At 39.3% G+C, this 128,955-nt stretch overlaps 3 protein-coding genes across 23 annotated transcripts; 2 read left to right on the top strand and 1 right to left on the bottom strand.

The window, feature by feature from the left end:
• The first annotated feature begins 8,033 nt into the window (after nucleotides 1–8,033).
• On the top strand, nucleotides 8,034–52,049 carry SCYL3 (SCY1 like pseudokinase 3). Of its 9 annotated transcripts, XM_033199613.1 has the most exons (15): nucleotides 8,363–8,513; nucleotides 14,393–14,619; nucleotides 24,966–25,151; nucleotides 26,821–26,889; nucleotides 27,350–27,463; nucleotides 29,675–29,731; nucleotides 33,122–33,224; nucleotides 34,450–34,561; nucleotides 36,829–36,906; nucleotides 39,313–39,452; nucleotides 41,039–41,223; nucleotides 45,598–45,769; nucleotides 49,168–49,329; nucleotides 50,166–50,860; nucleotides 51,342–51,458. In XM_033199613.1, the coding sequence occupies exons 5-15, from the start codon at nucleotides 27,425–27,427 to the stop codon at nucleotides 51,399–51,401; spliced, it is 1,803 nt and encodes a 600-aa protein (XP_033055504.1). In that variant the 5' UTR covers nucleotides 8,363–8,513; nucleotides 14,393–14,619; nucleotides 24,966–25,151; nucleotides 26,821–26,889; nucleotides 27,350–27,424; the 3' UTR covers nucleotides 51,402–51,458. The 9 variants fall into 9 exon arrangements, with proteins under 9 accessions (XP_033055499.1, XP_033055496.1, XP_033055500.1 ...); XM_033199608.1 differs by lacking the exons at nucleotides 8,363–8,513; nucleotides 26,821–26,889 and adding an exon at nucleotides 8,034–8,294 and having other exon boundaries at nucleotides 14,393–14,607; nucleotides 51,342–51,467; XM_033199605.1 differs by lacking the exon at nucleotides 26,821–26,889 and having other exon boundaries at nucleotides 8,347–8,513; nucleotides 14,393–14,607; nucleotides 51,342–52,049.
• On the bottom strand, nucleotides 51,057–117,094 carry CUNH1orf112 (chromosome unknown C1orf112 homolog). Of its 11 annotated transcripts, none has more exons than XM_033199597.1 (25): nucleotides 116,813–116,980; nucleotides 112,784–112,823; nucleotides 110,699–110,787; nucleotides 108,965–109,069; nucleotides 108,077–108,217; nucleotides 107,143–107,308; nucleotides 105,318–105,402; nucleotides 103,532–103,670; nucleotides 89,610–89,690; nucleotides 87,991–88,055; nucleotides 84,951–85,025; nucleotides 84,074–84,222; nucleotides 83,434–83,563; nucleotides 81,316–81,502; nucleotides 80,431–80,513; nucleotides 80,023–80,074; nucleotides 78,267–78,356; nucleotides 73,337–73,522; nucleotides 61,816–61,938; nucleotides 60,587–60,682; nucleotides 56,692–56,805; nucleotides 55,382–55,486; nucleotides 54,647–54,727; nucleotides 53,123–53,242; nucleotides 51,057–52,305 (listed from the first exon to the last, which is right to left on the bottom strand). In XM_033199597.1, the coding sequence occupies exons 1-25, from the start codon at nucleotides 116,921–116,923 to the stop codon at nucleotides 52,108–52,110; spliced, it is 2,811 nt and encodes a 936-aa protein (XP_033055488.1). In that variant the 5' UTR covers nucleotides 116,924–116,980; the 3' UTR covers nucleotides 51,057–52,107. The 11 variants fall into 11 exon arrangements, 8 of the variants coding, with proteins under 8 accessions (XP_033055488.1, XP_033055489.1, XP_033055490.1 ...); XR_004434305.1 differs by having other exon boundaries at nucleotides 52,101–52,305; nucleotides 55,382–55,481; XR_004434304.1 differs by lacking the exon at nucleotides 51,057–52,305 and adding an exon at nucleotides 54,377–54,538 and having other exon boundaries at nucleotides 53,135–53,242.
• Nucleotides 117,057–119,551, top strand: METTL18 (methyltransferase like 18). Of its 3 annotated transcripts, none has more exons than XM_033199615.1 (2): nucleotides 117,057–117,187; nucleotides 118,187–119,551. In XM_033199615.1, the coding sequence occupies exon 2, from the start codon at nucleotides 118,389–118,391 to the stop codon at nucleotides 119,505–119,507; it is 1,119 nt and encodes a 372-aa protein (XP_033055506.1). In that variant the 5' UTR covers nucleotides 117,057–117,187; nucleotides 118,187–118,388; the 3' UTR covers nucleotides 119,508–119,551. The 3 variants fall into 3 exon arrangements, with proteins under 3 accessions (XP_033055506.1, XP_033055505.1, XP_033055507.1); XM_033199614.1 differs by having other exon boundaries at nucleotides 117,086–117,242; XM_033199616.1 differs by lacking the exon at nucleotides 117,057–117,187 and adding an exon at nucleotides 117,260–117,840.
• Nucleotides 119,552–128,955: the final 9,404 nt, after the last annotated feature.

Raw genomic sequence — 128,955 nt, 5'->3', positions numbered from 1 at the left:
GCCCAAAATATGCCTCCTTGGCATAAGGATTATTTTCAGCTGAAGGCAATTGAGAAGCAGCAGATATTTTTAAAAATCTCTCTATCCTACTCCTACTTCCCTCAAAACAAGATATAAAGTTACAAAAGTATCCCTTCTCTCCTCTCCACTAGGAAACACAAAGTTTGATCACTAAAGGCAGCTGCTGTCAACACTAGAAGACTCTACATTAAAAAGTCCCATTGATTTGCCTTACCATGGTTTGCCATCCTTTCTTCTGTCTTATTTCTCTAAGAGTTGAGTCTTCTTTGTTGAAGATGCTATATATGCCTGAATTCTAAGCCACCTCTGTGAGAATTACTCATTTCTTGAGTATCTCCTACATGTATATGAAATACGAACAAACTTCTGTTTGTTTTTCTCTTGTCAATCTTTGTTATGGGGCCCCAGACAATGAACTTAAGAGAGGGAAAAGGAAAGATTATTTTTCCTCCTTTATACAACTTTACATTCAGTTCCTCATCTCTTTATTAAATTATCTTTAAAATTACAAAAATACACATGTGTAATCCCAGCACTTTGGGAAGTCGAAGCAGGAGGGTTGCTTGAGGCAAGCTGTTCAAGACCAGCCTAAGCAACACAGCAAAACCCCGTCTCTACAAAAAATAATTTTAAAAATGTATCTGGGTATGGTGGCACATGCCTGTAATCCTTGCTGCTTGAGAGGCTGGGATGGGAGGATTGCTTGAGGCCAGGAGTTCAAAGTTATAATGAGCTATGATTGCACCACTGTACTTCAGCCTAGGTGACAGAGCAAGGATTCTGTCTTTTAAACAAACAAATAAAAACAATATAGGCTCGCTGTAACACAAATCAATATGCAGATATATAAAAAGGTATATAAAGAAAGTAACCTCTCCCTACTTTACATGGTGAATGTAAACAGACTAGTGTATATTTTTCTATACTTCCATTCCTTTGTTCATCAGTAAACATTTGTTGAGCACCTATAATGTTCCAAGCATTGTTCTAAGCATTTATGGTAAATCATTGAACAAAACAGATTTTTTTTTCCTTGTGAAACTTAACTTTCTAGCAGGGGAGAAAGAAACCATTAAAATGTAATTTTTAAAAAAAAAGTAGAATAAGTTTTCTCAGGCGAATATAAAATGAACACATGTCAAAGACTCTATTTAATGTTTTTATTAATGAGGGAATCAGTAAGATTTTAAGCTAGTCCAAATAGCAGCTGAGAAGATAGGTGTATATGTAGGCAATTTGATAAAGACATGTCAGGTTCGGGTTGCTGGGTTAATGACTTACAGGACAATAAACTGTAACCATTAAGATGATTTACTGTGCTGGACAAACTTATTTACATCTCCAGTGGGTGCAAATAAAAAAGTTAGCTTCTGCCTCTAAAAAGGTAATAAAGTAGTAGTAAAATAACCTAGTCAATAGGACTTTAATCCAGAATTGCATGGGAAGAAAGCCACAGTAACCTCGATTGCCTATTTTAAAGTCTCAGATACTTTTTCTCAAAACCAAAAGCCATAATACATAAATAAATTGCCATATTTCATCAAATATATGATGCCATCACATTTAGGGAGCATCAATATTTTTCGTACCACTAAGAAAAAATTATTGACAAATTATATGATGCCATTTGTGGTGAAATGCATTCTGACTTTCAAGGATGTTAAAATGTGAAAAAGTATAGTTTTTACAATCTAGAAAATACAGTATATGGCTGTTGATAAGATGGCCAGTGCTATGGAGGAAAACAGCAAAAGAAAACAGGATAGGAAGCATCAGGAGTATAGCAGGAAGAAAGGGAAAAGCTGTAGAATTAGGGTGGATCAGGACAGACTTCACTGAGAAGATGAGATCTGAACAAAAAATAGAAGTAAGAGACTTAGTCAAATGGAAATGTGGGAAAAGAGAATGACAGGCAAAAGGAAGCACTAGAGCAGAAGTCCTAAGGCAAGAGCCCGCCTGGCATGCTGACAGGACAGCAAGGAGGTCACTGAGGGTGGACCAGAGTGAGTGAGCAGGAGGATAGCAGTGAGGCCAAAGGAGGGAGGCCTTAGATCATTTAGGGCAATTCTCAAACCTTCCTGCAAGGAAGGTGCCTGCAAATCACCTAGAGATCCTGTTAAAATGTAGATTATGACTCCGACAATATAGTGTGAGCCCTCAGCTTTTGCATTTTTAACATGCTTCCAGAGGATGCTCATGTTGCCTTCAAATATTAATTAACTGCCCCTACAGGACAGATCTAAGTTAGAACACATCTGTATCTCCCTCGAGGCTGAAGTATTTTAAAGAAGATGTAGGTATATAATGCACACATTGTTTGCCCCAAATCTGTCTCCCAGGAGCATGATTCCAAGATGACTCATGTGCACTTTGAAGTTGAGAAGCAATTCACACTTAGAGGGTTTTAGCATCTGAAAGATTTCAATGAAATGTCTATTCTCCTGGGGCAGATACTACAAGCACTTCAGCTATCTCTAACCCAGTCCAATACTAGTGGCTTTAAGGATGTTTAAAAGTGAATTTTCATGGCCAAAATGAGTAATTTCAAGATGGACAGAATGAAGAGAAATGTTGCCATGCATTACATGATCAGAGTATGAGAATCTAGTGAGTCTAGTAATCTACACACTTTGGAAAGGTGCCCTAGATTTAGGATTTCAAACCAGCCCCATATGAAGATTACAAAAAGATTTTGTCACCCAACTCTAATTAGGATAGCTGAATCTGCTATTAGACTACTGTCCCATCTTCCTGCGGCGGATGGACCTTTCATGGAAGATGCTGTCCAAGCTCCTAAACAAGGAAGTGGAACCTCACTGAGTCTCTATAACAGCTCTACTGTCTGTCTTTAAACCTTGCTAATAAACGTGTGAATGTGTAGAATCCCACCTCAGACTTGCTTTCATTCTCTCTTTGTAGTGGTAGCAAGGTTATGGTAGAACTTAGAAAACACAGACTTCTCATTAGAGAAATCTTCCAATATCTATGCAGAGTTCCTAAAAAACAATGAGAGAGCAAAGTGGCTAAGGTGAAGATCAGTTTGCTGTAAGGTATCCACTACCTATGGATGCTATACGTATTTATCTGAAAGGTGCCTGAAGGAGGGTTTGTCCTTAATGCAAGTTTCCCCCTTTACACTTCCAGATTCTAATTGCAATTATGCAATTACACAAATTATTGAGGTAGAACATTAAATAGAAATCACTTGAATAACTTTTTTTGGTTTTTAGGTAGAGCTTGTAAAAAGTTAGTTCAAATCAAGTTGGAAAAAATAATTAAGTTGGATGGGTAAGGCTTTTATAGAACCAGGAATATATCCAAATACTTACAGTCTACTTGGGAGTCTAAGTTAGAAACATGAAAAAGATTTTTTAAAAATACCTAAAAGTCAAGCTGAATGCAATAAATTTGACATGTTTTGATTTGAATTAAGAAGAGGATTGGTTGAAAGTAAAATTCAGGCCGGGCGCGGTGGCTCAAGCCTGTAATCCCAGCACTTTGGGAGGCCGAGGCGGGCGGATCACAAGGTCAGGAGATCGAGACCATCCTGGCTAACACGGTGAAACCCCGTCTCTACTAAAAAATATAAAAAAATAGCCGGGCGAGGTGGCGGGCGCCTGTAGTCCCAGCTACTCGGGAGGCTGAGGCAGGAGAATGGCGTGAACCCAGGAGGCAGAGCTTGCAGTGAGCTGAGATCTGGCCAGTGCACTCCAGCTTGGGTGACAGAGCGAGACTCCGTCTCAAAAAAAAAAAAAAAAAAAAAGAAAGTAAAATTCAGGTTGAGCCTTAAACAGTATGACATGAAACAATTATTTCTATTAAGAAAACAAACTATTTGTTTCTAACTGTCCCACCAGCCACATTCTAAGCACAGCAGATTCAGGTTGTTGGAGATTCTTTTCTTTCCTGGCCTTACACATATTTAAAATGAGGACTGAGGAATCAGTGAGGGAATACAAGATTGCTGTGCATAAGAAAGGCAGAAAGAGCTCAGAGGGCACTCAGAACTGGAACCAGAGCTACAGACGGCTCTGTGGGGTAAGGGCTGGGAGGCAGAGAGATGTAGTTAGGGTGCCTGGGACATGCAGCGTGCTCTCAGTAAATTCATTTGTGTGTTTAATGTTTACTGAGTATCTAGTATGTTCTAGGCACTGTGTTATGTGCTAGAAATATGGCAGGAAAGAAAGAAACGAAGGAAGGAAGCCCTGTTTTCAGGGAGCTGATGTTCTAGCTGTGGGACAGAGATGCTGAACAAACAAACAAACAAATACGTGCATTGCTGTTACGGAAAATAAGGCAAAGTCAAAAGACAGGAAGAGGCAGGTAAGGTGCTGTTTTAGACAGTGTTTTCAGGGGAGCTGTCTCTGACAAATTGCATTCAAGCAGAATTTTCAAAATATAATTATAACTCATGCAAATATAAAATGAAGTAAGATTACTAGATTAGATTTTAAAATGAGAAACGCTCTCTACTGCAATAAGAATAAACTTTGGGGTTATATTTTCCACTGGACAGAAAGATTTGCATCTTCGTTGGACAAAAATACACGAGTTAGCCTGTGACTTCAATGTCCCAAATCTTTAAGCGTCTGAACAGGTGACATTTGTTCAGAGACCTGAGTGATATCAAAAGCAAATAGGTGAGTAGATGAATAGTGAAGAGGGGAAGTATTGAGTGTCAAACTCCCTCCCATCTCTCTCCTACTCCATTTGCTGCAAAATATTCCCTTCTCATTGATATTTGGAGGAGTGGGTTCACTTTGGGGAAATGAAAGGAAATAGAGTCCTCTAGGTTGATGAATGATTATAGAGGATACCCTGGAGCTCAGCACATCTGGACATAAGATTAGGGAGGAAGGAACAGGGTGGGAAGGCCAGCAAAGACTCAGAGGTGAGGGCACTGGGAAAAGGGTGGGCCAGCAAGTAGCTGTGTTGACTGCAGAAGATTTCATGTACTGGTTGAAGAGACTCATCTCTACTTCTCCTGTAAAAGGAAGAAAAACATAGTTATGAACTCTCCAGAGATAGTGTGAAAGGCAAGAGAATCCCTCTTCTGTCTTTCAAATCTACATCCTCAGCATGTTCTGCTGTCTCCTGGTGCTTGGGTGGCTGCTGCTGTTACACCCACAGCCATTTCCTTTATCAGGGAGGAAAAACTTTTCCTAATCCACTGTCTATCTTCCTCCCAACTTCTGCTGCGTCTCACTGGCCAAAACCTGTGACCACCCTAGTGGCAAAGTAGGCTCAGAAAGTGATCTTTTTGATTTCTTAACTCCTTTATTGAAGGTGAACAAGGAAGAAGGGGGCGAGGAGTGGGAAAGGATGTTGGAGCTAGTAAACCTAGAGTATATGGGTTGTATTTCTTTTCTAATTCAGTCTTGAGGTCTCTCTCTGGGAGTGGTTATAAACATTAGCTCTTCCTTGATGGGGCTTGGATATTTACAGCATGGCTTCCATGGAATACTTCTTTATCCGGCAGACGGCCTAAATCCTAGGTGTCTGACCCATCACGGGGGTCCCTCTCACAGAAAGCTTGTTTATATTAGCAGGCACATTTGTGGCTCTTGTCTGCCCCATGTCTGGTTTATTCCAACCAAGACAGCCACTCTCTAGGACAGCCCTAACCAGGAAACAAGTCAGGTTTGGGTGCATAGTCAGGTGAGACACAGAGGAGGCGAACAAAACATATGAAATAACAGAAGCAGTTTCATTACTTACAGATCCATAAGAAGAGGACAGCATGCCTCATAGGACCGATGGGAAGGGAGACACACATGCTCAACCAGTGGGAGGGGGACAAGACAGAGAGAGGGACTTGTGGGCCAAAGCCTTCACTGTGGTCCTGGGTGTTACCCAACCAGGTTTCTCTTGAAGAATTCTAATTGGCTGGCTTCAAAGTTCCCTGACATCCCACTGTGACTAAGAGGTGGTTACTGAGGCATATCTGCAAAGTATATGTGGGGTATAGGGGTCAACTGGATGAAGCAAGTAGCTTGTACCTGATGGTTCAATAGGGAGGTGGTCACCAGAGGTGGTCATACAAGGCAGATGTCTGGACTGACCACATAGAGGAAGTGGGAGGAGGCAGAGAACTAGAAACTATCCAGGGTGACTACGCCCTGATTCTAGTATGAGAAGGTTAAACCTGTCCTCAGAATGGATAATGAGGCCTTTGATATGTTCTCCCACCTCTTCATCAAGCATATTGACAAATCCTACTTCACCAACTTGTCTTGCTGTAATCTCCCGGTAGGTTCGCCTAGCTCGCTGCCTAGATAGAGCCAATTTATCAGGACAGGAGAATTGCAACAGAGAAAGAATTCACACAGAGCCGGCTGTGTGGGGGCCAGTTTTATTATTACTCAAATCAGTCTCCTCCAGCAGTCAGAGTTTTTAAAGACAATTTGGTGGGTGGGGAGGGGCAGTAAGTCAGGCAGTGCTGATTGGTCGGGTCAGAGATAAGATTATGGGGCTTCACTGTCTTCTTGAACTGAGTCAGTTCCTGGGTGGGGGTCACAAGATTAGATGAGCCAGTTTATCATCTGGGTAGTGCCAGCGGATCCATCAAGTACAGCATCTGCAAAACATCTCAAGAACGGATCTCAGGAGCAGTTTAGGGAGGGTCAGAATCTTGCGGCCTCCAGCTGCATGACTCCCAAACCATAATATCTAATCTTGTGGCTAATGTTGGCAGTCTAGACCCCAGGCAAGAAGGAGGTTTGTTTTGAGAAAGGGTTTTGTCTTTGTTTCAAACTGTAAATTATAAACTAATTTCCCCCCATAGTTAGTTCAGCCTACGCCCAGGAATAAACAAGGACAGCATGGAGGTTAAGGACAAGATGGAGTTGGTTAAATTGGATCTCTTTCACTGTCTTAGTCATAATTTTGCAAAGGCAGTTTCATTGCTACCTGAATGATTTTCCTAACTTCTCCATCAATCTCCTGGAAGCCTTTCTCCTTAATCAATTTCTTCAACTCTGCCAGACACGTGGGAGCTTCTTCATCAGCATATGTGGCCTCTCCAGTTACTTTTATGTTTTTCAGTCCAAACCTATTCCTCAATCTGTGTAGCTGTCCTTTACTTGCAGTAAATGGCTTGGTGTGCCTAATTTCAGGGGATTCCTTTCTGAAGTCTTCCCATAGGCTCAACACTTTCTGGCAAAACACACTGCGGTCAGTTGAAACACGTTTTCTATTCATGTCTCCAACCCACAAATGTAATGCCTTTTCCGTCTTTTGCTGTTGCACTTCAAACTACAAAAGTTATAGCCACAGTGCATGACAGGTGCTTAGTTAACTAGCACGAATCTTTTTCCTTCTTCACAATTTCATGGATAATTTGTTCTTATCATAGATTTTGGCAACCTCAGCATATGATTCTTTTTCTTCCACCTTTTCATTTAAAGAAGCACTTTATGGCTTCTCCTTGGCATGTCCAAACTGTCAGCACCACAATTCCTGTGCTTTGCGGCCATTATTAAGTAAAATAAGGGTTACCTGAACATAAGCTGGTGTTATCTCCCATTATCGCTGCTGTACTACAGGTGCATCTGTTAACCAAGGCAGCTACTGAGTGGGTAATAGGTGGATACGGTACACAGCGAGGCTACAAAGAGATGATTCGCGTCCAGGGTGGGACACAGTGGATGGCCCGAGATTTAATTGGGCTACTCAGAACGCAGGCGGTTTGAAACTTAAGAACTGTTTAATTCTGGAGTTTTCCATTTAACATTTCTGAACCAAGGTTTGACCACAGGGAACTGACACTGCAGAAAGCATGAGCGGGGGAGACTACTGCATTAATATTAACATTTTCAAATATTACTTTTTGGCAATGAAGTGTGATTCAGGACCCTCCTTCTCAAAGATTAAACGAGATCACCAGGACCTCCGCCAGCTTCAGCAGCTTTGCACGGCTCCGTCCTCGCAGCCTAGCCAATCAAAGCTACAGGTTGAGTGACGTCACTCTGCTGAAAGTCCTAGCTAATTCCCGTACTCCTTTTCTCCGCCCTGCACCTCTACTATTTGTTACAAGTGGCCAGCAGCCATTTTGGATTTGGGCGGAAATGAAAGTAAAACTGTGCTGTTAAAAGCTTAAAAATTCAAATCAAGACAAACTTGAGCATTCGACGAAAACATCCAGAAAGGGGACATCTTGGTGGACTAACTAGACCACTAGAGCAGTGAGTGAAAAGCGGTGTCGTCACGGCGCCCACACTCAAGATGGCACCGGCCTGAGACTCACCTGTGCGGCCGCTCTACCTCGGTTCCTGGTTCGTTGGCCTCAGCGGTGGTGTCGGAGGGAGGAAGGCGGGCCTTCTGTCCCGTTTCCGGACCCGTCTCTATGGTGTGGGAGAAACCCGGCCCCCAGAAGATTGTGGGTGTAGTGGCCACAGCCTTACAGGAAGGCAGGGGTGGTTGGTGTCAACAGGGGGGCCAACAGGGGACCAGAGCCAAGACCCTCGGCCTCCTCCCCCGCCGCCCTCCCGCAGGTAACAGGGAGCCCTGCGCTGCGCCCCCAGTCCTTGCAGGACTGCGCTGTGGGGGAAGGGGCCGGGCGGGGAGGAGGCGGCGGGCACGCGCCCCGCTCGCGGGTCTGCGCTCTGGGTCCCGCGCAGGAGCGAGCTCGGCGCGGCGCCGGCTGCCGGTTGAGCTGTGCTCTCCGTTTCGGCGCAGCCTCCCCTTGCTGATTGCGGGTCGCCCTGTAATCTGCGCTTCGCGGGCGACCCCCGCCGGGTGAGGCGTCCGCGGTCAGAGCTCTCCAAGGCAGCCGCGGAGTCGGTCCTCGCGGGGAGGTGTGGAAGGTGAGGGGCCAGCGAAGCAAGAGCGGAGCCCCGGCCCCTCAGTGACCCCGCGGGGTCGCGGCGAGCAGGGCGAGGGTGCTCGACTGGGCGGGTCACTGTCCCGGGGCGGCAGTGCCCGAACCCGGGGGACTCCTGGGGGCGCGCCCGTCCTCGGGAAGGCGGCCCGATTCTCGATCCAAGACCAGTGCCCGGTCCCCCAAGGCCCAGCTGGCTCCTGTCTTGGCGTAGTGCTTTGTGTTTAGAATAAAGAGGAAACATTTTTCGGAAGGGCATATTCAGGAATCCATGTGAAATTCTCGGAGTCGGATCTCGAATTTTGGGGGTGACTGTTAACTGCTGTTTTAAGGACCCGTGTCCTTATAAAGTGTAATATCTTGAGCTGAAATCATGATTATTTTGGTCCATGAAGACATAATTGTGTATTGCTTGTCAACTAGCAATGCTGGACTGAGTTCCGCAGAGGGGATATATACCTGAAACAGACGAAAGCGAAGGGCCGGAGTAATGTTGCCGCTGGATACCAGAATATCAGCCAGTACAGTGCGTTCTTAATACTCACAGTGCAAGCCATTATCTTCGGAACTTTCAAGCTCAGAGAGCTAGGACCAAGATAGTCTCCATTAATTGCTGGGAAAAGAAAATATTTGGTAGAAACATTTCCCTAGAGTACAAGGGTTTCTTTGTTGAGTGTATGGGTTGCCCTTTGACCTAGACAAGGGTTTTCGTAATCTACAAGCGGTCCAGAAATTTCATGTGCTGCCCAAGTAGGCAAAAGAGTGGAGGGAGATTATTAAAGGGAAGACTGATGCATAATCAAGTCAGAGACTATCAACTCAGTGTTTTTTTTTTTGAGACGGAGTCTCACTCTGTCGCCCAAGCTGGAGTGCACTGGCCGGATCTCAGCTCACTGCAAGCTCCGCCTCCCGGGTTCACGCCATTCTCCTCCCTCAGCCTCCCGAGTAGCTGGGACTACAGGCGCCTGCCACCTCGCCCGGCTAGTTTTTTGTATGTTTTAGTAGAGACGGGGTTTCACCGTGTTAGCCAGGATGGTCTCGATCTCCTGACCTTGTGATCCGCCCGTCTCGGCCTCCCAAAGTGCTGGGATTACAGGCTTGAGCCACCGCGCCCGGCCAACTCAGTGTTTTTTTATTGAGTGGAGATGCTAAGTGCTACAAAATACCTATTCTGTGATACTAGGATATCCTTTTCTACCTTCTTGTGACTTTTTAATTTCAAAGCTAATGAGCAAGATGTGTTTTCCCCCTCAAAACAACAGGAAAGCATTTTGGAAGGCCAACTGTTTTTCTTACATTTCAATAAATCAATTTTAGCTGAAATATCATTTTTAAAGCACTGGCGGGCATGGTGTCATCTCAGCAACTGGGGAAACTGAGGAGGGCGGGTAGCTTGAGACCAGGAGTTCCAGGTTACCGTGAGGTAGGATAGCGTCAATGCACTCCAGGCTAGCAACAACAGAAGGAGACCCTATCTCTATTTAAAAAAAAAAAAAAAAAAAAAAACTGTTCGTATAACAGTATTGGTGCCTCTTTAGATGTATTAGTGTGAAGAATTACTGCTTCAAACATTCTCAAATTGCAATGATCAGCACACCTTTTTAATTTTCCCCCAATAAAGTTTGCACTGGGGACATAGAATATAGTCCTACCACTCTCAGTATTACACTGATGGTATCAGTGAATTTCTGTCAAAGTTAACATGCTTTCAAAACAAGAAAGTGGCATCCTTTCCAGTTCTCTCAAGAAATTGAGTCGTCTCTTTTAAATTTTTAAGTGATATTTTTTGAAGTCTTAGACCTAAAATACACGAAAAAAATGAATTTTAACTACTTCTTAACGCTTTTATAACTTTGTTAATTACTTTATAGTGGAATTCATATAAAATCTAAGGTTAATAGCTATCGCAAGGTCAATATTCCCACAAGGAAGTATTTCGCTATTTAGAAATAGCTAAGTAAATTAAATGTCCCTTTCTTCTGCCTCTGGTGACTGCCATTCATCTAGCCAGAGCGCTGACCCTGAATCCTGGTGGCAGTCTTATCTTCCGGGAGGACTAATATTAACACTAAATAAACAGCATGATTTCCTGCCAAGAAGATATTCATTTACATACAGTCCCTTATTCTCTGCTTTTCTCTTATTGTGTGTTGATTTTGGAAAGCTGTGTTTTGTGGCTAAGAGAGAGGAGGTCAGACTAGCTTCAGATACTTTCAAAGGAACACTTCTGTAACTCACTCTTCCAGTCTGGCTGGCTTTTCAGGCAGGAGGTGGAGACCAAGTAGAGTTTTCTGCCTGTGAAATGGCAATTAGTTTCAAAGAACATAGACCCATTCAAGCTACCTGAGGGAAAGGGGGCTGGTTATAAGCGTGTCAATGGGATGTTAGGGTATCTGGGTGGAATTGGATTTGAGGCTGGGCTTCTGGTAACCTTGAGATGGATAGTAGCAATGTGCCCCCTAAGTATGACTTGTTATGCCCAGACCGTTTGTTCCCCGAAGAAGACCACCAGAGTCCAGAGTCAAAGCCAAGCGGCAAGGATCTTTAATGCAAGTTCGAACTTGGTCCCTCCGTTCTACAACATACAAGAGGGCCCCAAACAATGCGTGCGCTTGCTATTTATAGCTCGAGGTAAACAGGACTTGTCAGGTTACAGAGGAACAAGGCATTTCTCTAGGCTACAGCATTACAATTAGTTTACATGTTAATGTGAAGTTATGCTTTTAGCAGCCTTCTTATTGGTTCCTGCGCTTTTACAAACGGTTGTAACCTTATTGGAGCTTCCCCAGGTGTTGTTTTCCTTAATGTGTTTGTGTCGGGCAGGCATATGGGGGGATGTGATGTGCTCAAGGCTGTGATGTGTTTGTGTCGGGCAGGCATATGGGGCTCAGGAAGTTGGGACAAAATAGAGGATTGTTTGTACTGGGCCCAGGACTAAGATATGTGGCAGACACTGGTAATTAGAGCAGGACAGAGACTTTCACAACGTTTGTCCTTACAATGTCTGGAGTCTATAGATAACCTTAATCGGTTAGGTCCGGGGTCGATCTTTAACTAGGCTCAGGGCGCCGCCCGGGCTGTCAGGGCGCCGCCCGGGCTGTTTGCCTGTGGACTTCATTTCTGCCTCTTAGTCTCTTCATTTGATCTCTTTCAGACTAAGCTACTGTCCCAGTGTTTGCTTTTTTAAATTTTCCTACCAACGGACTTCCTCCGTGCTTGACAGATTTCTGACTTCATGTGGCTTTGGTTTGCCATAGCTCCAACTCTACCTCATAGCATCCTTCTACCTTCAGCTGTGCTTCTAATAGGCAAAAACTGTTCTTAGTTCAAATTCTTGGGGGAGACAATGATCTGGCCAGTTTATCTCTTCACTCAGGCCATGAGACTGACGACTAATTTGTGAATTGACCGCCCTTTGGCCCAGGCTAGGTACCTGACAACATTAACTGTGCCCAAGAAGAGGTGGCAAGATCAAGTGCTAAGCATGAACCTCCCTACTCAGCAGGCGGTTGTGACCGTCTGGCCAGACTCCATCTCCAGATTCGAGGGATTAACATCGTTGCTTTTACCCGTGGTCCCACATAAAGTTTTTATTTGTAGTCCCAGTAGAAAGGTGAATGTTACCATAGTTGCCATACTTGGCATTTTTTTAGTCCTGTTTTTTGCTTCTCTGTCATTTTTAAGAAAGATACATTGCCAGGTAGGTAGGAATTCAGTGAATTTGTTACAAAGCAGATTTAGTTCTTACTCTCAGAAACAGTTTTAGATTTTGAAAAGCTTCAATTTTAGATAGCTTTAGACTTTATACATGTGTTTCTTATATAACGATGGTTGTGGATCAGTAGGCATTTTAAATTTTGTTCTAGGCATGTGTTTTGAGCAGCATTACATACCCAGTGTAGAAGGTGTTGTACGGAACTTCACCAAAGTGGGGAAAAATTCCAAGTAGAGGGTCAGTGTGTAATGATTATTGAGTTTATATTTGTCCAAAGAATACAGATTTTTAAACAAATTTTTAAAGGCCTACATAGAATTATTGGCTGTATTTGTAGCAGTTTGCTTTCTACATTGCCAGAGTTAGTAAGAACTCTATTTTCTAATTTTTATATTATGGTAAAGCCACCACTGAAAACTGACTGCCACAGATTTTTCAGACATACGTTGTTTGGCCTATATAGGTTTAGAAAACATTTGATCCAACATTGAAAAATATGGAGATTTCCACAAAACTATTCAGGCTGTTGGTTCCTCATGATAAGTGGCATGATCTGACAGTTCTGAAACTGCAGTCTTGGTTGGAACTCTGTGATAGCCACTCTCTTCAGAATGAAAGCCTCTCACAGTAGGTCCCAGGCACGCACAGTAGGTCCCTGTGCCAAGCTGCCAGTATTGCTGCGGCGCTGCTCATTACCTGTTGTCACCCTGTGAGTTTGTATCCCTGTTGTCAAGAAAGATATGTTTGTATTGTAGAAGATTTGGAAGGTGCAGGCAAGTGTGTGTGTATAAAATTACCTATAGTCTGACCTTCCACTGCAAACCTCTGTTAATGCTTCAACATATATTTTTCAAGTCTGTGTGTATGTATGCATATATTTCTTTTTAAAACAACTTTGAGGTGTAATTGATATAGAATAAATGAAAAAAGTGTACAGTTCTATGTTTTGACATTTATAATCACCGATTGCCATCATTATAATCAAAATAATGAATATATCCATCTTCCCAAAATTTCCTCATACATCATGATAATCCTGCCTTCTCCCTTGGTCCCTCTAACCGTGCCCCTTCGCTAGGCAAGCACTGAAGTATTTTGTCATAGTTGCGTTTGAATTCTGTGTATGTGTGGGCTTTTTTTTTTTTAGCGTTTGAGATTATTTGAGATGATTGAGTTTTGTGTTTTCCCCTTTTTACTTGGGATAGCCTTGAAGAGTAGTGTGATCGTGCTTTTTCTTATGTTTATTGTCATCTGTGTTTCTTCAATGAGCTGTTTTCCTTCCCATTGTTGTACTGGTGTTTTAGTGTTTTACTTGGTTTATATGAGCTCTTCATTTGTTAATATGTTTTTCATATTAACAATGTTTTTCAACATATTAACATTAAAACAGTGATTTTCATCATTGTTATAAGTATTCTCCAATTTGTATTTTTTTCTTTATAATTTTAAGTTATTTTAGACATACAGAAGTTTTATTGTTCTTGAATAATAAAGTTTTACAACATTTTCCTTAGGATATACAAGTGAGTTAGGAAGTATGAATTGCTTTATTCTATTTTTGATTGCCTTTCCACTCTGAAAGTTTGTATGTGGTGGGGTTTGGGGAGGGACAGTAACTACATGTGACTACTTAGTAATGTGCATTTTCTCTAGAGTTGTTAGTTGTTAATTAACAACCATTGCTGGTAACTTGCTGAGCATTTACCATTTTTACTGTCAAATGTCCTAGTTACGAGGATCGAAGAAACTAGTAGTTTGGGGTGGCTATGTCTGGATATCTCTTGTTGATGTTGCAGATAGGGATTTAATGTTTGAAATTGTTTTCTATTTTCTTTTAGATCTGCTTGGCTTTGAGGAAGAGTGGCAGTACTGCCTCACTGCATAAGGGATGGGATCAGAGAACAGTGCTTTAAAGAGCTATACACTGAAAGAACCACCATTTATCTTACCCTCTGGACTTGCTGTTTATCCCGCTGTACTGCAAGATGGCAAATTTGCTTCAGTTTTTGTGTATAAGAGAGAAAATGAAGACAAGGTTAATAAAGCTGCCAAGGTACCATAATAGGTGACGACTTAATAGTTAGTACTTTTTACTATCTTGTTTTCTTTTAAAAAAATGTGAAATTAGTAAAGGTCAAAAAAAGTAAGATCATAAGGAACAGTATTTTATTATTTATGTCCTTTCAAAACATTGCTCTTACTTCGTGGGCCTATCTTGTATTTGCATGACATGGTCAGGTACCATACTATAGCCAAAAAACATCATAAAACTCAGTATGATGGCTTTGGTTTTTTTTGTTTGTTTTTCTTTTTGAGACAGAGTCTCACGCTGTCTCCCAGGCTGGAGTGCAGTGGCGCCATCTCAGCTCACTGCAAGCTCCGCCTCCCAGGTTCACGCCACGATGGCTTTTATCATATTTTATTTTTCTGGTGAGAAAGTTAGGGAGACATTTTTATATAGCTAATATAAGATATAAGGAGCGATATAAGGAGTTAATCTTGTCTAGCAAAATTCTGTTAAGTATTGACAACATTTTGTAGGCTTCAGCTTCCTCCTTAGGGAAAAGATCCTTGTAGTTCATGCCTTATAATTGCTGCTCCAGGCAGAGGGTGCCAGTGCATTAGCATGCTGTCTGTCACACTCAGGTGACCCTGGCCTCTTATTAGAAAAAAATGATGTTACTGTGGAATATAAGTCAATAAAATAACCCCAGTTGTCTTTTTGAATTGGGGAAAATGAAGGCGTTAGTTGATGCTTCTTTGGATAGCTAGTACTTCGGAAATTTAGCCATTCAGATATATCATCTTCTAAAAAGGAAAATGTAGTTGTATTAGTAAATTAATTCTCCAGTGTTTATTCTGGTAGGCATGCTATTTTCAGGTTGAACTTGATATCTTGATTTTGTTAGAATTAAAATCTCTATTACCTTGAGTCCCTTAGTAATATCAACAGGTATGGAACATTGATTTCTATTTCATAGGACTCTAAATTGTTTCTACTTTTTAACATGGTTATAAAGGATTGTATTAGTAATGGAATTTTGGTCTTCCATTGGTCACAACAGTTATTTATTTGATGTTGTGTTTTTGATCAAGCATGAAATTGTTATATGATGATTCCTAAAGAAAAAGATGTGTAACAGTTCTCTGAGATGCATTTCCTAGTAATGCATTGTGGTAAAAAGTATAGCTGGCTGTTTTATTGCTAGGTAATTTTGCTTTTTGGTAGAACCACATTTTTGACTCTTTTTTACATCATCTAGATATGAAGAATTTTTTATTGTGATTTTACAAAAGACAAAATGCCTTACTTCGCTTTCTTGTTCTTACAGTTCATGTCTAACATGCCTGCTGTTATTTTTATCTAATAAGATTGTGCATATTGTTTTTTATAATAACTTAAACTGACTGTTACCAGCAAGGTACTAGAGATTTATCTTTCTTAGTTTTTTTTTCTTTATAAGATTTTTTAAAAATGGTGTTACCCTTTATGGTGCATGTACCAAGAAAATTGAATAACCTAGATCGAGTTTTTAAAGGAAAAAAACACAAAGTCCACTCTCCATTTTGGAGGACTTCTATGCTGAAGGAATTGCGAAGCTTGAGAGGGAAGACTTATTCCCCCTTAATATCCATAGATATCCTTTTAAGCCATGTCTGAGTCTTTGCACATAGTTCATCTTTGTCTCTTGGTAAGCCATTCTGTGGCTTTGAAAACCTCATATATGAATTTGGGAAATTTGAAATTGCAACAAAGTGATAACTTTAGATTCTCAGAATGTTTCTCGTAATCTTAAAAAACTAGGTCATAGTACTTGAGAAATGTATTAGATTTTAGGAATTTGATGTCCTAGGTATCTGACATACTAAAACAATATATTTAGCTTGCCTCACTTTCTCTAGAGTTTGGGTTGTTGGTCACACCTTTGGTAGTTTTAACGATTATTTCAAGCAGATATATAGTGTTTTCTGTGGCAGATGTTACTGGATAAAAATATACACTTTCTCCACTGTTACAAGTGAAAACCAACAGTCATAGTACACCAAGATGAAATGCAAGTATAAGCTCTGGCCACAAAATAATATGAGAACTACTTAGTTCTATCTGACCATCTCATTTTATCTTGAATTCATCGGCTATAATTAACAGTATAAGTTGCTAACTGATGATGATGACTCATATATGTAAGCCTATAAACAATGGTAAATTCTAAGCCCGAATTTGATGGCTGTAGTTTGCTGTAATCCAAGTGTTTAATTAGAGCTTTGTGGTAAGTTTATAAAAGCTTATAAAAATGATTCTTGAGTGTCTTTATGCCAGGAATCACATTGGACTATCTAGGAGTGGTATATAGATGTTATATAAGTGCTCTATTTAGTATTGTTGGAGTCATTATGCTCTTCTCTATAATGGATTCGGGCTGTTGTGGAAGGGTTGGTCAACGTATTTAAGAATGCACATTGTGTGGGCATAACAAGAAATGGGAGAGATGATGGCTATGTCCGAAAGAGCTTGCATTCTAGTTGGGGAAAGCTGTTCTCTTTCTCATACTGACTTTTTTTTTTGAGATGGAGTCTCGCTCTGTCTCCCAGGCTAAAGTGCAGTGGTTCGATCTTGGCTCACTGCAACGTCTGCCTCCTGGATTCAAGCGATTCTCCTGCCTCAGCATCCCGAGTAGCTGGGATTACAGGCACACGCCACCACACTCAGCTAATTTTTGTATTTTTAGTAGAGATGGGGTTTCACCATGTTGGCCAGGATGGTCTCGATCCCTTGACCTCGTGATCCGCTTGCCTCAGCCTCCCAAATTACTGGGATTACAGGCGTGAGCCATCGCACCTGGCCCATGGTTGACTTTTTAAGAAATTATTTTTTGCCCTTCATAATCAGAATGCAGTGCCCTTATGTGGCTCCTGGGCACTATCCACTCAGAAGAACTTCTGAAGTATCATTCATGCCTCAGATATGATGGACCCACCAGATGGAATGGCCAGCTACTTGCCCCCACCACACCTTATCAGACTTCACTCTCTCCTTTAATGTTGATAACCATCCAACCTGCTATTCTAAACTAATTATCTGCCAAAATCTCTAGTCTGAGCTCCAGATCTATATTTTCACTTACCTATTGAACATTTCCACCTAAAAGTTTTATCAGTACCTCAAATGCAAGCTCTACACAATGGGATTCTTTATTCCTTTCCCTTTCTGCGTTTTATTGTTAGTTTATGATCTAACGTTCAGATAGTGGACATTTACCAAAAAAAAAAAGAAAAGTATCTGCATTTTGTCTTAGATTTACATCTTCAGAGAAAAAGGAATAATATTTTTCCCTGAAGGTCCTTGTTCTCTAGTTTAGGCATCTTGGTCATTTTATTATGTTTACTTAACATATTTAACAGCATGAATTATGGCTTTGTCCCATCTAAAAGCCTGCAGGTGGATTTGGGCTGTAATGCTGAGTCAGTTAACTTTGTGTAGTTCTCAGAGTGAAATAGCAAATCAGAGGCAGAACAGCAATAACAAGTTAAGCCTCTGAGGCTTGAATGAATTCTCTGGATAACTGAATCATAACTGATTCCTGATAAATGGGAATCATTTATATTTAGGGATAAAATCTTATACTTAAGATCCCTGTTTGGGTGTAGATAAATATCAACATTGATAAATTATATAATACTATTCCTATTTAACAGTAAAGGTCCTTACTCAGAATCCTCTTTCAGAGACCATGACCTAGGACAGTGAATGGGATGTAACAGGTATTCAATCACTTTGGGGAAAGTGCTTTCAAGACACTGTCATTCAAAAATAGTCATCTTTCTCTACTAGGGCAAGGGCCATTTATTTGTTCAACTGATTTTGATTGAAAAATATCCTAGTTACCCTTAGCAAGTATGTCTTGTTGCTATTCTTCAGAGCAGCAGAGGCTTGAATCAAAAAATGTTCTATTTGATTCTGAACTGCTAGCCTTTCCTGTGAATCTATATGCATAATTTATGCTTAATATTGAATGTACCAAAGGAGAGTGACAAATAAGATTCTTGCTAAGTGCCTTATTCAGAAACATGCAGTGAGTCATTTCTTCCTCTCCTTTATTAAACAAACATGAACTCACTTTGGATCAAGAAATTTTCTAGGCATGGTAGAGTAAAACAGTAAGCAGAAGAGAACATGAAAGATTTGGTTTGAAAATTATTTGAAATTTATTTGAAAATTACTTGAAATGATTCTTAAAATGAAAATATGAGGGAGGCTACATAATTTTATACAGAAGCCATAGCTCAGAACACACTTGTAGGCCAGGCATGGTGGTTCACGCCTGTAAGCCCAGCACTTTGGGAGGCCGAGGTAGGTGGATCACCTGAGGTCAGGAGTTTGAGACCAGCCTTGCCAACATGATGAGACACCATCTCTACTAAAAACACGAAAATTAGCCAGGCATGGTGGTGGGTGCCTGTAATCCCAGCTATTTGAGAGGCTGAGGCAGAAGAATCATTTGAACCTGGGACACGAAGGGTGCAGTGAGCTGAGATCACGCCATTGCAGTCTAGCCTGGGTAACAAGAGCTACACTCAGTCTCAAAAACAAAACAAAAAAACACTTGTAAAAAATTATTCCCAGTAAACTTAACTGATTTAACCAACCTGCTAACACAATTTTTGGTTTATCAGGATCTTTGCTGTATTTGTTAGTTTGTAATTGCTACTTAGAGAAATTTTTTCTTCAATATTTTCTTAATTAGTTTTTATTAAACTAACTCAAGGGAAGGTAACAACTTTCTTCCTAAGAATAAATAAATAAACCTTTTTGGAGCTATTCCTAGAGTTGGCAAAATTTGAGATTATTATAAGAAAATAAAAGACATTGGAGGCTGGGCAGGGTGGCTCACACCTGTAATCCCAGCTTTTTGGGAAGCTGAGGTGGGCAGATCACAAGCTCAGGAGTTCAAGACCAGCTTGGCCAACATAGTGAAATCCCATCTCTACTAAAAATACAAAACAATTAGCTGGGCGTGGTGGCGCGCGCCTATAGTCCCAGCTGCTTGGGAGGCTGAGGCAGGAGAATCAGTTGAACCCGGGAGGCAGAGGTTGCAGTGAGCCAAGATTGTGCCACTGCACTCCAGCCTGGGTGACATAGCGAGACTCTGTCTCAAAAAAAAAAAAAAAGGTAATTGGAGAAACCAACCCACTGAGATGATTTTCCTGTGACCCTGCCTGGAAGTAGTTTAATAGAACTTTGAGGCATCTGATACAAAAACTGTACCAATGCAGGGTATGGATTCTTACACTGGCCCATAGTCTTCCAAGAAGGTGTTTGGAATGTTCAGTACTCACTGTTTATTTGTGAAAATGGCACCACCTGGTAATATCTTGAGGGTTATCTTCCAAATGAAATATTTTATCACTCTCCTCCCAATATGACTGCTTTACAGGGCTTCCTCAGTGATTGTATAGGGTAGACCTTAGAGCTTTAATATCATGAAATTTCTTTCAGAAATTCATGGTTTGTAAGGAAAACCACCCTTCTAGCAGTTTCTTTTTGCTGTAATTAAACGATAAAATTATTCAATGTTGGAGGAATTTTGGACTGTGGATCTCCTGTTACTCATGTTAAAATATTCAAAATATGCTGCATGGGTGGGGATTGGAAAGTCAGGATCTGATAGAGCTGTTCCAGGACCATCTAGAGAAGATAATTCCACAGATTTAACCTCCCTTGTTCAGACACAAAATTGTTTCATGCTTGTCATTTCATCTGTGTCTAGTGTCTGCTTAGAAAGTAGGACAAAGAAACCAGGTCAGGAAGCAGGAATATTCCATTGTAGGGATTTCTAAAAGTTGGGGTATCCATACCCAGCAAGTTGTGATAAAAGTTTAAAAGATGTTTAAACGTTTTATTTTTATTTTATTTATTTAGATAGGGTCTAGCTCTGTTGCCAACGCTGGAGTGCAGTGACTTGATCATGGCTCATTACAGCCTGGACCTCTCCAGCTCAAGCGATCCTCCAACCTCAGTCTCCTGAGTAGCGGGGACCACAGGTGGGCGCCGCCATGCCCAGCTAATTTTTGTATTTTTTTGTAGAGATGAGGTTTCGCCATGTTGCCCAAGCTGGTCTTGAATCCCTGGGCTCAAGTGATCCACCCGCCTCAGCTTCCCAAAGTGCTGGGATTTCAGGGGAAAGCCACGGCGCCCAGCATAAACATTTTCAAAGGGAGTAAATAAGTAAAAAGGTAAAATGTAAGAAAACAGAATAAACAAAATTAAAATACTTTGTAAATATGTTTTGTATTCATTGATGATCTGTGGCAGAGGTGAGCAAACTTACGCCCAGATTAGCTAAGAATGGTTTCTACTTTTTTTTTTTTTTCCTGAGACAGAGTCTCGCTCTGTCGTCCAGGCTGGAGTGCAGTGGCCGGATCTCAGCTCACTGCAAGCTCCGCCTCCCGGGTTTACGCCATTCTCCTGCCTCAGCCTCCCGAGTAGCTGGGACTACAGGCGCCCGCCACCTCGCCCGGCTAGTTTTTTGTATTTTTAGTAGAGACGGGGTTTCACCGTGTTAGCCAGGATGGTCTCGATCTCCTGACCTTGTGATCCGCCCGTCTCGGCCTCCCAAAGTGCTGGGATTACAGGCTTGAGCCACTGCGCCCGGCCGCTTTTTTTTTTTTTTTTTTTTTTTTTTGAGAAGGAGTCTCGCTCTGTAACCCAGGCTGGAGTGCAGTGGCGCTATCTCGGCTCACTGCAAGCTCCGCCTCCGGGGTTCACGCCATTCTCCCGGGTTCACACAATCCTCCCGGGTTCACGCCATCCTCCTGGATGCTGCTGATGATGTGGAGAAAGGGGAATCCTCATATACTGTTGGCGGGAATGTAAATTAGTATAGCCACTACAGAAAACTGTCTGGAGGTTCCTCAAAACACTAAAAGCAGAACTACCCAATGATTCAGCAATTCCACTACTGGGTGTGTATCCAAAATAAAGAGAATCAATGTAAAAAAGAGATATTTGCCCTCATATTTATTGCAGTATTATTCACAGTAGCCAAAATGTGAAATCAACCTAAGTGTCCATTGGTGGATGAATGGATAAGGAAAATGTGGTGTATATATATGATGGAATACTGTTTAGCCATAAAAAGAATGAAATCCCATCATTTGCAATAACATCTTAGGACCTAGAGGACATTATGTTAAGTCAGGTGTCCCCAACTCCTAGGCTGCAGATTGGTACCGGTTCTGGGAACTGGACTGCACAGCAGGAGGTGAGCAGTGGGCACGCAAGCATTACCATCTGAGTTCTGCCTCTTGTCAGATCAGCAGCAACGTTAGATTCTTATAGGAGCAGGAACCCTGTTGTGAACTTTGTATGCAAGGGATCTAGGTTGTGCACTTCTGATGACAATCTAACTAATGCCTGATGATTTAAGGTAGAACAGTCTTGTCCCGAAATAATCCCCCCTCCCCTGGTCCGTGAAAAAATTGTGTTCCATGAAACTGGTCCCTGGTGTCAGAAAGGTTGGGGACCGCTGCGTTAAGTGATGTAAATCAGGCACAGAAAGACACACACTGAAAGATGTCACTCATGTGGAATCTAAAACAGTTGATCTCATACGAGTTGAGAGTAGATTGGTGGTTACCAGAGGCCAGGAAGGGGATTGTAGGGGATGAAGAGAGGTTGATGAATGGGTACAAATACACAGTTAGAAGATACAAGATAGAAGATGTAAGATCTAGTGTTTGATAGGTCAGTAGGATGACTAGTTTACAATAATCAATTGTATATTTTTACATGACTAGAAGAGAATAATTCTCATGTTTCTAGCATAAAGAAAAGACAAATGTTTAAGGTGATGGATATCCCAATTATATTGATTAGATCTTTACAAATATTATGAAGGTACTAAAATCACAGGTACTCCCCCTAAATATGCGTATCTATTATCAATTTTTTAATTTAAGAAAATTAAAAATAAATAGGGCAAAAAATAGTCTACTGTGGTTAATATTATACCATGTCCACATGTCACATAAAATGTAGAAGCCTTGTAGTCTAGGTATCTTCAACCTCCCATCCCTACTGTTCTTTGTTACACACATACTAACTGTACATTCATTCATACACATTGAAAACCTCACCAGGAATTATTAAAATATCTGCTTTAAGTAGTGATTAAATAATTGAAGAGGTAAACATGTGGCCTTCACCTGGGCACGATGGCTCACGCCTGTAATCCCAGCACTTTGGGAGGCTGAGGCAGGCGGATTGCCCGAGGTCAGGAGTTCAAGACCAGCCTGGCCAACATGGTGAAACCCTGTCTCTACTAAAAATACAAAAATTACCTGGGCATAGTGGTGCAAGCCTATAGTACCAGCTACTCGGGAGGCTGAGGCAGGAGAATCGCTTGAACCGGGAGGCAGAGGTTGCAGTGAGCTGAGATTGCGGGATTGCGCCACTGCACTCCAGCCTAGGCGACAGAGTGAGACCCTATCTCAAAAAAGAAGAAGGAAAAAAAAAAAGCCTTCATATTTATTGTAATATTTACCATTTCTCGTGCTGCTCCTTCATTCCTGAAAATTCAGGTTTCCCTTTGGTATCATTTTTTCTTCCATTTGTAGAACCTCCTTGAGCATTTTTTAAATAGCAGGTCTTCTGGCAAGAAATTTTCTTTTTGTCACCAAAAGTGCTTTTATTTTGCCTTTGTCTCTGAAGGTTACTTTTGCTTAGATACAGTATTCCAAGCTGATAGTTTTTTCTTTCAGCATTTTAAACGTTTCATTGTTTCTTGCCCTCCATGTTTCCTGATGAGAAATCTGCAGTTGTTTAAATCATCATTCTCCTCCATAGAATGTGTTTCCTTTAGCTGCTTCCAAGATTTTTTTATCTTTGATATTTAGCAGTTTGATGGTAATATGTTTAAGTGTGCTTTTAAAAAATTTTATCTTGTTTTATATTCACTGAAATTCTTAAGTCTGTAAACCTAAGTATTTAGCCAAATTTAAATTTTCATCCATTGTATTTTTTATGCCCCATTTTTTTTCTTTTCTCTTTTTGGGACTTCAGTTATATTTATTTGACCTTTTGTTATTGTCACAGGTTTCTGAGTCTCAGGTCTCTTTTTTTTTCTTTCTTAATTTTTCTTTAGGAGACGGGTTTCACTGTGTTGCCCAGGCTGGTCTCAAACTCCTGGGCTGAAGTAATCCTCCTGCACTGGCCTCCCAAAGTGCTGGGATTACAGGTTTGAGCCACCACACCTGGTCCCTCTGATCATTTTTTAAAAATATTTTTTATTCTTCAGATTGGTTACTATTTTCAAGTTTACTGATTCTTTATTCTGTCCTATCCATTCTGTTAATGAGTCTATACATTAATTTTTTATTTTCAATCTTTTTTTCTTTTGGAAATTTGTATCTTTCTATTTTATAACTTTTCCTTTATCTCTAGGAGGATGATTATAATAGCTGCTTTAAATTATTTCTGGTCATTCCAATATCTGAAGGCCCTTGAGGTGGTGTTTATTGGTTGTCGTTTCCATTGAGAATGTGTTACATTTTTATGGTTCTTTGTATGTTGCGTAGTTTGGGGGTGCATCCTGGACATTTTGAATGTGACGTGACATAACTCTTTGTTCTGTTATAATCCTTTGGAAAATGTTGATGTTTTTTATTTAGCAGGCAGCTAATTTAGGTTCAGGCCTCAAGTTTTTGAACTACTTCCTCTTACTCTTCCTGTGAATAGTATTTGCAATCTGTCTTTCTCAAAAGTTTGCTGGTTTGGGTCTATCCTGCGGATGCTTGCTTCTGAGAATTTGTGGGTATGTGAAAAATCAGGGCGTCTCTCCAGCTGTCTCCTCTCTGGGATATCCTCCTCATACTCGCCTTCCTGTTCTTTTCTATCATTCTTTCAGCCAGAAAGATGGTGAAGTTTTTATTGGACTTTTAGCACCTTTGTTACACTGCTTTGCAACTGGGGCCTGTCTCCATGCATAGCTGTGAGATGGCGAAAATTTCCCCAAACCAAGAAACTCACCCCCATTGGTGCCGCTTCTTCAGGTTTGACTCCCCTCCATAATCTGCGTGCATTTGCTTACTTTTTGGGATTTCAGTTATTTCTGGCACTTTGTTTAGTTGATAGCAGTAATCGTTGAGAGATCTGGGCTCTTATGAGGCTTACACTACCATAATGGAACTGTAAATTTCTGTAGAGTCATTTAAATGTTAGTAAATTGAATGATGTCAGAACAAGTCATAGATCTTTGCCTTATGTGAAATTTAGTGGGTAGGGAGGAAGGTAGGGCACTCAAAAGAGCCTTAACTGCAAGTATACATTTTCTGATTTCTCCCATAATGTATATGAAACTATAATCTGGTTTGGGGTCATTAACTTCAGCTCTTCTGTTTGTATTTTTAAAGCATTTGAAGACACTTCGTCACCCTTGCTTGCTAAGATTTTTATCTTGTACTGTGGAAGCGGATGGCATTCATCTTGTCACTGAGCGAGTACAGCCCCTGGAAGTGGCTTTGGAAACACTGTCTTCTGCAGAGGTCTGTGCTGGGATCTATGACATATTGCTGGCTCTTATCTTTCTTCATGACAGAGTAAGTAACCTGTATAGTCTGCCTCACAGACTTTGATGTAGATGGGGGTAGGGGGATGATGTGTGTGGTAATACTTATAAATTATGGTGTGTATAGAAATTGTAAGTTAGTGTTATTATTAGAAAACTTCCTGAGAAAAAATAGCACGTTGGAAGGCACAAGAGGTGCAATAGATAGAGGTTTTATTGAATGCACAACTAGTTCTGTGTCCCTGGACAGTTATTTTTAGAATTTTATTTTAGTTTACTATAGTCTGCCTCTAGTTTTGGATAATTCTTTGCCTAAAAATAGCTACAGCTGGCATGAGTTATTAAAACAAAGAAAAGGTGTAATATCAGTGCCGCCTTAGACTAAAGTTCCCATTTGTTTTGAGGAGTTGTGTCCCATTTTAGATTTTGAAGAAAGAAATGACCATTTCTTAGGAAAAGGCAGAATATATATATATCCTTTCCCATTTGAGTAGTTGGGGCCAATTGAGAGACAGCCTCTTAACATTCTGTGGTGTAACCAGTGTGCTTGACTCTCTGATGATGTTTGCTATTACTAGAAGATGGTGGTTCCTAGGTTTACTTCTGGTCTGTTTCTTGACAGTATTACTGTTTTCTTAATGGTATTTGCATTCTGAAGCATTAAGGTCTTTGGCAGTCCACCAAGATTAAAAAATGCCAATCACAGGTTAGAAACACTTGGACTTGACTCATCTTTATGTATGTTTTTAAATTTTTTCTATTAATTTGAGACAGATTCTCCAAATATCATATTGGATTTATAGTCTCTTTATGTTTACAAGGTCACATGATAATGAGAATTATTAATGGTTCAATGGGGAGAAATAGCTTCTTTGTTGACAAAAGTGCATACACATGGTTAAAAAGTTTGTACACTCTGTGGGTGAGGTGTCCCTCTCCCATCCTTGAATCCAGTGCCCTAATTCCTCTCTTCAGAGGCAATGATGGTGACTCGTGTATTATTCCAGAGATGTTCTTTGTGCATATGAAACAAATATCTAGTGTGTAAACTTCTTTGCTTTCATTTTTTTCTCAAATGGAAATATACTATACACACTATTCTATACCTTCCTTTAAAAAATATTGATCCTTTGGAGTATTCTCTATAAAAATATTTACATATTTGATGTATTGGGTAGAATATTTAAACTGCTCTTTTGGCCAGGTGCAATGGCTCACACCTGTAATCCCAGCACTTTGGGAGGCTGAGGTAGGCAGATTGCTTGAGCCCAGGAGTTTGAGACCAGCCTGGGCAACATGGCAAGACCCTATCTCTACAAAAACATTATAAAAAATGAGCCAGGCATGGTGGCACATGCCTGTAGTCCCCCCTACTTGGGAGGCTGAAGTGGGAGGATTGCTTGAGCCCAGGAGGTCAAGGCTGCAGTGAGCTGTGATCACGCCACTACACTCCAACCTGAGCAACAGAGACCCTGTAATAAATACATACATACATTACATACATACATAATAACTTTAAACGTACTTTTTTGTCTACTGAAATGATTTTTGGCTTGGGGAAAAATAATACCTGAATCCTGTTCTTATTTTCTCCCTTTCTCTTATTTGACTGTACTGTTTTTACAGTTTTAAAATGGGCTCTTTTGTGGTCTGTGGGATATTTCTGGTGGTCCTTATCATTCCATTTTCCTCTTCTTCAGGCAGAATTTTTTTAATGCCTACTGACAAGATTTCAGGTGAAGTGGATCTGGGTTCGTGATAGAATGTAGGTGAGAAAGAATCTAGAGAAGAAAATTAATAAAATAACTTAAGTGAGCAAAGATATATTTTATCTTTAAAGGCATTGGAAGTAAATAATATAGGCTATACAGACTTGTAAATTTATGTTTAAGAACATGTGTATCTCCTGACTCCCACAAAAATGGGGAGATGACTGTGTGTACTGGCTTTAATGTGTTTATTAACCTGCCACATGAGGCAGGGGGAGATAACAAAAGCCCTTCCCTTCCATTTTTCCTTTTATTTAACTTCATTCAATTTGTTGTTTCTTAAAGTCGTAGTTCCATTTATCATGCCACAAGTGGGAAGGCTTGCCATAATTTTTTTGGTGATTAGTATTTGGTTTTTTAAAATAAAGATTGTGAGAGATGGAGAAAAACATTTTTTAAAATAAATTTCTATTTCAGATCCTGGAGTGGCACTCTTCCTTCTGTTCTTTTTTTTTTCCAGGGACAATTAACACACAATAATGTCTGTTTATCATCTGTATTTGTGAGTGAAGACGGGCACTGGAAACTAGGAGCAATGGAAACTGTTTGCAAAATTTCTCAGGCCACACCAGAGGTAAGCCAGGGGACAGCCCCCCTTCCTTACTTGGTTTTTAATAGCGTCTTAGTATGTGGTTCTTGCCTAGGCACTTTCCTTCAGTGTTAGCTTGGTCTTTAGAGACTTGAATTTTTTTCAGTGCCCTCATTTATAGAATTGTAGCATTTTGTTCCTCAGAGGCAGTAGGGGTCATATATCCTTTCTCCTTATTTTATAAATGAGGAACCTGAGACTGAGAGAGGTAAAATGTTTTGTTCAGATATTTTAGTTAAATGCCCCTCCCTCTGCCCCATAGTACCTTGTACTTACTTTGATTATACCACTTGATAGTGAAATTACCTTTATGTATCTGTCTTGTATTCCAGTGGTTGGGCTCTTAAGGGTGTGAGTCTCTTATCATTATACCTCTACCTAGAATAGTGCCTGGCACATAATAGTTACTCAGAAAATGTTCTTTGAACAATTGTCCGAGTTGCCCAAATTCATACATGGTATCTTAGTAGCTGGACTTAGGACCTGTGCATCTTAACTCCTAGTGGACTGTGTTGTTGCTGACGTAGTATTCCTTATACTTTTGTCTGCATGTTTCCCTCCCAGGTTGATGAACCTTTCTGTTTTCTGTTTTGTGTGTTCTCTTCACATTTCGCATGTTGCCATTGCATTCACTCTTCCTTACAGAAAAAATCCCTACGGAATTTTAATATCCCTACGGAAATGGTGACTCACTGTTGACTTACTGTTTCAGTCTAATTTCCCCTGTTCTCTTTTGTGCTGCTTCCACACTTAACTTGGGGCCATGTCTAACGTGCACCTTCATGGGTTCTTGCTCAGTTCAAATGCTCTACCACAAAGACATCTACATCTCTCTGGTTATTCTGCCCATACTGATCTCTTTTTTCCCTGAATTTACCTTTTGTGTACTTCATATAATAGCATGTAATCCTTTCTGTGCTATTTATTCCAAATTCTTTGCCATGGGATGTAAGGCCCTTCACAGTCTTTCTCCAGCCTACCTTCAGCCTCATTTACCATTTAGGTTTTTTAGGGGAGTGCTGGGGAACGGAATTTTCCTGTCACCCAGGCTGCAGTGCAGTGGTGTGATCTCGGCTCACTGCAACCTCTGCCTCCCTGGCTCAAGTGATCCTCCCACCTCAGCCTCCTAAGTAGCTGGGACCACAGGTGCACACCACCACACCTGGTTAATTTTTTATATTTTTGATAGAGATGAGGTTTTGCCATGTTGCCGAGGCTGGTCTCAAATTCCTGACCTCAGGTTATCTGCCCACCTTAGCCTCCCAAAGTGCTGGGATTACAGATGTGAGCCACGGAGCCTGGCCTCACTCAAGAGTTCTTGAGCTATAGTCTGGTTACATCTTGTTCCATGTAGTTCAGCTGTGTCCCCACATATGCCTTCTTCCTTCACACTCTTCTTCTTTGTAGGCCATTCTGTTGCTGGAATGCATTTCTTCTCCTTGGCTTCTGGAAAATGTAAACTCATCTAAGATCTGGCTTCAATCTCCTTTCTTGTGACTTCTTCCCCTAGGCACTCCCCTACCCAACAAAATTAGTCACCCGGGTGCTTCCAGGGCACTCAGCACGTTTATGGAGATTCTTAGTTTACATTCTAGGTTGTGAGCACCTGGTTGGGGGCAGAAACTTTATTGCATTCATCTTGTATTCTTAGTGCTCTCAATGATGTTCGGGACATATAAGCTCTTCAAAAATAATCTTCGAAACTAGCAAGTTAACATACTTATTCTGTGGATGTTGGTTTTGTCTCCATAGCTAAGGTTCTCAACTTTCTAATCTCGTGTGGTAGCAAGACTTAAGGTTCATTTGATTTAGTGAGATTAATGACAGATTTGTTCTGTGCTAGAAAAACCTTCTTATTGTTAATATCTAAGCAGGAAGAGAAAGAAGTGTTCTAATTTCCATATAAGGAAATCAGATGCACAGATGCCTCTGAACAGCAGAGCGTGTCTGTTAAACCAGATGAAGGGGAGAGGAAAAGGAACTACCATTTATTACTATGCCTTGTGCTGTGCTAGGTACTTCATTTGCATTTTTTAAATTAGGAGCATTTTAAATTTGTGCATCTAATGTGTGGCATTGATTTGAAGGTTTAATTGCTGCTGTTTGCATTGCTCATTGCTTATGTTACCTGATGTAAGAGATTAGTTCACCAAACATATGTATGAATCATTTTCTTTAATTTATTTCTCTGTCTAGTTTCTGAAGAGCATTCAGTCAATAAGAGACCCAGCATCTATCCCTCCTGAAGAGATGGTAAGATGATATACTTCACATGTAATGAAGGCACCTTTGTGTAACTAAGTATGAAATTTTAAAAAACTTTCCTCTGCTTATTCCTTTCTTTACTGAGTTATAGGTGCCTCATAATTCCTCTGGCCTTAAAGCTTTCTAAGGTTAATCTTATCGCCACAGCCAGGGAACCAGCTTAAATTTTTTTGTCACATAAACACCTATGATATGAGGTAGAGATACCTCAGTGTGAACAGACTATTATACCCATTTCACGATAAGTAGTTGTATTAGTCTGTTTTCTTGCTGCTGATAAAGACGTACCTGAGACTGGGCAATTTATAAAAGAAAGAGGTTTATTGGACTTACAGTTCCATGTGGCTGGGGAGGCCTCACAATCATGGCAGAAGGTGAAAGGCACTTCTCACATGGCAGCAGACAAGAGAAGAGAGCTTGTGCAGGGAAATTCCCTTTTTTAAAACCATCAGGTCTTATGAGACTTACTATTACCAGAAGAATGCAGGGAAGATCTACCTCTATAATTTAATCACCTTCTACTGGGTTCCTCCCCACAACACATGGGAATTGTGGGAGTTACAATCCAAGATGAGCGTCACAGGCAAACCACATCATTCCTCCCCTGGCCCCTCCCCAATCTCATGTCGTCACATTTCAAAACCAATCATGTCTTCCCAACAGTCCCCCAAAGTCTTCAGTCATTTCATCATTAACTCAAAAGTCAGTAGTCCAACATCTCATCTGAGACAAGGCAAGTCCCTTCCACCTATGAGCCTGTAAAATCACAAGCAAGTTAGTTACTTCCTAGATACAATGGGGGTACAGGCATTGGGTAAATACAGTCATTCCTAAAGGGAGAAATTGGCCAAAGGGGCTACAGGCCCCATGCAAGTCTGAAATCCAATGGGGCAGTCAAATCTTAAAGCTCCAAAATGGGCTCTCCTTTGACTCTATGTCTCGCATCCAGGTCATGCTGATGCAAGAGGTGGGTTCCCATGGTCTTGGGCAGCTTCTACCCCTGTGGCTCTGCAGGGTACAGTTTCCCTCCTGGCTGCTTTCACAGGCTGGTCTTGAATGTCTGCAGCTTTTTCAGGCACACGGTGCAAGCTGTCAGTGGATCTACCATTCTGGGATCTGGAGGATGCTGGCCCCCTTCTCACAGCTCCATTAGGTGGTGCCCCAGTAGGAACTCTGTGTGGGGGCTCCATCCCCACATTTCCTTTTCACACTGCCCTAGTAGAGGTTCTCCATAAGGGCCCTGCCCCTGCAGCAAACTTCTGCCTGGGCATCCAGGCATTTCCTTACATCTTCTGAAATCTAGGTGGAGGTTCCCAAACCCCAATTCTTGACTTGTGTGCACTTGTAGGCTCAACACCACGTGGAAGCTGCCAAGGCTTGGAGCTTGCACCCTCTGAAGCCACATCCCGAGCTCTACGTTGGCCCCTTTCTGCACGGCTAGAGCGGCTGAGATGCAGGACACCAAGTCCCTAGGCTTTACACAGCACGGGCACCCTGGGCCTGGCTCGTGAAACCACTTTTTCCTTCTAGGCCTACAGGCCTGTGATGGGAGGGGCTGCTGTGAAGATCTCTGACATGCCCTGGAGACATTTTCCCCATTGTCTTGGGGATTAACATTTGGCCCCTCATTACTTATGCAAACTTCTGCTGCCGGCATGAATTTCACCTGAGATCTTCTTTTCTATTGCATTGTCAGGCTGCAAACTTCCCAAACTTTTATGCTGTGTTTTCCTTTTAAAACTGAATGCCTTTAACAGCACCCAAGTCACCTCTTGAATGCTTTGCTGCTTAGAAATTTCTTCCACCCGATACCCTAAATCATCTCTTTTAAGTTCAAAGTTCCACAGTTCTTTAGGGCAGGGGCAAAGTGCCACCAGTCTCTGCTAAAACATAACAAAGGTCACGTTTGCTTCAGTTCCCAATAAGTTCCTCATCTCCATCTGAGACCACCTCAGCCTGGACCTTATTGTTTATATCACTAGCAGCATTTTTGTCAAAGCCATTCAACAAGTCTCTAGGAAGTTCCAAACTTTTCCACATTTCCTGTCTTCTTCTGAACCCTCCAAACTGTTCCAGCCTCTGCCAGTTACCCAGTTCCAAAGTCTCTTCCACATTTTCGGGTATCTTTTCAGTAACACCCCACTCTACTGGTAACAGTTTACTATATTAATCCGTTTTCATGCTGCTGATGAAGACATACCCAAGACTGGGCAATTTACAAAAGAAAGAGGTTCACTGGACTTACACTTCCACGTAGCTGGGGAGGCCTCACAATCATGGCAGAAGGTGAAAGGCACGTCTCACCTGGTGGCAGACAAGAGAGCTTGTGCAGGGAAACTCCCCTTTTTAAAACCATTAGAACTTGTGAGGCTCATTCACTATCATGAGAACAGGGCAGGAAAGACCTGCCCCCATAATTCAGTCACCTCCCACTGGTTCTTCCCAGGACACGTGGGAATTGTGGGAGTTATAATTCAAGATGAGATTTGGGTGGGAAACAGTTGAAACCATTATCAGTAGTTGTACTTTCCTGGAATCCATAATAATTGTGGAAGCAGAAGCCCTAGGTCCTTTCTTGTATGTCACCCAAACCATTCATCTATCTCTAGCTGTCCATTACTTAGGATTTCAAGATGCACAGGAGAATGATTATTAACATTAGGGTGCTGGCAAAGAAATATTCTGTTTACCAATAAATTCAAAAGCAGATGCTCCCTCTATAAATTTGTTCTTATAGCCACTGTAAATAAACAATTCCCAAAGATATATTTAGTGTGCTTTACAGGAAATATGAACTTAACTATAAACTTAAGTGTAGACCTAAGACTTGAAATAAATCAGATTTATCCAAATCAGTATTTTTTATATACACACACACACACACACACATATATATACGCTAGTGTTTTTAAAATTGGTGATTTGTGGGTTTTAAGTCAATTTAGGGGGTCCTGACTAGCATTTTACAAAAAAATAGAATAAAAGAAGATGTCCTTGGGCATCTTAGATAGTAAGGCTGAGCATTGTTTTATGAAACTTTTGTTTCCATTATGTGTGTATTTATGCACGTGTATGTATAGTAGGTCACGATATAAGACATATTCTTTACCATGAGTTGCAGTGAAAATATTTTTAAAAGCCACCGACGTGTGCCATGCTCTGACCTTTTTAAAAATTTTTGCCCATTTTAATGTTTTAAAATCTTCCACAAATTCTATTCACTAATAGTGTTAAGGACCTATACATTCATTTATGTGTGGTATTCTGAAGACAGATTTGAGTATAATAAATACAAACATGGGAGAAAGTGCTTCAGAGAAAATTAGAAATGGCTTATAAGGCAGATCCTGTAGTTTTAATTGTCTTTACTGCTTTTAGTCTCCAGAATTCACAACTCTCCCAGAGTGTCATGGACATGCCCGGGATGCCTTTTCATTTGGAACATTGGTGGAAAGTTTGCTCACAATCTTAAATGAACAGGGTGAGTTAGAGTTATACTACTGCATCTGTAGAATAAGTAGGAAAATCATCCATGGTCTGTTCTCTGTGGAATTCAAAGGACTATAGTCTTTGAGGATAGTAAGGAATCTTCTGCTTACCAGGTAACTTTTTTAGGGCAGATATTAAGAACAGTAGGGAAAGAAGCTTTGGGTTTCATTCGTTTGCATTCGTGTGAAAAGAATTTTAAGTAAGAAGCACTTTGAACTATGGCTGTCAGTATCATGTGTGATTATCTTATTAATTGGTAATAGTACTTAAGCGGTCTAAATGTAGACTGTATTCCTTATTGAACCAGCCAATAAGTACATAACTATCATTAATGATTTATATGTAATAATCTGAATAATAGGGTAAAATTCATAATTTTTTGTTAAATTGGGCTTAACATTTCTCTGTTCTTTCAAAGCTCATTTGATTTATTTTCCTATTACTTTAATTTACTCTTCACTTTTTTCTTTCATTGTCTCTTAAAGCTCAGGCTACTAAGGACATTGTTTTTTCCTCTCTTCTGTGTTCTCTAATTGCATGCTTGGCAGCCTGCTTCACTCTCCTGTGCCCACTTTAGGACTTTAATTTTCCACTCATTGAGTTTACCGAGGCATGTGTCACAGTAGGCCCCTTACTGGCCTACATCTCACATAGCTCAAGCTTTGTGCCAGTTCTAATGCAGTTTGTTCTCCCAGGCTTATGCAGTGTTCTGATTCAGCTGTCAGCTCTAAATTGTCCCATCCCAAATACTTGAGAATTAAACCCTAAGGCCCAAAGGCATCCATTGTGTATAATGAACTAACTATTCTGTGTATTTAGAATGGTAGCAATGATTGACTATCCTTGGAAGAATTGTAAATATAATTGTTCATATAACTGTTCTATGGATGAGGAACCCCTGTTGAGAAAGGCCCTGAAACCTATCACACTGTTAGCCCTTCTTCTTTGGGCCTGAGCTGGGATAAACGGATAATCAGGAAATGAGAGGGTATAGAAGGGAATGGCACCTGGGGTGGGGTTTGATGGTGGTGGCAGGACAACTTTCTACACCTGCCAAGGAGTTATGCCTAAGGCAAGCAGGAAGCTGTTTAGCAACAGCCAGGGCTTTGTTTGTTTGGGCTTTTACAGGTTGGTTTTTGCTTTCGGCAGTCTCCAGCTATAGAGGTCCTGAAAAGAGGGAGAAGGCATTGGAAACTAATTGTAGCTCTGGATTTCAGTTTCAGCGGATGTTCTCTCCAGCTTTCAACAGACCTTGCACTCAACTTTGCTGAATCCCATTCCAAACTGTCGGCCAGCGCTCTGCACCTTACTATCTCATGAGTTCTTCAGGTGAGGGCATCTGGTGTGGTGACGCTGGCTGCTTCCGGAACACTGCTGCCTGCTCTCATACCTTGGATAAGTGCCAGTGGGGGGATTTTGGAGGACTAAATGGTGCAGTTTCTGTTGTTGTTAATTATTAGGAGAGATTGAATCATGTCCACAAGAGAAAATAGGGAAGAAATTGGGTTGTCTGTCAGTTTCCTATTATAGATAGGAAGTTTTAGAAATCCTTTATTGTCTTGAAGGCTTGGATTTAGAAATTGTAGCCAGCTTTATTAGGGCTTCTAATAGTGAAGAAGCTAGGTATGTCCACTGGTTTACAGTTGTAAGTTAATTGAAAAAGTTATTAAACCTAGCCTTTCTTTTCTGCTGCCATTATATTATGAGTTTATTATTATTTTTTTCTCATGGGGATGGTGAATGAGTTCATTTTCTTTGTCTAGTAGTATGTGATGGAAGAGCAAAGAAGTCGGTTTAGAGGGAAGGGCACAATATAATTTAATACTTTATTAGATTCAGAGATGTTTTTGACCCCCTCTTCAAGGTTAGTTTTAATTATGTGCCCTTCATTTTTTTATTTCCATGACTGCAGAACTTCTACACAGGTTAGTTCCATATTCATGACTTTTATTAGCAAAGCCAACCTTTTGTCAGTTTTAAAACTAAAAACCCTATGTGTTTGCATTTAGAGCTTGGGAAAAACCAGAGCAAAGGGAAGGCTATTATTCCCAAGTGGGGAAAATTACCTCTAGGATAGAACTTGGGGCAGGTGGGGAGGGTAATCTTATTAAATAAGTAGCATTTGTGGTTACTGGGATATATTGTCATTTATATTTCAAAGAAACTATTCAGAACTTTTCCCATGATGATCATCATTTTGAGGATGTTTTTAAACATTTGTATTTTTAATTGACAAAAATTTTATATATTTATCACTATGAGAATCTTTCCAAGGTATTTCTATGCCCTTTTGGATGATTCTTAGAAATATTTTATTTCACTTGATAGAAAGTCTCTACAAAGAACAATCCCTTACGGTAAATAGATTCTCTTATCACTATGTGTAAAATGAGTTATTAAGAGTTGTAAATTGAGAGGGGAGAAGAAAGCTGAAAACACACAAACCCCACCTGCCAAAATCCCACTGTTAATGTGGGGAGAAACCCCAGTCAAGAGACAACAGTAGGAGCCAGGGTCAGCATCCCTTACAGAGGCAGCTGAACCAATTTGACTGATTAGATTTAAGTTACGACATCTTTGCTGCTGAACCAGGGGAAGCCTAAGATAGGTATAAACATAAGATGTGGAGACCCAGGTGGTAGCTCTGCTTACTGGGCCTCTGAATAGAATGTCCAGCTTGTATGCCATAGCATCTGGGGTCAACAGTCTCATATACAGTAGGATGTGAGCTGAGCAGTGCACAGCCTTTGGAATTCTCTGGCAGCCCTATAGGAAACTGACCGCTCCTCTCGCACTAATCCCTGCTTGGCTGAAAGAATGACCAAGCAAATTACAGCAGGAGAAATGAGAATATTGCTGTATGGAAATTCCACTTTCCACAGCCTCTTTAATAGTTTTGATTTCATCAAAGGAGACTGGAGAGTCACCAATATTTTGTAATGGTAATGTCATTTCTCCCAGTATATTTCATTTAACATCCTATTACAACCAACAATTTGGAGGATTTTTCTGACGAAACCATAAAGCATGTTAGCATATGTGTGTTTAAACTTGTATCCTCTTCACAGATCTCTTTGATATTAAAATGTTAATTTTCATAGAGGCTTGTTCTGTAGTATTTGTCTCATAAGCTACTTAGTTGTAATAGAATCTTTATTTTTTATTTTTTATTTTTTTTGAGACGGAGTCTCGCTCTGTAGCCCAGGCTGGAGTGCAGTGGCCGGATCTCAGCTCACTGCAAGCTCCGCCTCCCGGGTTTACGCCATTCTCCTGCCTCAGCCTCCCGAGTAGCTGGGACTACAGGCGCCCGCCGCCTCGCCCGGCTAGTTTTTTGTGTTTTTTAGTAGAGACGGGGTTTCACCATGTTAGCCAGGATGGTCTCGATCTCCTGACCTTGTGATCCACCCGTCTCGGCCTCCCAAAGTGCTGGGATTACAGGCTTGAGCCACCGCGCCCTGCCAATAGAATCTTTAAATGGCAAAGGAGAATGTTTCTTTGTTTAAAATTATGTTGATGTAGTCTGTGGTTATGGCCTCAATATTTAACATGCCTTCTCTAATCTGTTCTGCTGAATTCCTTCTCTTTTTGGCATTTAGAAATGATTTTCTGGAAGTTGTGAATTTCTTGAAAAGTTTAACATTGAAGAGTGAAGAGGAAAAAACGGAATTCTTTAAGTAAGTTCAGAAAATTAAGAATTTAAATTGAATAACTTGGATTAACTCCATGTAATCACTTGAGGTATTCTAGAGAAGATGACTCGGGTATTTGGTTTATTTCACATTTATTGAACATTTCCTATGTGTCAGGCTTTCTGCTAGGCCCTGGGATAGATATTTCTGGTGAAGGAAACAGGTACCCAGACTGATAATCCTTAAACAGAGAGGTGGGTACAGGAGAGCTTTTGGAAGGAGTCCTGAGAACACACAGGGCAGGAGGAGGTCATTAGAGAAAAGGTATTCTAGGCAGAGGGGCGACATAAACAAATGCACAAAGACAAGACCTAGTGTGACTTGTGCAAGAACCGCAAGCAGTTGAGTCCTGCTGGGGGAGAAATTCCAAGACAAGGACAGGTAGGAGGTACCCCTCCCATGTGGCAGTGAGGAGTGCTGACATTATTTGTCAATAGGGGACTTCAGGCATTGAAGCCATCAAAGAGGTGGAAGCAGGCTGCGAAACAGATTAATGTCCCTTTAGGTGGATCACTTTGTTCTCTTTTACGGGAAGGCTTAACTCATTTAAGATTTTGATTGGTTAGTAGACTGTGGTAGTCCAGGCAATAAATATGAAGCCACACATAAGGGCATTAATGTCTACAATGAAGAAGACACTAAAATAAAGGTTTAAAAAGATAAAGCTGAGAAGTCTTAGTGATTATCACCAAATGAAATAGAGAATATTGGAGGAGAGGACCTAATATGCAGGGAAAATTATGATTTCAGTGTTGGATATGTTGGTTTGAAGTATCTGTTGGACTTTAGATAGAGATGTACATGGACAGTTGACCAGACAGGTCTGAAGCTTGAGAGAAGTCTTAAGCTGACGAGCTAGAGGGAAATATTAGGGTGTTAGCCTGTAGTTGGTGATATTTTCACAGAGAAAGTGGGTAGCATGAAGGACAGTGGACCCAAATGGTAATCCTAGGGCACCCAACCTTATAAGGGGGCTGGTGGGAATTGGTGGCTGGTGGGAAGGGGTGGCTGATGAATGAGAAGCAGGGGTTAGAGGAGACTCAGAGAGCTAGGAAGGCTATGATATTCCCAAAGGAGTAGGGAATTTCACAAAGGTAGGAGGAATCAACAGGGACCTGTTCATTTAGCAGTTAGGAAGACACTGGTAACATTATATTAGCAAGAGCTGTTCCAGCAGTGAGAATGCATTGGGCTGATAAGTGAACAGAAGGTGAGAAAGACACTGGAGAAAAACTTGGAGAGAAAATATTATCACTGAAGAAGCAAATGGAGTCAAGGAAGCATTTTGTAAGGGTGGAAGAGACCTGAGCATATTAATAGACGAGGGAAAGGGGCTAGCAGAAGAATGGAGGGAGTAGTTGAAGCTGCAGTCAAGTTGGGGAAGACTGTTAGTGCATTGTCCTGGAAGAGAGGGGAATGCTGGGGCAGTGACTGGATGGGGCTGGCCTTAAGAGGAGGCCCTCGGAACCTTGATAACTGGAAGGGAGGTGGGAATGAGTATCAATGTAAACCTGTTTGCTGATAGTGGTGTAGGGGTTTGAACGTGATAATGCATGTGACCTGTTTCCTAATGAAGTAGGAGGCAAGGATATCTGCTAAGGGTGATTGTATAATGGAGTAATATTACCATTAATACCTAATATCTGTATTTTTTAACAAAGTGCTTTTATATATGTTGTTTTAATTTATGGGGATAGTGACAAAAGCCTATAATTTGTTAGTTATGGAAACTTTCTACATTGTTTAAATTTGAGAAAGTGTCTTTTATTATCTAGAAAGCCTGTCTTACTAGGGTAAAAAGGAGGGCACTTTGGCTGTTAGTAAGGGGATAATTTGGTGGAAACATTTCCTGGTGTGAATTGGAGGTATGCTGACTAGCTGGCTTTGCCTCACACTTCCTGTTTTTTTTTGTTTGTTTGTTTGTTTTTTGAGACAGAATCTCACTGTCACCCAGGCTGGAGTGCAGTGGTGTGATCTCAGCTCACTGCAACCTCTGCCTCCCAGCTTCAGGTGATTGAACCTCAGCCTCCCATGCCTCAGCCCCGAGTAGTTGGGATTACAGGCATCTGCCACCATGCCTGGCTAATTTTTGTACTTTATTAGTAGAGATGGGGTTTCACCATGTTGGCCAAGCTGGTCTCAAACTCCTGACCTCAAGTGATCTGCCCGCCTTGGCCACCTAAGGTTCTGGGATTACAGGTGTGAGCCGCTGCACCCAGCCATGCATTTTTCTTAAGTACTTGGGGACCAATCTGTTCACCTTTTCTATCTCCATTTCAAAATGCATCACTTTGATAGAAGTGAGAGAGAAGCTGTGTGTAGGCTAAACTGTCCAAGTAAGCTGATACAGTGTCATGACCAGTTTCCTGGGCTTTCCCTTTTTGTCCTCAGATTTCTGCTGGACAGAGTCAGCTGCTTGTCAGAGGAATTGATAGCTTCAAGGTTGGTGCCTCTTCTGCTTAATCAGTTGGTGTTTGCAGAGCCAGTGGCTGTTAAGAGTTTTCTTCCTCATCTGCTTGGCCCCAAAAAAGGTGAATGCTTTTTCAAAGTGTTGTTGCTAGTTAAGGAGTTTGGTGATTATTAGTCCATATTTGAGCAGGATGAGATTACTGTGTGGTGTAGTTAATGTTTGGTTCTAAAAACAGAGAACAGTTGTTGGCCCCTGATGTGATAACTTTAATTTTCAAACATGGGTACCACAGTCCACAGGATAAATGAAGCATCTTCCTAGAGAGTCCAATTTACTATAATAAGTGTTACATCTGACTAGAATCTGAAATATACATGTGAAGTTTTAAGGTAAGGCATGCATCTTCAAAGAACTTTTACATTTATCACGAATCATTTAGGCCTGTACCTCCTACCTTACCAAAACCAACCCATTTATTTTCTATTTTCAGTGAAAAGCACTGAGATCATTTTACTTCTTGGGACTTCAGGGTTTTTTTTTCCGAATGTGAAAAGAGGTTATTGCTTTGGAATTTTACAATTTTATAGCACTATAGATGATAACACAACAGATTAGAGAATATAGTATTAATATAACACTAGAATTTTAAGTTACGTAGAATCCTGCTTTCAGAATTTATTTTCTTAAAGGGATCTCAGTCCAACAAAGCTTTGTTACAGTTTAGAATTTCCTTATATCTCTACTTTGATATCATTCTCTTTAGCCACAAATTTTTCTTTATAGCTCTTACATCCTATTCCTCAGTAGGTCTTACATAGGGGTGTGCCTCTGATTCACCTATGTTGCTTTTTAAAAATTTGCCTCTTTGCTTGATCCATTGTTTCTAGAACAGAGTCAGGACATAGGTATACATATTTTTTAAAAGTTCCCAAATAATTCTCAATGCATACCTGCCTGATAACCACTACCATAAATATTGGAAAAAGAGGACTATCCAGCATCAAAGTCCCACTGTAGCATTTAACACCTGGTTTTGCAAATACAACTACAACAATATCAGTATGTCACAAATCTAGTGTATGAAATTCCTCACTGATTCAACATAAATTTATAAAAAGTTACTCAGAATTCTATTAAAATACCAGCTTTGTTTTATACTAAGTATGATCTCTAGTATTTCAAAAACTCTACAGATAAGTGTACTTAACATAATTAAGCGTTAAGTAATTTTGGGTCAAGAAAAGAACTTTCCTTTGGTTTAGAGCATTAGAATTTAGAAGAGTACTGGCTGACCGGGCATGGTGGCTCATGCCTGTAATCCCAGCACTTTGGGACGCCAAGGCAGGCGGTTCACCTAGGTCAGCAGTTTGAGACCAGCCTGGCCAATATGGTGAAACCCTGTCTCTACTAAAAATAAAAAAATTAGCCTGTGGTGGCGGGTGCCTGTAATCCCAGCTACTCGGGAGGCTGAGGCAGGAGAATTGCTTGAACCTGGGAGCGGGAGTTTGCAGTGAGCCGAGATTGCGCCCGTGCACTCCAGCCTGGGTGACAGAGTGAGACTCCATCTCAAAAAAAATAACATAAAATAAATTTAGAAGAGTACTTAGAATATGTGTACTTTTGGGCTCAGTGCATGAATTATGCTTAATACTCTTCACCGAAATGAAAATTTGCTTTTTCATCTGTAATCTTTGATTTTTCGGGTAGATCATGCGCAGGGAGAAACTCCTTGCTTGCTCTCACCAGCCCTGTTCCAGTCACGGGTGATCCCCGTGCTTCTCCAGTTGTTCGAAGTTCACGAAGAGCATGTGCGGATGGTTCTGCTGTCTCACATCGAGGCCTACGTGGAGCACTTCACTCAGGAGCAGCTGAAGAAAGTCATCTTGCCACAGGTCAGAGGCCAAGTTTGCAGTGGGGTAGTCACAGAACCTGAGGAAAGAGTGCTGAAAGAATGGAGGAGGTTTGGAAGTATTCAGATAATAGCTTACAAAGCCTTGAGGCAGCAGTCTGTGGAATACAAAGTGCTGAAATTAAAATTGCATTTCCATTCCATTCACACAGGCAAATCGATTAAACCGACATATTTGGCCTTAACCTGGGAAAAACTGTAATTGTTTGCTAATTTCAGGAGGGTAAATGAATAACAATAATATATGGAGTGCTTTGTGAACATAAAATGTAATTATCCATAATTATTATAAAGTAATTAAATTAGAACAGAGAGGAACATGAGATGATTTGTATTAGTGGCTTTTAGCCTGTTGTTACCAGCCACTAGGGAACTTTATTATGATTTGCCCACTGAAGTGTTTCGTTAGTGAAACTAATGAAAGGTTTGTATTAGTTTCTTAGGCTGCCATAACAAATTATCACAAACTGCATGGCTTAAAGCAATAGAAATTTATTCTTAGTTCTGGAGGCCAGAAGTCTAGAACCAGGGTGTCACCAGGACCCTGCTTCCTCTGAAGGCTGTAGGATGTGAAAGGGACTCCTTACAAGCTTCTCGTAGCTCCCAGCAATCCTTGATATTTGGCTTCTGTCTATATCATTCCAACCTCTGCCTCTGTTGTCACGTGGCCTTCCTACCTCCTTGTCTGTCTTTACATGGCCTTAGAAAGACAACAGTCATCGAATTTATGGCCTACCCTAACCCAGTATAAAGGTCACATTCTGCATGGACATGAATTTTGGAGGGACACTATTCAACCTCGTATGAGGTTTTAAAAAAATTGTTTTAAAAGACTACAATCATATGGTGTCTTTCAAATAATTTTCCTGTGAGATAGATTAACATTCTCTCTGCTTTCAAGGAGCTCGTAAGTGGGACATGTTTCAGTCATCTGTTGCCGTGTAACTACCCCAAAACTTAGTGCCTTAAAACAACAATCATTTTATTCTCATGATTCTTTGGATTGACTGGACTCAGCTGAAGGTTCTGTTCCACATACCAGCTGAGGCTTCAGTCATCTGGGGGCCGACAAGGGTTGACACATGCAAAATGGCTCCTTGGTATCTTGGAAGGGGTGGCTGTGAGGCTGGGCCTTTCTCTCCATGAATTTTCAGGGAGCCTGGGGGCTTCTGTCCCCCAAAGTGACATTTCCACATGTGAAGGGGTGGCCTGCCTCTCCACACCTGTGGGCGTTTCTCGTTAGGTGGAATGAGAGACTTGAGAAAAGAAACGAGAAACAGAGACAAAGAGAAAGAAAAAGTGGGCCCAGGGGACTGGCGCACTCAGCATACAGGGGACCCACGCCGGCACCGGTCTCTGAGTTCCCTTAGTATTTATTGATAATTATCTTTACCATCTTAGAAAAAGGGAAGTGACAGGATAATAGGATCATGGTAGGGAGAAGGTCAGCAGTAAGACATATGAATAAAGATCTCTGTGACATAAGTTTAAGGAAAAGTGCTGTGCCTTGATAAGCATATGTAAACATCTCCATAAACCCTTTTAGTGCATTAAGAGCAGCTTGCGCTAGCATGTCCCACCTTTCGCCCTAAGGCGGTTTTCTCCTTTCTCAGTAAACAGAACATACAATCAGGTTTTACACCGAGATGTTCCATTGCCCAGGGACAGGCAGGAGACAGATGCTTTTCTCTATCTCAACCGCCAAGAGACCTTCTTCCCTCTTACACTAGTCCTCCTCAGCACAGACCCTTCATGGGTGTCAGGCTGGGGGACGATTAGGTCTTTCCCTTCCCACGAGGCCATATTTCAGACTATCACATGGGGAGAAGCCTTGGACAATACCTAGCTTTCCTAGGCAGAGGTCCCTGCGACGTTTGGCCGTGTATGTGTCCCTGGGTACTTGAGATTAAGAGAAAGGTGATGACTTTTCACTAGCATACTGCCTTCAGGCACTTGTTTAACAAAGCACACCCTGCACAGCCCAAAATCCTTTAAACCTTGAGTCAGCAGAGCATATGTCTCTTGCAAGGACAAGGTTGGGGGTAGGGTCACAGATTAAAAGCATCTCAAATACAGAACAAAATGGAGTTTCTTACATCTACTTATTTCTACACAGACACAGTAACAGTCTGATCTTTCTTTTCCCCACACACATGATTTCTCTAGCAAGGTAGGTGGAGTTCTTAAATGGATGGCCAGTCTCAAGAAAAAAAGGGGGCAAAAGAAGCCGTCTTAAAAGTGTAGGTTGTGAACTGACAGTCTTTTTGCCTCATTCTCTCGGCTAGAGTTGCAAAAGTCAGCCCAGGCTCATTGTGGGATGGGTTTACTCAAGGGCATGGATACTGGAGGTGTGTTTCATAGGGGGCTGACTTTAAAGTCACTATGTTGTACTAACTACAACATAGCACTTTGTATTTACATCTGTAGCAGTAATTCTTACCCAGTATGTAGTTGTGTCTGGAAATTTAGAAGAGGAATGAAGCAGGAACTCTGACATGGAGGTGTCATCATAGGTCTCAGAACTGGACTGAGATCAGAGAGTAAATGTTGAGCATGTGGAAGGCAATGAAAGCTCTCAATACTTAGGAAACTGCTTCCCCTAAAGAAGAGTGGGCCAATTTGTGTGTGCTAGAAAGTTCACTTTGGTAGCAGTGTGGAAGAGAGAACACAGAAAGGGAGATAAGCTAGGAAGCTGTTAGAATAGTTTAGCTAAGAGATGACAAAGGCTAGGGAAAGTGTGACAGTGGATATAGGAGAGGGACACAGAAGGGGTAGTACGCAGTTTCTCATTAGATGGAAGAGGTGTTGAGGATGACTGATTTTTGGCTTGGGGGATTGTTTTATGATTATCATATTCAGTGGGTAGAACTCTAATATGTAAAAGAAACAAGCTTTAGTTTACATGTACAGAAAGTGCCTGATCTGTTGGCATTGGTCCTAATAATTATCTTTTGAGTCCTGTTTGAAACCTTTGATCTTACTATATAAATGAGGAAACTAGGCCAGAAAAATAAAAAGACCAATCGAGAATTACTAGCAGAGCTAAGACCAAAACCAAAGATTCCTGATACCTATCACACCCTGCTGCTTCCACTAGGCAGGCCAGTTACCCTGGCCTTGTGTCTGGCTGGTGCAGATGCTTTGAAGGTCATTTCCTTCCTTCTCTGCAGAGCAGTACTTGCCTGGTATCTGTATGTTACTGTATTCTAAGGTGTTTTTGGTTGCAAGTAACTGAAACTCATTTTAAACCAGCTAAAGCAAAACAAAAAAATTTAATAAATGTTAGACTACCTTAGATGGAAATCAAGTGCAGCTGGGGCTTACAGCCATACGTTTTTAATTCCTTTCTTCTCTCTGCATTTGACTTTTGACTCTCTGAAGACCAGCTTTCCTTGTTTTGGTGTGCACATGGCCAAACACGGTTGTCCCATAACTTCCAAGTTTTCTGTCCTCATTAAAAAAAAAAAAAAAAAAAAAAATTCTAGAGATGGGGTGTGTGTTGCCCAAGCTAGAGTGTAGTGGCTGTTCACAGGCATGATCCCACTACTGATCAGCCCAGGAGCTTTGACCTGCTCCATTTCCAACCTGGGCTGGTTCACCCCTCTTTAGGCAACCTGGTGGTCCCCAGCTCCTGGGAGATCACCATATTGATGCTGAATTTAGTGCAGGACACCCAAGGGGCGTAGCACACTACCACCCAGAACTCCTGGGCTCAAGTGATCCACCTGCCTCAGCCTTCGGAGTAGCTGGGGCTACAGGCACGTGTCACTGCCTGGCATAGTGTCCTCATTTTAAGTAAACCTATATAAACTGAAAATATAAATTCTAGTTTATATTACTGGACAAGAGATCGTGATGGGCTCAGTTTGGGACAGGTGTTACATGCATCATTTACAAAGGAAGTTTTAAGGTCCTACCCTTGAAAAGAGCTGAAAAGAGGAGCATGGACAGGAACATAACTGTTAGTGCCCTAGACGAGTTCTGAGTGTGCTCTGCAAAACACTGCCAGTATGTGAACTGTTTATTACAGTTCTGTGATGTGAGTACAGATATGAAGACTTAACATTTAAAACCTTTTGTAGCAATTTGACAGTATTTTTATGTCCCCAACATATGTCTTTTTAATTTTGTTTTGATTGTATTTTTTAAAAATGGTAAGTCTATGATGGATTGGGAGGGGAAGATACTGGTCTTTTACCACAGGTAGTTTTGAGAGCCACTGACCTGGAACACATATCCAAGATAATGTAGTTTATCTGAATAAGCACAATCTGTTTGCAGCCCAAATGCTCATTTACAGGGGAAGAAAGAGATAGGTATTGTGGTTGTCAACCCTTATTACCTCATTTACTCCTAGGTTTTGCTGGGCCTGCGTGATACTAGCGATTCCATTGTGGCAATTACTCTGCATAGCCTAGCAGTGCTGGTCTCCCTACTTGGACCAGAGGTGGTTGTGGGAGGAGAACGAACCAAGATCTTCAAACGCACTGCCCCAAGTTTTACTAAAAATATTGACCTTTCTCTAGAAGGTAAGAATTATTAAAAAGTCTAGCTTTTTGTGTATTTTTTTTTAGATTTTTAATATTATATAAGTAATGTAGGAGGGTCATATTCAGTCAAATGATATAAAGAAGTATAAATAAAAAGTTAATTTCCCTTTCTGAACTTCTGGGGGGGCTTTTCAGTGGAAATCCTTTCATTTTTTTTTAAGCTTGCAAAAATACACAAATATATGTTTACACATGCATAGAGTTGTGTACCACATAAGGACGTTTTGGTCAATGAAGGACCTCGTAAATGACCGACTGTCTATACCACGGTGGTCTCATGACATTATAATGGAGCTGAAAAATTGCTATTGGCAGTTGATGTTGTAGCTGTAGTGGAATGCATTACTCATGTGTTTGTGGTGATGCTGGTGTAAACAAACCTAGTGTGCTGCCAGTCATAAAAGTATAGTGCACACAGTTATGTGCAGTGCATAATACTTGGTAATGATAACAAATGACTATGTAACTGATTTATATATTTACTATACTTTTAATCATTAGTGTATTCCTTCTGATTTAAAAAAAAAGGAGTTTAACTGTGAAACAGCCTCCAGGGGGTCCTTCAGGAGATATTCCAGAAGGCGGCATTTTTATCAGAGGACATGACAGCTGGGGAGGTCAAAGACAGTGAAATTGATTATCTTGACCCTGTGTAGGCCTAGGCTAATGTGTGTGATTGTGTCTTAGCTTTTAACAAAAAAGTTTCAAAGTAAAAATAAGTAATTTTAAAAACAGAAAAAGCTTACAGAATAAGGATATAAAGAAAATATTTTGGTACAGTTGTACAATATGTTTTAAGCATAGTGTTATTACAAAAGAGTCAAACAGTTAAAAACATTAAAAAGTTTATAAAGTTATAGTAAGCTAAGACTATTGAAAAAATTTTTTAAATAAACTTAGTGTAGCCTGGCCAGGCGTGGTGGCTCACACCTGTAATCCCAGCACTTTGGGAGGCTGAGGCGGGCAGATCACGAGGTCAGGAGATCAAGTCCATCCTGGCTAACACGGTGAAACCCTGTTTCTACTAAAAATACAAAAACATTAGCCAGGCTTGGTGGCGGGTGCCAGTAGTCCCGGGAGGCTGAGACAGGAGAATGGCGTGAACCTGGGGGGCAGAGCTTGCAGTGAGCTAAGATCGTACCACTGCACTCCAGCCTGGGCAACAGAGCGAGACTCCGTCTCAAAAAAATTAATAAATAAAAATAAACTTAGTGCAGCCTAAGTGTAGTGTTTATAAAGCGTATGATGGTGTACAGTAATGTCCTAGGCCTTTGTATTCATTCACTGGTAACTCAGCAACTTCTTGTCCTACAAATGCCATTCATAGTAAATACCCTATACAGGTATACCATGTATCATTATATTTTTATTGTACCTTTTCTATGTTTAGATACACAAATAATTACCACTGTGTTACAATTACCTGCAGTACTCAGTACAGTAACATGCTGTATCAGTTTATAGCCTAGGTGTTAGTAGGCTATACCATCTATGATGTTTGTACAAGGACAAAATCGCCTAAGATGCATTTCTCAGTACATATCCCCATTGTTAAGTGACACAAGACTGTGTAGGATTTTTGTTTAAATGGTAAGAAAATGCCATGCACAAATCTGTAACTTGTTTAATTTGTTTTCATGTAACAACATATCAGGGACCTGTCTCCCAATACATAGAAGTCTAACTTACTCTTTGAAAGCTACCTAATATTTCATTGAACATAATTCATTCAGTGATTTATTTATTCAAGGATACTGCATCCATTTCTGGATTTGTAATCACTATAAACAGTGCTGCAATGAATATCTTTATACATGTATCTTTCCAGTTGGTCCCCCATATTTGCAGGTTTGCATCTGCAGATTCAACCAACTGTGGATCAAAAATACTCAGAAAAGAAACAAACAAAAAAAAGGTATTATAAGTAACCCAGAAATGATTTAAAGTATTATGGGATGATATGCATAGGTTATATTTAAATACTACATCATTTTCTTTAAGAGACTTAAGCGTCTGCGGACACTATATGTCAGAAGTAAACTTGCTGGGCCAAAGGATGTATTTTAAATTTAGTACATACTGTCAGCTTACAAAAAGGTTACATCAATTCTTATTAACACTAGATGTTTAAGTTTCTTGTGACTTTTCTTGGCCTATGGGGTAAAAAGCTGTTGACTTTTAGATACTTCAGGAAGTCCTTATTTCTGGTATGTTCCCAGTGGATGTTACCTGGGAGGCAGCAGTAATTTCTGGTCTTACAAGAATTTTTTATCAACAATGTCATTGCTCCTTTGTATAGCCTTCAATAAGACAATGACCTTGTTATGTAATTCTGGATCTCTAACCCAGTTCTCACTGATAGTTGGTAACATGGAGACACTTAATAGAAAAGAGTTATCAGATAGGCTTTTCTCTAATTTTGATGCTAAAAGAATTTTTAAAGCAACATTGGCTTCCTGAAGTTTTGAAGAGCGTTCACCTCTTCCTTGGTGCTAATGAAACCAGTGTCGTGGCTGCAAAGAGCTTGTAAAGGGTGATATAGAGTCTGTGGTCTCATTTTCAGCTATGAGAGGGAAATACGAAATTAAGTCTGCCTGAAAGAGGTGGAGAACATGGTTCAGAGAAGACGACATCGGATAAGACATTAGATAGGACTTAAAGGAGGACAGTGGCACAAATAAGAGTGAAGGGCTTGTAGAGGCCTGGCCTTAGAGGGCTGGGGTGAGGAGGGGAGATGTGCTGCTGAAGAGAGCTGGGGACCTAATTGTAAGAATTTACCCCAGGCCATTCCCCACATCCTTTTTTTTTTTTTTAGCCAAAATTTTATTGAATCATTTTGACCAATGCCCATTTTTATTATGAACTTTCTGGTAAACTGTTAAGGACATTTCTTGAAACTTTCCCCAGTTGGTGTTAAATGTCCATAGCTTAAATTTATTATTTTAACTACTACTAAGTGTATAGTTTTGTGGTATTCAGTACATTCATATTCTTGTGCTTATACTCTTCAACTTTTATTCTTAAAAGGAAAGTAAGTAGAATCAGTTGGTTTTAAATCACCACCAACATGTTTTGAAGGGCTGTAATTTTTTAACTAGGTGTCCCAAAGGTTATATCTATATAATGCTTGGATCCTTTCTATTCATCACCACCACATGGAGTGGACACAGCCTGTTCTTAAACACCTCTAGGGACAGGCAGTCCATTCCATAATGGGTGTATGTCTTCAAATGTTTGAAGATGCTCTCTCTTGCATTTTATCCTTTATCTGTGTTAAAATATACCCATTTCACTTAACTTATGCCCACCAACCATGTGATAGATCAAGAAGCAATTTACTGTCCCTTTCATGTTTTGGAGTTTTTATTTACCTTCAGATTCTTCTATGCGTGTCGTCTGCAGCAAGCACAGTCAGATCTCGCCAGTCTTGGAGAACCCCTTCTCTAGCATATTCCCTAAATGTTTCTTTTCTGGCAGCATGCCCATCAACAGCAAGAAGCACATACAGCGAGATTACTACAATACTCTTTTACAGACAGGTAGAAATATTAAATTTATATAGTTTTTCCATTGCTTGGATGAATGTTTTCCTGAGACTAATAAGCTTAAGAGTGTTTGGGAGTTTTGAGACTGATTTATTTGTAATTATATAGTCAGCGTTGGTCTCATCTTGTTTCTCCAGACTATTGGATATATACTTACCTCTTCTTTGTAATTGGTGAGAAAAGCAGGCTGACATTACTTGAATTCTTTTTTGCACTGATACTTTTAAGACTTCTGATGCCTTAGTGTGGCATCTTCCAAATTGTACCAAGAATGATAGTTTTGAAAGATGTTAATAGGCGTGTTGTGAAAAAGAGTTCTGTGGTTAAATGAGTTTGGGGAAATGAGAGCAAAGTCATTAACACATTGCACAGGATCTCTCAGTGCCTTAACTACTACACTTAGGGAAATCTGCTTAAAGTGAGGATAGTAAGTTGAGTTAGGCAAACTTATTTGAGCATGCAAGACTTTTTCAGGCATATGTAATTCACATCCCAAGGATAACACTGCCTGGCTTAGAGCATTTCTCTATTTATGTATAGATAATTATGTCAGTATACTATGTTTAGATATTTAATAAGGATTGAATGTGCTAGGTATTACTTACATGCTTCCACTGAGTTAATAATATAAGTATTATATAATTATTTGGATAACATGTTACATCGTTGATCTTGAGTAATGTTCTGCTGGGATCTCTTTTGCTTAGTATGCATGGATATTTCCAAGTAATTAGATCTATACTACTTACACTTCCTTAATGCTATCCTTCCCCTAAATGTAGTTCTTACCCTTAACCAGTATTTTATGAGAATAATTCTTTTCCCTACAGGCGATCCATTTTCTCGGCCTATTAAATTTCCCATAAATGGACTCTCGGATATAAAAAATACTTTGGAGGACAGTGAAAACTTCCCATCAAGTTCTAAAAAGTCTGAGGAGTGGCCTGACTGGAGCGAGCCTGAGGAGCCTGAAAATCAAACTGTCAACATACAGATTTGGCCTAGAGAACCATGTGATGCTGTCAAGTCCCAGTGCACTACCTTGGATATGGAGGAGTCGTCTTGGGATGACTGCGAGCCCAGCAACTTAGATACTAAAGTAAACCCAGGAGATGGAATCACTGCTACAAAATCTGTTACCTCAGGGGAGCAGAAGCCCATTCCTGCTTTGCTTCCACTCACTGAAGAGTCTATGCCTTGGAAATCAAGCCTACCCCAAAAGACTAGTCTTGTACAAAGCGGGGATGACCCAGACCAAATCATGCCGCCAAAAGTGTCATCACAAGAAAGGCCCCTTAAGGTTCCATCAGAACTTGGTTTAGGAGAGGAATTTACCATTCAAGTAAAAAAGAAGCCAGTAAAAGATCCTGAGATGGATTGGTTTGCTGATATGATCCCAGAAATTAAGCCTTCTGCTGCTTTTCTTGTATTACCTGAACTGAGGACAGAAATGGTCCCTAAAAAGGATGAAGTCTCCTCAGTGATGCAGTTTTCCTCAAAATTTGCTGCAGCAGAAATTACTGAGGTGAGTACTTTTTATGGAGTAAACTGTGCTACTAGCTTTAGGATTTCCCTCATAGGTCCTAGTTGCAGTATCCCATTTATAACAAGCAACGTGCTATTTTCCCAATCATCAAGTCAAGCACAAAATTAACAAAATCAGTTTCTGTCATTGGTATCTTTCCTTCCCCAGAAAAATGTAGCAATGCTTAGGCTAAGTGTTTGTTTAATGAGCTATTTTAACCTTTTTATTTGAAAAAAGATTAAAATAAGGATATGGTGTCATCTACACTGATTTTTACTTGATTTTATGGTTTTTGCAAAGCTATTTTCCAGTGCTGTGGTTTTGTAATCCTACTTTTCAACTTTCTGTTAGAGCTCTAAGTTATTTTACTTAGTACGAGGTAGTGTTTCTGGCATCAAAAGATAAATTTTAAATTCCTGCTTTTCAAATTTGCATATGGATTTGTTTCAGTGGGTTCTTGGTGTGCTTTATTTTGTTGCAGGGAGAGGCTGAAGGCTGGGAAGAAGAAGGGGAGCTGAACTGGGAAGATAATAACTGGTGACAATAGATGTGAGTCAAACTTTAGGAAAAAGGATTCCCTTTTAAAAAAAAAAAAAAATCAATACCTCAAAAGCAGGCCTTGGGACAAGAAAACCCCAAAGTGGCCTGCTTTTCCCAGCCCAGGAGCTCATTATCCAGTCTGCACCAACTGAAATATGAGACTGACTGCGAGTGCTGGCTAAAAGCCCTGGGTGGTGAGGCTCACAGTACTGGTTTCCAGGAGGAAGAGCCTTTGTGCATTTGACTGAGGCCAGTTTCTTTGAAGAGCAAGTAGCTGAGGAGAGGTCAAATTTACTGCTTTTTCCAGGACAATTCTGGAAGTAAAGAAAATGTAAGAATTCAAGCTGGTTAGCTTAATTTTGTGCCATTTCTTTAACATAAGAGTAAGCTCTATTATGAAATACAACTTAAAAAAATTTTAGCTATAAAAAATTTTAGCTATAAATTATATAAATGATTTTAAATTGCTGAGGTTTCCTTAGGCAGCTTATTTATTTGTTTACAGTTATACTATCTGAGTAAATGGTTCTTTGTGGACCTGGGCAGTTCCTGACTGTTCCACATGTAGTACATTGTACCAAAGTTCTTAATGAGAATATTCCCCACAATCCTGTTCTCTAAATGTCAAATAAAGATTATTTTCACTAGATTCAACTTTACAAAATTTGTTTTATATCTGTTTGTTAGAAAATGTACAGACATAAGTTTCACCCTAGAGTATGTATATAACGTTTTAGCTTATCCATCCTTTCTTGGAGCGCCTCCATTTCCATTAAAAGCCAGGCCGGAGCAGGACCCTTTTGGAGTAGTGACTCAGTTGCTTCCAAGGCCCCTGCTATTGTGTGCAGCGCTGACCTGTACTCTTCTTCCCAGGGGAACTCCTGACGAGCTCTTTTTGCATAAGGCTGGGAAAAAAACATAAATAATATCATAAATATAAAGAACCTTCCTTTTGGACTGGAATAAAGTTTACGTGCAAATTTTATTCTAGTCATTGGATCACAAGGGTAGGAGGGTGCACCCCGAAACCCCTACACAAATATATAAAGCCATTTTGGTTTTATCATAGCAATTCAGAGTGCGACTACTAGTGTCTTAGTTTGTATGTGGTATACAAGAAGTATCCTGTCCCAAAGGGCTCCCAATGAGAAGTGCTGCATAGTCCAAGCTTACATGTCTTATAAACAAGTTCATAAATGTATTTTCTTTTTATGAAAGTTTGACTAAAACTTATCAGAATGTTCTTCATGAATTACTACTATACTAAAGTGCTCAAAACAATATTTTGAATATCCTTATTGGTGTCAAATTTCTGCCTTTTAATAGGCAGATGTGATCTTTAGATACTGCCAAAAATTATTAGGAGTCTGATTTGATTAATAAGGAAAGGAATCAAACTAAACATTTAGGAGAGTAAGTTTCTTTCATATTCTTCTGTGGTTCAGTAAAGACTGCATTTATAGCATCATTGGTACAATATGTAACTTCCCTTAAAGGTTACTACCAATAATTCAAACATACTGAAAGAATATATTTGGTATGGTATAGTCCCACTTCTGATTTTTAAAAGCAGCTACCATAAAACAGAATTTTACATGTCTAGATCTATTTGATGTGAAATTCAACATGAGGCTGGAAACCACATTGGTTTGTTTCATCAGTAAGTAATAAGGGCAGAATTTGCCTTGTTAAAGTTTGGCCCCTATTGAAATCAGCCCATACCTGTAAAGATGACCTCTTTGCTTCTTCTACAGTCACATTAGCAAAGGGTTCCCAGAAAATACCTTTTTCCTGTTTCACACGTTCCACTTTGGCAGCTTCAGTTTCATCTACAAACCCAGTCTGCCAGGGACCATGAAAAACCAAGCAAATGGCAACATGTTAGCACTCTACTAGATATGAAATGGCCACATAATCTATGTAAGTGCTCAGTGTTCAACCATACTAGGCAAATTCTGAAAGTCATATGGACTGATCTTATAAATCCTCTTAGTATAATCTGGATTAAATCACTCTACTGTGTTCTTCCTTACAGAAAAGTTATAGAGTCGTCTTTGCAGGAAAAAATGATAGTCTGCTAACCTTTACTGTATTAGCTAAGAAACTGGCAACAGCAGTTTACACACATGTACTTAAAATCCAGCTTAGATGTAATATAAGTAGGCCAAGTGTGGTGGCTCACACCTGTAATCCCAGGATTTTGGTGGGAGGAATGCTTGAGCCCAGGAGTTTGAGGTTACAGCAAGCTATGATCACACCACCACACTCCAGCCTGGGCGACAGAGCTATCTAAAAAATAAAGTTCAGTGAGTCAAGTGGGCCCGTCCCACCTAAAAAAAAAGTACATAATATATGTAAAATATATAACATGTGCATCATTACATGTAATTTATAAAATAATTCACTTTCTCCGGGTAGTCTAAATTTGTGGTTTAACAGTTCCACTAGTATTTCAATTAACTATTATTTCCTCACACTAAGTTCCAAAGTATGCATAGATATAGGAACCCTGTTACTCAAAATTTTGGTTTTAATTATAAAAACAGGCCTTGGCTGCAAAGAGAATAAAAAAGCCATCCCTTAAAAAAAAAAAAAAAAAAAGACTCAGAGCTTACCCTGGCTTGGGAGACTGCCAAAAAAAAAAAAAAAGCCATGCCTAAGTTATACCCAAAATATGGATGTTTACATCCTCTCAGGCCTACCTAATTATATGATCAAGTGTATTTAATTATGATTATTAATGGCTTAGGGATCCTCATTAGTCATCTCACTGCCTGGATACAAGTGTTCCTTTTTGAGACAATCTTGCTCTATCGCTCAGGCTGGAGTGCAGCTGCACGATCTTGGCTCACTGCAACCTCTGCCTCCCCGGTTCAAGCAATTCTCCTACCTCAGCCTCCTGAGTAGCTGGGACTGCAGGCGTGCACCACCATGCCCTGCTAATTTTTTGTATTTTTAGTAGAGACAGGGTCTCACCATGTTGGCCAGGCTGGTCTTGAACTCCTGACCTTGTGATCCACCCACCTTGGCCTCTCAAAGTGCTGGGATTACAGGCATGAGCCACCATGCCCGGCCCCAAGTGTTTTACTTCTGTGGCCTCAATTGCTTAGTAAAAGTCTGTCAGCACTGTGCTGAGCACTGTGAAAAGTTTAAGAAGATACTCAGGTTGGTTACAGTTACATAATTTCAAAAAAAAAAAAAAAAAATAGGACAAAGAATAAAACATGAGCCATGTAAAGAAAGTACCTTCTCCAGAAAGGATACAACTTTGTTCTTAGTTTCTTCAGAACTGAGACACTGTGGAACTATCTCTTCGTGATTTGTTCCCTATTAAGAAATTGATGAATAAGACCAATTTTAACATATTTCAACAACTTACAAAGACAAATAGATGAGTTTTATGAGCTACCTTAACCAAAAATTCATTTTAAGTAAAAGAGTCCCAGAGGATCCTCAAAGGTGATAAACTCATGATTCCTTCAGGGTCCCTTAGGAGAATATAAAGTTAACTTCTGTACAAGTGTTATAGGCTTTCATTACTTCTGCTGGGTTATACTAATGCTTCTGGACTCCCTTATGATCATAGGCATGACTATACAGCAAATGCAGTAAGAGTAAAGGAGCAACCCATCTTACAGGTTTAGGTTCATCAGCCTAACCTTTATGACTGATAGTACAAAATGAAATGTATTATCATTTGAACCAAAAATACTATCTGCTGGAAGACTGTGTCTCTGTCAGCACACCTGCTGCGTATGCCTGTTCTAGTCCTTGTTTATTCAGAGGACCTTAGGAAATTTACTTCATTTCTCTAAGCCTCATTTTGAGAAGCTGTAAAAGAAATAAGGAGTAATGTACCCTTCAGACAATTTTCCGATTGCAATACAGAAGCAGTTCAATAAATGTTTTGGGATTGTTCTGGAATATTTGAAATATTAAAATGGTTTGAAAGTCATTGTGATAAATCAGTTTTATAATTACCTCAGCAAACTGAGTAAACGCCTCCAAGGTATGTTGTTCTAGCAGCCAACTCCTGTCAGCTAGCAGTAAGGCAAAAATACAGGACAGGTTGGGCAGAATTCTGTCCTAAAAGAACCAAGCCTTATTATAATAGAGAAACAGAAACCATAATAGATAATCATAAAATAGCCATACATTCAGTAAGCCCAGTGTTGTCAAGTTTCCATAATCCTGTCCCAGGGGACACACATTAAAACATATTAGGTAATGTCACTCTTTTACTCAGATCCTTCCAGTAGCTCCCTATTTCCCTCCGAGTGAAAGCTAAAGTCCTCAAATGACCTGCCAAGTCCTGCTACCTCTGTGTTAGCTATACTTGCTTCCCTGAATATAAGAGGCATGTTCCCATATGCAATGCTTTGCACTTCAGGTTTTTACTTGCATGTCATCTTGGTGACTGACTATATATCCCATTTCAAATTGGACTCCCACATTCCTATTCCCTATCTTCCTTTCCTGCTGTATTTTTCTCCATGGCACTCACCACCATTCAATATACTGCACATATCACCATGCTGTTATTGTTTATTGCCTCTAAACAGGCTAACGGTGGGGATTTATTAGTTTTGTTCATTACTGCATTGCCAGTAATTAAAACAGCACTGGATACGGCAAAAACTTATCATCTTTCCCAGATGGATAAATCAGTCAATCTCATTTCATAGCTTTGAATGCCTCCTATGTTCTGATGAATCTCAAAAATTTCTTCAGGTCTTGACCTCACTCCTGGGAATATAGAAGGCACTGCAATATACAATTACTGAGGTTTTAAAATTCTGTAGATGTGTATTGCCAGGCCAGTGCAGTACAATTTTATAAATAATCCATTTGTCAGCTATACATACTTTGCAACATTTTCAAAAATATTGTCTTTAAAAACAAACAGGTTCTCTTTCATGGATAAAAGAACAGAGAATAACTTTAATAAATTACCAAATTTCCTAGTTATGTGCTGCTCCCTATAGGACAAATACATTTTCTATCCTCAGGAACTGTACATTAGAACCCAACTGGAATGAGATTCTAACATGGTAGACTACAGCCAACTAAAAATTATTTGTGTATCAACATATATTTTTCTAAAAGAAAAGAACTTAAAATGAGTTGTATTATAAGTTATAAATAGATTTTATAATGTCTGAAACATAGTTTTTTTTCCCAACTTTGTCAGTAATTGCAAAATTTCAGAAAAAGCCTAAAAATCCCTTTAATCACTAACTCTTACAGAGATTTTGTTTTAATAATACAAGAACAGAGTTAAGAAATATTACCTGGATAGCTTCAGGTATAAAAAGTTTTCCTAGAGAAGATACAAAATCCAGCACTGCCAGACGAACATAGTCAGGAGGCTCTAATTTAAGTAGTGAGGTCTGCAAAGTTACTACCTAGAGGTGAAGACCAAAGAACAGTTATAAAGAATACCAGTATTTTGTATAGACACACTAACTGCCTAAGATTTGGATGGAAATGTGGGGAGGGGAAACAAAACCAAACCCAGAAAAAAACAAACACACCACAGCCCCTGAACTTCACTGGTAGAATTTAAATAAGACAATCATATGAACAAGTTAACTATTACAGCATTATTCTTACCACACCTTCCTGCCTCAAACCACTGTAAAAAAATAAAAGTATACATGTTCCTGAAAAACTTTATATATCAAATCTTTAAACAATATTTTGTACAGACACTATTTTATCGTGCTTGGATTTACTGCATTTTGAAGATACTGTATTTTTTTTTTTTTTTTTTACAAATACAAGGTGTATGGCAACTCTGTACTGAACAAGTCTACCTGTACCATTTTTGCAACAGCATGTGCTCACTTCATGGCTGTCAGATTGGTAATCCTTGCAATATTTCAACTTATTCATCGGGATTTTATTATGTTGATCTGTGATCTTTGATGTTACTATTGCAATTGTTTTGGGGTGCCACAAACTGTGCCCATATAAGATGGCAAATATAAATTGTGTGTTGTGACTGTTCTACCAATAGGTAGGTCACCAGTCTCTCCCCCTCTCCTTGGGCTTCCCTATTCCCTGAGACACAAGATGAAAATTAAACCTAAAATGGCCTCTTAAGTGTTCAAGTGAAAATAATAATCTCATCTCTCACTTAAAAGCTAAAGATAATTCAGCCTGGTGAGGAAGGCTGTCAAAAGTCAAGAGAGGTGAAAAGCTAGGCCTCTTTTGCAAGTTAGCCAAGTTGTGAATGCAAAAGAAAAGTTCTTGAAGGAAATGAAGAATGCTATTCCAATGAACACAGAAAGTCTTATTGTTGATATGGAAAGTTTTAGTGGTCTGGATAGATCAAACCGGCCACAATATTCCCTTAAGCCAAAGCCAAATCCAAAGCCAGGCCCTAACTCTCTCCAATTCTGTGAAAGCTGAGAGGTGAAAAAGCTGCAGAAGAAATGTTTGATGCTAACAGAGGTTGACTCACGAAGTTTAAGAAGCAATCTCTAACATAAAAGTACAAGGCGAAGCAACAAGTGTTGATGAAGAAGCTGCAGTAAATTCTCCAGAAGATCTGGCTAAGATCACTGATGGAAGTGGTTGCATTAAACAATATATTTTTAATGTAGAGGAAACACCATTCTATTGGAAGAAGATGCTGTCTAGGACTTTCATAGCTAGAGAGGTGAAGTCAATGCCTGGCTTCAAGACTCTTCTTGAGGGGTAATGCAGCTGGCAAAGTTGAAGCCAGTGTTCACTTACTATTAAAAAAATCCTAAGGCCCTTAAGAATTCTGCTAAATCTACTCTGCATGTACTCTATCAATGGAACAACAAAGCCAGGATGATAGCATACCTGTTTATATCACTGTTTACGGAATATTTTTTGGCCCACTATTGAGAGGCCTACTGCTCAGAAAAATTTCTTTCAAAATATTACTGCTCATTGACAATGCACCTGCTCACCCAGGAGCTCTGAAGGAGATATACAAGGATATTAATATTGTTTTCATGTTTGTTAATACAACAATCATTCTGCAGCCCATGAATCAAGGAATTGTGACTTTCAAGTCTTACTGTTTAAGAAATACATTTTACAAGGCTATAGCTGCCATGGATAGTGATTCCTCTGATAAACCAGGACAAAGTAAATTGAAAACCTTCTGGGAAGGAGTTATCATTCCAGATGCCGTGAATAATATTCATGATTCATTTGTAGGAGGTCAAAATATCAACATTAACAGGAGTTAGAAGTTGATTCCAACCCTCAAGGATGACTTTGAGGGGTTCAGGCCTACAGTGGAGGAAGTAACTACAGATGTGGTAGAAATAGCTAGCAAACTAGAAGTGGATCCTGAAGATGTGACTGAATTGCTGCAATCTCATGATCAAACTTGAGTGGATGAGGAGTTGCTTCTCATGAATGAGCAAAGAAAGTGGTTTCTTGACACAGAACTACTCCTGGTATAGAAGATGCTGTGAACATTGTTGAAATGAAAACAAGGAATTTAGAGTATTACATAAACTGAGTTGTTAAAGCAGTAGCAGGATTTGAGAAGACTGACTCTATTTTTGAAAGAAGTTTTCCTGTGGGTAGAATACCATCAAATAGCATCACATGCTACAGAGAAATCTTTCATGAAGGGAAGAGTCAATTGATGTGGCAGACTTCACTGTCATATTTTAAGAAATTGCCATGGCCACTCCAACCTTCAGCAACCACCATCCTGATGGGTTAGCAGCCATCAACACTGAAGCAAGACCCTCCACCACCAAAAAGATTATGCTTTGCTGAAGGCTCATATGATCATTAGCATTTTCAGCAAGAAAGTGTTTTTTAATTATATACATTTTTTACACATAATGCTGTTGTACACTTAACCTACAGTATAGTGTAAACATAACTTCCGTATGCACTGGGAAGCCAAAAAATTCATGTGACTCACTCTATTGTGGTGGTCTGGAACACAACCTGTAATCTCTCTGTGGTATACCTGTATTTAAAATTCTATTGAGAGAAGTTCATTATTTAGTAAGGACTGGCAAGCTTTTTCTAACAGGCCAAATAGTAAATATTTTAGGCTTTGTAGGCAACATGTTCTCTGTTACATATTATTTTTTATTTTGCAAACCTTTAAAAATCATGCCTACCTCTTGGGCTGAAAACAGGAGGGCAAAATTTAGACAGGAGGCCATAATTTGCAAACCCCCAATTTAAGGGAATCTTAAGGTGAAATCTTTTATAAAGGAAGCAATACCTTTTGAACAATCTACTTAATTAAAAATTTTAGAATTTTCTTTGGGTTTTTTAAAGGTAGACACATTATATCAAAATTATTTTTTCTAAAAGAATATTAGAGGTTTCAGAATCAGAATCAAATTGTTGCATTCACTGAGTTAATTACTGTATTCTGATTCTTTATAAATTAGTAAAAGTCATGTTATACATATGGTATAGTACATACCTGTTATTGCTAACTTCTTCATATACACATCATTAAAAACAGCTACTAAAAGCAAAGCTGTAAGTTTCATTCCTTTCTGTTCTACCACATACTGTGACAGGAATCATCTCTTCCATCATCTTCACAAATAAGAAGGATAGTTTCTCCTCTTAACAGTTATTGTTTCTCTTTCTTACCTGACCCTGAGCTTAAGCTAACTCTTAATTTGGGGCATCAATTCTGTCTAGTATGGACTCTTTCCAAAGCCTCTAAATCACTTCAGTTTAGCTGAAGGGCTTTCCCATTTTCTCTGTCATCTTAGAACCTCCAAAAGAAAGGCGCAGCTAAGGCACCACGACAAGGGTTCCCTAGACAGTGACCCAGGCTCTGCCTGTCCTAGCCATGTAAGCTGGAGGCCAAAGAGGAAATTCAGGAGGCCAAAGAGGAAATTCAGTAGTGCTCTTCTTTCAAAATAATTGTATTTCTTCAAAGAAACAATGGGTGCTATCTTTTAATCCATATTGGTTAACCGATTCAACGTTCCCACAGCTGCTGAAATACCTTTGAAACTGCTATGAATGCAGGGTTCAACACATGAACTACGACTCCTAACCTCAGGGGTTTGTGGGGGTTAGTTAACAGTAACAACAAAAAGTACTGACTGCTCAGTATAGGGTGACAAAGAAGATAAAAACTTATTTTACATGATAGCAATTTAGCAACCTCCTTAGCAAACAAAGTATCAATTTGGTCATTATTCTTACCTGAAGTATCAGTTTAGGATCTAGAGTTTGAATGAAAAATCCCAACAGTGGAAGTAAAAGGCTGAATGTCTGCTGAATGTAAGGTTGATCTGCTACCTAAGAAACACAAAATAATTTTGAAGAAAAAGTTTCAATCACATAAGAATTACTATAATAATAGCAAACTTTTATTGAGCACTTATATCAGGTAATATGTTAAGCATTTTATATTACCTCATTTATGCCTTACAACAGCTCTGTGAGGTAGATATTATTACCTTTACTGATAAGAAAACAGGGTCAAAGAGATTAAACAATTTGTTCAAGATCACGTGGCTAGGATAAAAAGCAGAGCTGTGATTGAAATCCAAATTTAAGTCTAAAAGGGATCTAATTACTTGTCTGTGACTGAAAGGCTTATATGTTCCTTAGTCATCTTAAAATTTCATTTCTCTTCTTCATAATTTTGGTTTACATTATAATATTGTAAGCTATATCCCCATCACAGATATCCTGAATGAATACTGAATGATTTGTGAACATCCGGGAAAGTACTTGTTGAAGTCAAAACAATGCAGTAGGGTAATCTGACCATAAAAAAAGTAATAATAAAACATTATCTGTAAAATCATTTCTATCATTTCCCAAAAGTATGGCTGTTGCCTTTAGCTTCCACTAGCTGCCAGAGGCCAGTGTTTCTTTGACTTAGTCAAAGAAAACAAAGAGCCTATTTATATTTTTAAACTAAGAAACAGATGTATAACCATGTGTGGGAGGCATATCATTACTTTTAGATCATCACTTGGCTTCTTGGCTTTGCTGGGAAAGAGAAATAGAAATTAGCCACATCCATTCACTAGCCCTTTCCACCTTTAAGTCAGCTCACTCTCCATTGCCCAAAAGATTTATTAAAGGTCCTAGAATCACAGAAATGGGATACATTAACCCAAAACAGAACAAACAATAGGGGAAGAGATAAGGTGGGGGGGAAGAGGGTATAACCAGTTAGGAAAGTAAGTAGGTGGACTGCCATCACATGACGTATTCTAATTTTACTAATATAATGCTATCACACTCTGAAAATGAAAGCGGCCTGAGAGAGTACAGATACTTTTAAGTTCTTATAAAGGTCTACTAAACACCCAAAAGAATTAGATACATTTTACTCTATACTGGAAAATTTCAGTACTATCCTTTTTTTTTGATATTTTCTGTTTTTTGATAAGGAAAGGATCAGTTGCTTTCCTTACCTGTTTAATGTTTAAAAAAGCCCAAAGCTGACTCACAACTTCCATAATTGCAGTTTGTTTTCCTGTATCCAAAGCTTCACCAGCAGAATTACATATTGTAAGCAAAGCAGACAGTACTGTGTTCTAAAGGGCAGAAACAAGAAAGGACTTGAGTTTAAATACCGGTCTAAAGCACCACCAAGAGCCCACTTACCTAGAGGTTATAAAAGTTACTTTTAACTCTTCATAAAAGTCCATGTAGAATAATATTTCTAAGAGCCAAAGCCATCTTTTCAGCTACTTAACACAAGTATATATTAAAAATAATTTTCCTTGTACACAGAAACATTTGGTTTGTTTTTCTAAATAAACTTTTTTTTTTTGAGATAGCATCTCGCTCTATCACCAGGCTGGAGTGCAGTGGTGCAATCTAGGCTTACTGCAACCTCCGACTCCCAGGTTCAAGCACTTCTCCTGCCTCAATCTCCCGAGAAGCTGGGACTACCAGCACGCACCACCACACCCAGCTAATTTTTGTATTTTTAGTAGAGACTTGGTTTTCATCATGTTGGCCAGGATGGTCTCGATCTCTTGACCTTGTGATCCGCCTACCTCAGCCTCCCAAAGTGCTAGGATTACAGGCGTGAGCCACCGCACCCAGCCATAAACTTCCTTTTAGGGTGAAACGTTGGTAACCCAAAGTTACCAAATGAAAGCAGAAATGTACTTTGATAAATAGCTTTGATACAAGTGGTCAGTATAATCAAGCTACTTTATAATACACATCAACAAAAAGTTATTTTTTCACATTACGCACCCAGCAATCTTTATGGTTTACTAGATTTTTATTTTTCCTGTTGTTTGAAAATTTTAAATGCCTCAGCAACACTGCATTTAATAAGCAAAGATAGTACTTAAAAAGTGCTAGTATTTGAAACTAAAGGCAATCTTTTCTGGATTAACTCTTACCTATGTGTGAAAATACTCCATTCTCTCTCTGACTAGCCAGGAATGAGGTTGTTTGAGGTGTGGTGGGGGTACAGGGAAGGTCTTATGAGAATGTAATAATCAGTAAAAATGAATGCCTTTAATCTATTATACTTAGACAACCACACTTAATTTTATGAAATTACCATACAACTTCTTAAGATTTACCTATTTCCTTTTACAAATGAACATGTTCTAGACACAGAAATACTCAAAACAATACTAGCAAACCAAATTCAACAGCACATCAAAAACTTAATTCACCATGATCAAGTACACTCCATTCCTAGGATGCAAGATTGGTTCAACATATGCAAATCAATAAGTGTGATTCGTCACATAAGCAGAATTAAAGACAAAAACCATATTGATTATCTCAACAGACATGGAAAAGCTGTTGGTAAAATCCAACATCCCTTCATAATGAAGGCATTCAAGACCCTAGGCATCAAAAGAACATACATCAAAATAATAAGAGCCATCTATGACAAACTCACAGCCAACATTATACTGAACAGGAAAAAACTGGAGGCATTCCTCTTCAGAAATGGAACAAGACAAGGATGCCCACTCTTAACCACTCCTATTCAACATAGTATTGAAAGTTCAAGCCAGAGCAATAAGGCAAGAGAAAAAAATAAAAGCAGCATACAAATAGGAAAAGAAGAAGTCAAACTATCTGTTTCAGGATACAAAATCAATGTACAAAAATCAATACCATTTCTATACACCAATAACATTCAAGCTGAGTGGCAAATCAAGAACACAAGGCTGGGTGTGGTGGCTCACGCCTGTAATCCCAGCACTTTGGGAGGCCGAGGCGGGTGGATCACGAGGTCAGGAGATCAAGACCATCCTGGCTAACATGGTGAGACCCTGTCTCTACTAAAAATACAAAAAATTAGCCGGGTGTGTTGGCAGGCGCCTGTAGTCCCAGCTACTTGGGAGGCTGAGGCAGGAGACTGGTATGAACCCAGGAGGCGGAGCTTGCAGTGAGCCGAGATAGCGCCACTGCACTCCAGCCTGGGCGACAGAGCGAGACTCGGTCTGAATAACAACAACAACAACAACAAAAAAACACAATCCTGTTTACAGTAGACACATGCACACCCCTAGGAATACATTTAACCAAGGAGGTGAAAGATCTCTTCAAGGAAACTATAAAACATTGCTAAAAGAAATCATAGATGACACAAACAAATGGAAAAACAGTCCATGCTCATGGATTGGAAGAGTCAGTATCATTAAAATGGCCATACTACTCAAAGCAATCTACAGATTCAGTGTTTTTCCTACCGAACTACTGACACCATTTTTCACAGAATTAGAAGAAACTATTCTAAAATTCATATGGAATAAAAAAAGAGCCTGAATAGCCAAAGTAATGATAAGCAAAATGAAGAAGGCCAGAGGCATCATATTACTTGACTTGAAACTATAAGACTACAGTAACCAAAACAGCATGATACTGGTATAAAAACAGAAATAGATCAATGAACACGATAGAGAACCTGCAAATAAAGCCACATACCTACAACCATGTGATCACTGAAAAAGTCAACAAAAACAAGTAATGGGGAAAGGACTCCTATTCAATAAATGGTGCTGGGCCAGCTAGCTAGCCTATATGCAGAAGAATGAAACTGGATAGCTACCTTTCAGCATATACAAAAATTAACTCAAGATGGATTCAAGATTTAAATGTAAGACCTCAAACTATAAGAATCCTAGAAAAAAACCTAGGAAACACCATTCTAGACCTCAGCCTTGAGAAAGACACCAGTAGCAACTGCAATAAAAGCAAAAATTGACAAGTGGGACCTAATTAAAGAGCATCTGCAGAGCAAAAGAAACGATCAACAAAGTAAACAGACAACCAATAAAATGGGAGAAAATACTTGCAAACTATGCATGTGACAAAGGTCTACTATCCAGAATCTATAAGGAACTTAAAACAACTGAACAAGTAAAAAACGACCCCATTAGAAAATGGACAAAAGACATGAACAGACATTTCTCAAACCAAGACACACAAGAGGCCAATGAACATATAAAAAAACTATCAGGGAAATGCAAATCAAAATCACAATGAGATACTATCTCACACCAGTCACAATGGCCGTTTAAAAAGTCAAACAACAGGGGGGCGGAGCAAGATGGCCGAATAGGAACAGCTCCAGTCTCCAACTCCCAGCGCGAGCGACACAGAAGACCGGTGATTTCTGCATTTTCAACTTGAGGTACTGGGGTCATCTCTCTAGGGAGTGCCGGACAATCGGTGCGGGTCAGCTGCTGCAGCCTGACCAGCGTGAGCTGAAGCAGGGCGAGGCATCGCCTCACCTGGAAGCGCAAGGGGGAAGGAAATCCCTTTTCCTAGCCAGGGGAACTGAGACACACAACACCTGGAAAATCGGGTAACTCCCACCCCAATACTGCGCTTTAAGGAAACAGGCACACCAGGAGAATATATCCCACACCTGGCCGGGAGGGTCCCACGCCCACGGAGCCTCCCTCACTGCTAACACAGCCGTCTGCCGCGATCTATCCGCAAGGCAGCAGCGAGGCTGGGGGAGGGGCGCCCGCCATTGCTGAGGCTTAAGTAGGTAAACAAAGCCGCTGGGAAGCTCGAACTGGGTGGAGCTCACAGCAGCTCAAGGAAGCCTGCCTGTCTCTGTAGACTCTACCGCTGCGGACAGCGCACAGCTGCAGTCCATTAGGGGAAAGAGCGGGGCCGCTGCAGACCCGAACGACTCTGTCTGACAGCTTTGGGGAGAGCCGTGGATCTCCTAACGCGGAGGTTGAGATCTGAGAACGGACAGACTGCCTGCTCAGGTGGGTCCCTGACCCCTGAGTAGCCTAGCTGGGAGACATCCCCCACTAGGGGCAGTCTGATACCCCACACCTCACAGGGTGGCGTGACCCCTGAGAGGAACTTCCAAAGAAAGAATCAGACAGGTACACTCGCTGTTCAGCAATATTCTATCTTCGGCAACCTCTGCTGCTGATACCCAGGCAAACAGGGTCTGGAGTGGACCTCAAGCAATCTCTAACAGACCAACAGACAGTCCTTCTGACTGTCAGACGGAAAACTATCAAACAGGAAGGACACCTATACCAAAACCCCATCAGTACGTCACCATCATCAAAGTCCAGAGACAGATAAAACCACAAAGATGGGGAAGAAGCAGGGCAGAAAAGCTGGAAATTCAAAAAATAAGAGCGCATCTCCCCCTGCAAAGGAGCGCAGCCCATCGCCAGCAACGGATCAAAGCTGGTCAGAGAATGACTTTGACGAGATGAGAGAAGAAGGCTTCAGTCCATCAAACCTCTCAGAGCTAAGGAGGAATTACGTACCCAGCGCAAAGAAACTAAAAATCTTGAAAAAAAAGTGGAAGAATTGACAGCTAGACTAATTAATGCAGAGAAGATCATAAACGAAATGACAGAGATGAAAACCATGACACGAGAAATACGTGACAAATGCACAAGCTTCGGTAACCGACTCGATCAACTGGAGGAAGAGTATCAGCGATTGAGGATCAAATGAATGAAATGAAGCGAGAAGAGAAACCAAAAGAAAAAAGAAGAAAAAGAATGAACAAAGCCTGCAAGAAGTATGGGATTATGTAAAAAGACCAAATCTACGTCTGATTGGGGTGCCTGAAAGTGAGGGGGAAAATGGAACCAAGTTGGAAAACACTCTTCAGGATATCATCCAGGAGAACTTCCCCAACCTAGTAGGGCAGGCCAACATTCAAATTCAGGAAATACAGAGAACGCCACAAAGATACTCCTCCAGAAGAGCAACTCCAAGACACATAATTGCCAAATTCACCAAAGTTGAAATGAAGGAAAAAATCTTAAGGGCAGCCAGAGAGAAAGGTCGGGTTACCCACAAAGGGAAGCCCATCAGAATAACAGCAGACCTCTCGGCAGAAACTCTACAAGCCAGAAGAGAGTGGGGGCCAATATTCAACGTTCTTAAAGAAAAGAATTTTCAACCGAGAATTTCATATCCAGCCAAACTAAGCTTCATCAGTGAAGGAGAAATAAAATCCTTTACAGATAAGCAAATGCTTAGAGATTTTGTCACCACCAGGCCTGCCTTACAAGAGACCCTGAAGGAAGCCCTAAACATGGAAAGGAACAACTGGTACCAGCCATTGCAAAAACATGCCAAAATGTAAAGACCATCGAGGCTAGGAAGAAACTGCATCAACTAACGAGCAAAATAACCAGTTAATATCATAATGACAGGATCAAGTTCACACATAACAATATTAACCTTAAATGTCAATGGACTAAATGCTCCAATTAAAAGACACAGACTGGCAAACTGGATAAAGAGTCAAGACCCATCAGTCTGCTGTATTCAGGAGACCCATCTCACATGCAGAGACATACATAGGCTCAAAATAAAGGGATGGAGGAAGATCTACCAAGCAAATGGAGAACAAAAAAAAGCAGGGATTGCAATCCTAGTCTCTGATAAAACAGACTTTAAACCATCAAAGATCAAAAGAGACAAAGAAGGCCATTACATAATGGTAAAGGGATCAATTCAACAGGAAGAGCTAACTCTCCTAAATATATATGCACCCAATACAGGAGCACCCAGATTCATAAAGCAAGTCCTTAGAGACCTACAAAGAGACTTAGACTCCCATACAATAATAATGGGAGACTTCAACACTCCACTGTCAACATTAGACAGATCAACGAGACAGAAAGTTAACAAGGATATCCAGGAATTGAATTCATCTCTGCACCAAGCGGACCTAATAGACATCTATAGAACTCTCCACCCTAAATCAACAGAATATACATTCTTCTCAGCACCACATCGCACTTATTCCAAAATTGACCACATAATTGGAAGTAAAGCACTCCTCAGCAAATGTACAAGAACTGAAATTATAACAAACTGTCTCTCAGACCACAGTGCAATCAAACTAGAACTCAGGACTAAGAAACTCAATCAAAACCGCTCAACTACATGGAAACTGAACAACCTGCTCCTGAATGACTACTGGGTACATAACGAAATGAAAGCAGAAATAAAGATGTTCTTTGAAACCAATGAGAACAAAGATACAACATACCAGAATCTCTGGGACACATTTAAAGCAGTGTGTAGAGGGAAATATATAGCACTAAATGCCCACAAGAGAAAGCAGGAGAGATCTAAAATTGACACTCTAACATCACAATTAAAAGAACTAGAGAGGCAAGAGCAAACACATTCAAAAGCTAGCAGAAGGCAAGAAATAACTAAGATCAGAGCAGAACTGAAGGAGACAGAGACATAAAAAACCCTCCAAAAAATCAATGAATCCAGGAGTTGGTTTTTTGAAAAGATCAACAAAATTGACAGACCGCTAGCTAGACTAATAAAGAAGAAAAGAGAGAAGAATCAAATAGACGCAATAAAAAATGATAAAGGGGATATCACCACCGACCCCACAGAAATACAAACAACCATCAGAGAATACTATAAATGCCTCTACGCAAATCAACTAGAAAATCTAGAAGAAATGGATAATTTCCTGGACACTTACACTCTCCCAAGGCTAAACCAGGAAGAAGTTGAATCCCTGAATAGACCAATAGCAGGCTCTGAAATTGAGGCAACAATTAATAGCCTACCCACCAAAAAAAGTCCAGGACCAGATGGATTCACAGCTGAATTCTACCAGAGGTACAAGGAGGAGCTGGTACCATTCCTTCTGAAACTATTTCAATCAATAGAAAAAGAGGGAATCCTCCCTAACTCTTTTTATGAGGCCAACATCATCCTGATACCAAAGCCTGGCAGAGACACAACAAAAAAAGAGAATTTTAGACCAATATCCCTGATGAACATCGATGCAAAAATCCTCAATAAAATACTGGCAAACCGGATTCAGCAGCACATCAAAAAGCTTATCCACCATGATCAAGTGGGCTTCATCCCTGGGATGCAAGGCTGGTTCAACATTCGCAAATCAATAAACGTAATCCAGCATATAACAGAACCAAAGACAAGAACCACATAATTATCTCAATAGATGCAGAAAAGGCTTTTGACAAAATTCAACAGCCCTTCATGCTAAAAACGCTCAATAAATTTGGTATTGATGGAACGTACCTCAAAATAATAAGAGCTATTTATGACAAACCCACAGCTAATATCATACTGAATGGGCAAAAACTGGAAAAATTCCCTTTGAAAACTGGCACAAGACAGGGATGCCCTCTCTCACCACTCCTATTCAACATAGTGTTGGAAGTTCTGGCTAGGGCAATCAGGCAAGAGAAAGAAATCAAGGGTATCCAGTTAGGAAAAGAAGAAGTCAAATTGTCCCTGTTTGCAGATGACATGATTGTATATTTAGAAAACCCCATCGTCTCAGCCCAAAATCTCCTTAAGCTGATAAGCAACTTCAGCAAAGTCTCAGGATACAAAATTAATGTGCAAAAATCACAAGCATTCTTATACACCAGTAACAGACAAGCAGAGAGCCAAATTAGGAATGAACTTCCATTCACATTGCTTCAAAGAGAATAAAATACCTAGGAATCCAGCTTACAAGGGATGTAAAGGACCTCTTCAAGGAGAACTACAAACCACTGCTCAGTGAAATCAAAGAGGACACAAACAAATGGAAGAACATACCATGCTCATGGATAGGAAGAATCAATATCGTGAAAATGGCCATACTGCCCAAGGTTATTTATAGATTTAATGCCATCCCCATCAAGCTACCAATGACTTTCTTCACAGAATTGGAAAAAACTGCTTTAAAGTTCATATGGAACCAAAAAAGAGCCCGCATTGCCAAGACAATCCTAAGTCAAAAGGACAAAGCTGGAGGCGTCATGCTACCTGACTTCAAACTATACTACAAGGCTACAGTAACCAAAACAGCATGGTACTGGTACCAAAACAGAGATATAGACCAATGGAACAGAACAGAGTCCTCAGAAATAATACCACACATCTACAGCCATCTGATCTTTGACAAACCTGAGAGAAACAAGAAATGGGGAAAGGATTCCCTATTTAATAAATGGTGCTGGGAAAATTGGCTAGCCATAAGTAGAAAGCTGAAACTGGATCCTTTCCTTACCCCTTATACGAAAATTAATTCAAGATGGATTAGAGACTTAAATGTTAGACCTAATACCATAAAAACCCTAGAAGAAAATCTAGGTAGTACCATTCAGGACATAGGCATGGGCAAGGACTTCATGTCTAAAACACCAAAAGCAACGGCAGCAAAAGCAAAAATTGACACATGGGATCTAATTAAACTAAAGAGCTTTTGCACAGCTAAAGAAACTACCATCAGAGTGAACAGGCAACCTACAGAATGGAAAAAATTTTTGCAACCTACTCATCTGACAAAGGGCTAATATCCAGAATCTACAAAGAACTCAAACAAATATACAAGAAAAACAAACAACCCCATCAAAAAGTGGGGAAAGGATATGAACAGACATTTCTCAAAAGAAGACATCCATACAGCCAACAGACACATGAAAAAATGCTCGTCATCACTCGCCATCAGAGAAATGCAAATCAAAACTACAATGAGATACCATCTCACACCAGTTAGAATGGCAATCATTAGAAGTCAGGAAACAACAGGTGTTGGAGAGGATGTGGAGAAATAGGAACACTTTTACACTGTTGGTGGGATTGTAAACTAGTTCAACCATTATGGAAAACAGTATGGCGATTCCTCAAGGATCTAGAACTAGATGTACCATATGACCCAGCCATCCCACTACTGGGTATATACCCAAAGGATTATAAATTACTCTACTACAAAGACACATGCACACGTATGTTTATTGCGGCACTATTCACAATAGCAAAGACTTGGAATCAACCCAAATGTCCATCTGTGACAGACTGGATTAAGAAAATGTGGCACATATACACCATGGAATACTATGCAGCCATAAAAAAGGATGAGTTTGCATCCTTTGTAGGGACATGGATGCAGCTGGAAACCATCATTCTTAGCAAACTATCACAAGAAGAGAAAACCAAACACCGCATGTTCTCACTCATAGGTGGGAACTGAACAATGAGATCACTTGGACTCGGGAAGGGGAACATCACACACTGGGGCCTATCATGGGGAGGGGGGAGGAGGGAGGGATTGCACTGGGGAGTTATACATGATATAAACGTCATGCACATGTACCCTAGAACTTAAAGTATAATAAAAAAAAAAAAAAAAAAAAGTCAAACAACAGACACTGGTGAGGCTACAGAGAAAGTAAATGCTTATATACTGTTGGTAGGAATGTATATTATTTCAGCCACTGTGGAAAGCAGTTTGGCGATTTCTCAAAGCACTCAGAACTACCATTCTACCCTGCAATCTCATTACTGGGTACATATCCAAAATAAAACAAATTGTTCTACCAAAAAGACATATGTACTCACGTGTTCACTGCAGCACTACTCACAACAGCAGACACTGAACCAACCTAGATGTCCATCAACAGATTAAAGAAAATATGGTACATATATACCATGGAATAGTATACAGTCATAAAAAAGAATGAAATCATGTCCTTTGCAGCAACATAGAGCAGCTAGACACCATTATCCTAAGCAAATTAATATAGGAATAGAAAACCAAATACCACATGTTCTCACTTATAAGTAAGAGCTAAACACTGGGCACTCATGGACATAAAGATGGCAACAATAAACAATGGGACTACTAGTAGGGGGAGGGAGGAGAGAGGATAAGGATTGATAAACTGTTGGGTACTATGCTGAGTACGTGGGTGATGAAATCATTGATACCTCAAACCTCAGCATCACGTAATAAAACCAGGTAACAAACCTGCACAAGTATCCCCTAAATCTAAAATAAAAGTTGAGGCTGGGTATGGTGGCTCACTCCTGTAATCCCAGCACTTTGGGAGACTGAGGCGGACAGATCACCTGAGGTTAAGAGTTCGAGACCAGCCTAGTCAACACAGCTAAACCCCGTCTCCACTGAAAATACAAAAATTAGCCAGGCATGGTGGTGGGTGCCTGTAATCCCAGCTACTTGGGAGGCTGAGGCAGGATAATCACTTAAGCCCAGGAGGCAGAGGTTGTGGTGAGCCGAGATCATGCCACTGCACTCCAGCGTGGGCAACAGAGCAAGACTCCATCTCAAAAAATAAAATAAAAAATAAAAGTTGAAAAAAAATTTAAAAAGACATATGTTGAACAACCTGCTGGACTAAAAAGCTGTGGTCATACTACAAAAGTTTACTTATAGTGCTTTTACTTTACCTAATATAAAACAAAACATCTTTTGTCCTTACTATAGAAATTGGTACACATTAAATGCAAAACTCAGACACATTTAACCTGTTAACAAGGTATTTAATAGTTTTTCTAAAATAAAGTCACATAAAAACATTTCCTTTGGATAAGCCTCGGCACTGTGGCTCACACCTGTAATCCCGGCACTTTGGGAGGCCAAGGCGGGTGGATCACCTGATGTCAGGAGATCGTAACCAACCTGGCCAACATGGCGAAACTCCGTCTCTACTAAAAATACAAAAAATTAGCTGGGCATGGTGGTGGGAGCCAATCCCTGCTACTCAGGAGGCTGAGGCAGGAGAATTGCTTAAATCTGGGAGGCAGAGATTGCAGTGAGCCAAGATCACGCCACTGCACTCCAGCCTGGGCAATGAGAACAAAACCTCGTCCCCCTACAAAAAATTATAATAATTATGATCAAGTGTTATTACATATAACAGTATCAGAACATTTGTACTCAGCATGGAAACATATGCCCTCAGAAAACCCTGAACTCCTAAGTTAGAATTGCAAATAGACCTCTGTCCCTTTGAATGCCCTATCCTTATCCTTACTTTTCTCTACTTAATGTAAATTGGCATTTCTTATTTTACTGTCCATTGCTAAGCTCGAATGTGAGTCTATGACAGTAGAAATTTTTGGTTCCCGATGTACCCCCAATGCCTAGAACAAAGTGGCACATAAAAGTACTCCAAATATATTTGTTGAATGAATGAATGAGCGTATGAACACTAAACTGGAAAATTCAACCACGTGTACTATATCCAGTCAACTTTTTAAAAGCTCGCATTTCCTACTTCTTCTAGTGGATGAGTCTCTTTTTATTATTCCATTATTTTATGAGGGAACATTCTATGTAAAAGATACATAAAGGTTCAAAGTTCGCATAAAATGGGGGTTGTATTTTGTCGAATGGAAGAATTACATCTGCCTAATCCCGAGATGCATCAGCAAAAATACACAAGTGAAGTGTTCCATAGTGTGTTTGATCATGTCTCAACATGTCTTAAGCAACATAGGAAGCAACCCCCCAATATAATACGTCAATTAAAATAACAGTACGTTTCTCACAGATTCTTTTATCATGTAGAAATCTGAAAATCTTACTAGGTTCTAACAGAAACAGATTACAGAGCCTGTGTGCTTGTTATTAACAACCTATACCCATTACCTAAAACAATGCTCAATAAATAGCTGCTGAATGAATACAATTAATCAAAATTATTATCTTACCAGAGATTCTAGTTCTCCCAAGGTACGACTGCTGCTCAGCCATTTCCTGCATTCTGCTGTGCCTACTGTGGAGACCTCATGGACAGTCTGTTTCCTAAGCTCAGCAGGTAACGCCTGGAAGGAAATATGCTGCCACAGAGGCAGATTTTCTGCTTCCTTTGGGGAAAATTTATGGATAAACTCCAGCTGAAATAAATTGTTAAAGAAAGAAGAGTAATATGAGACAAGTCAGAGGAATGGATACACAAAAGCTAAGTATTTGTTTCCACATTTAATATTTCAAGAACGCTTTTTAATAGTACCGTAATATCTATGTTCCAGACCAAGGTAACATAAATGAACATACCTTATTATTATTATTGTTGACACTGCACTGGTTTCCAAAACAAAAACACAGCTTAAGTGGAGCACGATATAAATGCACTAAGACATTAAATAATGTATTTCATTATTAGTTATGTCAGATATCTTATCATGCTCCTACTTACCAATAAGTCTTATTTTTCTGTATACTCCTCACCTTGTAGTTAAGTCAAAAGTAATATTCCAAATATACAAACTGGATTTAGTCAACCTTCATAGCTTACTATTATCTCACTTGATTATAGCAGAGAACTTAAAGCAGCAAAGATTCAGCTTTAAACTGAGTTAGCTGGTTCTGCCCTACTTTAGACAAGATACTAAATCAGTTTCACAAAGGTAAGCCACAAAGCAAAAAGAATGTGGTTGGCAAATCCATTCCACCACTGAAATAACAATTCAGAGTGCTTACCAGGTTAACAGAAAAGTACTGTTTTGTTAAAATGCAGATGTTACATACTAGATAAAAATGGAAAACAAAAGTTCTAAGAAACAGTTTAAATGCTGAATCAGTTTTTGGTGGAAAAATGGTAAAACCAACGGTGCATTTAATGATTAAAATAAGTATAATCCAACTAGGAAGTATATTAGTGTATTTTCTAAGAAGTAGAATAATTCAATTTAAAATATTCAAAATCTACTTGATGAAAACTTTTCCTACACCAAAAACTAAAAACCCACCAAAAAAAATTAAATCTGACAGAGAAACTTTTCCGTCATATACTGTATTTGTATTTCAATTTTACTTCTTTTGTGGAAAATATTTACCTGTCAATACAAGCTAGAAATCATGTGGCTATCTGCTGTGACAAAGGCTACAGCCAGAAAAACAGATCCCTTGATGAGCGAGTGTCTATTATAAAAAGCAGCTTTATTCAGGCCGGGCGCGGTGGCTCAAGCCTGTAATCCCAGCACTTTGGGAGGCCGAGACGGGCGGATCACGAGGTCAGGAGATCGAGACCATCCTGGCTAACACGGTGAAACCCCGTCTCTACTAAAAAAATACAAAATTAGCCGGGCGAGATGGCGGGCGCCTGTAGTCCCAGCTACTCGGGAGGCTGAGGCGAGAGAATGGCGTAAACCCGGGAGGCGGAGCTTGCAGTGAGCTGAGATCTGGCCACTGCACTCCAGCCTGGGCGACAGAGCGAGACTCCGTCTCAAAAAAAAAAAAAAAAAAAAAAAAAAAAAAAGCAGCTTTATTCATAAAAGCAAACTACATCAGGAAAGCCAAGAGAACTGTGCCAACTGGTAAACATCAGTTCTAGTATCACCTTTCTTTATAATAAAGTCCAGTAAGTGAGTGAACTACTTTCCAAAATAGAAACTAAAAATATAATACCCTGGACAACATAAAAGGGTAGGTATTGCCAAAATTTGTTACAGAAAGAGTTCAAGATTCTATTCTGAGGTTGAAAACCCTGGTTTCAACACAATTCTAAAGACTTAAAACTGCTATGACAAAATAGTTCATAAAAGACTAAAGTATAAGGGAATAATACACAGAGAATTATGACTTCCCTTCTTAAAACTGGAAAGAAAAAATACACTTGTGGTTTAAAATATAAATGCAGTAATTTTTACTTTACATTAAAAAGATAGTACAAACTATCAGTGTGCTTAGATAAGGCATATTAAATACTTTCCCCTCAAGTAGGTAACCTCCTTGTATTTTTGCTTTTCTTGATAAAATGGAATACTATTAATAGTTACATACTGAAAGAAATAATGTGATATTCAATAATTACCCCCATATTAAAACAGTAAATGCATTCTAACATCTATTTCTACCAGCATTTTCTTCCAAATTAGTATCATAGACACTTTTGTTTTTTAAAGTATATTATCACCATACTGGGATTAACTATTTTCATTTAGGTTAAGGCTACAGCACTAGTAAAAAAAAATTGGGTTCTTATTTTACTATTTAAAAAGACAATATCTTGTATGCAAATAGCTGAATAATTATTTCAAGTTTCATTGCTCACTTCTCCTTTTTTCTCTAATATGCTTTCAAAGCCTTTGCTTCTCTATTCCCACCACCTTCCACATTCATCCTGTAACACGTACCTCAAATGCCATCAACTGCAACTCCTATGCCTACCTGTTCCCATGCTGCACCTCTTCAGAAATGACTGTCTCAGCTATGAACACCCAACAACATTTGATTTGTGCCTCAGTTTTGGCATTCATCACAAACCAGTCTTTAATATGAGTATCTTTATAAATTTATAGTTTATACTAGATTTTATGTTCCTTGAGATATCATGAGATAGTGCAGTGGTTTCCAAGCTGTAAAGAGAGTCCTGCTATGTTGTCCAGGCTGGACTTGAACTTTGGGCTAAATAAAACGATCCTCCGATCCTCCTGCCTCAGCATCCCAGATCAGCTGTTAGGTGTGAATTTGTGGAAGTTATTTAATTTCCTCGAGCTACTGTTTCTTCATCTGTCAAATGGACACAATATTATCTATCCCACAAGGCTGCTGTAAGGACTAAATGAATTAAGTGCCTGGCCTGGTACAGTCTCAAAAATATTATTTCCCGTCCTCCTTCCTTTAAGAGAAAGGATAATGTCTTAAGGGTAAAAAAAAAAAAAAAAAAAAAAAAAGAGCCAAACAGGAGAGGAGACCTAACATTTGTTAAATGGTCTTTTCATGCCATATGTATATTCTATATCTTATCAAGTTTCTTAACTGCCATATGAGTATTATTATCTATCTCAATTTTATAATTAACTCTCCTAAAGACTCTCAGAATAGGTATTCAGATTCAGGTTTCTTAAGTTTTATCACAATAACTTGTACATAAAGAAACTCTGCATTCGATAACTGAAGATACAAATTAAAAGTAACCCTTCATTTATCTATAATTTATATATCTGATAGCCTCATTTGGAAAAATTTAGAAAATTGAGAGTAAGAGATCTCCAGGCATAGACTCTAATTTATCTAATTTAGAACACTGCTTCTAGACCTCATAGCTAATTCATTCTGAGTTACATTATTTTAAAAGTTAAAATTTTCACAACCACTTTGGGAAAATAATTTTATTCCTGTTGTATAAATAAGAAAATTGAGGTTAAAAGGAAAGTGACGGTTGAGCTCAATGGCTCACACCTCTAATCCCAGCACTTTGGGATGCCAAGGCATGAGGATTGTTTGAATTCAAGTTTGAGACCAGCCTGGGCAACATAACCAGATCCTGTGTCTAAAAAAAAAGGAAAGTGACTTTCTTAAAGTCTTATGACATGTGACCCTTTCCCTCCCAGTCCCACTTCTTCTAAGAGATCTGGAGTAGAAAATTCTTTTGGAAGCAAGCAAGCTTCCTATGCTCTTAGAGGGCTAATAGGTGGGGCTACCTTTAAGAAAAAGAAGGCTAAGAGGTATTGTAGTACCTCTGGTTCCTGACCAACCACTCTAGGGCAGGAACAGACTTGGACTTGGGGCAAAAACCCTAGTCAGAAATAACTCCTAGCATTTACTGAGCACCCTCTTAAACCTAGCACTATGCTGTTTTCCATGTATTCGTTCCAAGTCTTTACAAACTTTTTCAAAATAGTTATACATATCTTCTGTTTTGCAGACAAGGAAAATGAAGTTCAGAAAGGATGACTTGCCCAAGGTCATGGTATGCCAGGATTCAAAGCAAGGACCACAGGGGCTTAAATTCTAATCCCCTTCACTAATCTAGTGGTTCCCAAGCTTAGACCCAAGTCTGACTCACATAGGAACTTAATGGTAGTACCAACAAAAACCAATTATTGAGCCTTACTTCACACCCATGCCTCCATACCCGCCCATCCACAGATTAGAGTCCAGGAACTTACATTTTTAAAGGAGCTCATACAAGAGTTCCGATGTGACCAGTCTGAGGGACTGCACTAGGCCACATAGGTTTATGTAAGTAAAGACCATTAAGAACAAAAATAATATTCTAGCTCTTCAAAATAAAAGGGGCAGGGGATATAGAACCATTTCATTTCATGTATCTCAAATATATATGAAAAATAAGGGGAAAGATCTATTTTAGGAAGATGGAATTAGAATAATTATTATAACTTGAAGCAAGGACTTCAAAATCTATACCCAGCTGAAAGCAATAAACAAAGCAATCAACATGTCAAAAATTTATACTTAGATCACACCAATATTTAAATTTAAAATAAATGGAGGCAAGGCCAGGCAGAGTGGCTCACACCTGCAATCTCAGCACTTTGGAAGGCAGAGATGGATCACTTGAGCCCAGGAGTTTGAGACCAGCCTAGGTAACATAGTGAGACCCAGTCTCTACAAACAATTTTTTAAAAAATTAGCCAGGCGTAGTGGTGTGTGCCTGTAGTCCCAGCTACTCAGGAGGCTGAGGTGGGAGGATTGATTGAGCCTGGTAAGTTGGAGCTGCAGTGAGCTATGGTTGAGCCACCGTACAACCAGCCTGGGTGACAGAGCGAGACTCTGTCTCAAAAAAATAATAAAATAAAATTTTTAAAACGGAAAAAAAAAGGCTATCAAAGGAGTCTGAATCCAACTCTGAGCAGGTTCATAGACAGTGACAAAGATGATATGCTTCCTTGCCTGATGGGGTGGGGCCATGAAGAAAAAGAGACGCTTCAACAGTATTGATAGGTTCATGAGTTGATAACATTCTCCAGGGCATGATTTTATCTGGAAAAAGACATGAGAAAGAGAGGAGAGATTGACTAATTTAGAATCAGAATTTTTACAAGAAGAGAATATGCCAAAATATTAATAGCAGCTCTTTCTAGGGGAAAAGATTGTAGTAATATTGACTTTTAATTTGGGGCTTTTCTTTTTTATCTTCAATGAATCTAAATTTAGAATGAGATTGAAATTTTGACATTATATTTAAAAATAACACTGTAATTTCTATTTGTAATTATCATTTTGATAACTTGGTATGTCAGTCCAAAGACAATTCATGGAACTTTTTAAGATCTAACTACAATAATAGAGAGGTAGATAAAACTCTACAAGACAGAAGCTTCTTTAAAAGACATTATAGGGGCTGAGTGTGGTGGTTCGCAACTATAATCCCAGCACTTTGAGAGGCCAAGGTGGAAGGACTGCTTGAGCCCAGGAGTTTGAGACTAGCCTGGAAAACACAGCAAGAACCCCATATCCACAGAAAGTTTTAAAAATGAGCTGGGTATAGTGGTGCATGCCTGTAGTCCCAGCTACTCAGGAGGATGAGGGAGGAGGACCATTTGCACCCAGAAGTTTGAGGCTGTAGTGAACTATGATTGCACACCACTGCATTCTAGCCTGGGTGACAGAATGAGACCCTGTCTCTAAGAAAAAAACCACCACTAACAAAAAAATGTTATAAACTCAATTTTATCAATTCCTATCATAATATACTATCATTCCATCCTAGAATCAATTTCTATCATAATGAACTAGAAGAAATCCATTCCTACACCATAATGCACTGAGAAGCTTTTATTTAAAGGAAACCTGAGACATAAAACACATAACATAAAAATCACTCTTTATCTGCTTTGTGAAAGATATGTTAAGAATTTAGTAAAGTGGGTAAGTGATAATACAGACTATCAGCCATGGAGACATAGATGTCAGCTGTTCAGGATATTACACACCTCACTGGATCTGATCTACAAAATCCTTTAAAGGTAAACCAAGAAATATAAGATACAATAAGACTAGTAGACAGTAAAAGATGTACGGCCCACATAAGATCTTAAAGGCCAGGGACAAAAATACATAACAAATAGGTCATAATCATCTTATACGGAACACATAAAACACCTCAGAATTTAAAAGCAAAAAATGTTAATGTTAAAAAGATGAAATCATTATTAAATCATTTTCTCTGTGTACCCATTCATAAAACATGACTTCTTTTGCCAAAAGCATCTATCACTGTCAAATTCAAGTTCCTCTCAAATCATCTTGACTTAAAAAAAAAATACAACAAAATCAAGGATCAGCTTGTCTAAGGCATATTAGAGAGACAGAGGAGAGAGACCTCTTGGCCATCAATTATAAATCGCTCTTATTTTCTACTTTGTATTCAATTTTAAATGTAATCTCAACCTAGTCTTTCCTTCCCAGAACAATTACTGAAATTACATAAAATCCTGAGAATATGAGAAAACATCCCTAGTTTCACGTTAACAGTTTTTCAGTACATCCTTCTTATAAGCATCAGCATTAATACAGGACAAAGACTGTCAAAACAATCTTGTTACTATGATATTTCTCCCGCTGATATTCACATTCTTAAAGATTATCATATCCCCAGAGGAACTGCATAGAGAGTGGGTATTTTAGGCCTTGTAATTCTACGCACCAGATGAGCCACTATGGTGACATGGTGTGCACAGAGTTCAGCAGTCCCATATCTGCAATATAAAGAGAAGGCAACTGGGTTTATACAATTACTCAGAAACACAAGGAGATGAACTTGCATAAAGCACTAAATATTCTGATGAGGACATTAAAAACTGCCATTACTTCCATGACCAAATAGTATCACAATATACAAAACTCCCTAAACAGTACTCATCTATTGGCTTGAACCAAAGAAAGAAGAGAACTTGTTTCCTAATTTAATGCTGTAATATGAAATCAAAGCATTTTGGGAATTATTATTAAAGGATTATTGAAACATAGTTTTTCTATAAACTTACAATTATAAAATTATTTACTGTCAGTCACTACTAATAACCAATCCAAAGAAAAAGCAAGTATGTTATACCGAGCAAGGAAGCACCATGCATCCATAGCTAACAAAGAGGTGATCATATTAGCACTAAGTACAGCATTCAGCAGAGCAGCATCCTAATCAAAAACAGAAAAATTTATTTAAATACTAAAATTCACAATAATAGTATTATATTTCTCAAAATAAAACAAGAAAGCACTATCAGAATCCAAATAACAGATCCTCAATGGGGAAGTTCTACTTTCTAGTATCTGAAAGGACACTGCCATTCCCTCAATATTTATTGAGCACCTACTATACATTAAGTACTGTGCTGTGCTATGGAGAGTTCAACCTGGTTTTAAATGTGGTAACTCAATCACGAGGATCCACAAAGATTCTCTAAGCAGCCTGAAATATTCAAAACAACATAAATAACATATATGCTTATACTCTTCTTTCTGCTTTTATTCACATACAATATTTAATAGGTGCTAGATAGTATGTAATATCTGAAATGCTACTGATCCTTAAATTTCAGATATTACAAGTATCAAATTCCTAGAATTTCTTAACCTCTTTTCGAATCAAATTCTATTTTTTGAAAATCTACATTATATCTGAGATCTGTAAGAGCCCTGGTACTACAAGTATTAATTTTTCTTTTGAAACTTACTTAAGTACCACATATTTTTTCCTCTTCTCACATTGTCTTTGCATACCTCCCCACCCAAAATGTTTTCTCAAATATTTTAGCCAAATATTAGATCTATACAATATAGGAATCTAGGATTACCATTTTCTAGGACACAACTAAGTTTCATTCAAAACAAATACACGTTAAGTATTCCCACACTTTCTTCTGTATATGAATCACAATTTCAGTGAAGAGAAAGCAAAAGTGTAACCTTAGCTTAGCACAGTAAGTAATAAGCTTACCAGTTCAGCAAACAGTGAGGGATGAAAGGAAGTAATAAATGTACACAGATGAACACAAACATGCTGATACAATGTGACAGCCACCTCAGCTTTCCCCTTACTCTTTAATCCCTGTAAATGAACAGGTAGAGAGAGTTCACCAGAACACTGCTCAAAACTGTAGAAAATGGCTTTGAGTAGAGATATCCTGCAGAGAAATTGAGAACATTGAACCCAACGTTAATAACATTTACTAATTAGCAAGTATAATAATAATATGTAACACGGAAGGTTGTTTAAACAAAGAAAAATTTCAAGAGGTATATTCAGCAAGTTTCCAACATGTGTGAATATGCACACATAAAAGGAAAATACAGTGTCAAAGAAAATTTTTAATCAGATATTTGTTAATAGTTATTGTGTAGACCTCATATGGTGTGTCAAAAAACATTTTTTAATCAGATATTGTTAATATTGTGTAGACAATATATATTGCTACTTTATAACAGTAGATAGATATAAAATATATAAGCCTATATTAGATGCTAAAAATATTTTAATATTTTAATTTTGTTCAGTATTGCTTAATGGTCAGCATTATAAACATTGATTGTAATAGAGTAGCTGTAAGTAGAAGCATGTAAAAATGAGCTCTGATAAACAGAACACTAGACTATAGGTATATATATAAGGTATATCCTAGCAAATTTTACCTTTAATCATCTTCCTTGCCAACACCATAGTCCACGCTCTAGTTTCTTCCTTCCCGGATTACTCTGTGCTCTAATTTCTCACCTCTTCCTTTATCCCATTCTGTGTACCATGATGAGGTTAGTCTCCCTAAACCTGGCTCTGAGCTTCTATTCTGCTCAAAAACTGAAGCATAATGTTAGAACTTCTCAGCTTTGGAATAAAAGCCTGTCCCATACTGTTGCCATCTTCTACTTTTCCTCCTCATTCTTGTATTCATTTTCAACAAATATTCCTTGCTTCTGTCACACTCCTTATTTATGTCTTCCTTTTACTCGTGCTTTTGTCTTCTTTACGTACTTACAATTTGACAGTTTTGTTTTGTTTTGTTTGGAGCAGGGTCTTGCTCTGTCACCCAGGCTGGAGTGTACTGGCATGACCATGGCTCACTGCAGCTTCAGCCTCCTGGGCTCAAGTGATTCTCCTACCTTAGCCTACTAAGTAACTGGGACCAATGGTGTGTGCCACCTGTCCTGGCTAATTTTTAAATTTTTTCTAGGGATGAGGTCTCACTATGTTGCCCAGGCTGGTCTTCCAACTCCTGGGCTCAAGTGATCTTCCTGCCTCGGCCTCCCAAAATGCTGGGATTACAGGCGTGAGCCACTACACCCTGCCCATAACTTGACTATTTTTAATTTGTTGTTTAAATCCTCTAAGTTTCTTCAACCATTTTAATCTTAAAATGACTCCTCCTTTTCTGCTACTTATTTTGTTTTCCATTTAATATCTAATTTAGCTATTTAAGTTTCAAGTTCCTTGAGGAACTCTGACTTTGTGTAACTCAGTACTAAGATAAACAGTTGGTAAATGATGCAAAAAATGTCCACAAAAATTCTCCTTTAAGGAATTTCTTTGACAGTGAATTTCTCTGACAGGACATAAATGTTATGTACACAGAATGGGATAAAGGAAGAGGTGAAAAATTAGAGCACAGAGTAATCCGGGAAGAAAGAAACTAGAGCGTGGACTATGGTGTTGGCAAGGAAGATGATTAAAGGTAAAATCTGCCAGGATATACCATATATATATATATATATATATACCTATAGTCTAGTGTTCTATTTACCAGAGCTCATTTTTAAATGCTTCTACTTACAGCTACTCTATTACAATCAATGTTTATAATGCTGACCATTAAGCAATACTAAACAAAATTAAAACATTAAAATATTTTTAGCATCTAATAGAGGTTTATATGTTTTATATTTATCTACTGTTATATAGTAGCAATATATATGTGTGTGTGGCACACACATATGAGGTCTACACAATAACTATTAACATAAATATCTGATTAAAAAAAAAACAAAACTTAATTTCAAGACCATTCCAAACAACAGGGCATTCTCAACCATTGATAATGTGACTGGATAAAAACATGTTTGCTACCTGGTTGTAGTTTCTGAGGCCTGGCTGTCTGTGCACCACAGGGTTTGCACTTCCTTAGGCTGAGATGGCAGCTTATCCATGACAACAACCAGAAGAAGACATTGTGGAAACTGTAGTTCACATGGCAGGTCTTACATGTAATAAAAACACATTAATTCAGCAGAAACATGATTAATACGTAAAGGAATTTTTTTTTTTTTTCCAGACAGAGTCTTACTCTGTCACCCAGCCTGGAGTGCAGTGGTGCAATCTCAGCTCACTGCAACCTCCACCTTCTGGGTTCAAGAGATTCTCCTGCCTCAGCCTCCCAAGTAGCTGGGACTATAGGTACATGCCACCACACCCAGCTAATTTTTGTACTTTTAGTAGAGATGGGGTTTCACCATATTGGTCAGGCTAGTCTTGAACTCCTGACCTCAGGTGATCTCCCCGCCTCGGTCTCCCAAAGTGCTGGGATTACAGGCATGATTCACTGTGCCCAGCCAGGTATAATTTTTAAATAAGAAATATGTTTCAAGAAAAGAAACTAAAAGAAACTTAATAAAAATTTCTTAATTGTAAAAAAGAATGGTTAGGGGAAATCACTGTCTCTAACATGTCATAATAGATGATTTAACATTAAATCTGTTTTGAAGCTTACCTAATTTACTATCCAAAACCACCTGCACAAAAGGTTGAAATGTGAGCAGCTGACTGATAAGTGGATCCAATGTCACTAGGAAAGCACCTTCTATTTCCTCTTGGTGTGCTTTAGAAATCCTGGTAGCATAAAGGCTTGGAGGAAACTTGCTGGAAAGGGAGAGAAAAAAACTCATTAATAGCTATCTTATAATTTTAGGTAGAGTAAGTACTATAAACTGATGTTTTAGTAGTAAAAATACATTAAAAACTAAATTTTAAAAAATAAGTGTGCATTTTATAAAACAAAATTCCAAGTACTGAATTGATATCAGAATTGGATCAAGATCTCTAAACCAAACATAGCTATAATTCTATAAAATGAGACGCTGATAATCTTAGAGAAATCTTTGTTGCTTTGAGGCACTGATACCATTTTGACAATGATATCCTTAAAAATACTATAAAAATCTATCTTAAATCAAAAGTGAAAATACATATTGAAAAGATTATTTCTGATAAATTCTAGCTTATTTCTATTAAAAGCTGTTTTTAGGTGGAGCGTGGTGGCTCACGCCTGTCAAATCCCAGCACTTTGGGAGGCTGAGGCATGTGGATTGCCTGAGGTCAGGAGTTCAAGACCAGCCTCGCCAACATGGTGAAACCCCGTCTCTACTAAAAAATACAAAACTTAGCTGGGTGTGGTGGTGCATGCCTGTAATCCCAGCTACTCGGGAGGCTGAGGCATGAGAATCGCTTAAAACTGGAAGGCGGAGATTGCCGTGAGCCAAGACCGTGCCATTGCACTCCAGCCTGGGTGGGAGAGTGAACTCTGTCTCAAAAAAAAAAAACCAACCAACCAACCAAACAAACAAAATGCCGGGCATGGTGACTCACACCTGTAATCCCAGCACTTTGGGAGGCCAAGACCACGCCACTGCACTCCAGCCTGGGCAACAAGAGCGAAACTCCATCTCAAAAAAGAAAAAAAAAAAAGTTGTTTTTAAATAGGCAGAACGCTGAATTTACTATGAATTAATGCTCAGTTTCTCAGAAGCAAGAGCTTTACAAGAAATAAACCATATACTAACACTGAAGAAGAATGGAAAGACTATTTCATGAAAATGTCTCAGTAACTGGGTTTTAAACTAAAGTTCAATCAAAACTTATGTGAACTAAGATATGTATTCTATATTTTTTGCCACATTAACTGTATACTTGACAATACATAAGAAAACTCTGTCTAGCAGAGGATAACAGCATTTTAAAGTATGCACTTAAGATAAACACTTGAGGTTTTTGTAGAGTGATGGAAAAAACACCAATCTGTCAATTAGTTACATGACTTTGGTTCATTCATTTGCCCTTCCTGAGACTCAGTTTCGTCATTTGTGACATTGATTCTGAGTTATTGTGAGGATTAATTATAAGTAAATAAAAGACATATACAAATAAAACATAGTAATGAAGTTCCAGACTTGAATTACATCTACTGAGCATCATTGCAAGAATTTATTTTTTCAAATCTTTTAAAATTAATTTGATAAATGTTTACTAAGTGCCTATGTATACATGCCATGCACTGTTCCACGAGTGAGTGATACAGTAATAAAGAGAATATACAAAGTCACCGTCTTTATAGAGTTTACAATTCTAATGAAAGGGGACAGTTAACAGACAAGTGTACAAGTAAATACATAATATAGCAGAGGTTAATTCAGTGCTGCAGAGAAAAAAAATAAAACAAGGAAAGAAAGACAAGAAGTTCTATTGATGAAAGTCATCTGAGGGTTGAGCAAGGAAGTCACATCATTTGATTTGTGTTTTTTATCACTCATTTTGGCTACTGTGTGGAGAACAAACTAGCGTGAGGCAAAGATATAAACTTTTTTGCAAAATCCAGGCAAGAAAATAATAGTGGGTCAGATCAGATGGTAGCAGTTCAGGTGATGAGAAGTGCATGTACATGCACGTGTGTGCATGCGTGTGTACACTGAAGGTAACACTGACAGAATATGCTAAAGGAGCAAGGTTTTTTGGCCTGATCAATTTGAAGAACGAAGTTGCCACTTAAACTGAAATAAAGAGGTTACAAAAGGAGCAGATTTTATTGGGTGTGAGGATGACATGGGTGGAAATCAAGAGTTCAGTTTGGGACAATTTAGTATAATGTCCTGATTGGTGGTTAGACATTAAAGGAGATATAAATTTAAAGTCTTGAGACTAAATGATAATAGACAGATAACAGGCCTGAGGAGTAAGTGCTGGGACACACTTAACTTAGAAGAGAAACCTGCTAGGGACGCTGAGAAGGAGCAGATGGTAAGACTGGAACCAAGAGAACTAAGAGTTAGACATGTCCTAGAAACCATAAGAACAAAGTGTTCATAAAAGAGGATCAAGTGCTACTGACAGGTTACAGAAGGACTATAATTGACTAGTGGATGCAGTAATGTGGTGGTCACTCATGACCTTAACAAGAACTATTTCGATGAAGTGTTGGTGCAGAAAGCCTGACTGGACTAGATTCAAGAAAAGAGTTGAGACAGGGGTATAGACAACTCTTTCTAGAAATTTTGCTGTAAAGAAAGACAGAGAAACGAGAGGGTATTTGTAGGAGGATGTAGAGTCAAGAGATTTTGTTTTGTATTGTTAAGATGGGAAAAATAACAGCATATTTGTATACTCATGAGAGTGATCCAGTATGGAGGAAAGGCTGATGATGCAAGAGGGAAAGGGAATAATTGCTGGTGCAAGGTCACTGAGCCTGTGAGAGAGGATGAAATCCAATGCCCAATGGAGAGGCCAGTCTTAGGGGCACAGTTCACTTATGGTAGTGAGGGAATGAATATATGGGTCTAGATACACATAGAATAGTAGATGTGTTACAGGAAACATACAGCAGCCCTCTTTTAATTGCTTCCATTTTTCCTCAGTGACACAGGAAGTGAGGTCATTGACAATGAGGAATTGGGAAGATGTTGGAGATACAGGAAGTTTGAGGAAGGAAAGGTGTGAAAAAGCTGTCTGGGACGCTAAATGAATTATGAAGCTGCAACAGGACTGATGATAAATGAACTCATTTTGGCCGGGCGCGGTGGCTCAAGCCTGTAATCCCAGCACTTTGGGAGGCCGAGACGGGCGGATCACAAGGTCAGGAGATCGAGACCATCCTGGCTAATACGGTGAAACCCCGTCTCTACTAAAGAATACAAAAAACTAGCCGGGCGACGAGGCGGGCGCCTGTAGTCCCAGCTACTTGGCAGGCGGAGGCAGGAGAATGGCGTGAACCTGGGAGGCGGAGCTTGCAGTGAGCTGAGATCCGGCCACCGCACTTCAGCCTGGGCGACAGAGCCAGACTCCGTCTCAAAAAAAAAAAAAAAAAAAAAAAAGAACTCATTTTGTGTCAAATTTAGGGCTCTTTGGAGGTAACCATCAATTTTAGAAGTCGCTTAGCCCCCATCTAAATTTTGATACCTTTCTGTAATTCACTTTCTTTTCTGATATGGTTTCAGAAAAAAGACCGTCCTGTAAAGTGAATTACAGAAAGGTATCAAAATTTAAATTTAAATGGGGGCTGACTTAAACTTCATAGAAACAAAATAAAAATAAAGATTAAAAAATGCTAATATAAAATATAAAGGCATATATAAGGTACACGTATATTTGTGTATATATAGATTTATATTTGCCATTAGATTTTATCACCCTACTAATTATCACTCCTGTATAAGGTACTAGTAAAATACAAAGATAAGCATAACTCATGTGGAATGTATCTTTCAAAAGCCTCTATCTCCAATTATTTCAAGCTAGCAGATAAAAATTACTAAAACATTAAGAAAAATTTTTGTTTTATTGTAAAATGGTAGGTACTTAAGCACTGCATGGCACAGATGGCATTGTTATATCTTAATAATCATATGGCATTCTTCTTACCTGTGTATCTGAAGATACAGGTGGTGCAAAGTACAGCAAGAATCAGAGAGGAAAGGAAGAAATTCCTAAAATAAAACAACTCTATTCATTCTTTGCATAAAATGTGTCTTTTTAGTACATATCATCTCACAAAGGAATGCAAAATAAAATAAAATCCTGAATGTGCCACCTTTTAAAAAAAAATTATTTTTCTTTCTTTTCTTTTTTTTTTCTTTTTTTTTTTTTGAGACGTAGTTTCACTCTTGTTGCCCAGGCTGCAGTACAATGGTGTGATCTCGGCTCACTGCAACCTCTGCCTCCCGGATTCAAGCAATTCTCACGCCTCAGCCTCCCAGGTAGCTGGGATTACAGGCGTGCATCACGATACCCGGCTACTTTTGTATTTTTAGTAGAGGAAGGGTTTCACCATGTTGTCCAGGCTGTTCTTGAACTCCTGACCTCAGGTCATCCGCCCGCCTTGGCCTCCCAAAGTGCTGGGATTACAGGCATGAGCCACCACACTTTAAAAACTGTGTCATAATTTTTAAAAAGGCCTGCATATTTGAGAGTCATCAGAATAGTAGTAGTAACTGTCAAACAGAAAAGTTGTCGACCGGGCACGGTGGCTCACACCTGTAATGTCGGCATTTTGGGAGACCAAGGTGGGCAGATCACCTGAGGTCAGGAGTTCGAGACCAGCCTGACCAATATGGTGAAACCCCATCTCTACCAAAAATACAAAAACTAACCAGGTGTGATGGCAGGCGCCTGTAGTCTCAGCTCCTCGGGAGGCTGAGGCACGAGAATCGCTTGAACCTAGGAGGCGGAGGTTGCAGTGAGCCGAGATCATGCCATCACACTCCAGGCCTGGGCAACAGAGTGAGACTTTGTCTCAAAAAAATAAATAAACAGAAAAGTTGTCAAGGCAGATTATTTGCAAAGATGAGCAGAGAATGCTTACAGCAGTCAGTGAACAAAACATTAGTAAAAGATGTTAGTGGTTTTTAAAAAAAACTACTGTCCGTGTTCAATTTGTTTTTGACCTTTTCTTCTGTTTTTGAGGAAAGATAAGGGTTTCCAATTATGATTTATTATAGTCAGAATTCCATGGCTGGTACCCTGGCTACTGATACACTGCCATCCAAATTGGTCTTTCTGGGCAGCTGCCATTTAAGAGTAGTTGGTTGCTTCTTACACTGGGTTCCCTGCAGCTTGCAGGGTTTGTATTCCAGTGGCAAAGACACATTGTGGGAAATGCACCAATGGTATTTGATGGGTAGTAACCCATCTGATATTTGCTTGGTGTGTAGGGAGGCAAAGTTTTCCCTGACTATGCTGCTTGTCTTTTTGAAAAAATCAATTCCATCAGGGGAATCTTTAAAAATTTTCAAATGATCATCAGCTTTTTCCTATATCTTATAATACAATAAAAACTATTTCTTTTACTTTCTAAGACATATAGTCTAACCATAAAAAAGAAATCACATCTGTACTTAAATCCCAGCCTTACTGGTTTCTAGATACGTGACTTGATCAAGTTATATGCTATCTGAGCTTGAGCTTTCTATTCTGTGGAATGGGGATAATTCGTTTTTTGAGAGGACTACAATTAAATAAAGTAACGTATAATAAAGACTTACCTTAGCATAGTGCAAAAGGGAGTTAGCAAAAAAACGACACAATTTGAGTGTTTTCTGAAATAATCTGTAGTCAGCACTATCCTGAACCAAAAAGGGAAATAAGCATAATAAATAAGAATATAAAATTAGTTAAACTTACAAATGAGACAATATTTTCTAAAAAACAAAACCAAAAACAAAACCTCTTAAACATGGTATAAAAATTTTCCAAGAAAATATAACTCCTTTGAATTATTAGGTGCAATGCAAATAACAAATGACAATAGTATTAAATTCTACATTACTGAAAAGAAATCTTAATCCATGATAGCAAAAGAGGTGATCCTTCTTGGTTGATCTGAAAGTGAAAGAAATTTAAATACCTTATTCTTTGTTACATGGGGATAAGTTTAACGGATGATCAAAAGAAAAAGGTCTTACAAATCAAAGAAAGAATGATACATAAAAGAAAACAGGTAAAGACATAAAAACATATTTCTCAAAAAAGACAAAACAAACTGCCAATAAATTCATACTGAAAAATATCCAAATTACAACCTAATTATACATATTTGGGGAACGGGAAAGTTTGAGGGTTGATTAGCAAAGATTAAAAAGACTGAAAATATCCCTGCACTAGTAAGTAAGTAAGGTAACAAGCACTTTCTTTTACCACTGATGGGAGCATAAAATAATACATTATTATAAAAAGCTGAAGTGTTAAAACATCTTAATTGAGTAGCAGTTCAATTTCTGGGAACACAGTCTATAGAAATACTAGCATAGGTATGCAATATGATGTTTTTGGCTGCTTGGCCTATGGAGTAGCCATTCTTTATTCCTTTACTTTCTTCATAAACCTGCTTTCATCTTAACTCTATGGATTCACCTTGAATTCTTTCTTGCACAAGTTCCAGACCTCTTTTGGCATCTGGATCAGGACCCCTTTCAAGTAATAACTTCCTGGCAAACCCCGTAGGTACAATACTGAGGAGACCTCCAGTGCCAAAAAGTAGACTGCAGCACCAATTGGCCAACTTTCGTTAAGTGGTGGGGTACCCAGGTAACGAAGAGGACTGGGTTAGAGCCCTAACTTACAGGAGTTGAGAGTCTCTCCTAAGACAGGGTGGGTTTAAACACCCCTCTTAATAAAAGGAAAGGATACTTGACTGAACTTTGGTTTGCGGCCCAACTTAGGAAAATTAGACTCCTTCCTAAGATTTAGGGCGTTAGAGATCCCCCTCAGTAAAGTCCCTCTGGGCTAAGAACAGGTTTGGCACTACGGGATGCTAACTGCTATTCTCTTTGGATTACTCAGCCTTGCACTATTGCTGACAGCTATGGGTGACAGGATTAGGCATGTACAGAATCATGGGACATGGGGAGCTTTTATCCTCCCCAAAAGGGGAAACTTGAGCTGATGGGACTGCTGAAAAAGGTCCCTTCACTACAGACAAGTGCTGCCTGAACTTGACTCAGTGCCACTGCATTGGAGGGGTCTTTCTCAGGCCTCCCTGAGCTCCTCACCTTCCCAACCCTGCCACAGGCAATGCTTTTCTCCCATTCTCTCCTTTCCTTTTCTTATCTTTTCTGTTACTCAGATCAACTGTCCATTCTTTCATCTTGCCCAGAGACAACATGTTGAAAAATATCCTGAGGAGCTTGACCTTGTAACCACATGGCAGTACTTGCTCTATCTCTACCATCCCAAGAACAGGAATTTAGGGGTTGTTATAATTAGCTCTAAAAATTATCCTGAGCCTTTGCAAGCTCAAAATTGGCTGCTCTGGGCTCCAATGGAAATTGCCTAGTGCTGGAGCTCAGCAGCTAAGGCTTTGCCATTTTACAATAGCTGGTGGCCCAGGTTCAATCTGGCAAAGGCAATGAGTACTTTCTGGTTGACATCTGTGTGACCTTTACCATTTGTTGATTCTCTTCCCCTCCATGAACTGTCTTAAATTTTTCTTTCTCTGAGCACCTGGAAGGTTACTCGCTTCAAAAGCCAGAAATATTGGCACTTTGGCATGGCTAAAGACGGGTAATAACGGATTTAAAAGGACGTTTTTAAAAGTGCCGTGGTTAACTCAGCTTAATTGAAAGCAGATAATCAAGCTTTAACAGCCTGGGACTCCATCGGAAAACAGAGGGGGCACCACAGATCCCTTTTAAGTGAAAACCTCTATTTTCCTCATGGAACCCCAAAATTTAAAATGGATAGATCCCTCTCAAAATCTAAGGCTGTGTTCTGTTTTGTATTGCATTATCTGATGATTTTCACTTTGGGGGTATCAGAAATTACTTCACAGAGCTTTGGTATATAACTAGGTAGGAAATATACTTTTGGTATAACTAATGGCACAAGGGGGATACTCAGATCTTTGCACATTTGGATCAGAAGCATGCTCTTGGCCACCTAGAAGGTATGCGGATGTCCCCATCGTCCCCTCAACCCCCACTGAGATACAACTCCCATGAGTGATGGGCTGATCACAGAATGGACTGATTGGCTTTGGGTTACTTTGCAATGAAATGCATGGTAAAATCACTGGACTGCCTTGTTCCATAGTGTTTCTCTTTTGGGAATCCAGGATCCAGTATACAAATGGGACACTTAATTTTTGGGGATCTGTTTTGCATTCCAACTGTGCCTGCTTATTAGGCTGTAGACACTGCATGCTTTCCTGGCCCTGTTCCTCCAAGGGCTCTACCCTAAACCCAGTAATCCAATTAAGAAACTGGCAAATGAGCCAAGTGTGGTGGCTCACACCTGTAATCCTAGCATTTTGGGAGGCTGAGGCAGGCAGATCACTTGGGGTCAGGAGTTCAAGACCAGCCTGGCCAACATGGCGAAACCCCGTCTCTACTAAAAACACAAAAAATTAGCCAGGCGTGTTGGCTCATGCTTGTAATCCCAGCTACTTGGGAGGCTGAGGCAAGAAAATCATTTGAACCCAGGAAGTGGAGGTTTCAGTGAGCTAAGATCACGCCATTGTACTCCAGCATGGGCAACAGAGCAAGACTCTGTCTCTAAATAAATAAATAAAACTGGCAAATGAAAAATCTTATAACTACTGCATCTCTTCTTACGTGTATTTATATGTATTATGTGTGAAATATAAAAGAGCTTTGATAACTGGCTTAAAAATAATGAACACTTAAATATTTTGTCAGAAAAGTAAAAAGTGGAATGCCTTTTAATTCATGTGACTTAAGTAATTTCTGGGAAATACAGTTTTAGAGATTATTGGTAAAATCAAAATATCTTCAAAATAAAGACATGTGGTTTAAATTAGGAAGGTTAGATATTAGGTTTGCTAAATGCTTTAAGGTCATAAACTGCTTCTTTGACTTTTGAAAACTGTTTAACTTACTTACTTTGGAGCAGATTCTAGGTAAGGCCTGGGGACATGTGGTGTTAGCCATGCCCCCTAGCTATGCTAGAAAGAGTCAGACCTTATCTGCACTTCTGTTCTGTGTCCTAGGCTCCATACCTAGTACATAATTAGAATTCCTTACTTACCAAGGTTTTCCACCCTAAGTAAAAGTTGCTAAGAGTTAACATTGTAATATGTAATTGAAGACTACTGAAGAAACAGTTTTACATTACAGGTATGTAAGGAAAGTGAAATGTGTTGTTGGTAAAAGATTGTAAGAAAGCATGAGAATGTGTATTTTTGACCTAGATTAAAGGGGGATAGGATTGTTTTAAGTTAAATAGGATAACGCTGAAGGTCTGAGCAAGTTGTACATTTGCAAAAAATTAATCTTGTAAAAAAAAAATCTGTGTGAACATATTGGCTAAAGTTAAAGGGATATTATTCAGTTTTTCCATAAATTGAACACTGCAAAAAATCACAACAGGGTTTCCTGAGAGCAATAATCTACTCTTTAACAAAAATTGTAAAGAGTTGTAAACAGTTTATGAGAATCATACCTTATGGTTATACTGATTACAATTAGATTTTATACCGATTAAATTTTATACTGATTAAAATTAGATTTGTCTATACAGTTTTATTAAGAATTGGGGTTAACAATAGGACACTACTGCAAAGGTGAAACTTGGCTTTTTTGGTATAAAAATCATACAGGAAGCACTGTCAAATATAAAATGATGCTTGGCTTTCTTTGGGCTATATTTGTATAAATGTTACTGGCATGTGTTCCAAAATTATGGGAAACAACTATAATTCTGATATAACTTAGTGTTGTTATAATTGTTATATAAAATTGTTATGTGCCACAGAAGTAACCAAAATCCCCAGTCAATTATGGCTTTAACAGAGGCTGCCATAAGGCATTTTGTCATCCACAGACAACTGTCTGGTTTTAATCAAAAGGTAATTTTTAATCAGCTATAGGACTTTGACAGGTGCTTTTCAATGTAGGTTTCCAATAACTTTGGCAATTGTGACATTAAAATAGAGGAAAGAAATTTTGAGGACTCTCATGAAGAGCTGGAGTGTTTGTGGATATCAAATACGGCAAGCGTTAACTACACAGACTGAACTAACAGAAGACTGAAGTAATATTTTTTTTTTTTTTTAAATGTTGCTTATCCTTTGTTTTATTTTTCAGAGTCAAGAAAACTTTTCTTTTGAGCTGCTCTGAGCTTTTCTTTGAGCTGTTTAACAATTGAGTAAAGTATATCACTGTGAATAAAATTTGGAGCCTATTTGTTTCCGATTTCTCCAGAATTTGGAACCTATTTGTGAATATTCTCAACTTATGGCAATATAGTTATTTGCATAAATGCAATACAAATGTTTTCTTTTGCAACAGGACACAACTGGAAAACTGGTTATTTTACCAAGGCTTTGGCTGGAATAGTGTGCTTTCCTTTAAGGAATCAAACTTGACTTATAAAGCCAATAAAGGCCCTTGGGAAAACTTGCCTCATACCTTGTTTATGCCAGGGTTCCTGACCTGTGGTAAGTAAAGAATGTCACTTTCTGACAGGCCCAGGAGCCCCAAGTTATCTTGGGCCCTCAAGAGGAGAGGAATTTATCTAATTCATATTTTAAAGTCTTATCTGAGTTTCCTTATAAAACAGAGTTCCATCAAAGCCAGTTTTTAAAAGCCCATGTGAAAAATCATTATTCTTGCTGTACTTTATACAGATAATCAGGCCAAGTATAAAAAAGCAAATCAGTCTTATCATGATTTGTCTTTAGTAAAAATGGGAGACTAGAGAGAGAAAAAAAAATTATGTTTCAAAAACTATGGTACACTTGTTATTAGGTGTTTTTGAGTGTTTTTCTCATCAGTTGTTTTTGAGTTTTTTTCCTGCAATTTAGACTAACCTGCTTATTTCTGTGAACCAACCAGTGATCTCTGGCTGCTGCTCAGAAGAAACAAGAGGGATAGTAATTGTGAAAATCTGGATGAGTATTCTAATTCTGGGCCGACTGGAATCAGCTTGGTTTCCAACAGTTGCCCAGTTCATGGAAAGTCTTCTTATTTAGTACTTGGGATAATTTTACTTATTTTGCTTTACGGTTGTGGAATATACTGCTGTTGCACTCTGTGTAGGAATACGAAGTAAGCTTACTGAATGTTTTATTAAATTGAACACTTACTAATCTTCCAGATATCACCTTTTTTCGGAACTGAGAGTTACGAATGGCCCTCATGATACTGACACTTTCTGACTGATCTCCTCTCTACCTGGAATATAAGAGACCCCAATAGTTAGGCAGGAATATCATCATCCCTATTCAGCCCGAAGAAATTATAGAAGATATCTATCTGTCCCTCTACAACCCTTAGGATTAAGGGTTCCCTTATAAAAAGGAGGGGGCAAATATGTCAGGGGTGTTTTAATCAGAGGACTCCATCTTGAAAAGGCGCTGGGTAAAATGAGGCCAAGACCTGCTGGACTGCATTTCTAGGAGGTTAGGCATCCTAAGTCACAGGATGAGATGGGAGGTCAACACAAGACACAGGTCACAAAGAACTTGCTGATAAAACAGCATGCTGTAGAGAAGCCGGCCAAAACCCACCAAATCCAACATGTTAACAAAAGTGACTTCTGGTTGTCCTCACTGCTCATTATACACTAATTATAATGCATTAGCATGATAAAAGATACTCCCATCAGTTCCATCACAGTTTACAAATACCCTGGCAACAACCGGAAGTAATCCTATATGATCTACAAAGGGTTTCTAGAAACCCTTAGTTCTGGGAATTCCCCACCACTTTCCCAGAAAGGGAATAATCTACTCCTTGTTTAGCATATAAATCAGGAAATGGCCATAAAAGTGGCCAACCAGGAGACTTTGGGGTTGCTCCGACTATGGAATAACCATTCTTTACTCTTTTAACTTTCTTTTTTTTTCTTTTTGAGACGGAGTCTTGCTCTGTCACCCAGGCTGGAGTGCGGTGGCATGATCTCGGCTCACTGTAACCTCCACCTCCTGGGTTCAAGCGATTCTCCTGTCTCAGCCTCCTGAGTAGCTGGGATTACAGGCGCCCGCCACCGTGCCCACCTAATTTTTGTATTTTTAGTAGAGATGGGGTTTCACCATGTTGGCCAGGCTGGTCTCGAACTCCTGACCTTGTGATCCACCTACCTCAGCCTCCCAAAGTGCTGGGAATACAGGCGTGAGCCACCGTGCCTGGCCTTATTCCTTTACTTTCTTAAGAAACTTCCTTTCACTTTACAAAACAAAACAACTTTTTTAATATAGTGAAAACTGAAATGAACCAAGTATGCAACATGTGGGGAACACCTAAATACGGCTGACCTCTGAACAACATGGGGTCTAGGGGTGCCAACCCCCATGTGGTCTAAAATCCGAGTATAACTTTTGAGTCTCCAAAAACACTAATAGCCTACCACTGACCATAAGCCTTACCAATAAAAACAGCTGATTAACATATTTTGTATGTTATATGTATTAACACTGTCTATTTACAAAATGAATCATCTGTCTGAAATGGCAGGTAATTGCAGTTGCAGACCTCAATTTACAATATGTATTAAGGAATTCTTGGGAGCACTTCCAGCATCACTAGTGGCTCTTCTTATGGGTTTACCATATTGCATTAAAGACGATGAAAAAATATGGAGGCACCTCAAGAGCTATACTTTTTACTGAGAAACACAATTTACTTACTGGAGAGACAAACTGCTCATGTGGGGATGGTTAGTATCACATGGTCTTGCAAAACTTGAGTTCACAGTAACAGCAACAGGAAGTGGCTATGAAATTATTGTATTATATTGAATATATATATTGAAAATAATGGCAAAAACTGCAATTACTTTTGCACAACTACAATATGTACCACAGTTAATTTTATGTAATTATGATTTAATACTGCATCTTTACATTTGTTTACATTTCTCTCAACTGCATGGTACCATGTATGGTCTCTGTGTGCTAAGTTTTGATAAATTTTAACCTTTGATAATAGATTTGTGTTATTTTATTGTAATAAATGACAATTTTTAAAAATCTGCAAAAGTTGACCTGTGCAGTTTGGACCTGAATTGTTCAAGGGTCAACTACAAATTTATAGTATAATCATAAACTGTAATACCATATAGCTATTAAAAAGAATCAGGTACATATACCTTCATGGACACAGAAAGCCCTAAGGATAAACTGTTAAGCAAAAACCCAAGTTGTTAAACAATTGTATAATGTAAAAATTAGTAACACAAGTTGAGTCATTCTTGTCATACCCAACTAAAACAGAGTCAACAGGCCTGGGGGAAAAGCACTTGGGGCACAAAATATTTCTCCCAAAATGTAATTCTCTGTAAGCCTGGCTGCTGAAACTGCCTGCTGTAACTGGAAACCAGTTTATCTAAGGGTTACTGAAAGAACCTGGTGCAACTCTAAGACCAGTGTTACCCATTGCCCTCACTCACCAATCAGAGCTTGACAGCTCCCCAAATCTAGTGCCAATGGACTTTCTTGAAGAGCCGTATGTAATATTTCTCCTTTTTTATAAGACCGCTAACCTTCTCTTTTTTCTGTGGACACACCCAAACAATTGGTCTGCATGAATGCTACAAATTGCAATTACTTCCTCCCAAATAAAACGTTTTGTTTTCAGAGATTTGTCTATTGACTCTAATAATAACATAATCCTATCACTATTTTTAAATGTGTTCAATGTTAATGTTTTCTCCTACACCCAAAATAAATAAAAAAAAACTTTCCTGTAATTCTTTCTAGTAGATGAAAATAGGATTTTACTTTCCATGTTAGATACTTGTGTAATATGTGTGTTTTCTGATTACGTATTACATTTGTAAATTGATAAAACAGTGGGTAGTGCCAACAGTATGCAGGGGAAGGCTGTAGATTCATCTGCCTGGATTTAAGTCCTGGTCCTACTACAACTACTATACGATCTGGGGAAAGTTACTAAACCTTTCTGTGGCCCAGTTTTCTCATCTACAATGAGGCTAATACAAGATTATTGTGAGATTTAAACAGTAAGCAACTTAGCTCAATAAATATTGGTTGTCCCATCACCCAAGTTTATAATACACATTATGATCCAAACAGCTTTAAATAGTGCCATAAAATTAAGTCAAACAAATTACTATCTTTAATTTGTGAATTATTTCATATGAAAATATCTTAACTTATATGTTAATTGGCTACATTTGATTTCTTTTCCAATATAGCAAAATCTTCATTAACCCCAGTCAAAACAGAGTTGGATGGTTCGCTAATGGAACATGATCCCTCATTCTGACCTTTATTAAAAATATTTGAAAATAGTCAATTTTCCTCAGCAGAAATAGGGTAGATGAAAATTCATCCTTCTTTGAATTTTTTTTTTTTTTTTTTTTGAGATGAAGTCTCACTCTGTTGCCCAGGCTGGAGTGCAGTGGCATGATCTCGACTTACTTCAGCCTCCATCTCCTGGGTTCGAGTGATCCTCCTGCCTGTCTCCAAATAGCTGGGATTACAGGTGTGCACCATCACTCCTGGCTAATTTTTGTATTTTTAGTAGAGACAGGGTTTCACCATGTTGGCCAGCCTGGTCTCGAACTCCTAGCTTAAGCGATCTGCTCACCTCGGCCTCCCAAAGTGCTGGGATTACAGCCATGAGCCACCACACCCAGCCTTTTCAATTGTTTTGAACATGAACTCTCTAATACAGTGCTATGCAAATTTAAAAGCACAAAGTTTAAAGATTAATCTACACTGACCTTATAATACATTTTATTCAGCATAGACGTCATACCACCATAAGAAACCTTTCCTGACTTCATCGCTGGACACCTATCTTGTACTCCCATAAGCCAGCCAATACCCAGTCCTCCAAAGATCCTACCATTATATAATAATTACCTACTTATTTGTGTTTCAAGCTAGCCTCTAAGTTGTTGAGGGCACCTACAACATTTCCTGGCACAGAATAAGCACTCTTGTTAAATGACTGAATGAGTGGTGACACACAACTTATTTGTTTGCTTACTTTAAATTTTCTCTCTCATTCAAGAGGAAATTACACAAGATTTGTTCGAAGCCTGTAGCTTTACTTCATCACTAAATAGCATACTACTAATTAAATCTAGAGTTTTATTTTTACATTTTCAAAAAGCAAGTAAATAACACAAATAAATTAACAGTCCCATCTTTGATTTACTCAACTGCTTAAAACAAAGTTTGCATCTCAATGCCAACAAAGAAGGTGTGGGTAATATAAGCAAGGAAGACCATTTTCCAATGCTTTAAAATATGAGCACCTTCCTTTCCTTTCCTTCCTTTTCCCTTTCTCTCTCTTTCTTTCTTTCTTTCTTTCTTTCTCTATCTATCTAGACAGGGTCTATCTATCTATCTAGACAGGGTCTTGCTCTGTTGTCCAGGTATCTATCTATCTATCTATCTATCTATCTAAACAGGGTCTATCTATCTATCTATCTATCTATCTAAACAGGGTCTATCTACCTATCTATCTAAACAGGGTCTCGCTCTGTTGTCCAGGCTGGAGTACAGTGGCCCAATCACGGGCTCACTGCAGCCTCAATCTCCTGGGCTCAATGCATCCTCCTGCCCCAGTCTTCCAAGTAACTAGAACTACAGGTATGTGCCACAAGGCCTGGGTAATTTTTTTATTTTTTGTAGAGATGGGGGTCTCCCTGTATTGCCCAGGCTGGTCTCGAACTCCTAGACTCAAGCAATCCTTCTGCCTTGGCCTCTTAAAAGTGCTGAGATTACAGGCACATTCTTTCTAAAACAACTAAAATACTAATAAAATTTAAGTGTGGCAGGCAATAAAATCTAAGTGTAGGCAACAGATATAATAGTATATGTTTATTTTCTGAATAATACAAATTTCTAAAAGCGTTATATAAGTAGGAATTAGAGTGGAAATTAAATTATTTCTAAGGGCCACACAAATAAATTTCCCTATGTTTATAGAAAAACTAAATAATTGGCGGCTAAAGAACTATATGTTAAAACTATACATTAAAAACTCTAATAGAATATTCTCTTTTTGAAACCAATTTCAAGACTTGAGAATAAATATCGATTTTAGGGGCTGTTATGGGTTGAAATGTGTCCCTCCCAGAAAGCTTTAAGTTCTAACTCTCAATACTTCAGAATGTGGCCTTATTTGGAAATAGGGTTATTGAAGACATAATTAGTTAAGACGAGGTCATACTAAAGCAAGGTATGCCCTCAGTCACTATCACTGGTGTTCTTATAAAAAGATGATGTGAAGACACAGAAAGAGAACAGCATGTGGAGTTACACAGCTGCAAGCCAAAGTAAGCTGAGGATTGCCAGTGACACCCAGAAGCTAAGAAAAAGATATGACATACATTCTCCCCTAAAGTCTTCCAGAGAACATGGCCCTATTGACACACTGTGAACTTTTGCCTCTAGAAATGTGACAGAATAAAATTCTATTGTTTTAAGCCACCTAGTTTGTGGTAACTTGTTATGGCAACCCCAGGAAATTAATACAAGGAATGACACATCACATGCTTCCATAAATAGTGTAACATTAATTAAATCGACTGGTTTTATTTTTACTTTTTTCAAAGTGAGATGATATGGCTTGAAGATTGGTGTCCTCCCAGACACCTAATACCCAAAGTGATACTATTAAGAGGTGGGGCCTTTGGGGAAGTGATTAAGTGATGAAGGCTCTGCCCTCATGAATGAGATAAGTGCCCTTATAAAACAGGTTGAAAGGAGGTGTCTTGCCCCTTGCACTAAGTGAGGATGCAGCAGCAAGGGGCCATCTTTGAAGCAGAGAGTACACCCTCACTAGACACCAAATCTGCTGGTGCCTTGATATTGGGCTTCCCAGCTTCCAGAACTGTGAGAAATAAATTTCTAATGTTTATAATCCCTTACCCAGTTTAAGGGATTTTGTTATAGCAGCCTAAACGGACTAAGACACAAAGTGAAAACTGCTTGGAAAACTTCAATACTTTACTTTGATTGGTAAATAAATATTAACAGTGAGCAGCAGAGGGCATCACTGATCAGAATTTGGAGTTAAGATTGAAGAAATTACACGGTCCACCTCAAAGCTCCATTTCAGGCAATGGACAGTAAGCAGAACTGGTCACATTTATCAGTCCCAAATTTGAACAAATGAGTAAAAATATGAGAATTTTCTTGGACAGTTAAGAAAATTTAAATTTTCTGATGTCCATCTATAAGCAGTTTATATAAACTGAAAATATCCTTTATATATAAACAGTCACCCTGGCTAAGCAGCCCCCATACTCTCTCTTGCCACTATAGACTATACTGTTGCTTAGGCTTTCTTCATCTCACTCCTGTCCAAGTATCTCTGTTTAATTTTCCTCTCCAAGTACTAGCTGAAAAGTCTGTGGTGTCAAGAGAAGCAAGAAGGAAACTGAAAGAGGAGGTTGGGGTTGAGAATATGAATCTAAGGACAAAGGTGAAGAAGAAAACAACCTTCCTGCCATTGATACAGGATACCCAAACAAACTTCTCCTTTTTTTTTTTTTTTGAGGCGGAGTCTCGCTCTGTCGCCCGGACTGGAGTGCAGTGGCCAGATCTCAGCTCACTGCAAGCTCTGCCTCCCGGGTTTACGCCATTCTCCTGCCTCAGCCTCCGAGTAGCTGGGACTACAGGCGCCCGCCACCTCGCCCGGCTAGTTTTTTTTTTTTTTTGTATTTTTAGTAGAGACGGGGTTTCACCGTGTTAGCCAGGATGGTCTCGATCTCCTGACCTCGTGATCCGCCCGTCTCGGCCTCCCAAAGTGCTGGGATTACAGGCTTGAGCCACCGCGCCCGGCCCAAACTTCTCCTTTTAGAAAGGTAAGAGGAATCAGAAAGGACACATGAATGAAGTGAGAACAAAAAAGGGAAAAAGGAAGAAGGGTTATAAGGGGAGGGGCAGGTGAGACAAAGAAGAGAAACAAGAAGAAAAAAGTTAGCCCCTTCCTAACACTACTCCTCATTTCCTTCTTACTACCTTCAGAATTTCTTTTTTTTTTTTTTGAGGCGGAGTCTCGCTCTGTCGCCTGGACTGGAGTGCAGTGGCCGGATCTCAGCTCACTGCAAGCTCCGCCTCCCGGGTTTACGCCATTCTCCTGCCTCAGCCTCCTGAGTAGCTGGAACTACAGGCGCCCGCCACCTCGCCCGGCTCGTTTTTTTGTATTTTTAGTAGAGATGGGGTTTCACCGTGTTAGCCAGGATGGTCTCGATCTCCTGACCTCGTGATCCGCCCATCTCGGCCTCCCAAAGTGCCGGGATTACAGGCTTGAGCCACCGCGCCCTTCAGAATTTCTTTTTAAAGTTCCATCCTCCCCTAGGGTCTGTCCTTCCAGATCATCCCTGCCCTAGGAGTTACTACCAGTTTTAGGACTTGGATGAACCCCTACACTTTCACCCCCATAGCTGACTGGCAGGGAAAAGCACAGGTACAAAAGAATTCCCTATATCAGCTTGCACATGTACAATAGAACGGGCTATGTCATTGCTATTCAAAGAAGAAATATTCAATTAATGGTCCCATTAAAATTATTACATATAGGCTGGGTGCGGTGGCTTACACCTGTAATCCCAGCACTTTGGGAGGCCGAGGCGGGTGGATCACCTTAGGTCAGGAGATCAAGATCAGCCTGGCCAACATGGCAAAACCCCATCTCTACTAAAAATACAAAAATTAGCCAGGCGTGGTGGCAGGCACCTATAATCCCAGCTACAAAGGAGGCTGAGGCAGGAGGATCCCTTGAACCCGGGAGGCAGAAGTTGCAGTAAGCCAAGATTGTACCACTGCACCACTGCACTCCAGCTTTGGTGACAGAGTGGGACTCAGTCTCAAAAAAAAAAAAAAAATTACATATAACTATTAGGTCCTGAGTACTATTAATCTTATAATTTAGGGCTATTATAGTTAAATAAAATTGGAGGGCTAGTCTAAAAGCAAAAGGTACTAATGAGTTATAATTCCCAATAATCGTACTACAAATTTAATTTGTTTCATAAATGGAATACCAATTCAACGCTCTAACTTTTCAAAATAAAAATGAATGAATACATCAAATTTAAAAGACTGATACATATATACATGCACAAACATACTTGTATCCCTAAAGGTTGCAATGCATTGGTGAAGAAAAAATGCAAGATTGATTGCAGCTATATTAGATGTTATATAAATATGAACAAAAGAATTTATGTTTTCATGCAGAAAAGAATGAAAGGATTCAGAGAAGAAGGCTGTAACCAACCAGTTACAATGCAAAGAGGGAGCCAGGTAGACCCTAGAGGCAATAAGAATAGTTAGGAATCTAATGCAATGCTCTGGGTGAAAAGTAACTATAGGCTATAAATAATCCCACAGATCAAAAAAAACACCCAAATGAAATAAATTAAAATCCTCTTAAATAGACTGACCCAGACATTCAAATGAGATTTACTAACTGCCAAAGAAAATAACAGTTGCTGTTTAAAATGCTATTAGCCCAAATTTTACCTGTGCATCTGACTGTGTCATCTGCTCAGCTAACTGTAAACAAGAATGGAAGGAGAAAAGAATGTCTTCACACAAGCTAGTAATTATATCTTTGTGTTTCAACTGGCTTTTTATTATGGATTGGTGCTTAAGGCTCTGCCTAAACGAATAAAAAGAAAAGAATACAATCACCACAAGTAACACATCAAGTAACTTAGGACCACCAACATCTACCTTATAGAACATTTAAAAAACAATCACAAAGCATCATATATGACATAATATAAACAAGATATGCCTAGTTTACCTTTGAAGCAGTTATGTTTGTTTAAATAAGCTGCTAATTTTTTCTCTGTGTAAAATATTAATTGAATTCTTACTATTTACCAGGTACTATACCAGGCCCTGGGGACAAAAGGGTCAAACAAATGGACACAATCTCTGCCTTACCTGCATGAAACTTGTGGTCTAGTATGAGAGAGAACGTTAAATAATTGTAAGAATAATTAATTAGGGCTGTGATTTGTCAAATGACAAAGTCTAAGGTGCTACAATACAGAGACCTAATCTAATTTATTCTTAGGGTAAGGATATCAAAGAATGTTATCATGAAGATATAACTCTTAAGCTGAGAACTGAAAGACAATAAGCAGGAGTTAGCAAGGTATACAACAGGAGAGAGAAGCATCCTAGGCAGATGGAAAAACCATGAAAAGGCTCTGGGACAGGAGAGTTTGGTATGTTTGAGGAACTAAGAGCAGGGAGAGAGCAGCATGAGACAGGCTGGTGAAGGAGGCAGCATCCAGAAAGGATTAGGTTGTTATTCTTAGTAAAATGGGATAGACTTTAAGCAATAGAGTGACATGATCTGATTTACTTTTTAAAAGATCATTCTGCTGGGTAGAAAATGAACTGGAAGAGGGTAAGAGTGGAAGATATTCAGTGGTGATAATTCCTTGAGCATTAACTATGTGTCATGCACAGTTCTAAGCATTTCAGTGATGAACTCAATTCTAATATAACCCTGTTAAGAAAGTGCTATTATTATTTCCATTTTCAGATGAGCAAACTAACATTCAGAGAAATTAACCAAATAGCCCAAGGGCTCAGAAGGAGTCAATGATTTCAGAATGGCTTTAAGCACATGTGACACAGCTTCCAGGCAACACTCTTAACCACTGAATGGCAACTTAATGTCCTGGTAATAGAAGAAAAGCACCTAACACCTGAAAATACACCGACCTTTAATGTTTTATGTAGTGTATAAGGTAGATATTCTTAACCATTTTTACAACTCAACCACATCTCCTCTCACCCCTAAGAATCTGATGAATGCTATGGGCACTATCCCTGGTGACCCGTTATAATGCTTCAGTTTCAGAAAGTTAAAATTACTGTATAAATGGAATTAAGTGTGAACAACTTAAAAGTACCTAATAAAAAGATTATATTCGGTTCCAATTATAGTTACCAATTTATCTAATCCTAGAAATAGGATACTTAAGAGCTGGTTAAACAACAGTAGCAGCAGGAAAGTGGTTAAGTTCTAGTCTGGCCCATGGCCCATTATTTCTGAAGTACTAGCTAACTAGGAAGAACACTTTTTTATTTTTAGAGGCCACAGGGTAAAGAAGTCCAATTTGGCTTGAGAGTTACAAGTATAACATCTGGATTATCAGACAGCAGTGTCAATGAACATTAAATTCACACAGAATGTTTCAAATGCAATCTAAGGAATCATGAATAATTAAGATTGAGGAATATGAAAAACATTTTCTAAAAAGTAAAAAATAACAGACAAACTTACTTAATTATAAACTTCCAAGTATTGGCATGAAATGCATGGTCCATACTGGAAATAACAGAGCAGATATCCAATAAAGAATGAATAACTGCAAAGAAAGATAACAGAACTTTTAAGACATCCAAATGTCATGGGGGTGAGTTTCTCCTATAATTAACACTATCTACTGAACAATTTCAACATTTGATTGAATTAAATAAAATAGGTAACACGGTTTGGAAATAGTTGTGTCAAAAGAATTATTTTATTTAAGTGTCACACTTGTTACGGTTTTTATAAATATTGAAAATTAACTTTTGAAGTTTATACCTACCTGTTGACCTAAATAAAACTAAAAATGTTCAGTGGAATAAAAGTTGTACCCTATTATAACTGAAATATTCTACAGATATAATTCTAATCCAAAATGACGAAACAAATTGCTAAGGAAAGAAAACCTAAAAAGGAAGAATTCAAATTAATTTCCATGGTATTCACGCAAGGCTTTTACTCGGCCTGTGGTAGACTACTTATAAAAACGGCCACAATGACTGCCCTTTGTGAATCCACACTTTTCCACAATGACTCTGGGCTAAACTCTATGACCTGCTTTGGCCCAGTGGACAATAATAAAATTAAGGCAAGCAGAAACTTGGAAAGTGCTAGCATACAGGGACCTGCTCACTCTTAATACTCTTAGAAACCCTGAAACCACTGGCATCAGGTATCTGAGATGTGGTGAGCCTGCTGGATGATGCACATGGCTTTCTCAAATACTTCTGCCTCTGCCAACAGCCAGATGTGAATGAAGTCGCTGAAGTCACATGGGTAAGCTAGTGCCCCAGGTGGAGCAGAGAAAGTTATCTCAGGGGATCCCACCCTGAACTGCAGACTCACAGAATCATGAATAAATAAAATAGTGAATAGATTTTGAGATGGTGTGTTGCAGAGTGACAGGGGCCTGACACACTGCACAAAACCAAATTTCTCTCTTTATACCAAAGTTTTGAATGCAAACTTTGCCCTTACATTGTTTTTCAAACTCTTGTTCATAATCCATTAATGATAAAATCAATGAAGTGTGTCACAATCAGCAATTCTTTAAAAATAAACTAGTATTGGCCAGGCACGGTGGCTCATGCCTATAATCCCAGCACTCTGGGAGGCTGAGGCAGGTGGATTACCTGAGGTCAGGAGTTCAAGACCAGCCTGGCCAACATGGTGAAATCCCGTCTCTACTAAAAATACAAAAATTAGCCAGGTGTGGTGACGGACGCCTATAATCCTAGCTACTCAGGAGGCTGAGGCAGGAGAATCGCTTGAGTCTGGGAGGCGAGGTTGCAGTGAGCCACGATTGCGTCACTGCACTCTAGCCTGGGCGACAGAGGGACACTGTGTCAAAAATAAATAAAAAAAAATAAACTAGTATAAAGTGCATCACATGTAAAATGAGTATACTTCATTATAATATGATAATAGACATATTTACATATACATATGCACATATTTATATGTATTCTGGAAGTAAATATAAACCTCATCTCAATATGAGTTATGGTTAAAAAATGTGAAAGTTATTGTCTCTGAATATGGACAACCTCAGAGAATATAAAGTTATACAAGTTAATCATTGTGGAGAAATTACAGTAACTGAATACACAAATCTAGGTTAAGGTACCCAAAATAAATTTTACAAATTCCAAATTTAAAGATTAAAATGTATTTGGTAAGATTTAAATCAATGTTAATGCACAATTAGTAAGAAAATAACAGGAATTATTAGAGACAATTTTAACTGATTCATGATTTATAGTCACCATATACTAAGCAGAAAGTTTTCTTCACTCACCTATTACCATATTCAAAATATCATCATTCTCATCTACTAAAGGGTCCATGCAAACCATGTCCAGCAGTTCCATTAGCTGCTTTTGAAGAGAATAGGCCTCCTTGAAAAGAGCCTGGAGAAGGTCTGAAACTAGGTGTAAACGCCCAGAATACACAGATTCACTATTCTGATTACAGATAAATAAAAATGAGAGAAAAAACAAATCATAAAAAGCTCAAGAACCAAATTTACTTTAATTCATACTATTAGAGATCATAAATTTACTGAATCATATATTCATTCATTGTTTAGTGAACATCCATTAAATATAGTGTACTTTAAGAGATGCAAGCCATGTATAAAATATTATTTGACTTCCATGATCTTACAAATACAGAACTAAAAGAAAGGTAACATTAGGCCAGGTGCATGACATTTTTAGCATCCTATCAGCAAAGAGAGGTATTAATTAACTAGTGATTTTCATTCACTCAACAAATAGCAATATTAAAACTATCTGCACCCCATAAATTCTAGGCAAGCTTTTGTGCCTCAAGGCTACCTTTGGCATGCAGAGATTGACTAAATAAGGATTAATTTCCCTTTATAAAAGGAAGTTCTGACATCTAATCATAATGGTAACTGAATATTGATCAATGCAACATGACAGAACTATTTCAGAATCCCTGTGCCTGTCTCAACACAAATTCTTAAAATTTCTTTCTTTATAGAGGGGAAATAAGATAAAACTAAAAACCCCCAAAAAGCCACCTTTAATGACTTCCTTATAACCACTTTTTTGGAAATAATTATTTACTTACATGTTCTTTATTGTATGGAAAAGTTTATTTCAATAATATAGACTAAAATGTAAAATCTTATACAAACATTATTTTACTCAGCCCCATGCACATTGATTACATACCATTCAAAGTATAATTAGACCTTCACTCACCTTACAATGCACAAATGTGATTTTAATTACATGAAGGACTGAGGAGGGGAGACTCTGAATATTTTCCAAAATGATGGATTCCTGTGTGGCACAGACATGCTGAACACATCCTGTAAGAGCTCCTAAGAGCTGCACCATTGTCTGTGAATAAGGAAGGAAATTTCATTCAGAATATATTTTTTGTGTACTGAAAAGGTACTAGTCAGTATGCTGGGTGCTATGAATACAGCAGTGGACAAAACACAGTCTGTTCCTCTTTTCACAGAACTTTAGTCTATCAGAACTACAAATACTGGAATGACTGTCTAGCCATTTAGAATCCTAACCCAAACTTCAAAACACATGGCAGGTGTTCTACACATATCCCTTGAAAATACAGGTCGGGTAGGCTGAGCACAGTGCTTCACACCTGTAATCCCAGCACTTTGGGAGGCCAAGGCGGGCGGATCACGAGGTCAGGAGATCGAGACCATCCTAACACAGTGAAACCCCGTCTCTACTAAAAATACAAAAAATTAGCCGGGCGTGGTGGCGGGCACCTGTAGTCCCAGCTACTCGGGAGGCTGAGGCAGGAGAATTGTGTGAAGCCGGGAGGAGGAGTTTGCAGTGAGCCAAGATCGTACTACTGCATTCCAGCCTGGGTGACAGAGCAAGACTCCGTCTCAAAAAAAAAAAGAAAATACAAGTAGGGTAAGCTAGCTTGATGACTTGTCTTATAAGAGTTTATTATTCAGAATTCATGTTTCTATATTCAGGTCTTTAATTCCATACATTTAATTCCAACATTACGCCATCACATAAGAATACATGGCTAATCAGTATCAGTATAAAAATGTTGATATTCTTTAAGCTCCCTCTCTCTCCTGCTTTCTAATACATTTGACTTACTTGTAAAATATTCCTCAGAGTAGTCTGGATTTCCAAATTTTGGCTTGACAGTCCTCTGGCTTGACTGGTTAATTCACACACCATGTCATCAAATAATTTCACAGTCTGTAAAAACAAATCAAGTAATAAGAGAAATCACTAGAAAAGACAAGACAAAACTTTACAGAGAAAACACAATACAATAATTTGATTTTGCACTTAGTAACATCCACGGGCTATCATCTAGTTTAACAATTGTACCTAATTAAGCACAAAATATAGAGAAAAGGTACTTTTACAATATAATTCCCCCCAAAAGCCTCAAACAGAAATTTATTTTCCATCTCTATGGTTTGAATCTATTTAATAGCATCAACTTTTTAAAAAAATCACTCAAAGTTCATGTTTTAGAGATGCAAGAAATAAAAGTATTACTTTTGCACAATAAATTTGACTGTCTTGAAGAATCCACATTTGTATGGTCATTTACAAGGGTATTTTCTGGAAGGAATTTGCACTGAATCGCCTAATCACTACTTGCTTATTTTCTAACCAGTTTCCTTTTTGACCCAATTCAAGATAACCTTCCTGAATTAAGAGTATAGTATATGACCTTACAACCAAGCTTTTTGTCTGTGAAAAGTTAGCCACCCTAAGATCTTAATACTTGGATCTTTCTAACAATTTAAATGACCTAAACATTACAAGAATAGCAACACAGTCAACAATACAATGTAGTTAAAGAAGATACTGTTTCCTGTAGGCCTGTTAACATTCAACATCTATTTTTATCTATGTAATAGTTGAATCTTTTTCTGGTGGTCAAGAACAAATTCTAAGAAATATTTCAGATAGAGAATCATCAAGTGACTATGAGTATAAGAAATTTGAAAGATTATGTTTAAAAGCTAAAGTTAGAAACCCATTTCAATAAGAGATTAATTACAAATAATGTTTCATTTTGGCACCAAAGTATCTTTGGTTCCCTCCATTTAAAACAAAAAAAGTATGCTTGTGCTTTTCAGAGAAAACATACACCATATATATCTAAAAAGTAATAATGTAGTCTGTGAATTTAATGTTTTATCTTAGTTACTTGATTTTGCCAATATTCCAGCTTTCTTTTTTTTTTGGAATTCAGGGTTTCACCCAGGCTGGAATACAGTGGCTTTAAAATACACGAACATTTAAAATTGACTACAAATAATTTAAATTCAATTAGCAAAAGACTCATACTATCTGAAAATAAAAGTTTTTTCTTTCTTTTTTTGTTTTTTTTGAGATGGAGCATCGCTCTTATTGCCCAGGCTGGAGTGCAATGGCACGATCTTGGCTCAATGCAACCTCTGCCTCCCAGGCTCAAGCAATTCTCCTGTCTCAGCCTTCCAAGTAGCTGGGATTATAGGCACCAGTCACCATGTCCAGGTAATTTTTTGTATTTTTAGTAGAGACAGGGTTTCATCATGTTGACCATGGCTGGTCTCAAACTTCTGACCTCAGATGATCCATCCACCTCAGCCTCCCAAAATGCAGGGATTACAGGCATGAGCCACCACGCCCAGCCTATAACAGTTTTTAATTGCCTAATGATCACACTAACACGATTATAGTCTCACATGAGATCTATTTACTCCTTATTTTTATTTTTAATATATTTGATATATTAGAAAAACAGAGCCATAATTAATAATAAATTATCTAAGACTGAGAGGTTAGATTCCTTATAACATGTATTTTCAGGTAATAGTATTATACCTTTGGTAACACTTGTGAAAAGAAAGTCTGTTCCAATGTCAGGTGGTTCATATGAGGTAAAAACATTTCTACAATAATTTTCAAAATTTCTGTAAAGCAAATAACATATTTCATAAAAATATTGTCATGTCAGTCAACAAAGGCCACTGCCCTTTATTAAATGCAAGAATACTACCAATCTAAAGCTTGATACCCTTTCAAAACACCACATTCTATATAGAGAAACTATTAAGTAATAGCCAAAAAGAGAGACAGCGACAGAGAAAGGAAACAACCTACACATCCAACAACTGTGGGCCAGTTAAATAGGTGTCTGTACATCCATTGAATAGGATCTGCCATCATTAAAATGACATTTTAAAACAAGAAAAATGTTCAAAATGTAGTTAAACAAAAAGTTTCCAAAATATAACACCAATTTTAATATAAACATGTACAAAGAATGATGGAAAGGCTGGCAGGAATATATGGAAATGAGATGAGACTGTTCTTATCAAAATCTTAACCATTTCAGATTAGATGTTTTGTAATCTTTTCTGTTTTTCTGTTTCATATTTTCCACAATGAACATGAATCACTTCTATACTCAAGATAAAAAAATAATTTACTCAAAAAAAATTATGCACGCATGGTGGCTCATGCCTGTAATCCCAACACTTTGGGTGGCTGAGGCAGGAGGACTGCCTGAGCCCAGGAGTTAAAGACCAACCTGGGAAAAATGACAAGACCTCATGTCTACCAAAAAATAAATATATAAATAGAAAATTAGCCAGGCATGGTAGCACGTACCTACGGTCTCAGCTACTTGGAAGGCTGAGGTGAGAGGACTGCTTGAGCCTGGGAGATGGAGGCTGCAGTGAGCTGTGTTCGCACCACTACACTCCAGTTTTGGTGACAAAGCAAGACCCTGTCCCCTAAAACAAACAAACCAAAAAGTAGGCCAAGCATTATGGCTCAGATCTGTAATCCCAGCACTTTAGAAGATGGAGGCAGGAGAATAGCTTGAACCCAGGAGTTCAGGCTGCAGTGAGCTATGATCACACCACTGCTCTCCAGCCTGGGTAACAGAGCGAGATCTTGTCTCGAAAACAAAACAAAACAAACTTTGGGGCCAGGCCTGGTGGCTCACGTCTGTAATCCCAGAAGTTACGGAGGACAAGGCAGGAAGATCACTTGAGCTCAGGAGTTTTGAGACCAGCCTGGCCAACATGGTGAAATCCCATCTCTACCAAAAATACAAAAATTAGCCAGATGTGGTGAAGCATGCCTGTAATCCCAACAGCTTGGGAGACTGAAGCAGGAGAATCACCTGAACCTGGAAGGTGGAGGTTGCAGTGAGCAAAGATCATGCCACTGCACTCCAACCTGGGTGACAGAATGAGACTTCGTCAAAAACAAAGGAAAAAAAAAATTAGGTCCCATTACACAATGTAGATTCAAATTATAAATGAATATTCCACAACCAAGTGAACTCTAAATAGAAAAGCTAACTCAAAATATGAGTAAACTGAGCAGTCTAAACTCTCTTCTGACTAAAAGAATAAATCTTGTCAAGTAAGACTGAAGAAGACAGAGAGTAAGACAGAGACTAACTCTCTTCTGAGAGAGACAGAGAGTAAGACAGAAACTCTCTTCTGACTAAAAGAATAAATCTTGTCAAGTAAGACAGCGAAAGTCAACTTCCTCCAAATGATAAATTTGTTATCACCTAGACAATCAGCTTTTGGCAATTTAGAAAGTATTTTCTAAATGACACCAAACATGTTAGAGACTGATAGTTATTCAGTAGACTGCAAATCATGTTTTATATAGGTCTAATCATAACAACGTTTAATATTTATAATTTGTTTATACATACATCATCAACAAAACACTTTTGGTATTTATCCAAAACGTAATTTAAAACTTTTAAGTGCTGGAATTTGAAGGAATTTGTTCATTTCAAGTAACTGAAGGTTATAAAGGCTGTAACACAGAAAACAGTTACATTTCAAGGGAATACAAAACTGTAAGGACACATCCATTGAGGTATGTGGGGACTCGGACCTTAACATCAAATAATACAGTTAAAACAATTTAACTTACGAATATGCTCAATCCAACTGTCAGAATGTTGAGACAATGAGTAGGACAATTAAGGAAGATATATTATCATAATAATAGGGTATTATCAGAATAAACTTAAAAAAAAAACCCCTTTGAAATTTAAGCAATGACCCATAAGAGACTGGAACTGGACTCAAATTACCGGCTTAATTTTGCTTTTAAAAACGTAAGATTAGGTAAACAGTATTGTGAAAATACATTAAAGAAATATTTTGAAAATTGCCCAAGGACAAACTTGCCTTTTCAAACTATGCATAGTCATGAAATATTTTTGACAGATGAGAAACAGTGCTATAATAATCCACAGGTTTATGATTTATTTATTTATTTTTTGAGAGAGGGTCTCGCTCGGGGCCAGGCGGGGTGGCTCACGCCTATAATCCCAGCAATTTGGGAGACCAAGGCAGGTGGAACAAGAGGTCAGGAGTACGAGACCAGCCTGACCAACATGAGTGAAACTCTGTCTCTACTAAAAATACAAAAAAATTAGGTGGGCATGGTGGCGTGCACCTGTAATCTCAGCTGCTCAGGAGACTGAGGCAGGAGAACCACTTGAACCTGGGAGGCGGAGGTTGCAGGGAGCCGAGATCGCGCCACTGCACTCCAGCATAGGCGACAGAGGAAGATTCCGTGTCGAGAAAAAAAAAAAAAAGAGAGAGAGAGAGAGGGTCTTGCTGTCACCCAGGATGGAGTGCGGTGACATGATCATACCTCACTGCAGCCTCAAGCTCCTGGGCTAAAGTGATCCTCCCATACCAGCCTCTCAAGGAGCTGGGATTACAGATGCACACCACCATGCCCAGTTTGTACTTCCAATTTCTATTACAAGAAATTTCTCTTTCCTCAACATTTCTATAGTACTTAATTTATACCTGCCTTGCGTCATTCATCACCTTTTATCTTATTTTCTTTCTTTTTTTTTTTTTTGAGACGGAGTCTTGCTCTGTCACCCGGGCTGGAGTGCGGTGGCCGGATCTCAGCTCACTACAAGCTCCGCCTCCCGGGTTCACGCCATTCTCCTGCCTCAGCCTCCCGAGTAGCTGGGATTACAGGTGCCCACCACCTTGCCCGGCTAGTTTTTTGTATTTTTAGTAGAGAGAGGGTTTCACCGTGTTAGCCAGGATGGTCTCGATCTCCTGACCTCGTGATCTGCCCGTCTCGGCCTCCCAAAGTGCTGGGATTACAGGCTTGAGCCACCACGCCCGGCCGTATCTTATTTTCATATTACTTACATATCTATCTTACCAACCTTATTAGACTGATATTCTTCTGCACATAGCAGCTTACAAATACTTGACAACAAATTCTCCATATATACCATCAAAAATAATTGTTAGAAATGTTTTACTGTAACAACACTATAAGAATCATCAAAGAATGTCAATAAGAAAAATGAATAACCTGCCCGGGCGCGGTGGCTCACGCCTGTAGTCCCAGCACTTTGGGAGGCCAACGCAGGCAGATCACAAGGTCAGGAGTTCGAGACCAGCCTGGCCAACATGGTGAAACCCTGTCTCTACTAAAGATACAACAAATGAGCCAGGCATGGTGGTGCGTGCCCGTAATCCCAGCTATTCGGGAGGCTGAGGCAGGAGAATCACTTGAACCTGGTTGCTGTGAGCTGAGACGGCGCCATCGCACTCCAGCCTGGGTGGCAAGGCGAGACTCCGTCTCAAAAACAAAACAAAAAAGAAACCTATAATCCCATGACACTAATACAAGAATTCATTCCTCTTCTGAAATCTTATTTTCCACATATATTTTTACAGCAGCAATCAAAATTAGATCATCATTAACTCAAATTTGAGTTCAGTAGGATAGAATTGGCCTCATGAAAAAATTTCAGTAAAGCTCAAATAATTGCTAGGTGTTCCAAAACTAGCCAGTTATGATTACGCAGACATGTAGGTAAGGCCTGGAAAATAATACATAAAATGCAAAACATGAAAATGATTTTGGGGGGTAGTGGCATTGTAGATTTGTTGCAAATTTTTCATTTGTTAAAATAGTGAAGCTAAAATACTACCATAAGCTGAAAAAAAAGTATTGTCTAATTAGACTCCCAAGAATTTTTAAAACATTAAATATTTTTAGCCCTTTAATGAATGCTTACTATGTGTCAGGCACTGTTCTAGGTGCTGAGGATAACGCTGTGAAGAAAATCAACTTGCTGCTTTTATGAACTTTGCAACGTAATGTGTAAAAGTGGAAAATATACAAAGCAAACAAGAGCATTTCTTTTAACGATAATGTGCTTTTTAGAAAACTGAACAGGTCAATGTGATACAAGTGTAAGACTGGGTTTGGGGGAACTACCTAAGATTGAAGGCTCTGAAAAAGCCCCTCTAAGGAGGTGACATTTGGGCCAAGACACAAACATGAAATATGCAAAAGGCTGGGAGAACCAGGCTGAGCACAAAGATCCTGAGGTAGGTGAGCCTAATGTATTCATGAATAGAGTGTAGTTAACTAGGTATGAGAGAAGGGCAAGGCTTAGATCACCTGGAGCCTTGAAGGTAAAGTGGTTTAAAAAGGGAAATTACGTGATCTGTGTTTTTCCCCTCTGAGCTTTTTTGTAATAATGAATTATGAGTAGAAATAAGGAAACTATTAATACTCCAAGTGAGAGATGATAGGGGTTTGGAATCAGAGTGGTAGCAATGAGGATGGAAATAAATGGATCAAGACAGTTTGGAATCAGAAACAATAGAACTTATTGATCGGGTGTGTGAGAGAGACAGGATTCAAGGTTTCAGTTTGTGAAACCATTTACTCAGATGAGGAAAACTAGAAGAAGTTCCGGCGTTTTTGAATATGTCCTTTGAAGTGCAAAGCTAGGTGGGAGTGTTGACTTTCAACTTAATGAAGTCTCTCTACAAGCTTGTGGGGAAGGGGAGAAAACATGTTCCGTGTCTCTACCCTCCCAAAGGCTAACATCATGTCTCACACACATTATGCATGCAGTTTGTTTTTGAATGTTTTTAGGGTGGCTATTTGTTTTCAAGTTGAAACTCCTTGAAGACGGCAATTCTGTATCTACACAAAAACTAAAAAAGGGGGCCTTGGCACTTTGAGATTTTGCTAATGTCTAGGTGAATGACTTCTATGTGATTATATGGGGCTTTAGCTGCACAATATTTGTGCAGTGTTGAGACTCTCTCAAGTGAAGGTTACTTTTTTGGAGTGTAATTGTATAAAGGTGGGCTCAACAGTTGTGAAAAAGATACATATACATATGAGTTACCACGAAAAGGCTAGGATTCCAGGCACATTTACAACCACAAAGGCATGAGACCAATCAAGAATGTGTTGCACCTGGATGACAAAAGGCGCTAAGCGCCTCAAATCCCACAGTCAAAAGCCAACAAGCGGAAGCAACTCTTTCAGAAAAAGACTCCAGCCCGGGCGAGAGGAGTGAGAACTTGCCTCAAAAAAAAAAAAAAAAGAAGAAGAAAAACAGGTCTGAGAGAGGAAGGAGGAACATTATTATTATTTACTGAACATCTTTTAAAGATTTCACACCACAGAACTGTGTCCTTTAATTCTTACAACGCTAAGAAAGGCATTATTCATATTCACTACCCTTTTTACGGGAGACCAAAGCTCAGAGTATCTCGCTTTATCTTAACCTATTAAGAGCCAGAGCTATCCTCATACCCCAGGTCTGAGACCTTGCCTCCCCCATTACCCACTAGCAAAAGTATTTACACTTAATTGCAAGCAACGAGTACAGAAAAACTCAAAGAAGGAATGGAAGAAACCGCCACATTCACTGCTAAACCCTTAGGTCAGAACACGTCCGCGAGCCTTTCCAGGGCCAAAGCCTTAGATATACCATGGTTGTCGCTTCCCCTCCAGTCCCTCGCTTTTCATCCCACTAAGAAAAGAGGGGGTTCAGGCCGCGGTAATATAACCCAGCCTGACGGTGAGTCTGACGGTACAGAAGAGAAAGGTTCGCGACCCGCCCACACCCCTCTCTAGGTGGAAGTGACAACCAAGGAAGGATATGAGGAGTCTGGGCAGGACGGATGGCAGTTCCCGGCGGCATAGCTCCTCTGGCCAGCTACTTAATTCTTCCAGGGGAACCGCGCTAGCCGGGACTGCGCGTTCCTGAGACATACTTTCGTCAAACAGCACACCTTCAAACCAATCCCGCCACAGCCCAGACCGGAATCTCACAGTCCCGCCACAGCCCAGACCGGAAACTCACAGTCCCGCCAACCCTTGCGCTCTCCCCGCCGGCTCCAGAACCATAGAGAGGAGGACGGCTGGTTTCTTGGTGAACCCGGGTCCCTCAAGGCCGGAAAGAAAGTCGGGCTTCTCTAGCCTCCGGAGGACTCGACTCGCTGGTGCGCGATTTCGGTCCAGAGGAGGCGCCGTGAGGTGAGCTTTTTCAGACGAGCCATCCCGGGACACGTCGGGAAGCTAGCATTCTCAGGTCTGGATCATTGTAAACATTACATTCAAATGGGGAGGTGAGGGCCAGAAGTCCCCAGATTTGCTACCCATGGGGTTTTGAGATTGCGCTTCTATGATCGGATTTGTCCTGGGACCTGCAGCCGGAAGTGACTCTAAGCCTTGCAGCGTGGTGGGAGAGAAAAGAGGCGCGTTCCTAGCCGCTGGACTGGGTGACCCTCCTCTCCCCCGAATTGTAAATCTTGTGTAAAGGGAATAAAGATCCCACTTGCCAGAACTGTAAAAACAGAGGCAGATGGTATCGTGTCTAGCGCAGTGGATAGAAGATTCTCAATAAAGTTGCTTCAGATTTCTACAGGTCTCTCCAAACTACTGCATTGCCCTAGTTTGCGTTTGCTCTGCCATCAAATGAGTCTTTACTAATTATTTCCAAATTACCCCCACTTCCATACACTTAGGGCTGCTGTTCTCGACTGAATGTTTGGAGTGAAGTCTTGGATGAATTGACACACACCAGACCATACCTATGCATGTTTTTAAAGGGACGCCCGCTTATCAAAATAAAATATTGTACGTCTTTTGTAAAAGACAGAAGTGAAGTTATTCTGCAAGCTTAGGGGGTGAGTATAGTTGGACACAGTCAAGACAGCTGAAAGACGGCAAGTAGCTAGGCCGTCCTGTCTGAATATCTTGGACTTTATGTTTGTCCAGGTGGTGGTGGTTGCTGCTGCTGTTCTTCAGTTTGTTTTTATAGCTGATTTTCTTCTCCCACTTTTGAACCCTTAAGGTGTATATGAGCGTCCAAATCTCTTTCTCTCTCTCTCTTCCCCACAACTTTTTTAGAAAAGGCAACTGTATGGTGGGACGGGGAGGGGTTGGGAGTGGCTGTTTAATATTACACTTTAGTGAAATGTGCCATTTTGCTTTAATCATCATTTTCTTTCTGTTTTTTTTTTTTCTTTCCAGAGTTACATGGAAAGAGGACCAAAGACGTCTAAAAAGTAATTTGGAAATACCTCTAAATGTTTGTTACCATGTATAAGCTGCTAAAGAGAAATTGGGCCCAACAAAATTAATTGAATAATTGAGGCAGGTTTGTGTGTGTCATCAAATTCTATCCAGAAGTTGAAGAATCTGAATTTAACAATCGTGTGCATTTAATAAGAGGATGACCTTTCAGTTTAATTTCACTATAGAAGACCATCTGGAAAATGAATTAACACCCACTGGAGATGGAGCTTTGACCCTGGATTCCTCAAAAGAGCTGTCAGTCTCAGAAAGTCAAAAAGGAGAAGACAGGGACAGAAAATGTTCTGCAGAACAATTTGACTTGCCTCAGGGTCACTTGTGGGAACATAAGTCAATGGAAAATGCAGCTCCCTCTCAAGACACAGACAGTCCACTCAGTGCAGCCTACAATTCAAGTAACTTGGAGCCATATGGAAAACAGCCCTCCTTGAGAGCTGCTAAAGAGCATGCTATGCCTAAAGATTTAAAGATGTTAGAAAATAAAGTCATAGAAACATTACCAGGTTTCCAGCATGTTAACTTCTCAGTGGTGAGAACCATCTTGTTGAAAGAGAACTTCCCTGGAGAAAACATAGTTTCACAAAGCTTTTCTTCTCACTCTGATCTGATTACAGGTGTTTATGAAGGAGGCTTAAAAATCTGGGAATGTACCTTTGACCTCCTGGCTTATTTCACAAAGGCCAAAGTGAAATTTGCCGGGAAAAAAGTCTTGGATCTTGGTTGTGGATCAGGTTTACTGGGTATAACTGCATTCAAGGGAGGGGCCAAAGAAATTCACTTTCAAGATTATAACAGTATGGTGATTGATGAAGTAACTTTAGCTAATGTAGTAGCTAACTCCACTTTGGAAGATGAAGAAAATGATGTAAATGAGCCGGATCTGAAAAGATGCAGGAAACCAAAAGTAACACAAGAACTATATAAATGCCGATTTTTTTCTGGTGAGTGGTCTGAGTTTTGTAAGCTTGTACTAAGCAGTGAAAAACTTTTTGTAAAATATGATCTCATTCTCACCTCAGAAACCATTTACAACCCAGATTATTATAGTAATTTGCACCAGACTTTCCTTAGACTGTTAAGTAAAAATGGACGTGTACTTTTGGCTAGCAAAGCACATTATTTTGGTGTAGGTGGAGGTGTTCACCTCTTTCAGAAGTTTATAGAAGAAAGGGATGTTTTTAAGACCAGAATACTCAAAATAATTGATGAAGGATTGAAGCGGTTCATAATTGAAATAACTTTTAAGTCTCCGGGTTAATGTTCACTGAGTAACCACAATGAAATAAACAGAAGGACCAAAAATTTGAGTGTTTGATTTCTGTCTTGCTATTAATTTTTCTGAATTTTTGATGTTTGTTTAGTTTATCCAAATCATAAGTGAGCTATGTTAGCAATCTTGTACTCACTAGGTGAAACTGAGAAAGTATCCTTGTGCATTTGATGAGATCTCCTGGGAAATCATTTTGTAGCAAATTCTGGTATTCTCCATCTTCATTCTATTTGACCTTTTTACCATCTTTGACATTACATGAAATTGTACCCAGGAAATCCTGCCATTTCTTCTCTCAAGTCTGTGAATTTCTTCCCGCTCTTCGTTAGTTCCTGGTTCACATGAAGTGTCTGATCAGATCACTATGCCATTAATATACATCACTAAATATTAGGTTTGAAGGGCTTAGGTAAATAGGAAGAGGTTTTTGTTTCATTTTGTTTTTATATTCATTTACCTTGTATAGTAAGGATCAGAATGGTGAGAATTTAACTAAATTCACATGGAGCTGAGGAAATAAAGGGAATCTGTGATAGAGTATAAAAGTGATACAGAGAACTTGTACTACTTGAGGTTTACTCCGTATAGCCAAGTAAGAGATCTTGCAGTTTTGGTAGGAGGAAAAAGAAAAAGAAAGGAGAATTCCAGATTTGGGGGAGTATAGACTTCTCACCAGTTGTTAAATAGTAGGAAAGAAAGGAGAAAGTGTTTTGTTGATTCAAATGCAAAAATTTTCACATTTTACTTCATTGGGAATTGGGATCTGCCTTGCTCTCTATAACAACAGTAAAATTGACAGAATTTTTTTATTTCTTGGAAGTAGCTAAAATAATCAGACGTCATGGATTCAATTAAATGTGATATTTACTGGACATTTACGGTTAACTAGGTACTTTGTATAGCATCTTGCATAATACTTAAAACCTTATGAGGTATATGTTATCCCTATTTTAGTAGTGATCATAATAGCTAACAGTATTTAGCATTAGTGTAAACAGGGCAGAAGACCTTTATATATCTTAACATTAAATATTCATAAATGCCCTATAAGACTCCAAGAAGTTAATTAATTTGCTCCCAATCACATTTCTCACCTTGAGCCAGAATCTGAAGTCTTAAAAGTCTTTACGCTCTTTCATCATCCAGTGGTCTTAACTCTACCAATGCCTATTTTCATCACAAATATTTTTTTTTTTTTTTTTTTTTTTTTTTGAGACGGAGTCTCGCTCTGTTGCCGGGCTGGAGTGGTGCAGTGGCCGGATCTCAGCTCACTGCAAGCTCCGCCTCCCGGGTTTACGCCATTCTCCTGCCTCAGCCTCCCGAGTAGCTGGGACTACAGGCGCCCGCCACCTCACCCGGCTAAATTTTTGTATTTTTTAGTAGAGACGGGGTTTCACCGTGTTAGCCAGGATGGTCTCGATCTCCTGACCTCGTGATCCGCCCATCTCGGCCTCCCAAAGTGCTGGGATTACAGGCTTGAGCCACCGCGCCCGGCCCACAAATATTTCTTAACACCCTCTTACTACTCTAGATGAAAGTCATAGTTAAGGAAACTTACTTACATACATTATTAAAAAGTATATTCCTAGTTTATATATAATTAATTATATGTGATATTCACAATTCTAATATGAAGAAAGTAATTTATAATCAAATAATTTATATCTCATCAGATACACACAGGTATAGCTACACAGAAGACACACAGCAGCCAGATGCTTATACCTAGGAACAGGGGTCCCTGATGCCCAGGCCATGGACCAGTACTGGTCTGTGGTCTGTTAGGAACTGGGCTGCACAGCAGGCGGTGAGTGGTAAGCAAGTGAGTATTACTGCCTGAGCTCTGTCTCCTGTCAGATCAGCATCAGCGTTAGATTCTCATAGGAGTGCACACCCTATTGTGAACTGCACATGTGAGGGATCTAGGTTGCACACTCCTTGTGAGAATCTCATGCCTGATGATCTGAGCTGGAACAGTTTCATCCTGAAACCACTCCCCTGCCCAGCCCTTCATGGAAAAATTATCTTCCACGAAACTGGTCCCTGGTGCCAAAAAGGATAGGGACCATTAGCCTAGAGTACCATTACTGAAAATGCCACAGCTACAATTCCAGACTTACCTACTATATAAGGTAGAACAAATTGGCCTTGACAGCTGGATTGGGGAATTGAGGTACAAATCACTGGGTAGGAACTCATAATACAATAATCATAATACAATAATCAGTTTCAATGATTTTGAGACAAATAGGTATCTCTCAATTCTCCGAGAGAATTAGACTTTTAATGAGGTCTCATCCAGGAGGCCCATTCAGGAACAGCAGAGACACAGCCTCTAACTAGGGGCTCAGGACAATTTCAGTTCCCAGGGAGAGGGTTCAACAAGTGCAGAAAGGATCAAAGCAGAAGCCCAGTCATGGGAACTAGATAATTTGGGGCATTAAAGATAAATTTGGGGCCGGGCATGGTGGCTCACGCCTGTAATCCTAGCACTTGGGGAGGCCGAGGTGGGCAGATCACCTGAGGTCAGGAGTTCAAGACCACCCTGACCAACCTGTTTCGAGACACAGAGAAACCCTGTGTCTACTAAAAATACGAAATTAGGTGGGCTTGGTGGTGTATGCCTCTAACCCCAGCTATTCGGGAGGCTGGGGCAGGAGAATCATGAGAATCGCTTAAACCCAGGAGGCGGAGGTTGCAGTGAGCCAAGGTTGTGCCACTGCACTCCAGCCTAGGCAACAGGGAAAGACTCTCTCAAAAAAAAAGAAAAAGGAAAAAAAAAAAAGATAAATTTGGGGGTATCAAACAGCCCAAAGGGAACACACCTACCCAAGATAGCTGGCAGCAAAAGGGACTTGGGACACAAATTATGGCTACAAATCCAGAAAACAGATACATAGCTTTCTCATGTAACAGTGTAATTTAATCATTTAAGGGTTATGATACTTTCGGTTAAAATTCAATTTCTCCATCTGTAAAACAAGGTTATAATACTATATCTCTAGCAGAGTTCTTTGAAGATTAAGAGTTAAGCATTTATCTTGGTTCCTATCAAGTTTCCTATGTATAAGTGGAAATTATTATTTTTAATAATTCTTACTATTTAGTCACCTATTTTCTGAATCAGATAGGAAGTCCTGCTCACTTTTGTTAAAAATGGTGTTTGTACCTTTACGGTATACAAATCTCCGTTCAGAACGTGAAGAAACCACTCAGTTCTAGGCCTTGCTCTGCCCACCATTAATCTCCACTCTCTCTCATCCCATTCCCCTCCCAACTCCTCACTTCCGCATTCCTAAATTGTCTTTTTTTGGAAGCTTTGGTTGCAGATTATTTAGGATGAAGAAGAGTGCATTTTGTAAATTTGCTTCTAAAACCTAGTCACGTATGTGCTGTGTTCTGCCCATTTCTCAGATGTGCCTGTCCTCTAAGTTCCAGTTTTCATGTCCCACAGATGACGTTCTGTCCATGTTTCAGAAACTCATGGAACTGTCTCTGTGCTAAGAGTTGTGACTTCACTGTGTCAAATGTGATGCCCAGTGACACATCTGCTGTAGGGTTTGTGGGGTGGATAAGTATCAGCATTTCATCTAGAGAATGAGATTTTCGAGAAGATTAAACCTATCTCCACTTTTGAATGCCCTCCATAGTATTTTCTTCAGATGCTTACTAAATGGTCATTTGAAAAAGAGGAATAGCAAGGAAACTCAGACTCCATGAACTTGATTATTTGCCTCCACTTTAGCCGGGACATTTTGAATTTTTCATACCATGTTTATGATGGCATTGTGATTGTTGATAATAAGGTTTTCTTTGGATGAAAGTACACATTTAAAATTGCCATCATAACTAGTGCAGCCCAGGAGAGAAGTTGCTCTGTGCTTTGTAAGAATCCTTTATTGCAGTCGAGGGATGCAGCTTCTATATAGCCCGGATGGTTGGGGGAAGCCATAGTATATTTATAACTACTAGAAATCCATTTCTGCCTTTTCAAGGAATTAAAATTCAGATAGCCCTTAAAAGGAGTGTCATCATCTATACGGGAGGTTATCTAACAAAAGTGCTTTTCCTATTTGAAAGAAACTATGTAAAAATTACAATGACAAAGAAAAACTTTGTAACTTAAATATTACCAAAGAAAGTGGGGCATTTTACCCCTCACAGAGCAAGGTGAGTGGTCAATTTGTGATCTGCAAAAAAAAAAAAAAAGATATGATGCAGGTATACTGGAGCTATCCTTTTCCATTTACTGATGGGATGGAAAAAGTGGATGTAAAGGCTTGCCTTTGGCAGTAATGTTGACCCTTGAACAACATGGGGATGGGGTGCCCACCCCCATGCAGTTGAAAATCGACATACAATTTTTGACTCCTCGAAAACTTAACCACTAATAGCATACTGTTGACCTGAAGCCTTACAGATAACATAAAGAGTCATCTAAGACATATTTTGTATATCATATGTATTATAGATTGTATTCTTACAATAAATTCTTTTGTATGTCATAGGTATTATAGATTGTATTCTTACAATAAATTAAGCTAGAGAGAAGAAAGTGTTAAAAAATTAGGAGGAAGAGAAAATATATTTACTATGTCTTCGTGCTTGTCATCTTCAAGTAGACTTCAAGTATCTTTGAGTAGACTGAGAAAAAGGAAGAGGATTGGTTGCTCTTACTGTCTCAGAGGTGGCAGAGGTAGAAGAAAATCTGTATATAACTGACCATGCAATTCAAATCCGTGTTGTTCAAGGGTCAATTGTATATATGTTAAGCCTTTACAATAGAATTGCATGTACTTAGTCTCATGAAACCCCAAATGCCTTGGCTGTGCTGCTGCTAGACTGTGTGGTTCACAGTACAAAGATAAAGATGCTCCTTCCTCCAAGCAGATTTGGCTCCATGATAGGGGGAATGGTGGGGTAAGTCAAACAAAATCTGTTTTTAGCCCCACTTGCCTTTTCAACTCTTCTTAGTCATCTTGTGGCTTAGTACTACAAACTTCCACAGTCTTCCAACTGATAAGATATAGGAAAATGGACAAAAAGTGATCAACATTAAAAAAAAAAAAAACAACGATGTAACATACATCACATGTAGAAGGGGGTTGTAAGATATAGGTTTTTCTTCTGGCAATGATTTGGTGCTCACAAGAGCCATTCCACTGAGGACATCCAGCATGGTAAAATGGAATAAAGTTTTAGTAATCCCATTGTGCAGTAGATAGTTAAAGAAAAAATGGTTCAATGATATTTGTTAAAGCGTGGAAAGGCAGACTTTATTCATTACCACTGAGATAGGTATAGGGACCATGGCAATGGGATTTTGCAGTGGGGGAGAGAAAATAGGCTTAACTGCAGAGTATGGGCAAGTGGGAATTTATAGCCAAGGAGCAAGGTGGGTCAAGGGGTCAGTGAATGAAAAAATACTAAGAGGAAGCATCAAGGGTAAGGAGGATTCTAACCTAACAGAACCTAACAGAATTCTTGCTGAAGATAAGCCAGACATTACCAGGGAGGCAGATAGTGACTTTTAAGGTGGGGATTCTTGCTAAACTGACTTAGCAGAGTTCTTTACTAAAACTGGATTTTACAAAAAAGTCCCCAGATAGGCATAAGAGAAAACCCAGAGACCTAACTAAATTTTGGCCAAGAAAAGAATCTGTCAAGGTGAATGCACAGTTTGAACTACTAGGGCTACAGAAGAAAGTATTCCTGTGGAGCCTCCCACCACCTCACACTGCACACTGCACCCTGCAGTGAAAGCATCAAAATGAGCGTGAAGTCAGATGGCTGCTAAAATCTGTCCCTATCACCCCATTCGAGAGTCTTAGATGTTCTCTGCCTGTCCTGGCTACACTGCAGCAGTAGCAGCATAGTTCTGAAAGCCTCCAAACATAATCCAGTTAGCCACACAGTATCTGTGTAGCTCTAGTAATTTTCAAAGTCTACTCTCAAACCTCCAGCAGGTCTCCACCAGTAAAGTTCTAGTACTGGTCTCAGTAGAGCGGTCACGGATCATTTAATCAGCTCAGTCACCTCTCAGATCTTCCTAAGACTACAGAGGAGAAATCAGTATGCTTCACAGTGTGTAGACAACAAACTTGTCCACTGCAAGATCCTGAAAATTTTATTCAAAGAGATAAATAGGAAAAAAAAAAAATTTCTATTCTGTCATGTCTGGTCAAGACTTGTCCAGATTCTTCTTTCTGTGTGTCTAAAATGTCCTCGAGCTCAAAATTCTTCTAGATCTCTGCTATTTTAGGATAAATAACTTCTCGTGAATTTCTGTAAATTGGATGCTGTACTTATTTTAAATTGCATGAAAAAAGTATTCAGTGTGCGGGCATTTTTTTAAAGGGAGAATGTGTGTGGAAAGGTAGACTAATGCCTAGAAATTCAGAACACATCCAGTCAGCTCAGTGGCACAGCAAATTGTCATTAACTAATCTCTATGCAAGCTCTTTTATTATCATTGCTATTCTACCCTCTTTGTGTTTTAAAAATCTTCAGAGGAAGACAATTTTTAATGATTTGCTTTTCTTCCCTAAGCTTTCCACAGATTAAATTCTGCATCCTGTTTGCTTTGCTGTGTTCAAGATTCTCCAGGATTTTTACAATAAGAACCAAAAAGATTCTTACCTCTATGGAAAATACCTCAGAAATGCATTTTCTTGGAAGGCTGGTCAGATGTTTTGAATATTCTGCATTTTATTTACTTTAACACAAAACACATTCAAGCCTGTATTTTAAATATTAAAATAACCACTCGTTTAACTTTGTGACTAGCTTTCATTTTCCCAAAGTAAGAAAAAAATATTATTTATATACCCTCCCTCAAAATACTTCAGAAACTCTTGTGTCTTATCTCCTAACATAGTTCAACATAAAGAGAAATAACTTTAGTTACAGTTGAAATCATTAGAGATTCTTAAGTTTCTGGTAATTTTAATTACGTTCGCTATCATCTATTACTGTCGGATAGATATTTTAAGCGATTGCTTAAAAAGAAATGACAAAACCAAATATAAAAACCTGAATGTAAATTATTTTACCCATAATTGGTCTAAAAAAACATCCTGGATCAGCCCAGTATTTGATTACATTGATGTGCACAGAAGACAGGGAAATACAGGTTCCCTGGTAAAGGCCCCACTTTTAAGCCTGAAAATCCATAGCCCTAAATGAGAAGAGGCATTCTTGTTTTTTGCACCTAAAAAGTTCCCTTTTGACCTGCCATGCCCCTTATTGTGTACCATATAAACCCCAAACCCTAGGCTCCAGAGGGAGACAGGCAGATGAATGATAGAACAGCATGGCAGAGAAGGAGAGAAGAGGAGCATCTGAACGTCAAGAGGCTGGGGATGATTGGTGAGGAGATCGACTGCTGGACAGCCAAACTCCAGGAGAATATCATCTTCTCACTCCATCCCCCTTCCAGCTCCCCATCCATGCCACTGAGAGCCACCTCCACCACTCCATAAAACTCCCACATTCATCCTTCAAGGCCAGGTGTGACCTGATTCTTCCTGGATGCCAGACAAGGACCTGGGTACCAAGAAGAAACTGAGCTGGTTAATGCTTAAGCTGCAGACAGCAAAGCTGAAAGAGCACACTGTAACACATGCCTACTTGGGCTTCAGGAGTTGCAGACACTCACCTCTAGACAGTACCATGGGGCCAGAACCCAAAGAGCTCTCTCCCAGCTCCTGCACCTTCCTGCCTGTGTGCTCCCCCTCCTATAAGGGGTTTGAGCTCATGGTGGCCCAGCAGAGAGCCACACCCCTGTCACACATCCTGCAAGGGGGGCCAGGTAACTCTGCCATCTCAACATGTACACAAAGTTTTTACTTCTCTGGGGCATTTTTGTAGTAGGAAGAATTGAGCCTCTCCCAGGTGCCACTTCCTACATGTCGGTCCCTTTGTGTTTATTTTTCTCCAATACTGGCAGATTAAACAGAATTCTGCCTTACACTAAAGCTCAAACACATTTTCATCCCATCAAGAATGCACTGAGTACTTACTATGAGTAGAGAAGATAATTTCCATTTTCAATTATTCCTGTAAAAAAAAAATTACCACTTATAAGAAAGTTTACTCTTGTGTTGTATAGTAACTCAACGCACTTCCCTTTCCACTTCATTTCTCCTGGATCTCCTATAAAAAGCTGTGTGATTAACAGAAAAGACCCTGGGTCTATTTGTGTTCTGTGTGTGCCTCTTCTACTGTGACTTGTACATTTCCTTTGTTAGTCAAGGGACTTTGTCATATTAAATTTATGAAGGTTTGGAGATTAACTAACGGGAAGCAGAACAATAAGTAACTGACAGCTTTGGATTCAAGCCTTCTCAGAAAAAGAGAAATGTATTAAAGCAAGCAAGCAAACAGACAAACAAAATTGGATGGAAGGAAGAGGAAAGAGATAAAGAATGATAGAGAAACACATATGGAATTGCATGAATTAAAGTTTAGAGCAGCAGAAAAAGTGCTGGGGGAAAAAATGGTAGAGCCCAAGGAAGAAGACCACGCAATCAGGGAGTCAAGGGGTTGCCCCCAATTCACACAATATTTTGTGAACTTTTAAACAAGTGACTATGGGAGATTGCTGGTGACTCATGGTGGTGGAGGCAATCAAGAAACAGGGTTGGCAAGAGTGCAAGGAGAGGCCCTTGATGACAGCCCCAGTGACCTTGCTGCACCCTCTATTTGACCTCAGTTGGAGTTTGGGATTGTGGAACAACACTGCTGAACTTTTTATGTAGAATAATCCACACCCCAGTTTGCTTGAGACAGTGCTGAAGTATGCATCTGATTTAACATTCTAGCATTCTTTAAAGTGTATTGATTATGACCAGGCATGGTGGCTCATGCCTGAGATCCCAGCATTTTGGGGGACCTTGGTAGGAGGATCTCTCTAGCCCAGGAGTTCAAGACCAGCCTGGGCAACATAAAGTGGCCCTGTCTCTACAAAGAATTAAAAAGTTAGCTGGGCATGGTGACACACACCTGTGGTCTCAAATATGTGGAAAGCTGATGTGGGAGGATAGCTTGAGCCTGGGAGTTCAAACCTGCAGTGAACCGTGGTCATGCCACTCCATTCCAGCCAGGGTGACAGAGCGAGACCCTGTCTCAAAAAATGATAATAAGTGTGTTGATTATGGTCAGCATGTGTATACCAATTCTGTAACACCATTCTTAATCTTATAACTTTGTTGAGTGAGTCATGATTTTAAAACAATCACTCGATAAATAAATATTAACTTCAAATCATGTGTCAAGCACTGGGTTTGCAAATAGAATCTAAAGTGAAAATGATACATTCTATGCTTTTGGGGAGCTTCCAATCTAGGGTGGAAATACACAAGTGAACCTCTTGTGAGAATGCTTTACATACTGTGCAGGTTTCTGATAGGGTCATCCTTTTGAGCTATAGAGTAAG

Source organism: Trachypithecus francoisi, unplaced genomic scaffold, assembly GCF_009764315.1.
Source record: "Trachypithecus francoisi isolate TF-2019V2 unplaced genomic scaffold, Tfra_2.0 Lachesis_group5, whole genome shotgun sequence".
Lineage (NCBI taxonomy): Eukaryota > Metazoa > Chordata > Mammalia > Primates > Cercopithecidae > Trachypithecus > Trachypithecus francoisi.
This window is presented reverse-complemented; position numbering and strand designations above follow the sequence as displayed.

What these genes read in the sequence shown, in the direction of transcription:
- SCYL3 (XM_033199605.1), top strand. Translation starts at nt 14,443, where the DNA reads ATGGGATCAGAGAACAGTGCTTTAAAGAGCTATACACTGAAAGAACCA. An exon ending in TTTCTCAGGCCACACCAGAG is followed by an intron (nt 27,464 to 29,674) that starts GTAAGCCAGGGG and finishes TTCTCTGTCTAG; the next exon opens with TTTCTGAAGAGCATTCAGTC. An exon ending in CTGCAGCAGAAATTACTGAG is followed by an intron (nt 50,861 to 51,341) that starts GTGAGTACTTTT and finishes ATTTTGTTGCAG; the next exon opens with GGAGAGGCTGAAGGCTGGGA.
- CUNH1orf112 (XM_033199597.1), bottom strand. Translation starts at nt 116,923, where the DNA reads ATGTCTCAGGAACGCGCAGTCCCGGCTAGCGCGGTTCCCCTGGAAGAA. An exon ending in TCACCATAGTGGCTCATCTG is followed by an intron (nt 78,357 to 80,022) that starts GTGCGTAGAATT and finishes GTCTTTTTCCAG; the next exon opens with ATAAAATCATGCCCTGGAGA. An exon ending in TTGTATCCTTTCTGGAGAAG is followed by an intron (nt 53,243 to 54,646) that starts GTACTTTCTTTA and finishes GGTCCCTGGCAG; the next exon opens with ACTGGGTTTGTAGATGAAAC.
- METTL18 (XM_033199615.1), top strand. Translation starts at nt 118,389, where the DNA reads ATGACCTTTCAGTTTAATTTCACTATAGAAGACCATCTGGAAAATGAA.